We start from the raw sequence: 143,184 nt of genomic DNA on the forward strand, positions 1-143,184 counted from the left end.
AGCAGGATGCTCACGGGTCTGAATCAGGCCCACTGTCTGTCCCCAGTAATGATGGTATTTTGTATACAGTATATAACTCCTGCATTCCGTCCCTTTCACTTTCAGTTACTTCCACACCCAGTTCCTGTGTATGTGATCAGCAGCAGGATGCTCACAGGTCTGAATCAGGCCCACTGTCTGTCCCCAGTAATGATGGTATTCTGTATACAGTATATAACTCCTGCATTCCGTCCCTTTCACTTTCAGTTACTTCCACACCCAGTTCCTGTGTATGTGATCGGTAGCAATTTGCTCAAAGTTCACACTCAGGGACCAGAATCACTTGTAGTTCTCCCGGAGAGGAGAAGAGGACGACGTGGGTCATTTATACTAATGTACAGTAGCTTCTGCTTATTCGCTGTACAGATAATATCAGGTATGTTTTATTCTCATGTTGTGCTTCTTTGGTAATGTGCTGGCTTTGCTGCCATTATATGTGCCGTTTGTGTTGGCTAGTCGTGTGTATACAGCATACACAGGGTTATATATACTGTACAGTATGTCATGCAGGGAATGTTCTCCCTGCTGTCCTAGGCTTTATTACTGTAGAATCCTTCCCTAATGCAGCCGTAAGCTTAGTGGAACGAACAATGCAGCGTTTTGCAGGACGCATACCTCCCAATTATCCCTATTTTTATCGGACAGTCCCATTTTTTGGGACTATCCCAGCAATGTGCCATGGTGAAGTGGGGGGGGGGTTGTTTGGGAGACCCCCTGTCAATAAGCAGAGCAGAGGTGAATAGCTGCTGGGAATGCCCCCACAGTGAAGGGAAACTTATTCCTTTTAAACCCATGTGATGCAATTCTCTAGATACAGAACAGGAGCCATATACTGTACATCGCCTCAGCTTAGGATACAGAAATAACACAAATGCACAGTATACAGTATAACCAACCAGGTGCCACGCAGCCACTGTCACACCTAACTCTTCTCCACCTGCAGACTATGGCGTCACACATAATAATGAAAGCCCCCATCCCTCTGATTACCAACACTGATGACGGAAAGCTGGAAACCAACCCTGCGGCGATAGACCTCCTCTCCCGGATCACCCAGCCGGTGGTGGTGGTGTCCATAGTGGGCTTGTACCGGACCGGGAAGTCCTACTTGATGAACAAGCTGGCGGGAGCCCAGAAAGGTCAGTGGCCAGGTAGCAGGAGTCCACGGAGGTACCGGTGCTATAGATAGTTACACAGCCGTAACCAGAGGTGGGGAGGAGACATCAGTAACTATACTATGGGGTCTGTCACCCTCAAATAGACGAATAATAACTATATGCACTAAACTGTCCAGTATTTGCCATATTTGTAGTGCTGGGAATATGTACACATTATGGGGGAAATTTACTAAGCCAAATAAAATAAAATACGATTTGTTTAGATGTATTCGTATTTTCAGGATTTACTATCCTTAAATTCGTTCATTTGTATTCATGGCATATTCGTATACGTATTTACAAATACAAATGTATACGCCATCGATAGAATACGAATAGGAATCACCATTCAAAAGAATGGTGATTCCTAATTTACTAAGCGGCCGTATTTTCAATACGGTCGGTAATTACCGGCAATTAGTGGGATACGGCTGCTAATTGCCCGTAAAATACACCTGGAAAAATACTCTTAATTTCCAGACGTATTTGGACTGATCCGTGCAGACTGCAGTGTAAATAAATAATTAAATAATTGTAAAAAAACGGCGTGGGGTCCCCCCCACGGGCATAACCAGCTCAGGCACAAAGAGTCGGTCCTGGTTTTAAAAAATCAGGGAAAAACCATGTAGGGTTCCACTTATTTTTTTTAAACTAGCACCAGACCACCTGCAGCTCCTCCTCCTGAATGCTGCTACTGGCGGCCTAGCGGCTCCTGATTGGCCGCTAGATGGCCAATAGTGGCAATTGGAGGAGCCGCACAATGTAAACAAAGTCATCGTGCAGCTTTCCTCAGTCTGGTTTTATTCGATTTTTCACACATTTATCAGCCCGATGCCCACTGCACAGGGGCATCGGGGACAGCCCCAGGCTTCAGCCTGGGTAGGTAAATTCTGGAGGGGGGATCCCTTCATTGAGGGGGTCGTCACGAAACCCAGAACCCCTGCCTAGATGACCTGTTAGAAAGGTTAATGCTTTGGCCGGGGGACTTGTATAAAAAGTCTCCCCTCGGCTGTGGCATTACCCTGCTGGCTGGTTGGGCCTGGTGCTATTACTTAAAATATGGGGGACCCCTATTTATTTTGTCCCCTGTATTTTGGGAACCAAGACTGGCCCTTGGGCCCGGTTCTGGTTTAAAAAAATAAGGGGAACCCTACACGTTTTTTCCCCTGATTTTAAAACCAGGACCAACTCTGTGAGCCTGGGGCCGGTTTTGGCAGCCGATACGAATTCGTATCAGATCAAATACGAATCCATACACCATCGGAAAATCCGAATCAGTCAAATACGACCGATTAGTAAATTTTCCTCCACAATACGAATTTGTAAATTCAATATGACGGTGACGCCAGTGGTATGCATTTGTATTAAGAATATTAATATGAATTTTCATATTCCTATTCTTAGTCAATTTCCCCCTATATGTTTTAGCAATATCAACAGTCTATCTTATCGAAAATTGGGGCACACACACACATTAGTTGCATGGTCCCCCACAAACCTCAGTCTGGTCCTGTGCCTCAGCAGCACAGTACATATACATATAATAATTATATAAGGATTACAGAGCATACATGCACTGACCTACAGATAACCGCAGCAATGTACAAAGCATTACTATAACAGCACCGGTTAGGAGGGTAGGTCCCAGGCCGCTGACTGGTCCAGAGAGCAGAGGTAAGTTATGGTAAAGAGCCGCATGTTTCTGCACTGTCTCCTGGATAGGCTGTGGAAAGGAGGGTTAGGTTGCAGGTAGAGAGAGTGTAAGGCTGCAGAAGGGAAGGTTAGGCTATGGGAAGGAAGGTTATGCTGCGGGGGGATAGTTAGGCTGTGGAAGGGAAGGTTAGCCTAGGAGGCAGGTTAGGCTGCGGTAGGAGGGTTGGGCTGCGGGAGGAGGTTTAGGCTGCGGAAGGGAAGGTTAGCCTGCTGGAGGGAGGTTTAGGCTGTGGGAGGAGGGTTAGCTGTGTGAAGTAGGGTTAGAGTGCAGGTAGGGAGGATTAGACTGTGGATGGAGGGTTAGGTTGTAGTTTGGAAAGGTTAGGGTTAAGCTTCAGAAGGGAGGATTAGGCTGCAAGAGGAGGGTTAGGCTGTGGGAAGTAGGGTTGGGCTGCAGGTAGAATGGTTAGTTTGCAGGTAGAAGGGTTAGGCTGCGTAAGGGAGAATTAGGCTGCAGGCGGAGGTTTAGGCTGCAGGTAGAAGGGTTAGGCTGCAGCAGACGGGTTAGGCTGCGGGAAGTAGGGCTAGGCTGCAGGAGTAGGGTTAGGCTGCAGGAGGAGGGTTAGGCTGCAGGAAGAAGGGTTAGGCTGCAGGTAGAAGTGTTAAGCTGTGGGAGGAGGGCTAGGCTGCAGGTAGAAGGGTTAGGCTGCAGGGAGGAGGGTTAGGCTGTGGAAGGGAGGGTTAGGCTGCAGGAGGAGGGTTAGGCTGTAGGTAGAAGGTTTAGGCTGCAGGGAGGAGGGTTAGGCTGTGGAAGGGAGGTTTAGGCTGAAGGATGAGGGTTAGGCTGCAGGTAGAAGGTTTAGGCTGCAGGTAGCAGGGTTAGGCTGCGGAATGAAGGGTTAGGCAACAGGAGAAGGGTTAGGCAGCAGGAGGAGGGATAGGCTGCAGGTACAAGGGTTAGGCAGCAGGAGGAGGGTTAGGCTGCAGGTAGAAGGGTCAGGCTGCAGGTAGAAGGGTTAGGCTGAGGAGGGTTAGGCTGTGGAAGGGAGGGTTAGGCTGCAGGTAGAAGGGTTAGGCTGCAGTTAGAAGGGTTAGGCTGTATGTAGAAGGGTTAGGCTGCAGGTAGAATGGTTAGTCAGCAGGAGGAGGGTTAGGCTGTGGGAGGAGGGTTAGGCTGCAGAAGGGAGAGTTAGGCTGCAGGTAGAAGGGTTTCGCTGCAGGAGGATGGTTAGCTGTGTGAAGGAGGGTTAGGCTGTGGGACGAGGGTTAGGCTGTGGCAGGAGGGTTAGCTGTGGGATGAGAGTTAGGCTGCAGGTAGGGAGAGTTAGGCTGAGGAAGGGAGGGTTAGGCTGCAGGAGGAGGGTTAGGCTGCAGTAGGAGGGTTAGGCTGTGGAAGGGAGGGTTAGGCTGCAGAGGGGAGGGTTAGGCTGCAGGAGGAAGGTTAGGCTGTCGAAGGGAGGGTTAAGCTGCAGGAGGAGGGTTAGGCTGCAGGTAGAAGAGTTAGACTGCAGGAGGAGGGTTAGGCTGTGGAAGGGAGGGTTAGGCTGAGGGTGGAGGGTTAGGTGTGTGAAGGAGGGTTAGGCTGTGGGAGGAGATTTAGCTGTGTGAAGGAGGGTAAGGCAGAGGGAGGAGGGTTAGCTGTGTGAAGTAGGGCTAGGCTGTGGGAGGAGGGTTAGGCTGTGGGAGGAGGGTTCGGCTGTGGGAGGAGGGTTCAGCTGCAGGAGGAAGGTTAGGCTGCAGGAGGAAGGTTAGGCTGCAATAGGAGGGTTAGGCTGCAGGTAGAAGGGTTAGGCTGTTGGTAGAAGGGTTAGACTGCTGGAGGAGGGTTAGGCTGCAGGTAGAAGAGTTAGGCTGCAGGTAGGAGGGTTAGGCTGCAGGTAGAAGGGTTAGGCTGTTGGTAGAAGGGTTAGACTGCTGGAGGAGGGTTAGGCTGCAGGTAGAAGAGTTAGGCTGCAGGTAGAAGGGTTAGGCTGTGGGAGGATGGTTAGCTGTGTGAAGGAGGATTAGGCTGTGGGACGAGGGTTAGGCTGTGGGAGGAGCGTTAGCTGTGGGATGAGGGTTAGGCTGCAGGTAGGGAGGGATAGGCTGAGGAAGGGAGGGTTAGGCTGAGGGAGGAGGGTTAGGCTGCAGTAGGAGGGTTTGGCTGTGGGAGGAGGGTTAGGCTGCAGTAGGAGGGTTTGGCTGTGGGAGGAGGGTTAGGCTGCAGGAGGAGGGTTAGTCTGTGGAAGGGAGGATTGGGCTGCAGGAGGAGGGTTATGCTGCAGGTAGAAGAGTTAGGCTGCAGGAGGAGGGTTAGGCTGCAGAAAGGAGGGTTAGGCTGAGGGAGGACGGTTAGCTGTGTGAAGGAGGGTTAGGCTGTGGGAGGAGGTTTAGCTGTGTGAAGGAGGGTAAGGCTGAGGGAGGAGGGTTAGCTGTGTGAAGGAGGGTTAGGCTGAGGGAGGAGGGCTGGGCTTCAAGAGGAGGGTTAGGCTGAGGGAGGAGGGTTAGCTATGTGAAGTAGGGCTAGGCTGTGGGAGGAGGGTTAGGCTGCAGGTAGAAGGGTAAGGCTGCAGGAGGAAGGTTAGGCTGCAGGTAGAAGGGCTAGGCTGCAGGTAGAAGGGTTAGGCTGCAGGTAGAAGGGTTAGAACACTTACCTAGCAGGTGTCAGGATTCTGCACATTGGTATGCCATTATCGGTCTTCTGACAACCGGCATACCAAGCACCGGATCCCTTACCCCACCCTGTTGTAGAACTTGGAACACTTCAGGTAACATTTGCTAAGCAAAACATTACCAAATTCATACTGCTGATGTCTGCAGAACTCCCAATACAGGATCCATTACCTGCTTACCCTGATCCAATCAGACCCAGGGCTTACCGGCTGGGCCAGTGACTGAGTGCATCCTCAATCTTGTTGACATATTCTCTTGTTTTTGCCGACAGCGACATATTAACACACCGCCTTACAGAGGCTGCAGAGATTTGTCTGTCACTCACTGGTACTCGTATCAATACTGAGCCAATGATCACCCAATAGGAAATCATTTAGATTTAACGATTATTTGTCACAGTTGCTGTCAATAAGATTAAAATCATACATTACTTGTGTCATCCTGATCCACCACACTAATCTCCCACACTCTAATCCTCTAATCACCCAGATATATAATCCTCCAAATATATTTTCACCCACACTGTAATCACCCACATATATAATCCTCCACACTCTAATCACCCACATATATATAATCCTCCACACTTTAATCACCCACACTCTAATCACCCACAATCTAATCACCCACATATATATTCCTCCACACTCTAATCACCCACATATATAAACCTTCACACTCTAATCACCCACATATATAATCCTCCACACTGGAATCACCCACATATATAAACCTCCACACTATAATCATTCACATATATAATCCTCCACACTCTAATCATCCACATATATAATTCTCCACACTCTAATCATCCACATATATAATTCTCCACAATCTAATCACCCACATATATAATCCTCCACACTCGAATCACCCACCTATATAAACCTCCACACTCTAATCACCCACATATATAATCCTCCACACGCTAATCACCCACATATATAATCCCCCACACTCTAATCACCCACATATATAATCACCCACATATATAATCCGCCACACTCTAATCACCCACATATATAATCCTCCACACTCTAATCCCCCACATGTATAATCCCCCACATATATAATCCCCCACACTCTATTCCCCTAGATATATATATAATCCCCCACATATATAATCCCCCACACTCTAATCCTCCACACTCTAATCCCCCACATATATAATCACCACATATATAATCCCCCACGTTCTAATCCTCCACACTACAATCATCTACATATATAATCGCCAACATATATAATCCTCCACACTCTAATCACCCACATATATAATCCCCCATACTCTAATCCTCCACACTGTAATCACCCACATATATAATCCCCCACATATATAATCCTCCACACTCTAATCACCCACATATATAATCCCCCACACTCTACTCCTCCACACTGTAATCGCCCACATATATAATCTCCCACATATATAATCCTCCACACTCTAATCACCCACATATATAATCCCCCACACTCTAATCACCCACATATATAATCCCCCACACTCTACTCCTCCACACTGTAATCACCCACATATATAATCCCCCACATATATAATCCTCCACACTCTAATCACCCACATATATAGTCACCCACACTCTAATCCTCCACACTCGAATCCCCCACACTTGAATCCCCCACACTCTAATCCCCCACACTCTAATCACCCACATATATAATCCTCCACAGTCTAATCACCCACATATATAATCCTCCACAATCTAATCACCCTCATATATAAACCCCCACACTCTAATCCCCCATGTGGTTGGCTGCATCTCTAGTTCCACTAAGTGCTTTCTGTGTGTAATGTCTGCAGGGTTCAACCTGGGCAGCAGTGTCCAAGCGGAGACCAAGGGCATCTGGATGTGGTGCGTCCCCCATCCCAGAAAGCTGGATCACACCCTGGTTCTGCTGGATACAGAAGGTCTGGGGGACGTGAAGAAGGTGAGACCGATCCATGTGTAATACAGGGACTGTATGAGATCTCACCTGAGCAGGACACCTGGATCTGTATGTGTTCCCTGCAGGGGACTATAATGTCAGTGCCAACAGGGATCCGGTCTGGTCTGTACAGTATGACTGGCATGTCTGGGGGTAGTTAATACCAACATGTGCATGAACGGTCGCCCCAGCCTGCTCTGCCACCCAGATACTTATGTCAGTGTAGTTTGCTGATGTACAGTAGCTAAGGTTATATAGTATACCCTGTCCTCAAGGCAGCCATCGGGGGGTACTGCAGGGACTCCAGTCCTGGGCCCAGACAGAAAGGGGCCTCAGGACTGGAGTTATAAAGTATAATTTGTCATAAACAAAGTTCACATTTCCCTTGTAGCAATGTAGATGTTGAGTAGTGCGGCAAGTGCTGCGGGCATCGGGGGTCTCACCAGGCATTCCAGGTGCTCGAGAAAGGGAAAGGGGCCCTGCCTATCTGTCAGTCCCAGGCCCCAGAAATTCTGATGGCATTGTCCTACATTGTATTAATCTGTAAGTCATTGTGTTCTAGATTTGACTATTAGCTTATGTACTCTGTAATTGGGCTCTGCAGATCCCTTGTGGTGCCATATAAATAAAGGATGACCAGTTAGGCTGCACTAGGGAATTGTGTTCAGCTCAGGCTATGCCATCCTGTCACAGGAGCACCACTATGGAGGTCTGAGTATGCAAGGGGAGCACACATAATGTACAGTACTGTAGGATCCACGGGAAAACCGCTATGGTGGTCAGATTATGCAAGGAGAATAAACACAATGTCCAGTACCAGTAGGATCCAAATACACATAATGTACAGTACTGTAGGATATGCAGAAACACTGATATGGAGGTCTGAGTATGCAAGGAGAATACATATACTGTAATGTACAGTACAGTAGGATCCACGGGAACACTGCTATGGGGGTCTGAGTATGCAAGGAGAATACACATAATGTCCAGTACCGTAGGATCCAAATACACCTGATGTACAGTACAGTAGGATCTGCAGAAACACTGCTATGGAGGTCTGCGTATGAAAGGAGAATACACATAATGTCCAGTACCGTAGAATCCACGGGAATACCGCTATGGTGGTCAGATTATGCAAGGAGAATAAACACAATGTCCAGTACCAGTAGGATCCAAATACACATAATGTACAGTACAGTAAGATCCACAGGAACACTACTATGGAGGTCTGAGTATGCAAGGAGAATACACATAATGTACAGTACAGTAGGATCCACAGGAACACTGCTATGGAGGTCTGAGTATGCAAGGAGAATACATCTGATGTACAGTACAGTAGGATCCACAGGAACACTACTATGGAGGTCTTAGTATGCAAGGAATATACACATAATATACAGTACAGTAGGATCCACAGGAACACTGCTATACAGGTCTGAGTATGCAAGGAGAATACACATAATATACAGTACAGTAGGATCCACAGGAACACTGCTATGGAGGTCTGAGTATGCAAGGAGAATAAATCTGATGTATAGTACAGTAGGATCAACAGGAACACTAATATGGAGGTCTGAGTATGCAAGGAGATTACACATAATATACAGTACAGTAGGATCCACAGGAACACTGCTATAGAGGTCTGAGTATGCAAGGAGAATACATCTGATGTATAGTACAGTAGGATCCACAGGAACACTACTATGGAGGTCTGAGTAAGCAAGGAGAATACATCTGATGTATAGTACAGTAGGATCCACAGGAACACTACTATGGAGGTCTGAGTATGCAAGGAGAATACACATATTATACAGTACAGTAGGATCCACAGGAACACTGCTATAGAGGTCTGAGTATGCAAGGAGAATACATCTGATGTATAGTACAGTAGGATCCACAGGAACACTGCTATGGAGGTCTGAGTATGCAAGGAGAATACATCTGATGTACAGTACAGTAGGATCCACAGGAACACTACTATGGAGGTCTGATTATGCAAGGAATATACACATAATATACAGTACAGTAGGATCCACAGGAACACTGCTATAGAGGTCTGAGTATGCAAGGAGAATACACATAATGTACAGTACAGTAGGATCCACAGGAACCCTGCTATGGAGGTCTGAGTATGCAAGGAGAATACATCTGATGTACAGTACAGTAGGATCCACAGGAACACTGCTATGGAGGTCTGAATATGCAAGGAGAATACATCTGATGTATAGTACAGTAGGATCCACAGGAACACTACTATGGAGGTCTGAGTATGCAAGGAGAATACACATAATATACAGTACAGTAGGATCCACAGGAACACTGCTATAGAGGTCTGAGTATGCAAGGAGAATACACATAATATACAGTACAGTAGGATCCACAGGAACACCGCTATGGTGGTCAGATTATGCAAGGAGAATACACATAATATACAGTACAGTAGGATCCACAGGAACACTGCTATAGAGGTCTGAGTATGCAAGGAGAATACACATAATGTACAGTACAGTAGGATCCACAGGAACACCACTATGGTGGTCAGATTATGCAAGGAGTTTACACCTGATCTACAGTAGTAGGATCCACAGGAACACCGCTATGGAGGTCTGAGTATGCAAGGAGAATACACCTGATGTACAGTACAGTAGGATCCACAGGAACACTGCTATGGAGGTCTGAGTATGCAAGGAGAATACACCTGATGTACAGTACAGTAGGATCCACAGGAACTGTGTGTAGGGAGGATACAGTAATTGGGTATAGTCTGTCATTCCCAAGTGTAATCCACATGTCAAAAAGAATCGAAAGAGCAGTGCTGGAGTTACAGTGAACAGATTGACCAATTTAAGGTGAAAAAGATATACTTTATATAACAGATTAAAATAAACATTTACATACAATTACACATAATATCACGACACTGTAAAAATATATAATAAAAAAGGAGGACTCACTTTCTCAAAGCCACAAGCCAGTGGCGAAACGCGTCAGTTGCAGCCTCTCAATCTTGCCAGATTGGACCTTTATCACCATCCAGTCCTTCTCTGCCTAAAATTGGGAACTTTTGACCTTAAATCCCCCTCCAGGAAGCTCCACAGGACACTGAACTCCAGGTGAGCCACGCCATCTCCAGCCACCTGTATGAGACAGTGTCCCCACACCAGGGCTTCCAGTGGGCATTGACCATCGACAGCATATACCTCCAGGTGAGCAAACTCCATCCCAGCCACCTGTTAGAGGTCTCTGTCCCCCCTTAAACCAAGTCCAGTTTGGAGAACCTACGCCCATTCTCCTCCAGTGCAAAAGTCTCATTAGTGACTTCACACTATAAACAGGAAGTGCCCAAACTGGGTATTGAGCCATGAAAATTCTTCCCTAAAACTGACAGAGGGACTCCTGAGGAATACAATTACGGACATTTCTCCATCGATTCCTCCAGCGGCAATAACAACTATCCGTGATAATATAGAGGAGTGGTAGACTGTCCCCAGCACAACCCCTTGATTCCTGTTTTCCCAATACAGCAGAAATACCAATGGTTAAGTGCACTTTCCATTCGGACTGATACCCAATTGGACATTGGCCCTTATAGATTCTGATCCAATCAAAGAGAGAGACCTCCTTTTTTATTATATATTTTTACTGTGTCGTGATATTATGTGTAATTGTATGTAAATGTTTATTTTAATCTGTTATATAAAGTATATCTTTTTCACCTTAAATTGGTCAATCTGTTCACTGTAACTCCAGCGCTGCTCTTTCGATTCTTTTTGTTTTGTTTTGCAATTCTTTTGTAAAAAACCACAGGGAGTGACTACCCCTGTACCCCAGCAGCCGCTTGGATAGACACCTCATACAACAGGCGCCCTCTACTGCCCTCTAGTAGAGCAGTCCCCTTTTTTCCGTAATCCACATGTCCACCTAGTGACCATGGTGACCTATGACCTATTCATTGTCAAAGTAATGGCTGAAACTTGAACCCTGAGAATGTTAGGGAGTTAACCAATATTACTGGATGTATTATGTATTAATATCTGGATCCAAATCACCTGGGTAAGATTATGCAAAAAATGCTAAATTTATTCTAATTAGTAATGTGTGAATAGTGAACCTGCATTTTTTTTCTCTTTGAGTGTGTGTGGCACTATGAGCCTCAGCAAGGTAGCACCTCTCGTTACGTAGGGTGTGCAATCTACGGATCCTCTCTAAATGTCTTTAATATGGAAAGGGTATATGGTCATTGGGTCTACAACAACTAGGTCAACAGTCATTAGGTCGACACCACTAGGTCGACATGCAACAAGATCGACATGGGTTTAGGTCGACATCGATCAAGGTCGACATATGTCTAGGTAAACAGATCATTAGGTCGACACAAGCATTTGGTCGACATGAGCAATGTCGACGGTCAAAAGGTCAATGTGAGGTTATCAGACTCACTGTAAGACTGTAATTATTATATTTTAGTAGGTGTAGTGATTAATGTACTTTTTAGTCCGTCGGTACCCTCTTGTTCTCCATATATGTCTATATTCCCCAAATCTGTGTGTACAATAGTATTAGACTGTATATTGCCAAATATGGTCTGACAGGAAATAGCCAGGAAAGAACATTGCATGGATTCACCCATATGTTATGTCCACAGGGGGTGATCCAATTCCCCTGCTATCAACAGGAAGGTTGTTCACAGGGGGTAATCAGGACATAATGTAATCAGACTGTGTTTGTGTCTCTATCTTCAGTTCCTTTGTGTCAATACCAGACCTAGTGGAACCGGGCACCACAGGGGGTGATCAAATTCCCCTGCTATCAACAGGAAGGTTGTCCACAGGGGGTGACCACCACACAACGTAATCAGCTGGTTATTGTTCGTTGTATTGATACTCCCTTGCATATCTCTGGTCACTAGCAGACTTACTGGAACCGACCCCAGCAGGGGGGCAGCAGCAGATGGCCAGCTGGATATTACCTGGGGGGTGATACCTGACTATTGAATCCACCAATCAAGATCCACTGCAAGCCCACTTTTGGTTTGTGCACCGTGGGAATTGAGAAGTTTTTAAAATGACTTGCACACAAGCCAGGAGGGAGATTTGATGGACTGTCCTGGACTAAGAGGTTATGCTCTGTCTAGGTATCGTGTGGACTTATCTGCTATCACTGCTGTGGGGAGGAGTGATAGTTTTGTGCTTTGGAACTGCTGCTACAAGGACTTTGCTACCCGGATGTTTTTATGCTACCATTTGAATCTTTTTCCTGTCTTCATCTACTTTCGTGTGCTGTGATAAAAATAAACCATATTTTGGTTTCATCTGCTCGGTGTCTGAGTGATTGAAGAACCCGTATCTTCACATTTGGCGGCAGCGACAGTGGGATCATTCAGACACCAACCATCGAGCACAGAAAGCACAGAGAACAGAGATCAGACCATATGTAAGGAAACGGAAAATGCAATAAGGTGAAGTTCTGCAAGTGAGCAGATGTCATTCCTGTGGAAAGGGAAAATGTTTCCAAGGAAAGAAAATCGATGCCTCAAGACCCCTGGAGCAGAGGAGCTCAGGGATGAAGGTTCTTCAGTGTATCGGCAGGCTGGGAAGCCGGATCTGTTATTTATTGTCAGAAAAATGCAGTATATCTGGGAGTACTGGGAAGAAGCTCAGCAGATGATCAGCGGGTGGAGAGTATCCAGCATACAGGACAAGTTGTGTTACCTGGGGGATGCATTCCTGCACTGTAAAGGTGAGGCCACCTCGTGGAATCTGCTGGGGGAGCCAGAGTTTGTAGAATTTACAGAGGAAGTGATTGCTACAGTTACCCAGATGCTACAAAGAGGACAATATTCTGAGGCTGAAGGACAAGTCCAGAATAAATTGATGCCCCAGATAGAACCAGAGGAAAGGTCTAGAAGGGGGCTACTGCAATCTGGGCAGACAACCGAGGGGTCTGCCACAGAATTAATTGTTAACGCAAGAGAAGGGTCGTTGTCAGGGGGGCCCCTAACTGCCCTTGAAGAAATGAGTATGGAGGAGCTGATAGCAGAATGTCAGCTGCGAGGTATACCCATCCGATCCTGCACTCGCGGGGAAATCCTTCAGCAGATCCTTCACGATCAGGGAGATCCTACAAATGCATTTGCTGATTATTGGGCATGGATCCTCCATTTCGGTGCACAGTTGAGTGTGTGGGAACAATTGCAGTGTCTGGAGGAGTGCTTTGTGGTGGCAGAGGAAGAGGCGATTGATCGCGGGCTCCTGGATACCCCAGCATGGCAAGATCAGTGTCGCAGGGGGCGTGATGAAAGGCACCGTTTGCAACTGCTTCTCCCCCATCCTAGGGAGGAAGCTGCTCAGTGTTCTCTGCAGGGAAAGGTTATCCCCAACGTGAAGGAAGTGAGGCCTCTGAGCCAGGCACCCCGGGAGGAGCTGCACTACTGCTTCCCTTTTGCTGAGGTGGGAGATGCAGAATTATTAACCTGCTGCCAGGGGATCTATGAGGACTGCGTCCAAGAGGAGATCACCATGGTTAGAGGAGTATCCGACAACATCCAGGCCACAAGCATACCAGTCGCAGATGATGTCGTGCTTCAGGCTGCCCAGCATATTCAGCTGGGGAAGGTGGTTATCCTGGAGACTGAGGACTGCGCAGAGGAAGCGGCAGGTGAGACCCAGGCTTTTGAGGGGGTAGGTCTGGCCTTGGACCAGCCTGCCCTGCAGCCACCAGCGGAATTGTTCCTGATGGAGGGTCCCTTCTCAGCCCTGGGCATTGAGACCAAATGCTGTACTGAAATTTGCCATGCCCCTAGTTTGGGTTTGAGGGAGGAAGGACTTGACAGAGTGGCGGAAGTGCCAGGGCCAGGGCTCCGATATTGGGCTGCCGTTTGGCAGATGTTCCTTGGGCAAGAGGGGGAGGTGGAAACTGCTCCCTGCCCCATTGTGCCAGAGGCAAAGGTATTAGTACACCCTATAGGTGTGCCCGGTGTAAAAGTTTACGATGTTGCAGAGGGGGGGTACCCAGCATCTAAAGAGGAGGAATTGCTAAATCCCTTGTTAGTTCAAATGTATAACTTAGATTGTGATATTGCCCTTGCTGATTCTGCACACCAGCCGCCTTTTACAAGATGGGTTTGGTATGATGTCACTCTGTGAGACTCAGGTGGTCCATCCAAACCTCAGATTCTCTGCTCTGCATCCCACTACAGGTTGTTATTGGTTCCTGAACAACTTGGTACCGGGACTAAAATAGTAGGGGAAGGAATGTGAGGTTATCAGACTCACTGTAAGACTGTAATTATTATATTTTAGTAGGTGTAGTGATTAATGTACTTTTTAGTCCGTCGGTACCCTCTTGTTCTCCATATATGAAATATATATGTGCCAGCGCTTGCTGTTTCAGTAATTACACGGTTCTCATAAAAAAATATAAATTTAATTAACGTATACAATACATACATACATTTAATAAGAAAATAAAAATAAATATAGAAATAAAATTGAATGCTGGTGAATCATTTATCGTTTGAGGTTATTCTCAAAGCCTCGATGACGCAGGGCTCACCCGAGTCACGTGTGATCACGTGACGACGGGTTGCCTAGCGACACATTGGACGCGACTGCGAGACCGCAGGAAGAACCCCCGCTCCTTCTACCGATACCGGCAATCGGTGAGGGGTAGGGACTCCCTGGTAGGTAAGAGCAGTCACCGAGTCCGGACACCATCATAAATTGTTTCATAATGGGCAAATTGTTGCCGTCAGATACGTATATGCATTGCATCTTACTTCCGGGTCATGTGACCCACTGACACAGATATCTGTAGCTACTGATTGCCTTTAACTAAAGATTCCTTACGTGATTTCTAAGTATATTGACCTAAAGATTGCCTCCTGATAGAATGTATTATATAAAAAGACTAGTGTATACACGGTTCTCTAAGTTTAAAATGTTTTTATCACTATATAACAAGTCTGGTGCACCTGTGAATCATTAATCAAATCAGCAGCACAGGTATAAAGCCTGAAACCGGCTGCTTACAAACCACATTTGCTCCTGAGGAAGCCGGAGGAGGATATTCCGGGGAAACGCGTTGAGCTGTACATTACCTGCTGACTCCATCCCTAAAGTGACCTGGTTCAACACCCTACAGACACCCCTTTGTCATATTGGATGAAAAATCGTTTGGGTTTGCATTATCCCTAAAGATCCACACAGAGGAGGAGAAGTCTTCTTAAAAAGGGAACCGTGAGCCTTTGAAAATATAAGGCATTTCAGAACCATCGTTGTCACAGATTCTGGACTCAAAACCTTACCAGATGGATTGATGGTAATATAAGTCAGCTTACAATCCCCCCTATTACGGGACTTTATCATATATGAGAATAACCTCAAACGATAAATGATTCACCAGCATTCAATTTTATTTCTATATTTATTTTTATTTTCTTATTAAATGTATGTATGTATTGTATACGTTAATTAAATTTATATTTTTTTATGAGAACCGTGTAATTACTGAAACAGCAAGCGCTGGCACATATATATTTCTTTTTTCTTGTTTACCAATTAGGGCCTGACAAGCCCTGTGCCAGCAGCTAATTGATTGCGCAACACACAATTACCTCTTTGTTCTCCATATATGTCTATATTCCCCAAATCTGTGTGTACAATAGTATTAGACTGTATATTGCCAAATATGGTCTGACAGGAAATAGCCAGGAAAGAACATTGCATGGATTCACCCATATGTTATGTCCACAGGGGGTGATCCAATTCCCCTGCTATCAACAGGAAGGTTGTTCACAGGGGGTAATCAGGACATAATGTAATCAGACTGTGTTTGTGTCTCTATCTTCAGTTCCTTTGTGTCAATACCAGACCTAGTGGAACCGGGCACCACAGGGGGTGATCAAATTCCCCTGCTATCAACAGGAAGGTTGTCCACAGGGGGTGACCACCACACAACGTAATCAGCTGGTTATTGTTTGTTGTATTGATACTCCCTTGCATATCTCTGGTCACTAGCAGACTTACTGGAACCGACCCCAGCAGGGGGGCAGCAGCAGATGGCCAGCTGGATATTACCTGGGGGGTGATACCTGACTATTGAATCCACCAATCAAGATCCACTGCAAGCCCACTTTTGGTTTGTGCACCGTGGGAATTGAGAAGTTTTTAAAATGACTTGCACACAAGCCAGGAGGGAGATTTGATGGACTGTCCTGGACTAAGAGGTTATGCTCTGTCTAGGTATCGTGTGGACTTATCTGCTATCACTGCTGTGGGGAGGAGTGATAGTTTTGTGCTTTGGAACTGCTGCTACAAGGACTTTGCTACCCGGATGTTTTTATGCTACCATTTGAATCTTTTTCCTGTCTTCATCTACTTTCGTGTGCTGTGATAAAAATAAACCATATTTTGGTTTCATCTGCTCGGTGTCTGAGTGATTGAAGAACCCGTATCTTCACAGTCGACATGGGGTTTTTCACAGTTTTTTGGGCCGACATGTGCCAACAGGCAGTATTTCATGCCCTACCATCCACTAGGGTGTGGTGGGAGAATAAAATAGTGTGCCCAGCATAGCGAGGCACCGTGCCCGAAGCATGGCAAGGGAAGCGAGCGATGCGGTTCACCATAAACTGTGTCCACGTTGACAGTGTTGACATTCTGGTAAAAAACCTGTGAAAAACGCAATGTCGACTGTTTGACTGACGACCTTGCCCATGTCGACCTAATGCTTGTGTCGACCTAATGTCCTGTCAACCTAGACCCATGTCGACCTTCACCCATGTCAACCTAAACCCATGTTGACCTTGCTGCATGTCGACCTAGTGGTATCGACCTAATGAGTGTTGACCTAGTTGTTGTAGACCCAATGACCATATACCCTTTCCATATTATAGACATTTAGAGAGGATCCATAGATTGCACACCCTACGTACCAAGAGGTGCTACCTTGCTGAGGCTCATAGTGCGACCTACAGTAGTTGTTGTAGACCAAACGATCCACCTACGCGAGCCACCTATTCTATTCTCCCTCTATGGGGGTCGTGGACTCCCACAAGGGAAAATAGCGGATGGCCGTTGGGAACCTGGCTGTCGGTGTTTTGACAGTCGGGATCCCGACGTCGGGCACCCGTAGCCGGAGCGCTGTGTCATCTGCGCCTGCTGCCTATGTTGGTCCCCAGCCTGCACTGACAACTGGCAACCTGGGGTGAGTACTCTCCAACCCACCTCCTGCCCGCCATTGCCGCCGCCATCCTGCCTCCTGCCCGCGTCCATCCCACACCAGAAAATGCAGGGACTTTTCTGGTGAGAAAGGGGCCAACCCAATGCCCTGGCATGATCCCTGGGCCATATTCGCGGGTGGGTCCCTTCATTTTCTGCCAGTTGTCTGTCCAACAGTGACTCGGGGCAGCATGTCCCTTCCCCAGTGGGTCTGTGTTCTAAAATGCCCACTGACATCTTACTACCTACATCCAAATTCGTGTTTTATGCCCAGTATTTATAAGTTTGGCTAATTGCATTCATATCGGCATTTGCATGAATATAGCTCTCACCTCTGAATCAGGCCCTTTGTCCTTTTTGTTCTTGCAGGGCGACACCAAAAATGACAACTGGATTTTCACCTTGGCTGTTCTCCTGAGCAGCGCCCTGGTGTACAATAGTAAGGGCACCATTGACCAGGATGCATTGGACAAACTGAGGTACAGTATCCCTTATTAGCCTATAACAATGGCAGGAAATATAATACAGTAGACCGTAAAGATGTGCGCTGACCCACGTATTTGGTTTTTGGGTATTTATACTGTAATTAGGTTTTGGTTTTGCCAATATTGCCCTTATGTGTTTTGGTTTTGGATCTGTAATTTTTTTCCCACAAAAATTGCTGTCCCAATTTCCAGACATTTCCAGTAAATTGTGACCGCCTCACGGCTCTCATTGTTGTTTCCACCAATATTGGCCAAAGGTGACAGCGAACTGACTGGTTACTAACAACAGAAAGAACTATAAACCAAGCGCAGGAAAAAAACAAACAGGGCTAGTAGTTGTCCTTGCTGCTGTCCTAGAAGGGATACTCAGCCCTTCTTAAACTAAAAAAGCCAAAAATACACACAAATAGACAGCGCAGAATGGACACTTAGGGGGAAATTTACTAAAGGAAATTTGTAAAAAAATAGGTGTATTTGTATCCAGAAATACACTTATTTTTGACATTTACTATCCCGAAAATACGTCAATTCGTAGTGGTATTGATGTGCTATCAATACGAATACGAATTGCCGTATTTTCGGGATAGTAAATGTCAAAAATAAGTGTATTTCTGGATACAAATACACCTATTTTTTACAAATTTCCTTTAGTAAATTTCCCCCTAAATAACCCATTGGTTTAAAATTTAAATCTGTTTATTTTGTATAAATCTCTTAGAAATATAGGCAAACTTTTAAAAGAGGTCACCGGCCGGTGGAGTTCATACAATACATAGCATTTTACATAAAATAACATAAAAAATAATGGTAAAAATAAATAAACATAGGAGCAGCATTCAATAATGAATCATTCCAGCTTGGTTAAGCATATATAGGGTTAATTGCTTGTTAAAGCAGGGTTAGATTGAAATCAAGCTCTTTGCCAAAAAGGCTGTTAGTTGACAAATTGTTACGCTGTGCTGCCTGCACAGACCTTGCTTTCAGCAGCTTGGTGTTAGATTGGTCAGTCAGCCATACGTTTTAAAGTTAGTGACAGATTTGGCACATATAAGCAGAAAGAAAGCAAACAGATATACTTATGCTCTTGCTCTGCGGCTTGTATGATGCTGTGTAATTGTAATCCACTTTGGGGAGTATTGGCTGGCTTTGCCTTGAGTAGGTTCCCAGCTGGTTTGATGGAATTCTCTTCAGCTTTATCCAGAACACTCCGGCTTCCAAGTCCCCCACAGCGGTACCTTTCGTGCCTCTCATGCAAACAAACAGGGGCTGATGACTCGTTTCCCCGCCTCTCCTTAGTCAGCGGCTTCCTCAGATGACGTGGGGTTGTCCCCTTCCCCGTATTTAACATAGTGTGCGCCGCCCATGTGGGTGTGTATCTCATTATTCACTTGTCGTTTCTGACAGCATTTTCTCATCGCGCACATGCGCATTGTTGTTTTAAACCAAGCCTCGGTCTCATATTTATTTCCTGGTACGGACCGCAATATGCTCCTTTTTTAAAACATTATTATTATAGTACCCAGGCTCCATTTTCTTTGTACTATTTCTTTCTTACACATATTCATTTACACAGTTTTTTATTATTCAAAAAAGAAAAGAAAAAGAAACTCTAAGAGTTTATATACATACATAAACCTACACAGTTTATATTGCCATAAAAATATATGTCGACATGTCGCCACAGATATTTAATCTAATTCTATTTTTACATATCTACTTCAGGCATCCACATATTTAGATGCCCAATATAGAGGTGCATATTTCTCAGAAGAGATATATATATATATACTGAGCAATATATATTTTTACCATTATTTTTTATGTTATTTTATGTAAAATGCTATGTATTGTATGAACTCCACCGGCCGGTGACCTCTTTTAAAAGTTTGCCTATATTTCTAAGAGATTTATACAAAATAAACAGATTTACATTTTAAACCAATGGGTTATTAAGTGTCCAGTCTGCGCTGTCTATTTGTGAGTATTTTTGACTGGTTACTAGGCAACAGAGCAGCAGCACAAATGTTGAGTACAGGTTAATTTTTCCATGTTAATGCTCTAGTGCTCTTCCTATGGGTTGGTTTTAGACCTGATAACATTCTGATGATGGGCTACACGGTACAGTATAAACCATCTGAAGAACCTTTTAATTATATGATTGGCTACTGGTTGATGTTTCACACACACACTCCATAGTTGCCTAATGACAAAAATAGTGCAAATGTTCACAATACAGTGACATACAGTAGTACTTGGAAAAATAAATATATACAAACATGCATTATGTTTCCTGTCTTTGGCTAGATTTGTGGGGGAACTTTCTGAGCTTATCAAGGTGAAATCTACGGACAACGATGATGAGGAAGCTGAATTCTCAGAGCATTTCCCCATCTTCATCTGGGCTGTGAGAGACTTTACTCTGGAACTAGTGATTGATGGAGAGAAGGTCACAGAAGATGACTATCTAGAGAACGCCCTAAAGCTGAAGACCCGTAAGTAACGTGAAATGTTCTTCTAGAACTTCTTATGGCATTAGATATACATTAATCTAGAAGTGTAGATGAAAGGTTCCACGAAGCAAGACTCTATCAGATGTAGGGAAGAGGTTTCAACAGAATAAATGAAAACACGTTTTGCAAAGATTGCCAAACTAACAATTAAAAAAAAAAATAGATCCACCATACATTTTTTATATTTTTCTCTCCTTTAACCTTTTATAAAAGCTGAAAGGACACCAAAGAATGAGGATTATAATAAGCCCAGGAAATACCTCCGAATGTACTTCGGTAGCCGGAAATGCTTTGTGTTTGACCAGCCATCGGCAGACAAGGAAGTTCTCCAGAAGATGGAGCAATATCCTGAGACTGAGCTTAATCCTGAGTTCGTGGCTCAGTCGATGAGGTTCTGTGACTATGTCTTCAGGAATGCTGAGGTGAAACGCGTTACCGGACTACCCCTGGTCACAGGAGTCAGTAAGTGGATCTAATGAACAGTATTATTATTTTTATCTGCTTCCTTTATGAATGATCAAATTGTCCAAGTACCTATGACCATACAAGGAAATACTTTTCCTAAAGATCCCTAAGCTGACTGATAATATTGCTGATTGTGGGGGGTCATTCAGGTGTGGTTGGAGGTACTAACGTTCCTTGGAAGCAGCAGTGATAGCCGCTGTAGGGTAATGCAGCAGAAGGCGTCTATTACAAGTGGATGCCTTCAGCCACAGTAGTGATCCGACCTACGTTCTAGGACGTAGTATGAGATGAAAGCACGGTTTGCAGCATTCATGTTGCAGCTCAAGCCGCCCATCACAGATTCCAGGAAATCTCAATCCTACGATGCCGATCACTGTACTCTTCCCACTTCCTAAACGGAGACAACTCGCCCATGGCTGCCCCCTAAATGGTATCAGACTGTCAATCAATAAAAATGTCTGACGCCGATCTGCGTCCTACTGTATGCTGCAGGACCCATTTGCGGACATGGAAGATAATTTAATACCACCCTTATATGTAAAAAATAATGACCTTTTAATAATAAAATACTCAGTGGAGGAAGGAGAATGCGTGTTTGGTCCTGCGTCCAATAAGCCCACCTTGGTTCAGACGTCACAAGAAGTTAGCTCCCGCCCCTTTCTCGACCATAGCCATCCAAATAGAAGTCCGTATAGACTGACTTTTATTTGTGAACGGCGGAAAAAATCATTTGATGGTATTCGACCATCGAAGGATTTTTGCCCCCTACGCTCGCATGCGTATGGATGTGTCAGCATACACATCCATGCGCATGCTTTGAAGGGGATTGGCAGGGCGGCGGAGGTTTGGTCAACCCGCAGGTGGGGGTTTAACAGCTCACTAAGTAGTGAACGACCGCTGCCTATCGAGCGCACTAAAATCAGGCCCACTGTGTATCAGTGATATTTTGATAATAATTGAATTATGCAAATCTTACTTATTATTCACATATTATTGGCTAATTCCAAATGTACGCAGATGACTGCTTTATTGTGACGCGCTATACAGAGATCTCCCCACTTCGTCGTTTTATGTACATTAATATATTATTTTCCTCATTTTAAGGGTTGGCTAAATTGGCAAAAACTTACACTGAGGCTATCAGCTCCTCCAATGTCGCCTGTATGGAGGAGGTGGTGCTTTCCATATCTGAGATAGAAAACAAGGCGGCTGTGATGGAGGCAATACAGTACTATGAGACCAATATGAAGAACATCGTGGTGTTCCCCACCGAGACACTCGACCAGCTCCTAACTCTGAGCAGACAGTCTGAGGATAAAGCTCTGGAGATATTCATGAAAAAATCCTTCAAGGATGAAGATCAGAAGTTCCAGAGCCAATTAATAGTGAGTGTTATATTTATTTTATTTAATTAAGTTTGGTATTAGGTCCAAGTCTAGTAGACAATCATGATTACAGAAGGGGTTGGCTCAAGTGTTCTAGGTTGGTAGTTCCATCTCTAGTGATATTCTTATTTTTTTCTCTGCAAGATATTAAATATGTGAATGGCCAGAGATTTGTGGTCTACAGCTATGAGTGGGAATGGACTTCTTACTCCCGTGATGTATAGAAACCTCATATCTACTGGAGGTACAGGTGGTAGAGCAAACACAGAAAGACTGTTTTGGTGTATCCATCGCAGACGGCAATGAAACATGTATACAAAGTCTTTTGATTGGCGTAGCCAGTAGAGCTATAGGTCTGTATGGACCTCTCTATGTGCCACATTTCATTAGGTGAAATGCAGGGTTCCCAGTAACAGATTATAGTAAACAGACAAGAGGTCACTATATTAGATTGGGGAAATTTGACATTTCCTGAAGGTGGATTTTTTTGAATTCCAACCAATTAATTCACGTGGTCGCCTTCTTTCATTTGCTGGCTTGCATAGGCCCTCCTGCATCTTACACCCATGTATCTTTCAGGTTAATATGTAATATACTGTAATAGTCATGGTGCATGTCTTTTATTTTCTTCCTCAGGATCTTGTACAGCAGAAAAAGGATGAGATCTGCAGAATGAATGAGAACAAGTCTCGGGAATGCTGTGAGACTCTTATTAAGAAGTTTTCTGCAGGATTTGAGGAGGCGCTGGATGCAGGAACATACAGCGCCCCCGGTGGCCATAAACAGTTCCAGCAAGACCTGGAAGCAATACAGGAAAAATACAAAAGGGAGATAGGAAAAGGTCTACAGGTATATGGGCGGGACTTACTGTTGGCCAATTAGATGTCTCTTTGTTGAGTGTTAGGTATTTAGGTGGGGCTTACTTTTTGGCAAATTAGATATCACTTTGTTGCATGATTCTAGACTTGTTCCCTATGCCTCAGGTTGTGTCTCAATCCACTTCAACTCTGTGACAAATATGTGATGTTTTGTGAGGGCAGAAGTGGCAGTTGTCCTCACAGCATTTTGTATTTTCTCCTTCATCCACCAGGTGGCACTGGAGATCACAGCGGGGAATAGAGGGCGACCATTAGGAGCATGGGCGCTTTTAGAAATTTTACCAGTGTGGCCAGCTCCTCCCCTCTACTTCCCTTCCGTAGGAGCTGGGTGCTTAGTTGCTCTCTGGAGCAATAGAAATGTTATTTACAATTTGATTGTATTAGTTGCTTGCATTTACAGTGAGGACAGAGAAGCAGCTTCTGCCACTGCCTGTCTGAGACGTGGGAGCTGCCGGGGGGACTACCCGGCTCCCTGTTAGCAGGAAAGCCAGGTTTTGAAGTGCGGTGAGGGGCAGTGGGGATTTCAACAGCGCGCCTTCACAGGGGGGGGGGGATGCGCACAGCCTGCCATGTGTCCCGCTACCAGCCACCCCAGCAATTTCTCCTGCACAGATGGTGGCCATCTTTTACATCTGCTCTGGAAAGCCTGTGCTGACCCTGGTACCCACTCTGTCACTGCTCCTGGCCACTGAGGGGACCAGCTGTTGCCGCTGACCTCTCAAAATCCCTCTGCTGACTGGCTAAGTTCACAGTGGGGACTGGAGGATTGTTTTGGAGCAATAGGCTGTGTGGGAATTTACAGTCAGTGCGCTCCTGTGTTACATCCCATAGCGCTGTACTGACTGTGGCAACTTCTTCTTTATTTCTCCTCTAATAAAGCCTATACCCCTTTTGCTCATTCTTTGGTGTGAATTGTGGGTGCTGGACAGACATGGCAGGAGGTAGCTCTAAACCTCATAAGGTAACATGCATGAAGTGTCACAATAAGTTTACACCTCAGGCGGAGGGTACCCTTATCTGTGATAGTTACACCCAACCGCCACTTTTATCCCCCCAGCAGGATATCCCTGTGTAGGCGTCCCAACTCTCAGAGGTGATTTCTAATCTGTCCTCTCAATTATCTGCCTCTCAGAGGGACATGGAGGTCGCCAGGTCTCAGCAGGCTGAGTTAACTTCAGCAGTGGAGTCTCTTCCCAGGGCCTTGACCCCGGAAGCTCCCGCACCTGTGGCCCCTCCAACAGTCACTGTTTTCAAAAGGGTTTTTGTAAGCATTGACACTGCAGGCTCAGATGAAGACATGACAAGACTCTTGAGGAGGGCGAGTTTCATCCCGGTGTGGACAATTGGGAAGCCGACTACCTCAGTCGGCACAAGATGCATCAGGGGGAATGGCGGCTTCATCCTCAGGTCTTCCAGAGTTTGATCCACCGTTGGGGTTGCCCTCAAATAGACTTGATGGCCTCTTTGACTCAACCATCATTAGTACATGAAGCAGCCAGTCAGAAAGCAGCAATGTAACATGTCCGCAGGGAAGAAGTGTACGAGGTTATGGGCTCTCATTCACCTGGGATTGTGTGAGGGGGAGGAATGGCTGATGACCAGGAAGACTGGTAGCCCAGAATACACCTGTGTGTGAGATACAAGGGAAAGGTGAGAATCCTGCATGATAGAATGGCAGAGAGCAGAAGTTCTCCCTGGAATGGCTCAAGTCCTGATGGGGATCCGGAGGGGGAAGGGGGGTTGTGGGGAAATGTTTTATTTACTGTTTTATGACATCGTCAATCAATGTTTAAAGATGGGTTTCCCCTCTTCAGCCTCAGTGGAGGTACACTGAAGTACAGTCTTATTGGTCAATCAAATAATTGCAAGGTGGGGGTGGGATGTTGCCATCAGGAAGGCCCCCTAGTGGCTTGATCTTGCCTCATTGGTCGGTAAGCATATACGTTGGGCAGAGAATATAAATCTGTGATTCTGGAGTTCCTGTAAGTGCGGGATATACTGTAGCACCTACTCGCTGCTGTCACTTATTCACAGCTACTGTACATGAACCCAAGTCTTTAGACACAGATAACCGACTATCCTTCTTACACTGTGTTTTGTGAATCTTTGACGTTCCACAGGCTGACGTGGTGCTGGCGGATTACCTGATGTCCAAAAAATCCATTGGAATCAACATTTTAAAAAGTGATGAAGCTCTGACTGAGAACGAGAAGAAGATGGAAGGTGACTGATTATGTAGCTGCTTCTCTGAGTACATGATCGCAGCTGACGTCATGACACGCCTGGGTTATCCCTGCCACTCCCCTTTCCCTCCCCCAACAGTCACTTCCTGTCACTCACTCTGCAATTAGATCATCACCACATCCATTGCTGAGCCTCTATAAATATGTAACGGGAATTTCTGTCCTACAGAAGGGACACGTAATGGGATACATAAGCTATTTTGACAGTCACTTCCCGGGAGATCCTCCTGAACAAACCCTTTGGTCTTCATATTTTATCATATTCAATTCATTTTTGAGGCACAAGATAGTGTCGGAGTCCAGGAGGGCCCACACTGCACCCATTATTTTTAATACTTACCCCTCCAGAGTCCCACCATGAAAATCAGCAGAAACATGGCCTCCACTCCAATATTCCAGAGACTCTGATTCTTTAGAGGAGGGACCTGCATTGAGCAGGCTGCACTTGGCACCTCCCCTCTTAAAGTGCCTCTGGTAGGACCCCTTCTCCTTGTGGACTCATGGGCATTTGCCAGTCTAGTCACCCTGCAGTTACGCCACTGCCTAGGTGTAGTTGTCGGCATGGTGACTGTCAAAAAAGGGACTGTGTCCCAATGGGAAGTGCATAGGCGCTAGGATATAACCACAGACCATAGAACAGTAAGGGGGAAGGGTACTCAGGCCTGCAATAAAGAAATATATTGCTCCGTATATACAGTATGGATAATGCTGAACACACCACTGTCCATTATTAATTATAGCAAAGGTAGATCATTAGCAGGTTTCATATTAGTGCGGGAAGTACGAGGTGTAAATATATATCAGGAACGGGCAGTGATTCTGGGCAGTACATAGTTTCCAAGTTATTCTTTCTCTTATTTATCATTCCCATTTTCTTCAGAGGAGAAAGAGACAAAACAAATTGAAGAGCTGAGAAGTCAGGTTCTCCATCTGGAGGAGTCTCAGAGGAAACAAAAGGAAAAAGATCAGTTAAAAACTATGGAGGAGAACATGACGCGGCTGATGGACAAAATGGCGGAAGAGAGAAGAATGATGAAAAGTCAAATAGAGAGGATCATTGCGGAGAAAAACAGGGTACGCGCTAAAACTCTCTCACAATTCACTGTGTGAGGATTATTAGATAGACAGTCATAGGTCTACCCCAACAGGATGGACTCCCAATTAGTGTACCCTCGTATAGCCAGCTCCGCCCCCATTGGTCGAGCTCAGTGTCTTGATACAATCACATACATCTGTTATATTCTCCATCTAAAAAATACATTTAAAAAACTCATGTCAAGCTTATCATGTGACCCTGTTCACCTATGGCATATAACCTTTTTGGTAGTCCTTTTGACCATCTAGACACATCTATCGATCGGTACCACAATTCACCTCACTTGGTGCAGGGCCAGACTAGGCCGTAGGTGTACAGGGGAAATACCCGCTGGGCCCCATTGTGCGAATGCCCCACCCCTTCTATAGGGGCCAGTATCATGGAGGGGTAGATGTATGAAGCAGTGGTAAGGGAGGAGAAGTGACAAAGTGCCTGGTACTTTATCACCGGCCAATCAGCTCCTGACTGTTAAGTTAAAAAGGAACAGTTAGAAGCTGATTGTCCGGTGATACAGTACCAGGACCTTGGGGCCAGATGTACTAAGCTTCAAAAGTGGTAAAATGGAAAGTGATAAAAAACCAGCCAATCAGCTCCTACCTGCCATGTTGCAGACTGTGTTTGAAAAATGTCAGGCAGGGGCTGATTGGTTGATTATTTATCACTCTCCATGTTATCACTTTTGAAGCTTAGACTATCTGGCCCTCTATCACTTCTCCTCCCTTATTACTGATTCATACTGTACATCTACCCCTGAATGCTTGATTTGTTTCTATGGAAACCTCACCATTGTTAACCCCTTCTTTATAAAGGGGTCCATGTTTTTTGTGACGGTTGGGTAGCTAATCATACTTTTCAAGTAGCTCCCCTCTTAAGCTTGGGCCTCTACCCCTGCCAGTGGCAAATGCAGAATTTCTAGAGGGGGGTTCCCAATGCCATCTACAATCTCCCGCTCTACAAAACATTTCATCTAATACTGAAGTCTAGGGGAGCGATAGAACCTAGTAACGACCCTGGACATTAACCCTTTCAGTGCCACCATCGCTGCTAAAAATGTCAGCGTCGCTCACATTTGTTGTATAACTTCAAATAAAAATGTTGTGTAAAAAAACATTCTATTCCCTCAAAGGGTTAATATACATACTGGTATTTTTATACACTGGGTACTGCATGGAATACATTACTAATATTTAAAACTAAAGTGGTCAGGAAAAGGTTAAATATAATGAATACACAAACACTAAGCTCACATTCTTTCACCTCATGGTAAAGGCGCCTGTCTCTTCTGCCTGGCAGCTGCTCTCTGGTCAATTGCACTGATTGGGGACTCACATAGCAAACTTGGTAGTAGAAGCAGTTCCCTCTGGTCATGTGCAGCAGCTCCGCTCTGTCCCTTACACTGCACGATGTGGCTGCAGTAATCCTATTATACACCATTACTAGTGTTGTCATAATTTCATGCCTGCATTCCCTGATGGGCCCTTCTTGCCCCAGTCCGACTATGACATGGTAGCACAGAACCAAGTGCAGAATTCTACTGTACCAGATATTCCAACCCAGATACTGCAACATAACCCGTGAGTCAGTGAGAGAGTGTGTGTGTGAGTGAGTGTGTGAGTGTGTTGGATCAGATGGATGTTAGCAGACCCGTGAGTGAGTCAGTCAGTCAGTCAGTGAGTGTGTGTGTGTGAGTGTGTTGGATCAGATTGATGTTAGTAGACCCTTGAGTGAGTGAGTACCTGAGTGAGTGAGTACCTGAGTGTGTGTGTGAGAGTGTGTTGGATCAGATGGATGTTAGTTGACCCTGGAGTGAGTGGTGAGGAAGTGAGTGAGTCAGTGAGTGAGTGAGTGTGTGTGTGTGTGTGTGTGTGTGTGTGAATGTGTTGGATCAGATGGATGTTAGTAGACCCTTGAGTGAGTGAGTGAGTGAGTGAGTTGGATCAGATGGATGTTAGTAGACCCTGGAGTGAGTGGTGAGGAAGTGAGTGAGTGAGTGTGTGTGTGTGTGTGAGTGTGTTGGATCAGATGGATGTTAGTAGACCCGTTAGTGAGTGAGTGAGTCAGACAGACAGACAGTAAGTGAGTAAGTGCGTTGGATCATATAGATGTTAGTAGGTTTATTCAATCACAAGAAACACATTTATTACTACACAGTTTGTTGAACATATTTGGCTATTAGCGGTACACAGACGGTACACGTGTTCCCAACAGAGAATACAACACATCCCAGCGTCTGGATCTTGTTATCCTTCTGCTCACACACTAAGCCAATGGGCTTTATTGTTTATTGCACCCTGTACTGTCCGGCCGTGACCAATACCCAACAGGTGTCGGAAGGTCGGCTGGTTGCACTATGAGACAAATAGGAAAGGAAAGAAGAGGCTCGTCCTAAGGTTTCCGGAAGTTTCATTTCTGTGTGCCATTATGGTTTCTCGTTGTCTTCTCAGGAAATGCAAACATACCGGAACCAGGGGTCCCAGCACGCCAACATGTACCAGGCGCAGATCGAAGACCTGAAGGAGAGGAACGATAAACTGAAGGATGACCACGGCGACACTTCCAACTTCTCGCCCGTCGTTGAGGCTTTTAAGAGGGTCGCTTGCGCTATCGGACCCTCTATCATTGAAATGGCCGGCGACATCTTCCAGAAGAAAGTAACGGATAAATGGAAAACGTACCGAGCAAAAAAATAGTGCAAGGTTCCGGATTGTCTGGCTTTTTGTTGAGATTTCCTTTTTTACATTTATACTTAATAGCGGAAAGGATTGTTTTTTCCATCACTGCTTATTGTATTCATTTGCATTTATTTGTCCACTGTCTGAAAATATTATAGTTGTTTCCAACTTTTCTGATTGTAATTTGCATAAATGCATTCATCTTCCGTCAAGTCACTGTGAAGATTCCAGTCTGGTCATTGATGTCTCCAACCTTTACTATAAACCCCTGACATACGGTATAACGTGTCAAAGGTAAATGTATGTGACCCTGAATATGTCACATGAATATATCTCATGGTCGGAGTAGTTACATGTGGTGAAAGGACCCCCGATGATAAATACTGCTTGCTACACTCTGGTTAGGGCTGGTAATGACGATGGCTATGCAGGGGCAGATCCAGGATAAAATGACAGGGGGGGCACCATGATAAAAGAGGGTTTAGGGAGGGGGCGTGGCTTAACAGCCTGACTGGACGGACGTGTCTACGCTGAGCTCCGGGCACAAACAACCCCAATACCTGGAATAGAACCCTCAGGTGGGAGCATCGGCATCCAGTCAAGGGGCACAGAGGCGGAGGACGCAGCGGTGACCTTCTACTACACCGCAGAGCTCCGGATCCGACGGATCGGCATCGGGGCCTAGTGGAGGACGGAGACCGCGGCCTAAATTTAAGGAGACCCGGAAGTCGCGCAGAACGCAGCGCGCGAAGGACGGAGACGCAGCACACAGAAAACACCCCACAGCCAGGGGAGTGCGGAAGGTGCTGGGGGCACTGGGGAAAACAAAAGGTAACAGGCAGGAGACGGCCAGATTGCTGCAAAGGCTAAGGGAGACAGGCACTATTTCTCCATTCATCCATCCCACATCCTTTCAGCATAACTGCCAATAAGACTATCACTAAGTGCAACAAATCCCCTAAATTGCCCCACAACAACAACAACAAGGCTCTGTGCCAATCAATCAAGGCATGTTGCTGGCTGCAGCCCCTCACTCCATTTTATTACACTATTTTATACAGTACAATTCAGAGCTCCCAAAATAGTGGCCAGACTGACCACTGCTTGGACACTGACAAGAACATACAGACAACTGTACATACACAAGGCTCACTGCTGCAGGTCAGAGGAGCTGCGTGATAAAGACTAAGAGGTGATACAACACCTTTTATATATATATATAAATATAATCAGACATATTCTACCATTATGGAAAAATTTATGGCCCGCCCACAGAGGGTCCAAAAAGGCGGACAACAGGGAAAGGGCCGTGGGAAAGCCACTGCACCCCAGTCCTCGCCCAACTCCCCTATGTCAGGGCATGAGGGTGATCTGGATTTACCATCATCCCCAGCTGCTCAAGCTATGTCGACACAAGAGATAACGGCCATACTGGCGACTTTACTGGATCAAAAATTAGCTCCCATAAAGGAATCAATTGATTCAACCCTCACGCAGTTGACGCAACATACACAGAGGCTGTCGGAGGCGGAGCAGAGAATATCAGACTTGGAAGATGAACTGGCGACATCTAAAGCGACAGTGGCGGCACAGGAAAAGATGGTAGCCAATATACACGACAAGCTAGAGGACCTGGAGAACAGGAATCGAAGAAATAACATACGCATCATTGGCCTACCGGAATCCGTTAAGAACTCAGAGCTAATGCCTTCGGTCGCAGACTGGCTACCAAGAGAGCTGGGGTGTGTATCATCGGGGGACTCCCTGGTGGTCGAGTGAGTACACCGAGTGGGGCCTGATAGGCAGAATTCGAGGGACAGACCAAGGCCGGTGATCTTGCGAATTCTTAATTATGCGGACAAGGTTCGCTTGTTAGATGCATATAGAAAACACAAAGATTTGCGGTACCAGGGAAACAAGTTATTGTTGTTTCAGGATTTCTCCTTCCTTGTGGCTTCACAACGGCGAGAATTTGCACCAGCCTGTAAGCAACTATTTGAAATGGGCCACAAATTTGCCTTGCTTTATCCGGCCAAACTTCGGGTATTTCATGAGGGACGGCCATATTTCCTAGACACTCCACAAGCTGCAAGAAACTTCATTGACTCTCTCAGGGATGGCTCGACCTCCAGGATGTCGGATGCAGACTGACACTTTATGTCCTACAATGTTTTTGCTACGATATCCTTTGTTGGTATATTTACTCCAGTTCATTTCATACATAGATTACGGTAATTATAGTTTACTTCATAATTATAGCACTGTTCTAATGATCACAATAACTAATCAAAAAAAGTTATATATAAATATTCCCACTGTGACATCACTGGTAGACCAGATGACCTATAGGCCTTGTCTGCTAGAGTATGTCGCAGTGAGCCTTGAATTGAAAAGGATTTTCACCGTGGGTTTATGGTGTTATGGTGTTGTGTTACTTTTTCTTCTAGATGTCCTCCAATGGAGCTCGTTACATTATAATAGTTCAATACAATACTATTTGCTATATGGTTGGTTCTCAAAATTACTTGAAAATGTTTGGATTACATTTCACGCTGTTGCATATATGTACGGTTCTTTTATTACAGGTACAGTATACAATAAGGATTTATATCTCATGTTCCACGACCCGCTTGCTGGGACGGGGAGGGGAACTTTAGAAATTTGTTATTTCATGTTAAATTGGTATAAAACGGGCATTGGGTAGACATGTCCATGACATTTCACAGTGCCACTAGAGTACAGTCCTCTTTAAAGTTTGTATCGTGGAATGTGGAAGGGCTAAATACTCCCATTAAAAGACTATTTTGTAAGGGAAAAGGGAAGTGGTAGATGGATCAGTGCACAGGTAACAGTAGTGACTGGGTATGATAAAAAAACAGATATAATTCAGATAATCCACAATTCAGGAATGGTCAAGAGGTCTGTGAAACAGATTCTCACAAAATAAATCGCGTGAGGTGCACCCTAGAGAGTAATTATATGCAAACGAGGAGGAGAAAAGACTCTCTCTTTTTGGGGCACTCTTAAATTGTGATTACAAAACCGTAATCAATTGGAACTTTGGTAACAATATATTGTAAAATATATTCTATGGTATGAAACAACACAAGCTAATCGATGGTATGGAGTCTTACGCCAAATTACAGAAAAAATTACAGAAAAGTTCTGATGTGGGAACAGTGTCAGTTGTATGTGGATAAATGTAGGTACTAGTGACACGTGGAGAGTGGGGTAGATGAGTCCCACCCAGGGTATGGTAGACTTAAAACTTAGCTTTTAATAGGTTTAATGTTTAAAATTTATACTAGACAAAAAACGTGAGAATTACGTTGACACACAAACATAGAACATATATAAATAAATTCACACCGATATATCAGTGCCCACCGGGCATGGGTTCTCCTAGTTCAGTAACACACCACACCATAATGTAGTAGAGGGTAAATTGATGGATAGAAAAAGTTTCTCTGTATATGTCGACTCGAATAAACTATCCTGAGTATTATGCTTAGGTCTGTCCTAAAGCATCTGAGTCAACACATTGTATCCAAAGGGAACAGAAGGAAACAACGTCCTGTTGCCAAATGTAACTACCCGTGGGTGTTGCTAATGTCTGTTCTGAAACACAGAGTTGTAGGCTCAAAGATGCCTTACATCAAAATATATGCCAAATAGGTGAAAATACATGAAAGAAACATATAATTCACATGAATATTATCACGGTAAAGAATATGTGAACCTGAAACAGGTTTTGTATCAACTTTAAATAAGTGCTATCGCGATACAGAAAAATCAAATAATCATCACACTTGCAAGGATATACATGTAACTACCAATAGCATTCACTGTGATTCAGAGCCATCAACCATGCTTCTAATATTATTGTCTTGTATTATGCACCAGATTGCAAAAGATATTTTGAAGACATTGGTTGCTCAAGTCATTTAAGCTAGCAGCTATGGTATGGTAAAGCTAAGCATGTTTCCAATGATTAATATACAGTGAGTATCATTGTTAGAGCCTCTTATTAGGTAGACAGCAAAAATAGCCAGAGTACTTAAAATACTTAGGTGTGCTCCCGCGGTGCAGTGGGTAGGAAGAGAGAGGATGGGAAAGTGGAGAAATGAGGGGGGGGGGGGGGGGGGGGGGGGGAAAGAAAAGAGAGAAAAAAAGGGGGGGGAAAAGAAGAAGGAGAGGAAAAGAAGAGGAGAAAAAAAGAAAAAAAGGAAAAAAGGAGAAGAGAAAACAAGGAAGAAAAGAGAGTGAAAGAGAAATATTTAGTGAAAGAGCTGACTATGCCCACAGGTCGTGGATATTCCCACCGACTTTATATACCCTTGACAATGGCAGGATTGTCTGGTTGGAGGTTAGGAAGTCCCCTTCCACCTCTCACAGGCGGCCCTTTTCCAATTGCCAGCTGCCACCGGGTAAGGTGGGCTTTTGTGGGTATTGTGGGGGAGGAATCCTGCCTAATGTGGAGTCAGTGAAAGGATCAGTGTTACCCTTTAGTGTTCAAGCGGCTGCTGCCCTGCTTCTTATACCTATCGCCTGGGGTGGAATATTGTATCAGAAAAGGAGAGGTCACCCGTCTCCTACAATACCTTCTGACGCCCCAAGCACGTTGCCATCACATTAGTTGGTGGACTTTTTCAGGTATAGCGGGTGAGCGGGCTTTAGGGAACACAAGCGGGATTTACTACAAAGACCCCGTAGTGGGATACTACTGTCAGGTTTACCCTGAATAGACTAGTCCAGTGCAGGGTAGGTAGATAGTAGTACTATAATCCTGATAGGTAGTCCCAGAAAAGAGAAGATAGCAATGCTATGCAAGGTGTGCTGCTGTCCTCCATATGTGTGCAAAATGCACTCAGTGGTGGGGGATGAGCGTCACCCGACCCGCTGAATAAGTGTAGGTAGGAAGTTTGAGGTAGAATAGGGGAGAAGAAACAGTAGGATCAGTGGGTAGTATGGGTAAGAGGTATAGGGTTTGCGGGAGAGCAGGTACCTGTGTTTGCCATCACACGCTAGTCTGAGAGATGTCCGATATCCGAATAATCAAATGAGGCTCAGGTTGTCTGTCGTGGTGTGTGTCGACATTGTACTGATCTGCTGCTTGTGCTGATCTGCTGCTGCTGCGGTCGGCGCAAGGTATGCGCTCCGTGCACACGATATCTAAAAAGTCACAGGGGTTGCCGGGGTTAATGGCCAAAGCTGCCGGAGTTGCTGCGACGGCTTCAATATCTTCCGTATGCCGTGCGGTGGCTGTGCGGCTGCTGCTGGCGGCTTAAAGCAGGTCAGGTGAATTAAGACAGGGAGGCGCACGGTATCAGCGTCTCTCCCTGTGAAAGAGCCAGCGTCTTCCGTATGCAGTGCGGTGGCTGGGTCTCCCTGAGCGGCTGCTGCTGGCGGCTTGGGGCGAGTGAGATGAGATGAGACAGGGAGGCGCGCAGTGTCAGCGTCTCTCCCTGTGAATGAACCCCTGTGCGGCTGCTGCTGGCGGCTTGAGGCAAGTGAGATGGAGTGAGACAGGGAGGCGCGCAAAGTCAGCGTCTCTCCCTGTGAATGAGTGAACCAACGATCGTTTCACCTGGTCGGCTTCCTTCAGGGTTCAGGTGCACCTGAACCTGAAGAAGCCGACCAGGTGAAACGATCGTTGGTTCACTCATTCACAGGGAGAGACGCTGACTTTGCGCGCCCTCCCTGTCTCACTCCATCTCACTTGCCTCAAGCCGCCAGCAGCAGCCGCACAGGGGTTCATTCACAGGGAGAGACGCTGACACTGCGCGCCTCCCTGTCTCATCTCATCTCACTCGCCCCAAGCCGCCAGCAGCAGCCGCTCAGGGAGACCCAGCCACCGCACTGCATACGGAAGACGCTGGCTCTTTCACAGGGAGAGACGCTGATACCGTGCGCCTCCTGTCTTAAATTCACCTGACCTGCTTTAAGCCGCCAGCAGCAGCCGCACAGCCACCGCACGGCATACGGAAGATATTGAAGCCGTCGCAGCAACTCCGGCAGCTTTGGCCATTAACCCCGGCAACCCCTGTGACTTTTTAGATATCGTGTGCACGGAGCGCATACCTTGCGCCGACCGCAGCAGCAGATCAGCACAAGCAGCAGATCAGTACAATGTCGACACACACCACGACAGACAACAGAGCCTCATTTGATTATTCGGATATCGGACATCTCTCAGACTAGCGTGTGATGGCAAACACAGGTACCTGCTCTCCCGCAAACCCTATACCTCTTACCCATACTACCTCTTCCCACCCACTGATCCTACTGTTTCTTCTCCCCTATTCTACCTCAAACTTCCTACCTACACTTATTCAGCGGGTCGGGTGACGCTCATCCCCCACCACTGAGTGCATTTTGCACACATATGGAGGACAGCAGCACACCTGCATAGCATTGCTATCTTCTCTTTTCTGGGACTACCTATCAGGATTATAGTACTACTATCTACCTACCCTGCACTGGACTAGTCTATTCAGGGTAAACCTGACAGTAGTATCCCACTACGGGGTCTTTGTAGTAAATCCCGCTTGTGTTCCCTAAAGCCCGCTCACCCGCTATACCTGAAAAAGTCCACCAACTAATGTGATGGCAACGTGCTTGGGGCGTCAGAAGGTATTGTAGGAGACGGGTGACCTCTCCTTTTCTGATACAATATTCCACCCCAGGCGATAGGTATAAGAAGCAGGGCAGCAGCCGCTTGAACACTAAAGGGTAACACTGATCCTTTCACTGACTCCACATTAGGCAGGATTCCTCCCCCACAATACCCACAAAAGCCCACCTTACCCGGTGGCAGCTGGCAATTGGAAAAGGGCCGCCTGTGAGAGGTGGAAGGGGACTTCCTAACCTCCAACCAGACAATCCTGCCATTGTCAAGGGTATATAAAGTCGGTGGGAATATCCACGACCTGTGGGCATAGTCAGCTCTTTCACTAAATATTTCTCTTTCACTCTCTTTTCTTCCTTGTTTTCTCTTCTCCTTTTTTCCTTTTTTTCTTTTTTCCTCTTCTTTTCCTCTCCTTCTCTTTCCCCCCTTTTTTTCTCTCTTTTCTTCCCCCCCCCCCCCCCCCCCCCCCCCCCCCTCCCCTCATTTCTCCACTTTCCCATCCCTCTCTCTTCCTACCCACTGCACCGCGGGAGCACACCTAAGTATTTTAAGTACTCTGGCTATTTTGCTGTCTACCTAATAAGAGGCTCTAACAATGATACTCACTGTATATTAATCATTGGAAACATACTTAGCTTTACCATACCATAGCTGCTAGCTTAAATGACTTGAGCAACCAATGTCTTCAAAATATCTTTTGCAATCTGGTGCATAATACAAGACAATAATATTAGAAGCATGGTTGATGGCTCTGAATCACAGTGAATGCTATTGGTAGTCACATGTATATCCTTGCAAGTGTGATGATTATTTGATTTTCTGTATCGCGATAGCACTTATTTAAAGTTGATACAAACCTGTTTCAGGTTCACATATTCTTTACCGTGATAATATTCATGTGAATTATATGTTTCTTTCATGTATTTTCACCTATTTGGCATATATTTTGATGTAAGGCATCTTTGAGCCTACAACTCTGTGTTTCAGAACAGACATTAGCAACACCCACGGGTAGTTACATTTGGCAACAGGACGTTGTTCCTTCTGTTCCCTTTGGATACAATGTGTTGACTCAGATGCTTTAGGACAGACCTAAGCATAATACTCAGGATAGTTTATTTGAGTCGACATATACAGAGAAACTTTTTCTATCCATCAATTTACCCTCTACTACATTATGGTGTGGTGTGTTACTGAACTAGGAGAACCCATGCCCGGTGGGCACTGATATATCGGTGTGAATTTATTTATATATGTTCTATGTTTGTGTGTCAACGTAATTCTCACGTTTTTTGTCTAGTATAAATTTTAAACATTAAACCTATTAAAAGCTAAGTTTTAAGTCTACCATACCCTGGGTGGGACTCATCTACCCCACTCTCCCACGTGTCACTAGTACCTACATTTATCCACATACAACTGACACTGTTCCCACATCAGAACTTTTCTGTAATTTTTTCTGTAATTTGGCGTAAGACTCCATACCATCGATTAGCTTGTGTTGTTTCATACCATAGAATATATTTTACAATATATTGTTACCAAAGTTCCAATTGATTACGGTTTTGTAATCACAATTTAAGAGTGCCCCAAAAAAGAGAGAGTCTTTTCTCCTCCTCGTTCCCATTAAAAGACGTAAGATACTGACTCATTTGAAACGACTGAAGCCAGACGTAGCATTTCTTCAGGAAACGCACTGGGACATAGCCGATAATAATGTCCTAAGAGATAACTGGGTGGGTGAATATAAAGCGGCCTCTTACACTTCAAAACGACGAGGGGTATTGATACTTTTTCGTTAACATCTCCCTTATACCATTCGGGACGTCTGGTCAGACACAATGGGACATTTTATCTTCATCAAACTTTTATTATTTGGATCGGTTTACACTCTAGCTGCAATATATGCACCGACTGATCAACATAAAGTGTTTTTTACCAGCATATATTCTAAATTGTTGACGTGGGCAGAGGGGGAGATAATAATGGGAGGGGATTTTAACTGTGTACAATCCAGAGGATTGGATAGATCTGCGGAAGTGAGGGGAAGTAGCGAGGGTAGAGGAGTAACACCCATAAACTTATTAACTGACGGACTGAGACTATGCGACCCTTGGAGGTGCCGCTATCCGGTATCCAGGGATTATACATTTTATTCACACCCTCATCACTCCTCATCAAGGATAGATTATTGGTTATTATCAAATTCCCTATATCATCAAGTATTAGATTCTGGGATAAACCTCATCACTATATCCGACCATGCACCGATATGGTTTACATTATCCCTAAAGGACCCTATCCTCACATCCTATAACTGGAGATTCCCCTCCTACTTGACTAACTCCACCGACTTTCAGGCCCACTTAAAACAAGCGGTTCTCACTTATATTAAAGACAATGCAGAACATGTACAGGACATAAACCTGTTTTGGGCGGCGGCTAAACCGGTGATTAGGGGCCAGGTTATGGAGTATGTGGCCAGGAAACGCAAGAAACTAACGGGGGCCATTGCAGACTGTAGCGCCCGTTTGGCAGAGACCTATGATGCTCTACTCCTACAAGATTCTGCTGAAACACGAGCTCAATACCAAACAGCCAAACAGACTTACGATGCCTTATGCACGGAGAGGGCCCAATTTACACACAATATCCAACGTAATCGCTATTTCCGTGGCTGCAATAAGACAGGGAAATTACTGGCTAATCTAGTCCGCACTTACTCGGCCCCTTCCCAGATCTTACGAATTGAAACAAACTTGGGTTCTATAGCAGAGAACCCACGAGAAATCCTTCAAACTTTTCAGAAATATTATGAACAACTTTATTCGGCCCAACCTGATGCCCCCGAGGCGAGCACAGACTTTCTTAAACTAGCAGACCTACCGGTGCTAACTCCAGAAGAAAGGGACTCACTCACATCTCCAGTTACTGAACTGGAGTTGTCTCCTATCATTAAGTCCTTGACAAAAGGCAAATCACCAGGTCCTGATGGCTTTAACGCTGAATTTTATCAGATGGCACATGATCAGATTCTACCTCACTTAGCTTCCCTATTTAACTCTCTATTATCAGGTAACCCTGCCCCAGATGGTTTCACTGAAGCCAGGATTGTGGTTTTTCCCAAACCTGGAAAGGACCCAGTGAAAGTACAATCCTATAGACCCATCTCGCTACTAAATCAGGATTTAAAACTCTTTACTAAATTACTGGCCCAAAGACTTCAATCTATTTTGCCCAGGATCCTACATCCGGCCCAAAATGGCTTCGTGAGAGGGCGCACCTCTGTGCATAATGTGCGAATGATGGTGGCAGCCTTATATAAATTTCAGCAGCTTTCGGATAAAGAAGCTATCATAGTCAGCTGCGATGCTGATAAAGCATTCGACAGAGTTTCCTGGTCACATATTCTTAGGGTGCTTCAGATACAACAATTTGGGGAAGGATTCATGAATATTTTCAATATGCTATATTCCTGTCCTACAGCACAGGTTATGGTTAACGGCTTAAACTCCACAGGCTTTTCATTATATAGAGGGACTCGACAAGGGTGCCCACTCTCCCCATTACTTTTTAATCTAGCCCTAGACCCACTGATAAGGACGTTCTCAAAAGAAGTTACTTGGAAGGGCATACTACTTGGTGATTCAGAAAAAAAGGTATCAGCCTTCGCCGATGACCTACTATTATATATTAGCAACCCTAAAGTAGCCATGCCCAGATTACAACAAATTCTTTCAGACTTTCATGGGATCTCCGGCTTTTTGATTAATTTCGACAAAACAGAAGCCCTGGCGATATATCCTGAGGCCGCACAGGGATGGTCATCACCATTCCCGTTTAGATGGGCACAAGACTATCTGATTTACTTAGGCTTACGATTCCCGAGACAGATATCCCATTTATACTCGATAAATTATACTCATTTTCTTTCCCAAATGAAGGCGGATTTTGATAAATGGCAACATCTCCCATTGTCGTACCTTGGGAGGTGCCAATTATTTAGAATGATATCTTTTCCCCGTCTCCTCTACCCGGTCCAGATGCTGCCATACTTAATAAACAAACAAGATGTAGCACTAATTAATAGGGCTCTTTCAAAATTCATTTGGGCTGGAAAACGCCCGCGAATTGCGTTATTTAAACTACAACAGTCGTTGTCTTTGGGAGGAATTAATCTCCCAAATATTCAGGATTATGCCCTGGCGTCGAATATACGATACGCTGTATAGACTGGGTGGGAGGGACCAGCCATTATGCTGATTTAAACATAGACCGAGCTTTCATACCTGATATTTCTTTGGCTACATTCTTACATTTACCATTGGCCACCATAAAACAGGAGGTTAAGAACAACCCACTACTTTTCACTCCCTATATGGCCTGGCGTTCATCGCGCCGGAGAGCATGTTTACCTATTACAAACTCCCTATTCAAGCCACTAACTCATAATAGAGCCTTCCAGGGGGGAAATCCTGACATCGTTTTTGAGAGATGGCACACCAGGGGATTAAGATATGTATATCAATTCCTAGATGCTGAATGCAACACAGTACTCACACTGTCAACTTTGAAAGAAAAGTTTCAAAATATAACCTTCCCAATATTTGCATATTTCCAAGCCCGCAGTTATATCTCTAAATTACTATCTACTCTGCCCAAAACTGAATTCACCAATACATTAAACAACTTAATAATTACTAGTGAAGGCAGATCCATTTCAACTTCAGTACTCTATGACTTGACACGGAAAAAAATTGATTTGGCAAAGAAAAACACGGGATTAACCAAATGGCAAGATACATCTACGGGACTGAATATTCTAGATATAATTAGACTGACGGTTCGACTTAACAAACAACTAGTGTCTGCGTCCTACGCTGAAATGCAATATAAAATCCTACACAGAGCATATTACACCCCGAAGTTGAGACATCTTACAGGCATCTCCGATAATTCTAACTGCTTTAAATGTCTATCACCACAAGCGGAGATTACTCATTGTTTATGGTCTTGCACGATTGTGCAGGCTTTTTGGAATGAAATCCAGAATTATATTACCAATACGCTACATATCTCGTTTGGGATTACCATGTCTTGGGCCCTGTGGAACTATTATCCACCATCCCTCACTCCTAAACTGACTTCTGGAATACGTCTCTTATTAGCAAGGGTGGCCACAGCGGCAAAGAAAACCATATTGTCCCAATGGATAAACCCTGATCGTATTTCAATGACCCTCTTTTTACCTAGACTAATTTATATGTGTATCAAATGGATTGGGTGGAATGTACATTGGATGTGGAATCTCGGGCCTCGAAATTCTTCGATATTTGGCTACCTTATATACTAACACTAGACATTACAGACAGGGACACTATCAGGAAGGTAGTACAATTATCTACTTGGTGCAATATGGCTATTCTAGAGAAGGGAGTACCCCCCTTTTAATGGGTCACGATGAAACTTGAAATGTCGACTCACTGTACTTGGCCATTATTTACACTGTTTAAGTCTGTTACATGTCTATCCTTACATGTATATAAATTGTAATATCTGTACCTGTGATATGTTGATATATATTGAATTGTTATGCAATATCACCTTGCACTTTCTCAATAAAAACTATATTTAAAAAAGAGGGTTTAGGTGGGGGAGGGGCGGTGTTAGTGGTGCCAGTGTACATGCTAAGAGAGCGGCAGAGAGAGGGTGGGAATGCGAATAAAAATAGGCCCTGGCATTTAAAGTACACAGGCCCACCATGGTGACAAAAGTGAAGGATGTGGTTGTGCGCGCGCCGAAGGCACACTCCGGGAAATGGGGTGTGGCCACTCAACAGGGGGCGTGTCCTTGAGTGTAGTGTACAACACCATATACAACTTCTACACATTATGCAACAAAATACTAGACCCCATTATACTTGCCCCTTACACATGATGCCAAATGGAATGAGCCAAAATTCACATAATGCCACACGGATTGAGCCAAAATTCACATAATGCCACACGGATTATGTCAAAATTCACATCAAGCCACACGGATTGAGCCAAAATTCACATAATGCTTCACGGATTGTGACAAAATTCACATAATGCCACACGGATTGAGCCAAAATTCACATCAAGCCACACGGATTGAGCCAAAATTCACATAATGCTTCACGGATTGTGACAAAATTCACATAATGCCACACGGATTGAGCCAAAATTCACATCAAGCCACACGGATTGAGCCAAAATTCACATAATGCTTCACGGATTGTGACAAAATTCACATAATGCCACACAGATTGAGCCAAAATTCACATAATGCCACACAGATTAAGCCAAAATTCACAATACATTTCATAAACAGGAACATTGTCCACCAAAGGCGCGCATTAAACGTAAAATTGTCCATTATACGTTAAGTTGCACGCCATTATGTCCATTATGTATTATGTCAAACACCATAATGCCTATTAAAAATTGTGCTACATAAGTGCTGCTTATCTACATGCTCATTGCCAAGGGTTCCATGCTCATTGCCAGAGGTTCCATGCTCATTGCCATGTGGGATAACATGCTCATTGCCAAGGGGAATACATGCTTGCGGTAAATGGGGGACAGCCGCCAGGCAGAAGTGATAGTCACTGACAGTGGCAGAGCCTGGCTGTATTCAGAGCACTGCAGGTCCCGGCTATTTGAAATAATACCCCTTTCACACCAGAAAATGCATTCCCAGGTTGGCCCCTTTTACACCAGCCTAGTCCCTGCCTATTCTAGTGTGAGGGGGAGAGAAAACCACCCCTCCCCCTCTTTAACCAGTTATCTTATTTAACCGGCTATATCTTCGGAACCAACTGATCCATTTACATGAGACAAGTATCATATTGAAGAACTTTTGAGTGGGCTTTGAATGATTTTGGTCCAGTGAAACTGGAACGTTTGGTTCCAGAGTAATCTGCCCTCAAAGAACATGAACAGCCATGAAATTACATTTAAAAATAAAAAAAATTAGTTTACACATAATATCTCTGGAACCGATTGACCGATATGGACCAGCCTGGTATCACATTGAAGGCCCAGCAATTTGGAATTGAATGAGATCAACCACAAGCTTCCAGGGAGGGAACTGGCAGCCGTCGGAACCGGGTGGGGGTCGGAATTGACAGGTCCCATATTATCCTATGGGGAAAAAACATTACAGCTTTGCCAGACGATATCTCTGGTTCCCGGGGGGCTAGAGACACGGGGCTGGGCTCATTGGAAAGCCCTGGTCCTCGGCTACATAATTAAATGACAGGAGGGGCACGTGCCCGGGTGCCCCCCCCCCCTGAATCCGCCACTGTGGTTATGTAATTGGGGTGTAAATGCCTATAACTAAAAACATGTTTATACATACTGTAGGCACAACTCGGGTAAGCCTGCAGTTCGGCTGACCACAGCTTTACCATTGGTGTTATGTTTCCACCCAGATATTGCCCAGTTAGCGGACAGTTACTGCCCTGTTGGACCCCTTCAGACAAGTAGAGATGCAAGTGTGCCGCATGTATACTTCCATTGTCTGTAGTAACTTACAATCAGCCGAGTTATACAACTCCATGTGAAGGCCGCCCCGGCACTGATCTTACACCCGCAGCTGGCATCGTTAGCCTTCCCGATACTGGATGCAAAAGATCCATCTCAAGCAGGCGCCTCACCTCCACCCTCACGTTGCACTCAGGCACATTAAAACCATCCTACATTTCCATGCAGTGGCGTCTCACACTCACACGCGTCCCAGTTTCATTTCGGCAGGGGATGCGAACCCTACGCGTCTCTGCTTCAGGGAGACGGACAGTGTTAGGGGGGGCAGGGAGGTGGGATCCAGAGGCGGTGACCGGCGGCAACGTGGTGGGGACCGGCAGGGAGCTCCGTTGTAATGGGACGTGCAAGTGGACGGCTGGGGCTGGCGGCTGGCGAATCCACCACCAGCCCCTGCCTGAATGACAGGTGCTCCATCTGTACAGGAACCAGGGGTGTCAGCAGGCCAACATGTTCTAGGTGTATACTGTAATAATTGAAGTGCACAAAAAGCCCCAAAGATGTTAACTATTTGAAGCTCACCTGAGCAGATCTATATAGTGTTTGGCTGCAGGGGATAGGAAGTGTGGCTGCACACTACATAGATCTGCTCAGCTGCAATGCTGATTCTTTTTTTATATATACACAAATTATAAATAGCTTTATATCTTATATCTTAGTTCTTATGCAGGCTCAAATAGCTCATTGAGTAAGGTGTTTAACTGGAATGCAACAAGTTATGGGTTTGGAAGTATTTTGAGGTGTGTTACTGTATATAATAAAAGGTATTGGATTACAAAGAGCATGAATGTGGAATACTGAGGATTAGTGTCCAAATCCCGCAGAGTTCTATAACTGTGTGTATAATTAAAAAAATGGGGCTAATTTTAATAGCGCTCACTAAGTAGCTTAACGTCACTCTCCAGAACAACCCCCCCCCCACCACCAAATCCCTCTGTCACCTACCATCGAATAAAATAAAGGTCAGTCTCAATTTATATTTATTTATGAGCGCTAGGATGAAGATGGGACGGGCGACTGATGACCTGTGACTGATGTTAGCCACCCACCCCAGGCAGGCATCAACCCTCTCACATTCCCAGAGGGACGCCCATAAACCGCTGGGCGTTCCCCTGGTCCAGCCCTGGCCCTCCCCACAGCGAATGGCCCCGAGTAGGTAACTCACCGAAGCCGTCTGCTGTTAGGGTTTGCACATATGCAGAAATGCACATGCAAACACCCCAACCATCAGGGCTGGGGCTCAATTCGGACTACTACGAGCGACCCTGAATCAGCCCCAATATGAAATGTGGGTACAGTAGGTGCATTATGGCATGAGCTTAATCTGGGATTACCGAGACGCTCTGAACAGTAGAGGTACATATAAAACACATTACAGATCACTTACTATGTTTGTCCACTTGTTACAATACATGGGCCCTTGAGGAAAATGCCTGAGCAGCATTAAAACGTCGGGCCAGATACTCCATGTATATGTATTGATTTTGATTTTTACTAATACAACCATTTGAAAAGACCCTTTGTGTGCAGCAGCATTGTTGTTCTCTCTCTCTCTATATATATGTATAGTTAGTTACATATACTCTGAGTGCATTTCCCGGCTATGGACATATCATTTTCATGCTGTATGCTGCTATTGTCACCTTATGAAGAATGTAGTCACTTCCTTCCTGTACCCTCATGTAACAAGTACATGATACGTGTGACACTTGTGTTATGTGCTGTCAGGAAGCCGTGTGACAAAGCTCCTCGGTGACCACAGGTAGAAGGGTGCGTTCTGCAGGCTGATGTCTCAAATCAGCCCAGGGCTCATACCTAAACCATAGTTACCTCCCCTCCTGCATTCTGCAGGAGACTCCCTGACATAGCAGCAATCTCCCTCTCTCCCTCATTAGTCTAGCAATCTCCCTCATGTCCCCTAGCCCACATTACACTGTTACATTATATTTACCTCCCCCCCTGCATTCTGCTGGAGAATCCCTGACATAGCAGCAATCTCCCTCTCTCCCTCATTAGTCTAGCAATCTCCCTGATGTCACCTAGCCCACATTACACTGTTACATCATAGTTACCTCCCCTTCTGCATTCTGCAGGAGACTCCCTGACATAGCAGCAATCTCCCTCATTAGTCTAGCAATCTCCCTGATGTCACCTAGCCCACATTACACTGTTACATCATAGTTACCTCCCCTCCTGCATTCTGCAGGAGACTCCCTGACATAGCAGCAATCTCCCTCTCTCCCTCATTAGTCTAGCAATCTCCCTCATGTCACCTAGCCCACATTACACTGTTACATCATAGTTACCTCCCCTCCTGCATTCTGCAGGAGACTCCCTGACATAGCAGCCAGAGCCAGATTAAGGTCTAAATGGGCCTGGAGCTGAAAATGATCAAGGGCCTATTATGCGCAATAATAGGGGTTGTGGCCAGCACCTAATAATGTGGGGGGCGTGACCAGTGTTCTGTTTGGGTGGTCTGCTCATGGGTGTGTCTCTATTTTTGTAAATACTTTTAACTAATTATATATGCCTGGAAAAAGCAGGGGGCTGACATAGGAAAAATGCAGGGAGATATCCAAAGGTGCACCCGCAGGATGCCGATGTCCTAAGATACTTGCGGGGTGAGGCGGCACTCCAGTCAGAATAAAATAGTGTGCCAAGCGTAGCAAGGCACCGTGCCCTATGCATGGCGAGTGCAGCGAAATCGAAAGGGGGAGCGATCCGCAGCCCCCCCTTGTCCGCATTGCGGCGGTCGGGAGTCCGGCGTCGGTATTTCGACCGCCAGCATATCATACCGGACCCCATATATCCCTTAGAGAAATCATGCAACACAATAGTAACCCCTTTATACTCTTACACATTATGCCACATGGAATGAGAAAAAAATTAACACTGACTGAGCCAAAATTCACACTGTGGTTCACGGATTGAGTCAAAATTCACGTTATGCCACACAGATTAAGGCAAAAATTCACATTCTGCCACATGGATTGAGCCAAAATACACACTATACCAAACAGATTGAGCAATAATGCACAATATGATTCATAAACGGGGCATTGTGCGCCAAAGGTGTGCATTAAAAATTACACCATAATATCCATTACATGTTAAGCCACACACCATAATGTCCATTACGTATTAAGCCAAACACCATAATGCCTATTAAACATTATGCTACATAAGTGCTGCTTACCTATATGTTCATTGCCAGGGGTTCCATGCTCATTTCCAGAGTTTCCATGGTCATTGACATGTGGGATTACAAGCTCATTGCCAAGGGGGAATACATGCTTGTGGTAACTGAGGGACAGCCGCCGCCAGGCAGAAATGACAGCCATTGACAGCCGGACAGAGAGCAGGGGGCTGCCCGGCTGTATTCAGAGCAATGTAGGTCCCAGCTATTTGATATAATACCCCTTTCACACCAGAAAATGCAGGGATTTACCCAGGAATATTGACCCAGGATCATGCAGGGACATTCCCGGATTGGCCCCTTTTACACCAGCCTAGTTCCTGCATTTTCTGGCGTGAGGAGGAGAGAAAACCACCCCAGCCCCCCTTTAAACAACCAGCTATATCTTCGGAACCAACTGACCCATTTACACGAGGGATTCGAATTATTTTCAAATGAATTTGGTCCTGTGAAACTGGGCCATTTGGTTCCAGAGAAATCTGTCCTCAAACAACATGAACAACCATGAAATTACATTTAAAAAATAAAATAAAAATTGGTTTACACGAAATATCTCTAGAACCAATGAACCCATATGGACCAGCCTGGTATCAGATTGAAGGCCCAGCAATTTGGGTTAAACTGAGATCAAGCTTCTGTGATGCCGTTGGAACCAGGTGGGAGTCGGAATTTGTGGGTCTCATGTTATCCTATGGGGAAAACGTTCCAGATTTGCCTGGCAGTATCTCCGGTTCCCGGGGGGCTAGAGACGCGGGGCTGGGCTTGTTGGAAAGCCCTGACCCTCAGCTACAAAATGGGCCTATTTAGAGAGTGGGCCTGGAGCTGTTGCTCCATCAGGCCCATTGTTAATCCGGCTCTGATAGCAGCAATCTCCCTCACTCCCTCATTAGTCTAGCAATCTCCCTCATGTCACCTAGCCCACATTACACTGTTTAATTTTTGAGGAAAAAAATGAATGAGAGACAGATACATTTACAGCGCTGCGGAATATGTATGCGCTATATAGGAAACTATTAATAAATAAAATAAATTGAATCATCAGCACCATTTCTAATCACTTTACCAAGTATAGTAGCTCTTACTAACTGCTTTGGGGCTCATCTACATTTGGATATAAGTACTTTTAAATTGCACACCCAAGCTTCTAGGTGCAACATTCACAATCTCTTTTCAAAATCTCTCCATATATGGAAGTAGACACGCCCTTTGGGTGGAGCATGACATACCCCCTCAATGGGGCACTGTGCAAAATTCTGCTACCAACTATTATCTCCCTGAACTAAAGGACCAACAAACCTAGACTCCTTATAGCTACTAATCCCAATTACATGCAGTATATATGACACAGCGTCCATACATTGGGACTACAGTACATCCTCTGTATACAGGTCTGTATGTGAACTGTATACTGCAGGGAGCACACACATTGCAGAGCTAATCGTTTCATCATTGTTTAAGCAGGTTTGGTACATTATGTCAACATTAACTGTGTCAGCATTCCTCATGTCAACACCATCATGCTGACATGTACAATGTCAACATTCATTCACTGACAAAATGTTGACATGGTGATAATGTCAACGAGATGTTTTTATCTAACCATGTTGACATTTTCACATGTGCCGACATGTTAGACGTTGACACTATTAAATGGTGATATAGTGGTACTGTTTAGCAACCTCACGCAATGGAAGCATGGGATGTGATTCTTAGCACAGTATATTGCGATGTACTGTCCAGATCACACAAGGAATACATGAAAATACAGAAAGGCAGTTTAACATACTTTACTATTACAGTCCAGGTTTTTAGGATATCCAGGCTTGCATGCACACTTACTGATGCCGGCAGCAAAGGAACACAAGGGCATTAGCCAACGTGGCCCTCGCTAGTGACATCTTCTGTTGGCCCTGCATGGACGATGAGCAGGAGCCCGCATCACTAGCGATATAGCAGGTACACACTAGACCACACCCAGCCAACTTGTGGTTCTCCAAACGTTGTGAAACTACACATCCCAGCATGCCCTGACACAGTTTTAGCATTACGTAATAACAAAACCTTGGCAGGGCATCCTGGGATCTGTAGTTTAACAACAGCTGGAGAGCCACACGTTGGCCAGTCCTGCACTAGGTGATGTGCCTGGTGTGAGGTTCCGATCCACCAGATCCCACAACATATGGCGGCCATGCGGGATGTCGGCCAAATTCTGAGGTATTTTTAAAGGGGCAATTGTTTACAAGGCATGGCATGTAAATGATTGCCCCTTTAAAAAAAACCTTAGTTTGGCCAGCATCTCCCATGGTTGCCAAACGTGGATGCTATCACATATTGCAGTCATTTTTTTTTTACGATGTAATACCTCCAATAAACACAATCTGTTCTTGAAACAATTTCTTTTCAAATGAAGGTACTGTATAATAACTATTATTAGTCTTCCGCGGGAACTTTGCTTAATGCCGAGGTTACAGGTATGCTATTCTGTCACCTCGCACCTCGCTAATCAGCCCTCATCTCCTCAATGCCCCTTTTTCCATCATCGGTAGTGCCCCTCATTCATGCAACTTGCAGTTTCTGGAAAGTACAGGATGTTGCTACCTTCTGAGATAACCCACCAGGATAACTGGTTTATGTGCTTCATTCTCCAAATATAAAGGAACCACATTTGGTGGACATGATCCAAAGTTATAAAGCTAAACACAATAGGTGTTTGTTACTTTCTATTTGTCCAAAGAACTTTTAGAACAAGCCATAAGATTCTCCTTCAAACATGGATAGATGGTGATCAAAGAGGAAAGGAGGCCACAGTCAATGAAGTGGGAAGAGTGAGTGGAACTTGGGCATGAACTGTAGAGAGAGCAGAAGACTGTGCATTCTGTAGGGTTTTTTAGGGTTCTGTTGGTGTGTGAAGAGTCTGAACTTGATTCTGTACAGGTCTGGTACCAGGAGGTGGCCGAGGTATTGAGTAGGTAAATAGAAGACAAGTAGGTTCCAATTATCTAGGCATGGATAGGTGCTGATCAGTGAGGAAGTGAGGCCACAGTCATTGACAAGGTGAAGAGGGCAGTGGAGTGAGTGGATATTGGGCATGAGATGTAGAGCGAGCAGAAGGCTGTTGGTTCTGTTGGGTTCTGTAGGGTTTTGTAGGTGTGAGAGGTGTATGAACTGGATTCTGTGCAGGACTGGTACCAGGAGGTGGCCGAGGTATTTAGTGGGTAAATAGAAGGCGAGTAGGTTCCAATTATCTAGGCATGGATAGGTGCTGATCAGTGAGGAAGTGAGGCCACAGTCATTGACATGGTGAAGAGGGCAGTGGAGTGAGTGGATATTGGGCAGGAGATGTAGAGCGAGCAGAAGGCTGTGGGTTCTGTTGGGTTCTGTAGGGTTTTGTAGGTGTGAGAGGTGTATGAACTGGATTCTGTGCAGGACTGGTACCAGGAGGTGGCCGAGGTACTGAGCGGGTAAATAGAAGACGAGTAAGTTCCAATTATCTAGGCATGGATAAGATTGTTGTGGGTGGGTTGTGAGAAAACTGCACCACAGACCTGTTATTTGGTTGTAGCAGCTGGGTGCACCACTTACTACCCGAATACTTGTGAAGATAAACAAGTGGGGGTGGGCACCCTGCGCTTACTGACCAAACTAAAGAAGTTAACATACACAGTGGTTAGGTAAACAAGTGAATATTTTATTTAAACTGATAGCATGCAGAACTTGTACATCATAATTAAGTGATGCTTAAAGGTAATTGGGCATTAATAAGGATTATTTTAAAACATATTGAATATGTGGTATAAAATATATATCTATACTCCTAATTCCGGTATACAGAACACAGTGGGACTGGGGGACACAAAACAAACATAAATATAAGTTCAGTACGGTATGCAGCAAATGCTGAGTGTGATTCCTTTTTGGAAAGTCGAAACAGGATTGGTACCTGGTTATCCAAGGTGCAGGGGTGTCTGCCGGCAGACTTACCCTTCCGTGCCGTGTGTGTGCAGCGGCAGTGGGGGTGGGGGGGTATCCACAATCATCATGGATAAGATAAGATTGTTCTCTGAGTGGATGTATATCACACATAGAAACAGTAATGGCCTTTCATTGCCGACCTGTGCCCCTGCCAGCTGGGTAACACCTACAGAACGCTAGTTGGCTGAAGCTACGTATTCTCTGCAGCTCGGGCCGGTCAGGTAAGGCATGCATTCTGCCCTGACAGTAAACATCACACTCCCGTGCTGTAGATAACAGAGCTCGGGCTTCTCTCCGCTGCCAATGGGTTTCTGACACGACCCAAGCAAGTCGTCATCATATCTGTTATCTTCGTCCCAAACCTCCACCTTCAAGAGGGAGGTAGAGCTCAGTTGCACAACCCCGAGCTCGAACCTTAAATCCCACTTAGGATTATCATTGTTCCATATAGTCGGGGTCTGACTGGCGTGCACCCCAAAACTGAATTTCACGTAGGCATCGGTCTTAGATCCGTAATCACCCCAGAGACCTGTGGCCTTCTGTATAGTTACCACTAATTTGGCCAGTCCTCTTTTAGAGGGGCAGCAGTTAGTGCTCATGCCCTGGCCTCCATTCCCGCCATGACACACGCATACGCACTCCGCCCCAGCACTCGGCGAGGAACCCGCGGGGCAGGAACAATTCCTACTCAATGCCTTCCCCATGATGTAGTCACTGACGGCCTTCCTGAGGTTCTCCTGTTGGGGCCCTCTGAATCTGACAAGGTTGTGGATGGGTTCCAGGGAGTAGGAGATGGTATCAGGGTCTGTCTTGAGGCTGTCTATCCACGTGTCAAACGCTGTGGAACTATCTGTGTTCTTTGAGTCAAAGGATAACTGATCGAACGTAATTTTGCCACCACTTATCTAAAATGAAAGGTCAAGACAAGAGAGAGATGTTGTTATTTAGGGGGAGATGTACAATGTCAGGCCTTCTATAGAGTAGAAAAGTGAAGAAGTTGCCTTAACTAACCAATCAGCTTCTTCCTATCATTTTATTTATTTATTTATTGTATTTATTTACAGTTTCCTATATAGTGCAGCATATTCCAACGCGCTTTACAATTGGAATCAACAGTGATAGGACAAACTGGGTAATCACATACAAACATAGAGGTAGGAGGGCCCTGCTCGCAATTCCATGTGTCTACTTACAGTAAGCCCTGTCGACCTTTAGTGGATGACCAAATGTATGTCAATCTTCTTACTTTCAACGCTGTGCCTGATACCCACTTGTAGTACACTTTATATGTAACATGCATTAGAAACGCGCTGATGTGCCCAGCTTCAGCCAGATAAAGGTTTGCTGGGTGACTGCAAATAACTGTCACAGTTTCCAGACCACCCAGCAGGTCTAAGGAGTAAATTTATTACAGCTTCTAAAAATAAAAAGATGTGATGTTTCCCATAGCAACCAATCAGATTCTGTCTCTCATTTCTCTATTGCATCCTAGAAAATAATGGAGATAAACTGATCGGTTGCCATGGGCAACATCACCTCTTTTCATTTTTAGAAGCTGTAGTAAATTTACCCCTAACTGTCTTAGTTTCAAGGCCACCTAAACGTCACGTGTTCCATTCTTAGAAGAAATGAGATAAATATGGAAGTGGTGTATCAGAGCTAACCAATCAACAACTGTTATTTTACACTTTACTTTATCTCTCCCCATGCTTTGTTAGACCCACGCTATAGTCCTTTAGATGAATTCCCAGGTCACCTGCCTCCAGCCTAGAACCCACCTGCCAGCTCCTGTCATTGAACGTCTGGTGGAAGCTTTGTCCTTCGGTGGCTCTCTGGCTGAGATCTTTGCATGCGCTGGCCTTGACGTTGGCCTCCATCTTGCCGGTGACGGCGGCTGAGGCCTCCAGACTCAGACAGTCCTTCAGTTCATCCACCGTCATACCATCCATGGTCACTCGGCATGTCCTGACTGCGGTGAAGTCTATGGCTCGGCCCCCCACGTCTGCTTGCCGGATGTAATGGGTGCCGTAGATGCTGATTAGTTGATTATATTGTGCTTGGGTCTTGGCGTCATAAGCGGCTGGCAGTGATTTCAGGGCATTGTAGAAGTGTCTGGTCAGCGGAGGTCTGTACGAGAGGTGGAAGCTGGTAATGACAAAACAGAGCAGGTGTCAGGGACCATGTGCCCAAAAGCCTGCATTGTGGCATAGTGGTTAGCATTGCTGCCTCATAGCAGGAGGGCCATTGGTTGCAATCAGACATGGGTCAGGAGTTTTGACAAGGAAGTCCTGTAAGCTCACATGGACAGCAACTGAACTATTGTACATTCAGCACTTGGGGTACTATGGGTGTGCTCTATAAACAGGTTATAAGAATAAGAACTGTTGGGATTGTGGCTGCTTGTCAGAGATGGCCTTCTGACCTCCAGCATTCTCTGTGCCGGGACGCCACAACCAACCCCACATGAACATAGCATTATAATGGGGAAAATATCCGGCCTTGGAGAGAGGTAAAGTGGAGAAGTTTGTATATATGCTTTTCAGTGCTGTATTATTTTACTATTATGCGTCTATTACAGTCGTTAGATGACATTTATAAGCTGGGCGACCTCTTCCTCTCCAAGACTTGATCCATCTCTACTACAGGACACTTTATACCTCTAGAAGCTTCTTTTATTGCAAGTGTCCAAAACGTGAATCACTGCTAACAGAAGTTTATACCAGTATGAAGATCTCCATTAGAGTTATCTCCTGATCTCCTTGGTGCTACTCTTGTGAAGTTGTTGTTGCAACCACATGTGATTTGTATAATTTCCATAATCTGATTCATTTATTCTTTAAATACTGATTGTAAAAAAGCTGTAATTCCTTATTTGAATAATTAGCTGGTGACCACTACACTGACACACAGTTGACACATGATAACTAACAGAAAAGGCAGAATAGTGAGGTTTAAGCCTTAATCGTAACCTGTAGAAAACATTGTAGTAGGGGGTTGAAAACCATGGTCAGTGCAGGTGGCATACAAGGATAGTCAATAAAGAGGCTGAGATGAGGGCAAGTGGCAGACAAGAATAGCTGTGATCACAAACCATGGTCAGGGCAGGTGGCAGACAAGGATAGTCAATAAAGAGGCTGAGATGAGGGCAAGTGTGAGACACAAATAACTGATCACAAACAATGGACAGGGCAGGTGGCAGACAAGGATATTCAATAAACAGGCTGAGATGAGGGCAAGTGGCAGACAAGTATAGCTGTGATCACAAACCATGGTCAGGGCAGGTGGCAGACAAGGATAGTCAATAAAGAGGCTGAGATGAGGGCAAGTGGCAGACAAGTATAGCTGTGATCACAAACCATGGTCAGGGCAGGTGGCAAACAAGGATAATCAATAAAGAGGCTGAGATGAGGTCAAGTAGCAGACAAGTATAGCTGTGATCACAAACCATGGTCAGGGCAGTTGGCAGACAAGGATATTCAATAAACAGGCTGAGATGAGGGCAAGTGGCAGACAAGTATAGCTGTGATCACAAACCATGGTCAGGGCAGGTGGCAGACAAGGATATTCAATAAAGAGGCTGAGATGAGGGCAAGTGGCAGACAAGTATAGCTGTGATTACAAACCATGGTCAGGGCAGTTGGCAGGCATGGATATTCAATAAAGAGGTTGAGGTGAGGGCAGATAGAAGACAACATTGGCTGTGACCACAAACCATGGTCGGGCCGGTGCATGAATAGTTTGAGATCATTCAGACAGCAGACAAGAATAGTACGGGATGAGAGTGAAACACTAGCAGCCTTATCGAGCATTTGAGTTTTCTCACACCAGACATACTACTTATACTTAGTATAGTGCTATAATGTATTCTTTATCATGGTCTCTCTGTTGGTGATCACAGACTCTCGTAAACGGATTTGGTATGAAATACCGACGGTCAAAATCCCAACAAGGTCAAAATCCCGACACAGTCAATATACCGACATTTAAAATCCTGACAAGGTCAAAATCCCGACATTTACAATCCCGACAAGGTCAAAATACCGACATATAGAATGTAGACAGGTGAAAAAGTCAACATGACTTTCGTCCGACAGGTCGCGAGGTTGACATGGGTTTAGTCACTGTTTTTTGACCCGAATGTCGACACAGTCGACATGGAAACAGTTGGAAGTCAACTGCAGCCCGTCGCATCGGTCGCTTCACTTGCAATGCTTCGGGCACGGTGCCTCGCTGCGCTTGGCACACTATTTTATTCTCCCACCACACCGTAGTGGATGGTAGGGCATGAAATACCGCCTGTCGGCACATGTCGGCTCAAAAAACAGTGAAAAAACCCATGTCGACCTCGCGACCTGATATTTTGACCTTGTCTGTACTTTGACCTTGTCGGAATTTTAAATGTCTGTATTTTGACCTTGTCGGGATTTTAAATGTCTGTATTTTGACCTTGTCGGGACTTTAAATGTCTGTATTTTGACCTTGTCTGTATTTTGACCTTGTTGGGATTTTGACCGTCGGTCAATGGTTGTCGGGATTTTGACCGTCGGGATTTTGACTGCATCCCTCTTAAACAAGTCCCAGATATAGAAATGAGCATTCCCAATAATGAAACCTGAACAATACTGATCAGTGATAGTAAGTTCTTGAGTGTCAGGGAAGGTGAGTAATGCCATCGTAACAATGAAAATGAATATGCACTGGAAGCCCAATTTGTATCTCAGCCACTGTTCATTATCCTGAAACTACTAAATTGTAGGTGATAGTGTATATCCAGCCTGAAGCCACATGGCGAGGGTCTGCACACACAAACATTATAATATAACCTGTATAGCCAATGACTGAAATTGGAACTAATGGAACTATTGAGTATATTTGGACTTCTTCATGAGGACAACGAGAAGCTCCCTGAGGACAATATACCTGTAATAGAAGCAGCTCAGCTGCTGTTTGATGAAGGTATAGCGGTCACTGCTGGTCTTACTCTGGGCAAACTGTGCCAGCTGTGACTGGGATCCTGCCAGTACCAGCTTGGCGTTGGCTGATTTATGATTTAGCTCCAGTCCGGCCTCCCAGTTATTCTCCACATGGGATGCAGACTCCTCAGCTAGGGAAGCCACTGTCTGAGAGACCCCACTGCTGATCTTCCTCTCACAGTGCGACTGGGGCTTCCAATCCACCAGACCCAGGGGCAGCTTCTGCCACGTGTTATCCATGTATGGGTTGCTGCAGACAGTGCACGTTTCATCTGAGGTTTCATACTTCTGTAGATCTATGACGTACGCTCTCGTCTTCTTCATCGTCACAATGTCCAGTCCCTCTCCCAGGAGGTTGTGACCGGGAACAAAGTGGAGTTTATGGCATTCTGCTTTCTTAGCAGTCCGACAGGCGTAGGTGAGTGGGGGGTGAGTTTGGGTGGAGGTAGTGGGGATGCACATAAGAAGAATGACCATGAAGAACATTTTCTGATTGCTCTGTGAATATTCTTAATCCTGCATAGAAAAAAAGGAACATAGAGTCTCCATTACTATGGCAACACACCGTGACCAATAAGGCTGCTTGTATATTTTATTCTACATTACACTTCTATATATCTACGATACAGTATACCAGACAGGAAGAAGCCTTTCCTCATTACTCATTATGATTTTTTCAGGAACACACATAAATTGCTAACAGATTATAACATGAACACTGGACTGTCTGCAACTTGTAGGTACTACCAGTATTTATTGGAAGAGCTGTTTTCCATACCATTATAGCATTTGCCTAATCATTATTTACACCAGAAACTATAACTAAACAAATATGTTTATTTAAATAAATGTTTTTGTTAGCAATTTTTTTTTTTACCCTAATTCATTTACTAGCAAAAGCATCAGCATGCTATGGATGAGTTCACACCAGCAGATAAGAAGACCCTGTGTGATCAAGTGCTTCTGTCTTTCTTCTGTCCGGGGTTAAATAAATGGGGGATAATAGGTTGTCAGCAGGGAATCCTGCTCAGCTATAGCGAATCACAGTACTTACAGCAAATCACTGTCATTGCAAAGAAACTCCCTACTGGCACCCCTGGCAGAGCCTGAAGAATCTGGAAGGATTAGTATGATGCAGGCCAGCAAGAAATTTATGTCTGAAATAAGAGCCTCCCGCAGGAGGAAACTATGCTCTCATGGGGGTCTATGGCATTATTCAGATCTTATGGCAGTGCAAATTTGTTCTCAAAATGGGCAAAACCATGTGCACTGCAGGTGGGGCAGATGTAACATGTGCAGAGAGAGTTACATTTGGGTGGGGTCACGGGTGTGTTGAAACTGAAATCTAAATGCAGTGTAAAAATAATGCAGCCAGTATTTACCCTGCACAGAAACAAAATAACTCACACAAATCTAACTCTCTCTGCCCCACCTGCAGTGCACATGGTTTTGCCCATTTTGAGAACAAATTTGTACTGCGATCAAATCTGAATAAGGGCCTATGTACAATCTGCATGATATCCAGATGCGATTTTGACTATATCGTCAAAATCTCATCTGGATCTCATGAAGAAAGTCTTGGCTGCATAGACTATATCGTGCAGATCTGCACTATATGTATGCAGATAGCCTAATTGTATACATAGTCAAAATCGCATCTGGATCTCATGCAGATTGTACAAGTGTGTACACAGCATTAGTCTATATCCCAACCAGCTTCCAACTGTCATTTTCAAACTCATTATGTAACACGACAGTTAGGAGCTGATTGACTGGTACTTTATCTCCATCCTGTGTGCACAGTGCATCTATAGTGGAGATCTGATAGTTAAATAAAACTTTCTTTATAACATCTGTTCCTGTTTGAGGTGCAGGATGCACTATTATTATATGCCCATTTATATCACCGGTACTCTTTACCTAGCACGGCGCCCACGATCTCCATCGCGGGCGTCGCGGGTAAAGAAATCGCGGGGATCGCGGGCATCGCGGTCAGTACATTAACGGCCGCGACGCGATGCCCGCGATCCCCGCGATTTTCCATAGGGTTCAATGTTAAATTTAGTGCTGCCCGCGATTTCACATTCAATGCTTCAATGGCCGCGATTTGGCCATAGGAATCAATGTTAAATGGGCCACAGAGCCCAAATAGGCACAATTAACACTTAAATGTCCCCCAAAATTTGTAACGCCACCCCCGATCCACGCCCAAATAGGCACAATTAACACTTAAATGTCCCCCAAAATTTGTAACGCCACCCCACGATCCACGCCAACCCGAAGCGTGGCGAGCGCAGCGAGCCCGCGAGGGGCGGCGGTACGCGTCCTCTGACCTTTTCATACCCCCACTATCCACGTCGGCGTGGAGTTGAGAATAGAATAGTGTGGCGAGCGCAGCGAGCCACCGAGCCCGAAGCGTGGCGAGCGCAGCGAGCCCCGCGAGGGGACGCGGATACCTTCACAGGTAAACGTGGCCCTACGCGGGCTTCACAGGTATCCGCTGCGCTCGCCACGCTTCGGGCTCGGTGGCTCGCTGCGCTCGCCACACTATTCTATTCTCAACTCCACGCCGACGTGGATAGTGGGGGTATGAAAAGGTCGGAGGACGCGTACCGCCGCCCCTCGCGGGCTCACTGCGCTCGCCACGCTTCGGGTTGGCGTGGATCGTGGGGTGGCGTTACAAATTTGGGGGGACATTTAAGTGTTAATTGTGCCTATTTGGGCACAATTTAACTATTTGGGCATTTAACATTGATTCCTATGGCCAAATCGTGGCCATTGAAGCATTGAATGTAAAATCGCGGGCAGCACTAAATTTAACATTGAACCCTATGGGAAATCGCGGGGATCGCGGGCATCGCGTCGCGGCCGTTAATGTACTGGCCGCGATGCCCGCGATCCCCACGATGGGCGCCCAACTAAGTAAAGAGTACCATATCACCTTGCTTAAACCAGTATAGAATGACTGGGGTAATGGAGGACTATTACCTGGAGCATATGACTATAACACACAGCTCTTGTGTTGTGTTCCAGTGGTCACTGTGCGTGGGCAGGGGAATCATACACAGGGATAACACCGATGCCTATGTGACGATTACTGAAACCATTACTTGGGTTTACTCAGAAACAGAAATGTTGTAATGTCACAGTCTTGGGTGAGGACGTCCATTTCCCCATATACGATGGTGTGACATTCTCATAACACCCACAGAACATGCCCTGTGTCTTATATGTGTTCTTTGTGTGAAATAATATTTCTTGGTATCTAGTCTACTATATAAAAGTGAAAATTTGTCTTTCTATACAAATCCACAGTTTACAAGCCAAGATCGTGAAATTTTACTTGCGAGCGTATTAAAACATGGCGGAGGCGACTAAAATAATTCTAAATCGAAATGAATTACCATTCATTTTTAATTAAATAAAAACCACAATTTTTGCTCTGCGCTCATTCCGATTACCAAGATCATCGGTCACACCCACTGATACAAGTCCATGACATCATATGCTCAGTGCGACTCACACCGATGCACAGACTGCCGATAAACTCTGAACTGAGCAAAATTCAGATTTGGAACTCTCTTTCTCTCTAATATATAAATGCGAAAATTTGTCTGTCCTTCTGTCTTTCTATACAAATCCACAGTTTACAAGGGAAGATTATGATTTTTACACACGGGCGTATTAAAACAAGGCAAGTAATAAAATTCAAAATCAAAATTAATTACTGTTAATTTTTTTATAAATGTTTTGCTGTACGTCATATGTACTGTATGTTCCAGCATAACTCCGGAATGACTGCAGTAAATTACACCAAACTTGGTGCACATATTACTTCCTATCTGGGAACAAACACTGTGGAGGTAAGACACACCTAGCACCCCTAGATGCGGGGCAGCAGCACAGAGTATTTCAGCAGACAGCATAACTCTGGAATGACTGGAGCAATTTACACCAAACACATATCAGTTATAATTTGTGAACAAATACTGTGGGGGTAACAAACCCCCAGCATGTTGGCAGATTATGTAGCGGTGCATGCGGTGTTGTTAAATCTTGCGGTGTAGTTAAATGACACACTTTGGAAGCTTAACCAGGAATGTAGGTTTATTGGGGTGCGCACAGAGATAACAGTCAGTCAAAGGTTAACTTGCAGGTATGCAATATATAGCAGATATATATATATATATATATATATATATATATATATATAACAGGTAGGTATACACAGGTAACACAGTATATACAGTGTACTGTATGTTTACCGCTAGGGTAAAAACAAGGCGCTGTTTAGGGCTTGATTTAAATTCAGCAGCAGTGTTGAATTAGGGATAGTCAGTCCCTTGATACATAATAAGAACAAAAGGTTTTAAAACTGAGCTTGAGGAAGGAGCAACACAGTAAATTCAAAACAATTTATTCACTGATATAACGACATACTAAAAATACATGTTACATACACTCTAATTGTCAATTTAAAAATTGCATCATGCACCATTTTTAAATGTCAATTAGTGTATGTAACATGTATGTTTAGTATGTCATTGTATTAGTGAATACATTTTTTTAATTTACTGTGCTGTTCGTTCCTCAAAGCGCAGTTTTAAAACCCCTTTTTTTCTTGTTAGGTATACACAGGTATGGTACAGGCAATTAGAAAAAAACATTCTTAGTGGTACTGTGCTGCATGCCAACGGTGTGCACTGAAAAATGGGTGCGGTCAGGGGTGTGACCATATGACATGAGGGGGAGTAGCTACATGACAAAAAGGGGCATAACCAATTTTACAGCCCCCTTTCTTTGCACTCTGAAGTATGCAGAGAGGTATTAGTACAATGGGCAAAAAGGGGAGAGTTGGCTGCGGGGAAGAGGAGGAGCCACTGGTTAGACTGAAATCTCCATCATCCATCCTTCTGTGAGGAGGAGGAGGAGGAGGTGGAGAAGCGTGGATGATGGAGTATTCAGGAAGAGGACATGGGGCCTTCAAGTTGCATACCCCACTCAAGCAGCTGCGGCTGGTTACTATCAGTATCAGGAGCTGGGAATCCTGCAGCTTGCTGATGAACCCAGCATGCAAATAACATACTAGCGACAGGCATGTCTGTATTACTCCTTTTACACTGCCACAAAAACCCAGGTTTTTCCCTTGTGTGCAGCATCCATTCACCTCGCGGATGGGGACTGGGAGGGTGCACCTTGGTGCTGGGCTTGCTCCCAGAGTGGCAGTCTGGGGCTCGATGCAGCGATCCCAGTGCTTGGAGATGATGTCAGGAACAGTCTCCGTTGGGAGGGGGCGCGTACAGTTGCCGGGACAGACTGCTGTGTAAAAGGAAACAAACACCAAGTCGCACCTGGGTTGAAGCTGGGTCCATAAACCTGGGTGTGAGCAGGCATTTTGGTGTAGAAGGGGTATTACTAAGAAGCAGTTAGCAAGCAGCACCACCTGCGCACTGGAGGTCCCTTTCTGAGTACTGCAGGCCCCTTTTCATCTGCCCATCTGATGGAGATCCATTGGGCCAAATGTAATAGGGTGAGAGTTTCAGAAAGTGAGAGATTTTGGGAGAGTTTTCCCATGTTTTTTAAAGCAGCAATCAATTACATGGCAAAATCAGGTTGCCAGGTTGATTTTGCCATGTAATTGATTGCTGCTTTAAAAAACATGGGAAAACTCTCCCAAAATCTCTCACTTTCTGAAACTCTCACCCTATTACATTTGGCCCAGCATGTCTGTTGGGTCCCCAATCTGCCCCCCACACACACACCCCACCCCACCCTGCAGGTGAGCATATGGGGGATGATGGGAGGGAGGCAAGTGAAGTTACCAGGCAGGCAGGCTGAGGCTCCAGTCCTGTGCGTATCCCATGTCACAAGTCCCGGCCGAGTCCCGACTCCCGCTGGAGGCTGACGTGGTGATGTCCTCTGTGTTTCCGGCTGCTGCCCAGCTGCGCATGCGTGTCCCGCCGGAGGCTAAGCTAATAACATTGTCTGAAGAGCGGCGCAAATTATGGAGTCATGACATCACTCCTCCTGTGCAGGCGTAGTGATCGCTTTCCGGGTGATATGGTGGTACGGGGTACCAGCACAATATATTTTAGCGGTACGCCGTACCACCCCGTACCGCTATACTTGCACCCCTGGGTACAGGTGTATGGTGCAGGTACTTATCATTATCCTGCCGCTTGCAGATGACAGGAGGTCTCTATGCTGAAGCAGGGAAGTCTGCACAGCGTGTAGACTTGAAGCTTGAGGTATGTGAGGGCAGCTGGGGCTAGTGCTGCGGCACTGTGTGCAGGGAACTCTCCCTATGGCAGTGATTGACAGGTCATCCAGTGGGTATAGCTGCGGGGTTATAGCAGCGTGTTCTCTCCTCCTCAGCGTGATCTTCTCTCAGGGTGCACAGTGCGGGACATACTATGTTGAGTGATGCAACAGTACAGAGTATTTCAGCAGACAGCATAACTCTGGAATGACTGGAGAAATTTAGACTAAACTTAAGTGCCGTAGCCTTATGAATATTCCCTGTGACAAACCGCTAACCGAGCCAGGTCATTGTACTGTGAGCTCTCCCTCCGTGTAGCACATGTGCAGGGCAAGAAATGGCCGCAAATAGGAAATACACATTATATACAGGAAACATTAACAGTTCAGCACAATGGCCCTTATTCTGGTTGGTGCGGCCGGAGCCGCACACGGTGCTCCGGCCGCACAAACCAATCCCCGCCCACGAGACGGATCGCCACGGCCGTCCGTACACGGACGGCTGGCGATCCGCATAAAAATGGTGGGGCGTACGCCTCCACCATGGTGGGAGCTGCCCCCTGCATTCGATGGTCGTCGACCATCGAAGGCAGGGCCGCACGCCACAGCAGCTCCCGCAAGCTGAGACCACACGGACAATCGTCCGTGTGATAGCTTGTATGGGGGCTGAGAGCTGACATCTGGCGACGTCAGCTTTCCGCCCCCATCAGTGGCGTCATGCCCTGATTAGCATGCATACGCCCCGCGTTTGCATGGGAACGCCCATGAAACGCGGGGCGTATACATAGGGAAATGAGGGTATGAAGCCCCTCACGCCCCTATACGCCCCCTTTGCGGCGGACGAAATACGTCTGCGGCGAATGGGGCTGCACATGCGCAGATTGACCTCTGCGCATGTGCAGACTAAAAACATCGGCGGTACGGCCGCACGCGGGCTGTACCGTCCGATTTAGAATAAGGGCCATGAGAGGTCAGGATCAGTCATTACAAGACTACAAGCAATATGTAATAAAAGGTGGCGTGGCGGAGAGAATTCATATAGAGAGGGTGGGGGCGAGAGAGAGAGAGAGAGAGAGAGAGAGAGAGAGAGATGCACAAGAGGAAAAAAAATAGGAGAGAATATGTCACCAAAAATATAGATAATAGGGGGGGGGACGGGGGGGACAGGGGGGCCCCGGCGCGCTTTCTCACCCAGGGCCCTAAAATGAATAATTTCAGCAGCACATTATGGGGCCGAATTCCTCCCCTTCCCCGATGGTCACGGTTTGCGTTCGGCGGTGGTTTTAGGGCCTGATTCACTCATCAGCAAAGTTATAGATGCCAGACAGAGTGAACCCCCCCCTCACCAATCTGCGAGCGAATTACACACGGACCGCTATTCTCTGCAGATCCATACGCATCTTACCAGCTAATGATTCCCCAGTCTGCACAGGTGTGAGTAACTCTGACCCTTCCGCACCTCTGCGACAGAATCAGGCTGATCGGGGGCCGCAGCTGACGTCACGGACCTTCCCTGAAATTTCCTGGGCACGCCTGCGCTTTTCTTGATACCCAGAAAACTGAAGGTTACCACTCCCGAACGTCGGATTCCTGTCCGTCAGATTGCGAGGGGATTGCGGTTAGATGCATATGCTATTGTGGTTTGCTATTTGCCCTGGTGCATGTACGATCTGTACGCATGCAACGACATTGGATAATAGATAGGATTGCGAATTCGCACAACAGCGATCAGGTCTGAATAACCCCTTTAGTTTGTACCATGGGCACATTATGGAGACCGTTACAGAGTACAAGCCTGCGAGCAGGGCCCTCTCACCTCTCCGGTCTTGTATTTGTTTTTCAGTTGTACAGCGCAGCAGAATAGGCTGGTGCTATTTAAGTAACTGTTACCTCCTGTATGCAGCATAGCCCCACTCTGTAAGTAGGTAGATTTATGTATAATGAACAGTGCTGAGACACAGCAAGGTACCCGCACAATGGGCCTAATTCAGGATGTCTCGCAAAACAAATCGCTATTTGATGATTCCGCTATTCTGTGTGCATGCCGCGGTGTGCATGCGTGAGCCCTGAAACTGTGGTCGCATTCTAGAAAATGCAACCACGGTCTAAGGGCCAGTGGGAACGGTGGTGCAGTGTTAGGAAAGCAGTGATGTGGCATTGGGGGGGGGGGACAATGGAGGAATGTCCATACCGACTGCAGTGTGGGCCGTGGCGGTTACGACCTAAATCATGATGGTCCTAGTTATGAGAGCGCTTTGCAATTCAGTGAAGGACTTGAACCTGGCACATGGGGCAGTCTTGCCCTGGGCTGGGCGGCCCCCCAAATGCTACAGAAACCTTTTGTAGTTTTGCATAAAATCACACCCTGCCCTGAATACACATATACCAGAATGCCACCCTCTGCCCCCTAACACACATGTCATGCCCCCCTCCCTTAAAGGGCAATCATTTACAAGGCATGATTTTGTACTATAAGTGATTCCTCTTTAGTACCAAAGAGTCACTGGACACAGGAGACCACTTGCGCATGTACAGGGTGATGTGGCCACCACAAGAAATGCTGGGAGGGATCAGATCAGATCCCTCTCCATAGGAATAAGGAAAAAAGCACCTAGCAAAAGCTGCTGTTATTCTCCATAATGAATCCCCGGGATGTGGGGCTTAGTACATAAGGAAATGCAGGAAAAACCTTATAAAGCAGCATTTTCTAAGTAGTACATCCCACACTGGGAGAGACTGTTCCCATATAATTCTAACAACATAAATACAAGTAACCATCTCCTACAGTAGGAAGATCGATCGTTCCGACAGAGCCCTCCGCCACCATCCGTCGCCTGCTGGAACTCCCCCGCCACCTGCTTCAGCTGCCCCCAGCTCCCCCCTAACCCTGCCCGTCTCCCTGAAGTGGAGATGGGCAGAGATTCCGTCGCTAGATAGATAGATAGATAGATAGATAGATAGATAGATAGATAGATAGATAGATAGGATATAAGATAGAAATAGATAGATAGACAGACAGACAGACAGACAGACAGACAGACAGACAGACAGACAGACAGACAGACAGACAGATAGATAGATAGATAGATAGATAGATAGATAGATAGATAGGTAGGATATAAGATAGAGATAGATAGATAGATAGATAGATAGATAGATAGATAGATAGATAGATAGATAGATAGATAGATAGATAGATAGATAGATAGATAATTAGATAGGTAGATAGATAGATAGGATATAAGATAGATAGAGATAGATAGATAGATAGAAGGATAGATAGAAAGATAGATAATTAGATATATAGATAATTAGATAGATAGGATATAAGATACAGATAGATGGACAGACAGACAGATAGATAGATAGATAGATAGATAGATAGATAGATAGATATTATATAAGATAGATAGATAGATAGATAATTAGATAGATAGATATTATATAAGATAGATAGATAGATAGATAGATATTATATAAGATAGATAGATAGATAGATAGATAGATAGATAGATAGATAATTAGATAGATAGATATTATATAAGATAGATAGATAGATATTAGATAGATAGATAGATAGATAGATAGATAGATAGATAGATAGATAGATAGGTAGATAGATAGGATATAAGATAGATAGATAGAGATAGATAGATAGATAGATAGATAGATAGATAGATAGATAGATAGATAGATAGATAGATAGATAGATAGAAGGATAGAAAGATAGATAATTAGATAGATAGGATATAAGATACAGATAGATAGACAGACAGACAGACAGACAGACAGATAATTAGATAGATAGATATTATATAAGATAGATAATTAGATAGGTAGATAGATAGATAGGATATAAGATAGATAGAGATAGATAGATAGATAGATAGATAGATAGATAGATAGATAGATAGATAGAAGGATAGAAAGATAGATAATTAGATAGATAGGATATAAGATACAGATAGATAGACAGACAGACAGACAGACAGACAGACAGACAGACAGATAGATAGATAGATAGATAGATAGATAGATAGATAGATAGATAGATAGATATTATATTAGATAGATAGATAGATAGATAGATAGATAGATAGATAGATAGATAGATAATTAGATAGATAGATATTATATAAGATAGATAGATAGATAGATAGATAGATAGATAGATAGATAGATAGATAGATAATTAGATAGATAGATATTATATTATATAAGATAGATAGATAGATAGATAGATAGATAGATAGATAGATACCCGTTTGCATACCCAGTACACCCTTGTTGGTGAAGACCCATTATTCTGTTACAGTGTAAGCAGTGCTGGGCATTCTGGCCCTACAGTATATAAATACCTATAAGTAGTCCTGGGCCGGTCCATTGCTCCCTACACCTCTATCATATGACAACCATCCCTACCTTCTGCAGATTGTCTGACCTGGTGCAGTCTCCGGCCAGCAGCTCAGTGATGGTATCTGACGGCTGTGCAGAGTGGGACAGGAAGCGGTGGGGGTCTGAGCTGCACCTTATGTGTTCTTTGGGGGAATAATCACACGTTGGTCTCTGTGTCACTGCTCAGTGATCACAGTCCTGATACATAACATTGCAGTGCTGGGAGCGGGACCACAACTATAATGGCCGCACCCTGAAAACGCTGCCTCGCTGCTCCAAAATGCTGCTGCCCCCCCATCGTGTCATCGCCAAACCTCATCATAAACAAGATGATCTGCGATTCTCAGGAATACTGAGGGGCTAGCTCAATTATTCCCAAAATACAAAAATTTTGAAATTAGTATTCAAAGTTGATTGCTATCTATGTCGAGATACGCCAACATGGACACCATATAAGTGTACTGTTCCCCCACCTCCCCCATCTCCTGAGTCAGTGAACAGCCCAGTACTGAGCCAGTGGGGTGGTTTAATCAGCAGTATTGTGATTTGTACAGCTATGTATTGTGACAAGGATCGCATACACGGGATTCACAGCATACAGATGAATTCCATAGGCAAGCGTAGTTACAGGCAGCAGCATACAGGTAATCATAGCATAGAACAGACTCTCTCAGATGCTCCAGTGGTCCCTACCATAGCTCACACCCCGGCCTATCGCTTGGGCAGCTAATCCACCGTCAGGAGCATTTACCCTCTGCCCTGGAAACACTTATATCAGGAGATCACAGGTGCTGCTGATTACACACCTGGCTTCTGCTACTGCTCCAACGCCTGGTCTGGATCCTCCACATTACTCTCATATAGAGAGATGCTGTCTCTGCCACACTATATACAGAGGGGTGGAGATACGCGTCCTCCGACCTTTTCATACCCCTACTATCCACGTCGACGTGGAGTTGATTTTATATAGTGTGGCGAGGGCAGCGAGCCACCGAGCACGAAGCGTGGCGAGCGCAGCGAGGGGATGCGGAATACGAGCACAGCGATCCCTGCGAGGGGACGCGGAATACATGTTAAGTAATCCGCGGGGCTCGCTGCGCTCGCCACGCTTCAGGCTCGTATTCCGCGGCCGCTCGCTGCGCTCGCCACGCTTCGGGCTCGGTGGCTCGCTGCCCTCGCCACACTATATAAAATCAACTCCACTCCGACGTGGATAGAGGGGGTATGAAAAGATCGGAGGACGCGTACCGCCGCCGCTCGCCACGCTTCGGGTTGGCGTTGATGGTGGGGTGGCGTTAACAATGGGGGGGCATTTTACCTAATAATTAACCATCAGGGTGGGTATACAATAAAAAAAATTGGGTCTGGGGGGCATTTAACATTGGATCCAAGGTAAAATCGGGTCTCAGGTACAATTTAACTTTGGGTCCAATAGCAAAATCGGGTCGGTCGCGTCGCATGGCATCGCATGCCATTATATAGAAGATCTGTTGATGGTCATCCATTAAAGGAAGCACTATGGAGGTTATTCTGATCGTAGCGGCCAAACGTGCGTACGTTCGCTATTAACGTACGCTATCCGTACGCGGCCGTTGGGGTTAAGTCCACCCACAACTCAGCCGCATACGTACGGCCAGAAACAACGTCAAAGGGGAGTGGCGTACAATTGAGCGTACGCCAACGTACACGGACGGGCCAGCCCTTACACTCCGACAACTGGCATACAATTGAGCGTACGCCACCGTTTACGGACGTCTCTCGTCCGTCTTCCCACCGACTTCTTGCGGCTATCTGAGCGTACGCCAGCTTGCACGGACGGGTCCCTATTGTTTTCAATAGAAAACTCAGCTTATGTCACCGCTCGTGAGAGTGAGCGTACGTCCGTGTACGCTGACATACCCTTCACATATATGGACCTGCAAATCTTGCCTTTCAACTATAATTATGAAAATTAATTAATTGATTGAATTAATTAATGTGCAAAATAGTGGGCATGGCCTTAAAACATTGCTGAAACATCCTTTGTAGGTGTTAGATGTGGTTTATGTTATTGTATCATAAATACAAAACCTATGTTTGTATTAGAGTGAACACGTTGACACATGTCGACTTGTGTAGATTGAGTGTGCTACTGTGTAAAGTCTATGAAAGCACGTAGTGAATGTGTATAACTGTTTAACAAATACCTACCTTAGCATATATAAGCAGGTCTTAAAAAGATTCTCACCTTAAATTAAACAAACCTTTAAATGTAGAGAAGTATAGAAACATAAGCTTCCAATGTGTTTGAGTGCTGTGTGTGGCTTGCAGGTAGTGAAATCATGGTTTGGACTTAATAGACTGCAGCATTGGTTATTACATTCAGGTGTATGTGTTTGAGTAGTAATCAGCGTAAATTAGCAAACCCAGGCGCACGCTGGCATGCGGTATCTGTAGGGGTGGTCTGAGGTGGCGGTTGGCGGCCGCCTGTTTTGTGTCCGAAATGAACGGTGCTTTAGTCGATCGTGCGGTAGTAGCACCGCTCATTTTTGGTGCACACCCCCGTGTACGCCCATATTTACGCCCATTTTCCCTCATTATTTCGGCCGCTCCCCTCAACACGCCCCTATGCCGCCCCCAATGCCCGTACTCTCGCGTACAGGTTTTTTCGCACTGAGAGACCCGTCCGTAAGCGTTGTGGAGTGTTCGCGCCTGCGCATTAGCGAATGTACGCATGCGCAGATCATGAAAAACCCCGGAACGTACGCGTACGGCCCGGCCGCACCAACCAGAATAAGGCCCTTAGTGTGCTGTAGGTGGTACAAAACTCATAGGGGTGTATTCAATGCGGCCAGTGAGGGGTTAAACGGTGAGGATCACTGAAAACAAATGATCCTCACGATTTAACCCCGTGCCAGCAGCTCACCCTATTCTACGTTCCGGGGAATCCTCGCTATCAGAGGACAGCGTAAGGCAATGGTTCCCAAACTTTTTTTTGAATCATGGCACCCTATAGTATCAGAATTTTATCCACGGCACCCCTAGGCTAATAGTTTCTTATTAAGAATTTAAGAAAAAATCTGAATTAAAATAATTGTTTTTATTAAGTCATGTTTAGGTTTAATTATGCGGGTGAGGCACAGAATTAGCTTCTGTTTGTCCACACATTTTATTATCAGCCATAAGCACTTGTTTAGCTTGTTATAATTACCATCATTAATTTGAATTGGTCCTGGACCACCAACCAAAGGCACCCCTACAGTAGTCCCAAGGCACTCCTGGGGCAAATGCCAGAAGAACTGATGGCCAGGTGGGCCAATTTGTCCACCCGGGGCCAACTGGAAGTGGCAGCACCGCCTCCCGATCGGTGCAAAGAGAGAGCCGCTGGACTCGGCGCAAGTCCAGCGGCTCTCTCTGTGCGCCGAGCAGGTCCAGGAGAGATGCATGTCAGAATCGCAGTATGTAACTGGAGCGTGCACAAATGTCAGGGCCATTTCAGAGGCCCGTCCATCCAGTGGCGGAACTATGGAGGGTGCAGGGGGTGCAATTGCTATGGGGTCCAAGATGTGGAGAATAAGTGGCAGACACTAAAAATAGCGTCTGTCACTTTAAGAAGCGCTGATCTGCTCAGTAATTAAATGACCAAGTTTTTAGCAAAAAATATAAAGCATTTTATTAAAACAACATAACAAGACAATTTATATTCCCCCCCATATACAATTCATGTGCACAATAAATGACAGACAGACAGGACAAACAACAATAAACATATAGTAAAAGCTTGGTTAGCTGGGATTGCCGTTTGATTCAGTCACTTATATTTGTGGCAATAAATGAGGCTTTATGAAAAATAGCTATGAGGCTTTATAAGGTGTTTTTTATAGTTACCGGTCCTGTACACTTGATTCCATTAGATAGCGCTATTGTAAGAGTAAGTGGGACTCAGGTCAGTCTCTCCAAGAATTACCAGATATAAACTCCGGATTAGCTGCAGTGGGGACCTTCTCCTGCTGGACCAGCCAGCTGGGTGAATGATTTGTAATCCACGTGTGATGCGCTCTTACAGGATATGTGCAGGAACAGCGGTGAATAGGGCCCAAAAACGCGTTTCTCCGCCTGTCACTGGAATCGGCGGCTTCCTCAGTCTGAGCCCATAAATGTAGAGCAAGCATTTTTATAGCGGCGATATTCGTGCCTTTCCTTTTACCCGCACTTCCGGGTTGCGCTCCAAGCCTCACTATCATTCTCATGTATTTATAGGCTCCCGCGGCCATTTTGTCCATTGCGCTTCAAGCCTCACTTGTGCTCCGGGATCATAGCAATTATTAGCCCACAAATACAAGCCTCATTTGCATATCTGAAAAACGGATTATATTCTTTTGTAACTATATTCATAGTCCTTATGCCCATCGAAAATCCACCATGCCTCAATCTCATGCTGATTTTTTGCCTCTTTATTTGATTTGTTGTATATACCACAGCAACTGTCATATCAATATAGCAGCCGGCAATCCTTAAAGAGACATACTCACATAAAACATAGAGACACAAAAATAACAGCAGCAACAAAATCCCTCAAATTATATTAATAAATAATACCTAAATATTTAATAAATAATAATAATCATTATTAAAATACTCAAAATTAATGGACATAAAAAAATGGTCATGAAAATTAATTAATAACAATTGACGTATTCTGGGGAACTCTTCAGTTTTAACAGTGATGTTTTCATATATATTAGGATGGAGTTGTAACCGTCCATGGGAATATAGATATATTGGGCAGCATGCATGGAATCATAAAATAACATAAAAATATACATATCTCTATACATGTTCTAAATAATAATAGTCACTCAATTAGCCAATTTAATCAAATGATTAACCCCTGTGACAAGACTGAGCCCCCCCCCCCCCCCCTCCCCCCCAAAAAATAACCTTTTTACACTTATCCCACAATATCCCTTATTATATAATATTTATAATGTGATAGAGTGTTTATGGTGATTGGTTACCCTGTTAACCTTAAATTAATCCATAAACTAACCAACCTCCCCCCACAGTTATTTAAATTATTAGATTAAAACCCCTAAACCTAGACAAATAATAAATTCCATTGTGCCAACCCCACATATCATGGATATTACCTGCTACATAATACATGAGAAAATATGTCCCACCCTAACCCTACCCATCCCCCTTATCAGGATACATTCTAACTTTTTATTATTAATAACATAACACCAACAATACAAATTTAAATACCGTTCAGCTCTATTGTGTCATTTAATCCCAATGGACTCAGGGTTTTTAAACAAAAAATCCAGTAGGCCTCCCTCCTACACAGTTGGACGTATCTATCCCCACCCCGCGGTGTACTCACAACATGTTCAATCCCTATCATATGAACCCCCTTCATACTTCCCCTTTGGCAACCGGCCATGCGTCTATAAAGGCTATTATTCCTGCTCATTTTTGTAATGTTTCTTTTATGCTCCATATATCTAATGTGGAGATTTCTAATAGTGCGGCCTACATACTGCAGGCCGCACCCACAAGTCAAGAGATAGATTATGTATTTAGTCCTACAATTAATAAAGGTTTTTATTGGGAAGGTTTCGCCGGAGACATAGGATGGGAAGCTGGTATATTTTTTCTCGGAAGTTAAGCAGGAACTACATGAACCCCCCACCCCCCCCTCCCCGCATCTATGGTAGCCCTCTGGTTTGGGTGGGAGCCAGGTAGCTCCTACCTTATCTCGTTTATCTTTTTTCTTGAAAAAACTCGGCGCTAATCTCTCTTTTAAATTGCGTGCTCTCCTAAAGACTATTGTATTATCAAAATCAATTTCTTTAGTCAGAATTTCGTCTGACTTTAACAAATACAGATTCTTTTTGAGTATCTTTTTAATCTCTAGTGCTTTCGTATTATATTGTGTTACAAACACCGCCTTCCTGTCCCTACGGCTCTTCTGTTTCCCTTCTCTAGTCTCCTGTGTTCCCACATCTAAGCCTAGCAATTTATCCCTATCCATCTTCTCCACTACCTCCATGGACTCCTGCAATAATTTGGGGGGTAGCCCTGCTCAAGGAAAGACTGGCGCATATTCTCACTTTGTCTTTTGAATGCTCCATTTGTTGAGCAATTACGCTTTATCCGCATGAATTGACTCTTGGGGATATTAGATTTCCACTTTTTATAGTGGTTACTCTGAAAATTGAGGTACCTATTTTGGTCCACACTTTTGATATAAGTCTCAGTTTGCACTTTGTCTCCTTCTATCGTGAGGGCGATATCCAGGAAATTAACACTGCTTTGATGAAAAGTACTAGTGAATTTTAATCCGTAACTATTATTATTAAGACTATTTGTGAATTGTGTAACAGAATCTAAATCCCCATCCCAAACAAAAAACAAATCATCTATATACCTGCCATAAAGGACCAAGTTCGCCCCAAGCTCCGCCCCCCATATATGATGTTCCTCGAATTGTCCCATGAATAAATTCGCGAAGCTAGGGGCGAACCTGGTCCCCATAGCTGTGCCCATAAGTTGTAAATAATAATGTGAATCAAAAATAAAATAATTGTGCATCAAAATAAATCTAATGGATTGTGTTATAAAATCCACCAGGTCGTCCGAGACCGCAGGATCTCTTGACAGATAGTATTCAACGGCTTTAATGCCCAATTCATGATCTATATTTGAATAGAGCGCCTCAACATCGCTAGTTATGAAATAATAGCTGTCCTTCCATTGTAAATCTTTAATCATTTTTAAAAAATGAGTTGTATCCTTGATGTATGATTGCAACTCTTGGACATACTTTTGTAGATAGCTATCCACAAAAAATGAGAGATTATTTGTCATAGAGCCTATTCCTGCGATAATCGGACGACCTGGTGGATTCACCAGTGTTTTGTGGATTTGGGGTCCGGGCCTTTGGGGGGCCCGAGGGCTCTGCAGGCACCCCCTGCACCCTTTTATTCTATTCGAGCAATGCCGCACGGGCGTCCATCCCTGCTGTTACCCAATATCCTTCAGCAGTTAGCCCTGCAAATACACTGTGTACCCCTGCATGTCTGCATACTGTTACCGGTGCCCAAGTGCAGCAGTAGCAGAGCGATGCACATTGGATGTTATACACTAAAGTCCCATACACACTGGGCGATTTTGAGATGAAAGTCACTTAAACTTGGTGTTTCCGTCCAGTGTGTATGGCCCGGCGATGAGAGGTGATGCTGGGAAAGCCATTCCCAGGTTGATGCGCATTCATGTGAAAAATCATGGGACTTTCAAGAGCTGTAAAAAGGGGTATAATTGGGGTCACATCTGGTTAATAAAATGACATGCATTTTGGTCGGCCATTTAAACAGCATGTCAACCTTTTTTTGTCGAACATATGGGGCTGACCTAGTGACTGCCAACCTAATCATCCAACCACACCCCACGCTGAGAAACAAGAGCACAGGAGACTGGAGAGCTCGGACTGACACAGCACTGAGCACAGAGATGAGCCAGAGAGGAGAGCGCGCAAGGAGACGCTGCTAGAGATGGCTAGTGAATCGCTGCCTCGACTCAGTGACTCGAACCATTAAGCTGAATACATGATTTGAGTTAGTCACTGTGGGAAGAGCCGAGACAGCAGCAGCAGCATTATAGCATAGTAAGCTCAGCCCATCCTCTCTGAATCGTCAGGCTCTGCAGGAAAAAGGAGAACGCAGTAACAGCTGAGTCCAAGTTAAGTCTATGCTGTGAGCCGTGCACTGTCTCCCTGTGCCTGCAATTCCACACTACTCATGAGCCCAGCCACTGACTAACTTCCTGTCTGACGGCACACAGCACACACTGAGGGACAGAGCCTCTGCAAGTCCCTGAGTGTGCTGTGAGCCGTGCACTGTCTCCCTGTGCCTGTAATTACATATGAGAAGTGACTCAAGAGCCGTGTCACTGTTTCAACACACTGAACTGAGCTGAGCCGTGCGGCTCAACTCATTCCAACGAATCGTCTTGCCCAAGACTAGACGCTGCAGCCGGCCAGGTGAGGAAAGCGCGCGCATACAGAGACGGTGCTGTCTGGAGCGCGCATAGCTCGGGATACAGTGACAGCCCTGTGACAGTCAGGCAGCCAATAGAGTGACCGGCAGGAAATTGTCTGGCGTTCGAACTTTATTGTTGGCCTCGTGGTTTCACTTTCTAACACTGCAGAGCTGTGTATTTTGTTTATGGCGGGAGAACGAGTGACGGCTGCTGCAGATTCAGGTGCATGATATACCGTAACCAGGGGGGAGGGAGAGGAATGAAGTACAGGGGAGGACAGGTGGGGGGTGTCTGAGGACAGGTGTACATGCATACCTCCCAACATGAGCATCTCCAGGAGGGACACATTGATCTGCTTCTGGATTTTCCTCACAATTAATGATTGCCAGCACCTGTTTTAAACAGGTTTATTGATAAGAAAGGTGTTAAACACAGGTGATGGTAATCATAAATGAAGAGGGAAGTCCAGAAACAGAGCAATGTGTCCCTCCTGGAGAGGCTCATGTGGGGGAGGGGAATGAGGTACAGGGAAGGACAGGTAGGTGGGGGGGGGGGGTGTACATGTGGGGGAGGGGAATGAGGTACAGGGGAGGGGAATGAGGTACAATGGAGGACAGGTATGTGGGGGGGTCTGAGGTACAGGGGAGGACAGATGTACATGTGGGGGGAGGATAATGAGGTACAGGGGAGGACAGGTATGTGGGGGGTCTGAGGACAGGTGTACATGTGGGGGAGGGGAATGAGGTACAGGGGAGGACAGGTATGTGGGGGGGGTTCTAATGTACAGGGGAGGACAGGTGTACATGTGGGGGGAGGGGAATGAGGTACACTGGAGGACAGGTATGTGGGGGGGTTCTGAGGTACAGGGGAGGACAGGTGTACATGTGGGGGGAGGGGAATGAGGTACAATGGAGGACAGGTATGTGTGGGGGGTCCTGAGGACAGGTGTACATGTGGGGGAGGGGAATGAGGTACACTGGAGGACAGGTATGTGGGGGGGGTTCTAATGTACAGGGGAGGACAGGTGTACATGTGGGGGGAGGGGAATGAGGTACACTGGAGGACAGGTATGTGGGGGGGTTCTGAGGTACAGGGGAGGACAGGTGTACATGTGGGGGGAGGGGAATGAGGTACAATGGAGGACAGGTATGTGTGGGGGGTCCTGAGGACAGGTGTACATGTGGGGGAGGGGAATGAGGTACACTGGAGGGCAGGTATGTGGGGAAGGGGGGTCTGAGGTACAGGGGAGGACAGATGTACATGTGGGGGAGGGGAATGAGGTACAGGGGAGGACAGGTGTTCATGTGGGGGGAGGGAAATGAGTTACAATGGAGGACAGGTATGTGGGGGGGTCTGAGGTACAGGGGAGGACAGGTGTACATGTGGGGGGATGGGAATGAGGTACAGGGGAGGACAGGTATGTGGGAGGGGGTTCTGAGGTACAGGGGAGGACAGGTGTACATGTGGGGGGAGGGGAATGAGGTACAATGGAGGACAGGTATGTGGGGGGTCTGAGGTACACTGGAGGACAGGTACGTGGGGGGGTCTGAGGTACAGGGGAGGACAGGTATACATGTGGTGGGAGGGGAATGAGGTACAGGGGAGGACATTTGTACATGTGGGGGGAGGGGAATGAGGTACACTGGAGGACAGGTATGTGGGGGGGTTCTGAGGTACAGGGGAGGACAGGTGTACATGTGGGGGGAGGGGAATGAGGTACAATGGAGGACAGGTATGTGGGGGGGGTCTGAGGTACAGGGGAGGACAGGTGTACATGTGGGGGGATGGGAATGAGGTACAGGGGAGGACAGGTATGTGGGGGGGTTCTGAGGTACAGGGGAGGACAGGTGTACATGTGGGGGGAGGGGAATGAGGTACAATGGAGGACAGGTATGTGGGGGGTCTGAGGTACACTGGAGGACAGGTATGTGGGGGGGGGTCTGAGGTACAGGGGAGGACAGGTGTACATGTGGTGGGAGGGGAATGAGGTACAGGGGAGGACAGGTGTACATTTGGGGGGAGGGGAATGAGGTACACTGGAGGACAGGTATCTGGGGGGGGTGTCTGAGGACAGGTGTACATGTGGGGGAGGGGAATGAGGTACACGGCAGAACAGATTTGAATGTGGGGGAGGAAATGAGGTACACTGGAGGACAGGTATGTGGGGGGGGGGTCTGAGGTACACGGGAGGAAAGGTGTGCATATAGGGAGGGGGGCTAAGGTACATGAGAGGACAGGTGTGTGTGTGTGTAGGGGAGCTATGGTACATGGGAGGACAGGTGTACATGTGGGGAGGGAGGGTCTAATGTACACGGGGAAAGGTGTGAGTGGAGCACTAGGGTACATTGGAGGACAGGTGGGTGGGGGGGTCTGAGGTACAGGGGAGGACAGGTATACATGTGGTGGGAGGGGAATGAGGTACAGGGGAGGACATTTGTACATGTGGGGGGAGGGGAATGAGGTACACTGGAGGACAGGTATGTGGGGGGGTTCTGAGGTACAGGGGAGGACAGGTGTACATGTGGGGGGAGGGGAATGAGGTACAATGGAGGACAGGTATGTGGGGGGGGTCTGAGGTACAGGGGAGGACAGGTGTACATGTGGGGGGATGGGAATGAGGTACAGGGGAGGACAGGTATGTGGGGGGGTTCTGAGGTACAGGGGAGGACAGGTGTACATGTGGGGGGAGGGGAATGAGGTACAATGGAGGACAGGTATGTGGGGGGTCTGAGGTACACTGGAGGACAGGTATGTGGGTGGGGGGTCTGAGGTACAGGGGAGGACAGGTGTACATGTGGTGGGAGGGGAATGAGGTACAGGGGAGGACAGGTGTACATTTGGGGGGAGGGGAATGAGGTACACTGGAGGACAGGTATCTGGGGGGGGTGTCTGAGGACAGGTGTACATGTGGGGGAGGGGAATGAGGTACACGGCAGAACAGATTTGAATGTGGGGGAGGAAATGAGGTACACTGGAGGACAGGTATGTGGGGGGGGGGTCTGAGGTACACGGGAGGAAAGGTGTGCATATAGGGAGGGGGGCTAAGGTACATGAGAGGACAGGTGTGTGTGTGTGTAGGGGAGCTATGGTACATGGGAGGACAGGTGTACATGTGTGGAGGGAGGGTCTAATGTACACGGGGAAAGGTGTGAGTGGAGCACTAGGGTACATTGGAGGACAGGTGGGTGGGGCCTTGAGGTACACTGGAGGACAGGTATGTGGGGGGATCTGAGGTACAGGAGAGGACAGGTGTGCATGTGGGGGGAGGGGAATGAGGCACACGGGAGGACAGGTGTGAATGGGGGGAGGGGTCTGAGTTATATCGGAGGACAGGTGTGCATGTAGGGAGGGGGCTAATGTACATGGGAAGACAGGTGGGGGAGGGGGGCTATGGTACATGGGGGGGGTCTAATGTAGTGTTCCTGCTAGGAAATGGGCAGGGTGGTGCTGCACGGGGACATCATAAAGTGGGCGGACCAGGCCCGCCGACGTCACCGTTGTGGGTGGGCCCGGGCCCGCCGGCCTCACAAAGGGGGTTGGGACCGGGTTGTGACATCATGAAAGGGGCGGGCCCAGCTGCCGACGTCACAAAAGGGAGCGGGCCCGGCCGCCGCCATCAGGAAAGTAGGCTTGCTGGACCCGTCGACATTGCCAAAAGGGGAGGGCATCTACGGTGGCGCTGGGCTTCCGCCAGGGACAGGCAGCAGGCTGTTTTAGCAGGGTGCTGCTAGAGGGACAGGGAACATTTTTTCCCTTAAAAATTGGGCAGGGTGCAGCACCTCGTTAAAACAGCCTAGCGTGAACACTATCTAATGTACAAGGGAGGAAAGGGTTGGGTGGAGCACTGAGGTACAGTGGAGGACAGGTATGTGGGGGGGGGGGGGGGGGGCTGAGGTACATGGGAGGACATGTGTGCATGTGGTGGGGGGGGGCTATGGTACATGGGAGGATAGGTGTACATGTGGGTGTCTGCTACATGGGAGGATAGGGGGAGGGGAATGAGGCACATGGGAGGACAGGTGTGAATGTGGGGGTCTGAGGTACACTGGAGGACAGGTGGGTGGGGCACTGACGTTCACTGGAGGACAGGTGGGTGGGGTGCTGAGGTACACTGGAGGATAGGTATGTTGGGGGGGGTCTTAGGTACAGGGGAGGACAGGTGTGCATGTGGGGGAGTCTGAGTTACATCGGAGGATAGTTGTGCATGTAGGGAAGACCTGTGGGTGGGCCACTGAGGTACACTGGAGGACAGGTGGGTGGGCCGCTGAGGTACAGTGGAGCACAGGTGGGTGGGGCACCGAGGTACAGTGGAGAACAGGTGGGTGGGGCGCCGAGGTACAGTGGAGCACAGGTGGGTGGGGCGACAAGGTACAGTGGAGCACAGGTGGGTGGGGCACCGAGGTACATTGGAGGACAGGTGGGTATAGCACTGATGTACAGTGGAGGACAGGTGGGTAGAGCACTGATGTACAGTGGAGGACAGGTGGGTGGAGCACTGATGTACAGTGGAGGACAGGTGGGTGGGCCTCCGAGGTACAGTGGAGGACAAATGGTTGGAGCACTGATGTACACTGGAGGACAGGTGGGTGGAGCACTGATGTACAGTGGAGGACAGGTGGGTGGAGCACTGATGTACAGTGGAGGACAGGTGGGTGGAGCACTGATGTACAGTGGAGGACAGGTGGGTGGAGCACTGATGTACAGTGGAGGACAGGTGGGTGGAGCACTGATGTACAGTGGAGGACAGGTGGGTGGAGCACTAATGTACAGTGGAGGACAGGTGGGTGGAGCACTGATGTACAGTGGAGGACAGGTGGGTGGGCCTCCGAGGTACAGTGGAGGACAAATGGTTGGAGCACTGATGTACAGTGGAGGACAGGTGGGTGGAGCACTGATGTACAGTGGAGGACAGGTGGGGGAGCACCAATGTACACTGGAGGACAGGTGGTGGGAGCACCGTTGTACACTGGAGGACAGGTGTGGTGAGCACCGTTGTACACTGGAGGACAGGTGGGGGGAGCACCGTTGTACACTGGAGGACAGGTGGGGGGAGCACCGTTGTACACTGGAGGACAGGTTCATGTGGTGCTGAGGTACAGTAAAAAAACAAACCACAAAAACCAACCTACATATTGCCTCAGTATGCCACGTAGTGGAAGATGCCCAGCTTAAGAACGCTAACCGGTCTATCGGAGCTCCGTTTTCTAGGAAAACACTGGTGTAGCATGTTATATCCAGCTACAGGCACAGTACACAGAATATAGGCAAATATAGAGCAAATCGCTTTACTCCGCAGAAGCTGCTTGTGTGTACTATTTGCATAGGGATGTGAATAAGATGCATTTTTAATGGTAAAAAGACATTTCTACGTGCAGGGAGGCTAGATTAAGTAGACCTATCTGTATAATTGTGTTGTTACTATATAAATAATATAGAAGGTGGGGTGTGACCAACTCAAAAACTACCAGGGGTGATAATAGGGTTAAGAGGTACAGAAGGAAAGTTTTTCATTGTACAGTGTGATACTAGGGTTGTGTAGGCTGTAAGGAGCTTGAGGACCACTTATTGCCCACCCCTGCTGTAAAATGATGTGACATTTCATATACATGAAATATAGGTTTATTTTTTTTGCACACTCAGGTGTTGTCATTTTTCCAGGGGAAGGTGTGGAACTTACTGTGTGCAAGATGGACCATCAAGAACTCCGGCAAACTAAAGGTAAGTAGCACTGTGCTTCTGTGAGGACTGCAGTGCTTTCCTGTCTACAATACAATCCGGCATCTCTCCCAGTGTTACAGTGGCAGGTGTGTCTTCATACTGAGTGTGACATCAGAGCCGGCGTAGTGTGTACACCTTATCAGTGCGATTATATTGCGAAGACTAGACTGGCACATCAGAACAATGTGTCAGCTGCTGATCCAATGGGCAATGGGACCCTGCATCGGCGAGTTCATACACATGCAGGGGCGATGGCAGTATGGCATCGCAGGAGTACACAAATTGTGTATACATACTTTACAATATGGGGGGGGGGGGTCCCGTCTGCGGACGTGAGAGGATGGAGAGTGACAGACTGGTGATGTGGGTGTTTTTGGCTAGGGCCCACATAGCGTGTGTTTTGCAGAATGAAGTAGAACAGGACCAGTTTGGCAGAATGCACCTTATTGGGTTCACACCGGATGTACAGTACCAGTTTTTGGCAGTATTTCCGCGGTAGCAGGGTTTGTGGCACAACCGCACTGTGAAAAAATAGAAAGAAAAGAAATCAGTTTAAATTAGGACGCACTCCTCACCCACCTGGTCCCTTGCGGACTGTCAATAAAAAAATATTTTTACCTATATCTAGGTGTATATTTTATTAGTAATAAGCTTGGTTTGACTTAACCGGTCATTAAATATTTGTATTTATACAATTTTATTAATTATAGACCTTTATAGAATAATTCCCTGTACCAGGGATATCATAGTAGCGAAGAATATTAAAATCAAGTGAAAGTATAAGAAAAGTGAAGAATATTAAAGATTAAAATCGGTATGTGTAATATGTAGCTTGATGACGTTGATTATTGTGTTGCTCTCAAAAGCTAACACTTATTTATGCTTTGAAGCCCGTGTTCCTTAATACCCTGATAAGTATAGGGTGATGCTGTTGTCTGTTGTCTCGTGATGCATATGGGTATCACTGCCTATATGCACGATATTCTTGCGTGATGCCACTGATTAGGTAACCTTGGTGCCCGGAGGCAGAGTTATTTGCCGTACAGCCCAACACCCTGTCCCCAAATGAGATGGTGTTGGTCACAATTAAGGTTCTCTCACCAGGTTAATTGTATACACACGTGACCTCTTAATTTAGTGACACTGTGTGTCTACTAGAAGATTTTATATTTAGCAAAAAAATCTTTGCTGATAAACGTGGCCGTTAGCAGTGATACTTTTATTAGAACAAAGCTGCTGAGCACAGTAAATAGCAGTGTTGTACCTTATAAATGCACTAGGGTTCGTGCCAATTCGATGTTATTCAAGTCTGTTAGTACCAGTCATTAAGCAGTTTAAATATACGCTGGGAATGTACTCACAGCATTGAGGGGGTATTGCGGTTAATTTTCAACACGACTGGATGTTATTTTGCGGCGATATCATATGCCATGTAGTTTGATCCCAAACCTGTGTACGGCATCCCTTAGTATCAGAACTATACTTTATTCCTTATCCCCCTATATAGTGCTGTGGTGAGCTGGCTCCCATTCATATATTGGCGTATATTTACAGAACAGTCTCCGTACTGATCTTTATGTGTACACACCAGGCGATATTCAGACTGTTGGCACTGGATATTTGCACAGTTTATATATGTGTTGGGGATATAATCATAGCACTAGGTGGGTGTTGCAGTTCATAATCAACAGGGAATAACGCTATTTTCCGGGAATATTTATGCCTTATGGTTTGATCCCCAAACCTATGTATGGCGTCCCATATGTTAATAGTGGCGTTTATTCCGTGTCCTTCTATATGATGCTATGATGAATAAACTCCCACCTCAAAACTGGCGGGTGTTTAATAAACAATCTCCGTACTGGTGTTTGTGTATACACACTAGGCAATGTTCAGATTGGATATCTCATATGTTAGCCTCTGATGTTATACTGACGTGTCTTATATTTGTATGAGCATTCAATGTGCTGCTGGCAAACGTGTGCCCTGCAGAACTATAGGCAGGTCCCAGTGGTGATGTTTCAATTTATTCACAATTCACAATCAGAATATACATATACATTCGGAGATACTGGGATTAGCCACACTTTTCCAACTTTATTTTAATGTGATGGCACATTCAGAGTTAAACAGATGCTTCAGTACTTGTATGATGTACCGCAAAGTCATTAGCTGGTCCCATCCATTTAATGCTACATACAGTATACAGACCACGCGATGATTGTACCAATTTTAGAATGCAATAATTTTTCAGACTCCTGATAACTTATGCGGCGTCTACTGCCGTCTAACTGAGTGCATGTATTTGAAGTACATGCGCACGCTTCTTATTCCTGCTATTATTTATACTTGTCTGCGGAGTTTTATAGTTGCACAGCGGGAGTGTGCCTAAATAACGGTTTGCACTCCCTATTTCCCCTTAGTAAGTCAGCCAGAGATCAAGTCTCCTTGGCTAGCGTGCGCTACCGTCCGGTAGCGTTTCAGTTATAGACTGGCTCGCTGCTTAAATTTACACATGCATTGTATTATCACACAGACATAACAGTTATTAACAGGCTACAAATTGCTACATATTACACTGGAGAATGCCAATGCGCATTTCGCTATCTAGCTTTTTCAAGGCGTTACCCTAGGTATCTGGCCCGCCTATCCTTTGCCCTATTTATGGGATTTAGCCCTAAATAGGCGTTCTATGGTTTTGACCAATCATGGTCCAGCCTTCTATTTTCAAACTGAATAGGGCACCTTCATTGGTCACAGTTTCGTGTAAGGGATACGTGCGGAGTTTATTTATTTACTTGTGACAGTACGCTTGTATCATGTAAATCCACTATTCTTTTTATATGCATGATATATGATCGCATCGAGATTAATAAATAAGTACATCCAGCATTAAATACATTTAACGATAGTCCAGTAATATTACGGTAGTTCAAATTGTTGGCCCAAAAAAGAAAGGATTCATTGTATTAATGGGTTAGTTGGTATTAGTGTTTTAAACCACTTGGTATACGTTCTTCTAATTGATTTTTTTATTTCTAGATAACAGCCAAGGACTGTATCTTATTTTACTCATGAGGACACGGCTTGGCAATATCAAAGCCATGCGTATAAAATTTAAAAAAAATTGTTTTCTCACAATACACAAGTTGTAATAAATAAACACCACAAATTCTATTGACACGTGTTATCACCCCCATTTGTTTTTGAATTTTTATATATCTTTTGCACTATTCATTTCATTCAATCTTTCTAAACAATAGTATTAATTTATGCCACATAGGCAACACAATATAGTATTACGTATAAGTACTGCTCAGTGTAAAAATAAAATATTTATACTGTACACATACAGTGGTGATTATTACAGTATAAAAACCTTTAACTTTATTTATCAATTAGAAGAACTTATACCAAGTGGTTTAAAACACTAATACCAACTAACCCATTAATACAATGAATCCTTTCTTTTTTGGGCCAACAATTTGAACTACCGTAATATTACTGGACTATCGTTAAATGTATTTAATGCTGGATGTACTTATTTATTAATCTCGATGCGATCATATATCATGCATATAAAAAGAATAGTGGATTTACATGATACAAGCGTACTGTCACAAGTAAATAAATAAACTCCGCACGTATCCCTTACACGAAACTGTGACCAATGAAGGTGCCCTATTCAGTTTGAAAATAGAAGGCTGGACCATGATTGGTCAAAACCATAGAACGCCTATTTAGGGCTAAATCCCATAAATAGGGCAAAGGATAGGCGGGCCAGATACCTAGGGTAACGCCTTGAAAAAGCTAGATAGCGAAATGCGCATTGGCATTCTCCAGTGTAATATGTAGCAATTTGTAGCCTGTTAATAACTGTTATGTCTGTGTGATAATACAATGCATGTGTAAATTTAAGCAGCGAGCCAGTCTATAACTGAAACGCTACCGGACGGTAGCGCACGCTAGCCAAGGAGACTTGATCTCTGGCTGACTTACTAAGGGGAAATAGGGAGTGCAAACCGTTATTTAGGCACACTCCCGCTGTGCAACTATAAAACTCCGCAGACAAGTATAAATAATAGCAGGAATAAGAAGCGTGCGCATGTACTTCAAATACATGCACTCAGTTAGACGGCAGTAGACGCCGCATAAGTTATCAGGAGTCTGAAAAATTATTGCATTCTAAAATTGGTACAATCATCGCGTGGTCTGTATACTGTATGTAGCATTAAATGGATGGGACCAGCTAATGACTTTGCGGTACATCATACAAGTACTGAAGCATCTGTTTAACTCTGAATGTGCCATCACATTAAAATAAAGTTGGAAAAGTGTGGCTAATCCCAGTATCTCCGAATGTATATGTATATTCTGATTGTGAATTGTGAATAAATTGAAACATCACCACTGGGACCTGCCTATAGTTCTGCAGGGCACACGTTTGCCAGCAGCACATTGAATGCTCATACAAATATAAGACACGTCAGTATAACATCAGAGGCACTGTTAACACGGCAGATGTGGATATGAGATATCCAATCTGAACATTGCCTAGTGTGTATACACAAACACCAGTACGGAGATTGTTTATTAAACACACGCCAGTTTTGAGGTGGGAGTTTATTCATCATAGCATCATATAGAAGGACACGGAATAAACGCCACTATTAACATATGGGACGCCATACATAGGTTTGGGGATCAAACCATAAGGCATAAATATTCCCGGAAAATAGCGTTATTCCCTGTTGATTATGAACTGCAACACCCACCTAGTGCTATGATTATATCCCCAACACATATATAAACTGTGCAAATATCCAGTGCCAACAGTCTGAATATCGCCTGGTGTGTACACATAAAGATCAGTATGGAGACTGTTCTGTAAATATACGCCAATATATGAATGGGAGCCAGCTCACCACAGCACTATATAGGGGGATAAGGAATAAAGTATAGTTCTGATACTAAGGGATGCCGTACACAGGTTTGGGATCAAACTACATGGCATATGATATCGCCGCAAAATAACATCCAGTCGTGTTGACAATTAACCGCAATACCCCCTCAATGCTGTGAGTACATTCCCAGCGTATATTTAAACTGCTTAATGACTGGTACTAACGGACTTGAATAACATCGAATTGGCACGAACCCTAGTGCATTTATAAGGTACAACACTGCTATTTACTGTGCTCAGCAGCTTTGTTCTAATAAAAGTATCACTGCTAACGGCCACGTTTATCAGCAAAGATTTTTTTGCTAAATATAAAATCCTCTAGTAGACACACAGTGTCACTAAATTAAGAGGTCACGTGTGTATACAATTAACCTGGTGAGAGAACCTTAATTGTGACCAACACCATCTCATTTGGGGACAGGGTGTTGGGCTGTACGGCAAATAACTCTGCCTCCGGGCACCAAGGTTACCTAATCAGTGGCATCACGCAAGAACATCGTGCATATAGGCAGTGATACCCATATGCATCACGAGACAACAGACAACAGCATCACCCTATACTTATCAGGGTATTAAGGAACACGGGCTTCAAAGCATAAATAAGTGTTAGCTTTTGAGAGCAACACAATAATCAACGTCATCAAGCTACATATTACACATACCGATTTTAATCTTTAATATTCTTCACTTTTCTTATACTTTCACTTGATTTTAATATTCTTCGCTACTATGATATCCCTGGTACAGGGAATTATTCTATAAAGGTCTATAATTAATACAATTGTATAAATACAAATATTTAATGACCGGTTAAGTCAAACCAAGCTTATTACTAATAAAATATACACCTAGATATTGGTAAAAATATTTTTTATTGACAGTCCGCAAGGGACCAGGTGGGTGAGGAGTGCGTCCTAATTTAAACTGATTTCTTTTCTTTCTATTTTTTCATTGTGTAACTATAAATCAGGGGACAGCAACCTAAACCAGTCAGGAGAGATATTTGTATAAGACTCCTGCCTGGGGTGATTAATATCCATCCACAATTATTACACACATTTCAATTTATGGTGCGGGTCTCCAAACCCTTCTCTCACAACCGCACTGTGTAAGCACATACAGATGTGGCCGTTCTTATCGTTTCCACTGGGGCGCCAACCGCTGGCAGCTGGCACACGGGAGGACGTGGATGCGCTAGCACAGGGGTGGCCAACCCGCGGCTCTCGAGCCGCATGCGGCTCTTCTCCCCTTTTTTTGCGGCTCTGGCGTGCACAGCGCCGCGGCCGCATAAGGAGTGACAGTGACTATATTATTGGCGCTGGAGATGCTGCTGCTGCTACCAGCTTCCTCCTACCGCGAGAGCGCATGCGCCGGGTCACTCCTTATGCAGCCGCGGCCCGGCAGCGCTGATCCGGCGCATGCGCTCTCACGCTAGGAGGACGCTGGAGACAGCATCTCCAGCGCAGTTCAATTATACTCCCTGTGTGTTCGGCTCCTGCTCCCGCTCTGCCTGCCATCCTGATCTCTGGCTGCCCACCACGGTGGTAAGCAGGGCCCTTTCTAAAATGTATTATTTTTAACATTGAGCGGGTACAATACATACTGTATGTATGTATGTATGTATGGGAAGCGGTCATCTATTTGAATGAACTTAGGTCTACAGTCATTAGGTCGACCCCACTATGTTGACTGGCAGGAAGGTCGACCTGACTTAAGGTCGACATGGGCCAAGGTCGACATGACTTAAGGTCGAATTTGCATAAAGGTCGACATGAGGAAGGTCGACTGGTCATAAGGTCGACATGGGTTTTTCACTGTTTTTTGAGCCGACATGTGCCGACAGGTGGTATTTCATCTACCACTAGGGCGCGGTGGGAGAATAAAATAGTGTGCCGATCGCAGCGAGGCACCGTGCCCGAAGCATCGCGAGCGAAGCGAGCGATGCGAGGGTCCGATTCTCATTGCCAACTGTGTCCATGTCGACTGTGTCGACATTCGGATAAAAAAACAGTGAAAAACCCATGTCAACCTTATGACCAGTCGACCTTCCTCATGTCGACCTTTATGCAAATTTGACCTTAAGTCATGTCGACCTTGGCCCATGTCGACCTTAAGTCAGGTCGACCTTCCTGCCAGTCGACCTAGTGGGGTCGACCGAATGACTGTAGACCTAAGTTCATTCTGACAGATGTCCCGATTCTGTATGTATGTGTGTATATATATATATATATATATATATATATATATATATATATATATATATATATATGTATGTATGTATGTGTGTGTGTTTTTATATTGAGGTACAATACATACTTAGTGTTCACTCTAGAAATTTTTTAGGGCAGGGTGCTGACCACGGGGAGGGCACATTTTTCAGTCAGGAAGGCACATTTTAATTTTAAAGGGCAAAACGATGCGATAGATATATATCTATATAGACAGTGGTCGAAGTGGAAATTTTAAAGTGGGGGTATCTAAAAGTGAAGGCTGGGGTGATGTGCGCGCCGAAGGCCACCTAAAATGGGACGTGTCCTTGAGTGTAGTGTGCTCTTATGTACATTATGTTCTCTTATGTACATTATGTACATGTTCTCTTATGTACATTATGCAACACAATAGTAGACCCCCTTATACTTGCCCCTTAAACATTATGCCACAATGAATCAGCCAAAATTCAGTTTAAGGTGCCCATACATGGAGCGATGTGCTCGATGCATTTCGAACTAGATCACATCGCATCTAGTTAAAAAATGTATGCGATGTGCTAAAGCAGCGTCCATTTTGAACTAGATGCAATCTTCTGGGCAGCATGCACCCTCCCCCGTCGCGCTGACACACGGCTCACCTCTTGCAAGGGGGGAGGGTGCATGCTGCCCAGAAGAGCTGGACACAGGACAGGACGGAGCTGAGCCGAGTGTCACTGCCGGGAAGACAATAGTTGCAGCGCCTATTACTATGCAGGGCGCAGGGCGGGCCAAAAAGGGCAGGGCGGAATTTAGCAGGATTTAAAGGGGCAGGGCGCAGCGTCCTGCGAAAGAAGCCTAACGGGAACACTACATACTGTTTGTTTGTATGTGTGTGTGTGTGTGTGTGTGTGTATGTGTATGTATGTATATGTATGTATATATATATATATATATATATATATATATATATATATATGGGGGGGATGACTGGCACTCCGTAATCCAATAAGTCCAATAACCGGGGTGCAGCTGCCAAACAAATGGATACAGGGGGGGTGGGCGGCACTCACGCGGATTTGAGGGAGACACAGGCTGGGGAAGCCGCGGGTAAGTGACATATGGCGCGAATTTACCGGAAGGGGGTGTTGCTTTTTCATTTTGCACTGCACTATATATTTGTATCACAGAGTGTATTTGGTTGTTCCCTGAGGACGGGCAATAGCCCGAAACATGTTGGAGTAATAAACCTCACTTGTTTTTTCATCAAACTCCGAGAGTGCCGCCTGATCGTTATCTTCTATATGTATATATATATATATATATATATATATATATATATATATATATATATGGGGGGGATGACTGGCACTCCGTAATCCAATAAGTCCAATAACCGGGGTGCAGCTGCCAAACAAATGGATACAGGGGGGGTGGGCGGCACTCACGCGGATTTGCACAAATAAAGCACTACCAGACAGATAATGAAGTCGATGTTTCGGACGTCACTCCTTTATCAAGACGAGATAAAGGAGTGACGTCCGAAACGTCGACTTCATTACCTGTCTGGTAGTGCTTTATTTGTGCAAATCCGCGTGAGTGCCGCCCACCCCCCCTGTATATATATATATATATATATATATATATATATATATACACACACACACACACACACTCACACACAGTATGTATTGAACCTCAATATAAAAACATACAATATATATACATATATACTGTGTGTGTGTGTGTGTGTGTGTGTGTGTGTGTGTGTGTGTGTGTGTGTATATATGTATATGTATATATATATATATATTATATATATACACATAAGATAATATACAGATGAGGCCAGTTTTATCTATCCGGCCGGTGCACCACATCTTTCCATCTTGGCGAAATGGTTGACGAGACGGGGACATGCGATTGTCTCACATGCACACGCATCCCATTCTCATCAATCGGCGCACCAAGACAGAAGGATATGGTGCTCTGGTCGGATAGATGAAACTGGCTCGATTTGTATATAGGCCACAACCCATTTATAAATGGGGCGTGGCATTCTGGGAGCTAGGCCACACCCATTTTTTAATGGTTGCGACTCTTTGTCTCAGATGGGTTGGCCACCCCTGCGCTAGCATCTCACACGCTTGTGCGTCTTTTTGCTGAGAATGGGGCACGCGAGCGTGTCGGACGTGCGCGTGTCCCATTCGCCAGCAGAAGATGGCGATCGGCGTGCCGGGAGCCACTCAAATGAGAGCAGCTCCATCTGTGCATTGAAATGTTTGTGTGTGTGTTGTAATCTGGCCAACCTGCTGAACCGCAGCATGCTGCAGAAACACCCGATGGGTGTGGGGCCGCCGCATATGTGTATTCTCCTTCCTAACAAAAAGATCCCGTTGAACGGGACCTGCTAAAATCCTATGTGTGGCCCTAGCCAAGTGGTGGAGAGTGGTATGTTGTGGTGGGAAGAAGGTGGCAGACTGGCAATGTTGGTGTGTAAGGGGGACACTTTTTGGAAATATTTCCAGGGCCACTTTAAATTCCCAGTCCACCCGTGACACCAGGGGTGGGCATTGGAGTGGAATTATCATAAAGTTGCAGACACAATTACAGGAAAAGGCACAAGGGCGGCTGCAACTGTGTCCAACTCAGAATTGGGCTGTATGAGGAGGCATACACTACTCCACGAGGGCTGGTTTTACATCTCAATCCACCCCTGCCCATAGATAATCTAGGGGACTCCTAGGAGCCATGTGGGAAAGATTCATTACCAGATGCTAGTGCAGTGGCGGAAGTCTCGGAGGCAATGGAGTCATTTGCCGCCGGGTGCCACGTTTGAAGGGGACACTCAGCGGCCTGACATCCATTGCCTCTGATAAACGCCACCCCCTGCGCACCGGCAAGAATACTATATCGGAGCAGTGCTGCATTGATAGCAGGCAGCACTGCTCCACGATCTCTGTGAGAAGAGGAGGCGGGACTTCCTGCCTGCCCCTGCCTCCTATTGACAGACCTGTCCTGCAGCCCATCCAGCTCTTCTTCACCTCCGGCTCCCACACAATCTTCTGACTCATGCTACACTACAGTATGGACGGATGCTTCTTTTATAGGTGAGAGGGGGCAGTTGTAGAAGTGTTTGTTAAACTATTTATGTGTAGTGTGTACATCTATATAGGTCTATGTTTATATGCATGTGTTCAGGGGCTGGCTGGCAACTTTTAGCCTGGGGGGCAAATCCAGAGCACTGGCCCATAAGTAGGACCCCACCGGCTGCTCCCCTGTATAATATAAAGACCCCCACAGGCTGCTCCCCCTGTATAATAGGACACAACGGGCTGCTCCCCGTGTTATAATCATAACAGGACACCACAGGCTGCTCCATTGCGTAAAAGACAGAACACCACAGGCTTCTCCCCCTGTATAATATAATAATAGTAATGCCATGACACAAATTATTATACAAGGAGAACAGCCTGTGGTGTCATGGCATTATTATTATATAGAGGGAGCAGCCTGTGGTGTCATGGCATTATTATTATACAGGGGGAGCAGCCTGTGGTGTCATGGCATTATTATTATACAATAATGCCATGGCACCACAGGCTGCTCCCCCTGTATAATAATTTTTGTCATGGCATTACTATTATTATATTATACAGGGGGAGCAGCCTGTGGTGTCATGGCATTACTTTTATATTATACAGGGGGAGCAGCCTGTATTGTCATGACATTATTATTATACAGGGGGAGTAGCCTGTGGTGTCATGGCATTATATTATACAATAATGCCATGACACCACAGGCTGCTCCCCCTGTATAATAATAATAATAATGCCATGACACCACAGGCTGCTCCCCCTGTATAATATAAAAGTAGTGCCATGACACCACAGGCTGCTCCCTCTTTATAATAATTATGCCATGACACCACAGGCTGCTCCCCCTGTATAATATAAAAGTAATGCCATGACACCACAGGCTGCAACCTCTGTATAATAATAATGCCATGACACCACAGGCTGCTCCCCCTGTATCATAATTTGTGTCATGGCATTACTATTATTATATTATACAGGTGGAGCAGCCTGTGGTGCCGTGGCATTACTTTTATATTATACAGGGGTAGCAGCCTGTGGTGTCATGGCATTATTATTATACAGGGGGAGCGACCTGTGGTGTCATTATGCCATGATACCATAGGCTGCTCCCCCTGTATAATAATAATAATGCCATGACACCACAGGCTGCTCCCCCTGTATAATATAAAAGTAATGCCACGACACCACAGGCTGCTCCCCCTGTATAATATAATAAAAGTAATGCCATGACACATAAATTATTATACAGGGGGAGCAGCCTGTGGTGTCATGGCATTATTATTATTATATAGGGGGAATCAGCCTGTGGTGTCATGGCATTACTTTTATATTATACAGGGGGGGCAGCCTGTGGTGTCATGGCATTATTATTATACAGGGGGAGCAGCCTGTGGTGTCATGGCATTATGCCCTGACACCACAGGCTGCTCCCCCTGTATAATAATAATAATGCTATGACACCACAGGCTGCTCTTCCTGTATAATATAAAAGTAATGCCATTACCGCAGGACACCTCAGTGAGTTTGATTGTCACTTACTGAATTTATCCTGCTGCAGCCACAGATCAGTCCCCCGATACGTCCAGACTCAGTCCAGCGTGCCGTGCGTGCCTGCCTGCTTCCTTTCTCTGCACTGTCTGCAGAGACGCGTGGGTGGGAGGCGTCATTGTCATGACGTCCACACCCAGCGTCTGCAAGTGCTGGGTGGTCAGAGGGAATAGGCTGCCGGCCCGGGCCCTCCTCCACGTAGCTGTGGAGGCCGGCAGCCATGTTTCTGTAGCCGCAGCCTGCAGACATGTTTTTAAAGACTACAGAAACATGGCCGCCGGCAGTGCAACGTAGGTAAGGCGGCCGCGGCCGCGGCCCGCAGCACTCGTGCCAGAGCGGCCTGGGGGGCACATGGCACCCTGCCCCCCGGCCCAGCCTGCCCCTGCATGTGTTGCTTTGTGTGCATATATTGGCTGATTGTGCATATGTGGCTGTGTATTTACAGAGGTGTGTGTATGTGCATATGTAGTTGTGTGTATACATGTGTGTGTGGTTGTGTGTATACATATGTGTATGTTGCTGTGTGTATTCATGTGGGTGTGTACACATATGTGTGTATGTTGCTGTGTGTATACATGTGTGTGTTGTTGTGTGTGCATACATATATGTATGTTGCTGTGTGTATTCATGTGGGTGTATGTGCATATGCAGTTGTGTGTATACATGTGTGTGTGGCTGTGTGTATATGTGTGTGTGTGTGGTTGTGTGTATACATATGTGTGTATGTTGCTGTGTGTGGCTGTGTGTATACATGTGTGTGTTGTTGTGTGTATACATATGTGTATGTTGCTGTGTGCATACATGTGGATGTATGTGCATATGTATCTGTGTGTATACATGCGATGTATGTGGCAGTGTATATATGTGTGTGGCTGTGTGTGTGTGTGGGTGTGTATATATGTGTGTATGTGCCTATGGGGGTGTGTCTGCATATTGGGATGGCTAACCAATAGTTTTAAGTATGCAGGGTTTTTTGTGTGTGTGTGTGTGTGTGTGGGGGGGGGGGGGGGGCAACATCACATTTTCGCCTCCGGGCCTCTGTTGTAAACTTACGCCACTGTGCTAGTGTACTGGGCCGTGGGCACTCAAGCTATTATATTAAGGGCACAGGCTGATAATAGCTTGGAAGGTGGCGGCTGTACTTGCGAAGTAGGCTGTGCGTACTGTAAGAGGGAGACATACATTTATACAGGTTACTGTCTGCTATAATGGTAGCGATTGTTATACTGAGGACAGGTAGGAGAGCAATCTTGCAAATACAGTAAAAGTTTTTGTGTCTTGTTCTAACAAATCATGAATATATTGTTCTAGAGTGCAGATGTGGTATGATGGAGGCAATCTGCACTGGAGTCCTGACTAGTGTCCTACATTTTAAGACCTATTTTATCTTAATGGCTTCTTGATGGGTGGTAAAAGTTGAGCATGAATGACGGGGTATCATCATAGGACCCCCGTAACCTAACACTGTGATCTACCAGAACAGGAAGAACCATGTACATTTAATAGTGTTCAACATATGTTTCTAACAAGAAACTATTTATCCCGTCTGTCACAATTTTATTGCTACAAGATAAAGGCATCAAATTAACATGTTAATGCTTTACATGATGTGAATATTAAATCGGATTAGTCAAGAGTGTGGTGAGTAAAATGGAAAAAACAAATGAATATGCAACCCAACAGCCGCCCAAAATCTTGTCGGGTTTTTTTTCTTTCAGCCTGTAACATTGTCCAATTCATTTATGTGTATTTATATGTTCTTATCAGAAGAACCGAAGACTCCTCACAGTTACCAAGCTGCTGCAAAAGGGGAAATAAAGTGGATTTTGCTGAGCAATCTGGAAAAGCTTGAGAAGGATTCCTTTAAGAAATTCGTAGGAAGACTTCGTGACCCTGGTGTGGTACCAGGTTATAATAACGCAATCCCGTTAAGTGAGTTAGAAGGCAAAGATCGACCAGACGTGCTTGATTGTATTATCAAACATTGCACCATTCAAGAGGCACCTGATATAATTGTGCGCGTGTTAGAAGATATTGATCGTCAGACCAGTGTGGAGCTTAAAAGGGAACTTGGTGAGAATAATCTTATATTCATATATATGGATCTATGCAACTCTGTATAGAAAATGAGCAAACAGTATGTCCTTAATTTCAACAAAATATACAAGAAATATTGGTACTTGTTTCCTAGCACGGCCACAAATCACGGCCATCGGGGGTAATTTTAGTGGCCTGCGACGCGACCGACGCGATGCCCCCGATTTTTCCATTGAAATGCATTGAAAACAGTTAAAAATCGGGCCGGTCGCGTCGTGTGCGCCTAAAAATGCTTAAATGGTCCACCCGCGATGGCCGCGATTTCCCCATAGGGAACAATGTTAAATGCCTCAATTTACCCGCGATGACCCCGATTTCCCATAGGAAACAATGTTAAATGGGTCAATTTACCCAAATCAGCATAGGGAAGAATGGTAAATGGGCCAGAAACCCCAAAAAAAAACCCTGAGCAGTGAAATGTCCCCCCAAAAGTAGTTTACGCCACCCCGCGATCAACGTGAACCCGAAGCGTGGCGAGCGCAGCGAGCCCGCGAGGGGCGTCGGTACGCGTCCTCCGACCTTTTCATACCCCCACTATCCACGTCGGCGTGGAGTTGAGAATAGAATAGTGTGGCGAGCGCAGCGAGCCACCGAGCCCGAAGCGTGGCGAGCGCACGCGGATACCTTCACAGGTAAACGCGTCCCTTCGCGGGCTTCACAGGTGTCCGCGTCGCCATGGACACCTGGGAAGCCCGCGAGGGGACGCGTATAACTGTGAAGGTATCCGCGTCCCCTCGCGGGGCTCGCTGCGCTCGCCACGCTTCGGGCGCGGTGGCTCGCTGCGCTCGCCACACTATTCTATTCTCAACTCCACGCCGACGTGGATAGTGGGGGTATGAAAAGGTCGGAGGACGCGTACCACCGCCCCTCGCGGGCTCGCTGCGCTCGCGGGCTCGGTGGCGTATAGTACTTTTGGGGGGACAATTTAATGTTCAGGGGTGTTTTTGGGCCATTTACCATTGTTCCCTAAGATAATTTGGGTAAATTGATCCATTTCACATTGTTTCCTATGGGAAATCGGGGTCATCGCGGGTAAATTGAGGCATTTAACATTGTTCTCTATGGGGAAATCGTGGGCATCGCGTCTGGCCCATCGCACCCGATTTTTTTGCGCATGCGATGCCCGCGATGGCCCCGATTTTACCCCCGATGACCGCGATTATGATCGTTGTGGCCGTGCTAGGAAACAAGTACCGAAATATTTGTCTTTACCCATAAAATCTCCTGTGCTATTAAAGTGTTTGGGGGTGTAGCAACTAACCTTATTGGGCTTTACAAGTTGTGCATGAATGAAGGGGAAGCACAGGACCCCTGCAACCGAACAGTGTGACCCGCCAGCATAGAAAGAACCATGTACAGTATATGCACTGGTGGTCATTAGCGATGACACTTCAGTTACTACCACGCTGTGATCTCTGGACACCAACTGATATGCCAAAACTATTTAGCAACCACTGCTTGCAATAAGGGAAACTGGTCATTGGGATCTACCTACAGTTCACGGTTTCCAGAGCCCCTAGCTGGTGCACAGGTGTAGCCCTTATTAACTAACATTCCCAGACACCCTAGCTGGTGCACAGGTGTAGCCCTTATTAACTAACATTCCCAGACCACCTAGCTGGTGCATAGGTGCAGTCATTACTAACTCACATTTCCCAGACCCCCTAGCTGGTGCACAGGTGTAGCCCTTATTAACTAACATTCCCAGACCACCTAGCTGGTGCACAGGTGCAGTCATTACTAACTCATTTAACCAGACCACCTATCTGGTGCACAGATACAGTCATGACTCATTACTAACCATCACATTTTATATTATGGAGAAAAGGGGGGTTGTGGCAAATTTGCACTAGTGGGGATTTACAATCTTAGTAATATATTTGTTCAGTAGGGGTTGAAATTGATCGTTCGGAGATACCCTCCCTGTTGGTCACTATTAACTTCAGGGTCAGTTTCCCTGTTGTGTGTGCTTATGTGACGACCAGTGGTGCACCCCCCAAGTTATAAATTGTTAATGGACACGAAAACAAGAAAAGGGTGGGGTGCACGCTTGACTCCTAGAACTTATTTGCCTACTTGCAGTTAAAACATTTTATATAAATTAATTTTATATATGTATTCCCACACAATGAAGAAAAGGAGAAAATGTATTACATATTATTACGCCTGCCTTTCGAAATATTTAAGTGTTTTATTTTGGCCGGTCAGATTATATATATATATATATATATATATATATATATATATATATATATATATAAATCCGAGAGATCCACACACACAGTGGTGTAGAAGCAGAGCACTCGCCACAATCACAAATCAGCCTTGTGATAAAAGCAAAATAGTTTTTAATCCAAACGGGTCAACACCGTTATCAGCAAATGAGAAGTATATAAGCCCCGACGTTTCGGTCCCAACATGGACCTTTATCAAGGAGCCTAAAATATACAGACAATACATCAGATATTTACATTGACTGCATATCATGCTGAACAAAAGGACATGCAGAAATTCATGAAAGCAAAACATAGTTACGTTTTTCAAAAAGAAGTCATATAGTCAACGAAGCAGGAACAGCCTGGATACAGACAGGGTCAGCCAGCTGATCTGACTGCCCTCTGGTCCGGCTATTTATACCTTAAGTTAGGGGGGTGTGAGCTGCGCAGCGCCACAGACCGGGGTCTGTGTAGCGCTATGAGACTTCCGGTACAACCGGAAGTGCGTCGGCCGGAAGAGGCCTGTGGAACGCAGATCTGGAACGCACATGCTTCCGGGTTTCTCCGGAGCTGTGCGCAATACATAGGATGTATACTGGTTTAAAGCACGGATAATTACAAATAATACAAACGGCAATAATGACTCTTAAGTAGCGGGGTAAATTAGATAATCAAACCGTGCGTGTGTTGTAATTAACAAGGTATTAGCCGGATCGTTGTAACTATAGAGACCAGGGTGAAGGGATGGGTAGGGAGGCTGTGATTAGGAGTTGGGGACTGCTCAGTGCATCCAATTAAAACCCGGGGGAGTGGAGCTGCGCTCTCCTGGGCTGGGGTGTGATGAACCCGCAGTGACAACTAAAGTTACTAAGTGTCCACTGTTGTGTGATTGGGCTGTGTCAAAAAGGGGAAGGGAGATCCCGTGGTGAGATTAGGGGGTGTGGTAACCCGATGCCAGATGTGCATAGGTTGGGGTATTTAGTGTCTAAGGGGTGGAGTGTTACGGGAGTGTTGTGAATGGTTTAGGGAGGTGGGATAAAAAGAAAAAAGAAGGTGGTTGAGGGGAGAGACAGAGACAGACATAACAGGGGGTAGGGGTTAGTGGGGGGAGGACCAGATGGGGAGGAAAGTAAAAACCAGAAATAACCAGTAGGGTTTTTTTATATTAAAGCTGCGTGTGAGAGTGTCCTTGATTTTGCGAGGGCAAATGATCTAAGAAGTAACATAGTAGGCAATCTACTTGAGGGAAACATGCAAAGATCTAAGCATCGAGAAAACAATGTATAAAGAAAGTAAACAAATAAATATACACACAGAAAAAAACACATATTGAGGAAATACAGACATGTTAGAGGAATACAGTAAAATGACCGTACAGTATATAGGTTATCTCAGGAAAATAGAGAGGGGGTTATTTTCATTAAGTCCTTTCGGGGCAAGGGTGTCCAATCTATAGATCCATCGGCTCTCGAGTTTCTTCAAAGCTAGCCCACGGTCACCACCTCGAGGGGGTGGGGGTATCCAGTCTATGATGCGGCAGCGAAGGCTCGAGTTCTGGTGTCCTGCCGCTAGGAAGTGGCGAGGAACGGGTAGTTCAGCTTTTTTTGTTTCCAGGGCCGCCCTAATTGAGTTGCGGTGATTAGCCATCCTTTCTCGAAACTTTCTTGATGTCATCCCGACATAGGCGAGGCCACATGGGCAGTGAAGGAGGTAGACAACATGGTCCATTTGACAGTGCAGGCGGAACCTGATCTTGATCTGTCTGCCTGTGTGTGGATGTGGAAACGTCGGGCCGGGGATGAGGCTATTACAGGTGGTACAACCTGCACAGCGGAAACAGCCGGGTCGTTTTGAATAGAGCCAAGTAGTATTGGAATCTGCCTGTGGGCTTGTCGTTGGTCGCATGAGGAGTTCCTTTAGGTTAGGGCCTTTTTTGTATGCTACCATAGGGGGACCAAAACTCTGCATTTTCAGGTTTTGGTCAGATGCCAGGATAGGCCAGTGTTTCCTTATGCTCGTCTGGACCTTGGAGGAAGCATGGTCAAATTTATTGACGAAAACCATTCGCTCTGGTTTTGGGGTCTGTGTGTCCACTCGGGGGTTGTTCATTTTATTTCTCGCCTTAGCCAAGCAACGCTTTAGAGTTGTTTCTGAGTATCCCCGCTGTTTGAAACGGTCAGTCATCTCAACCAGTTGAATTTCCATAGTGGTATTGGACGTGTTGTTACGCATCACTCGCATGAACTGGGAGATTGGAAGATGTTCTTTAAGCGTTGGTGGGTGTTGGCTGGATGTGAGAAGGAGGGTGTTTCTGTCCGTAGCCTTACGGTACAGGCTGGTCTGAAGTTCTCCATCGCTGATCTGGACCGTGATGTCCAGAAAGTTTATTGAGTCCTTTTCAATGAGGTGTGTGAACTTGATTGGATGGTCTTTAGCATTTAGGTGGTTGACCATGTCAGAGAATTCATCGGGCGAGCCTGCCCAGATCAGAAAGACATCATCTATATATCTTCTGTAGAATTTGATCTTCTCATGGTATTTAGGTAATATGTATCTGTGCTCATAGTCAAGCATGTAGGTGCACGCGTAGGAAGGCGCCAGGTTCGACCCCATCGCGGTCCCAGACACCTGAATATAGTACTTCTTCTGGTACATGAAGTGGTTATGGTAGAGGATGGTTTCGGCCAGTTCCACCAAGAAGTCAGTTGGAGGTGTTAATATCGGGCGTGTGTCCAGTCTGGACCTTAGAGCACGGAGGCCGTCCGGATGGGGGATCACAGTATACAAGGAGTTAACATCCATTGTGGCGAGGAGTACTTGTTGAGAGGAGATGTTGACCGTTTTTAATTGGTCAATGAAGTCAGATGTGTCTCTGATGTAAGTGTCACTCGAGGTGACAAGTGGCTGGAGGTAATTATCCACAAAGATAGCCAGCGGTTGTAATAGAGACCCTCGGGCCGAGATGATGGGCCTCCCGGGAGGGTGAGAGTGCGATTTGTGGACTTTAGGCAAAGTGTATATAATGGGACACACAGGGTAATCTACCGTCAGGTAGTCAAGTGTGTCCTTGGAGATATAGTTGGATGTCAGCCCTTTTAGTAGGATTTTGTCAATGACCCGTTTAAATTCGGGTATGGGGTTGTGTGATACCGGTTTATAGGTATTACTGTCCTCTAACTGTCGGATCACTTCTGAGTGGTAGTCTGACCAGTTTTGGACTACCACACCTCCCCCTTTGTCTGCCGGTCTTATTACTAGGTTGGGGTCCCCTTTTAATTCTTTAAGTGCCTCTCGTTCCGTCCTGGTGAGGTTGTCATATCTGGGTTTTGACGGTGCCTGTTGGGCATCCCTTTCTACCAGTCTCGTGAAGGTCTTTATGCTGGCGTTGGTGGATAAGGGGTCGAACGTCGAGGGTTTATGGAATTTTGATCTGGGGATTTCGGATTTGCTGTCGGCAAATTGTTCTTGCAAACGTAATTTGCGTCCAAATTTGTAAATGTCTACAGTGGTATCAAAACCGTCATGGGGGTGGTGGGTACAAAGGAAAGTCCTTTGGACAAGAGGGAGGTCATTGCTGGTGTTAATTCGCGATCAGACAGGTTGAAGACTAGTTCTGAACCTGCTTGCGTATCCGTTTGCCTGAGACGACCGCAGCGAGGGTGTGGGCGCCGCCCCTTCCTCTTGGGGGTTTTCCCGGTTTGGTGGAACTGCTGGGGCCCGCGTCTAAAAAATCAGACTGGGATTCTGATTGTTCGTTTTCTGAAGCTGAGGTGGAGGACCCAGTGTTAAATTGATACGGGTTTCTTTGACGTCTCTGGCGAAAGGGGCGTTGAGGGCGGGCAGAGCAGGTTGAGTATACAGGTTGAGTATTGAGTATCCCGTATCCAAAATGCTGGGGACCAGGAGAATTTTGGATAACGGATTATTCCGTATTTCGGAATATTTTAATATGTCAATGATGTATTTTGAAGTATCTTGCATGTATGCTGTATAAACACATAAAATACACATAAATATATTTTACTAGAACATAAAATACACACAAATATATTTTATTTGTTAAAAAAACAAGGTTTCAAAACATGAAACAAAATTTGTGTACTATCTCAGATATTTAATTTGAATGCCAAGCAATCATTTTCTTGCACATATATAGTGCCAGTTACATATCATGTCACCAGTAGTGCTGTTACAAATGTTCCCAGTGAGTTTTTAGCAAAAAAAATATTTTTTTTTTCACTTTCTGGAATGTATGGTTTTCGGAATAATTCGGATAACGGATACTCGGATACGGGATACTCAACCTGTGTGTATATATATATATATATATATATATATATATATATATATATATATTTATTATATTATATTATATTCCTATTTTGGATGCAGAGCGAGGAGGTCATTGCAGAAAAACGTCCTGCACAGATATTCTTCCCAGCAAGGACTTGTCCAAATAATCACAGAAGCTCACCTTCCAAACATATCTAGAATTATTTCTTATAATTGGATTATACCATAAATCACACCGTGATGTTTTTTATTGAATGAAGCAGAAGTTCCTACTAGGACCAGCTGCACATGTTTAATTCAGCTATTGGTTTTTACCCCTGATAAAGTCTTAGAGACGAAACGCTTTGGGTTTTTCATCTATAATAAAAGGACTATACCCTGAAATGGACTGGGCCTAATCTTTGCAAACACTACCGAATTTAAGGAAACAAATTTCTGAAATGCCGTATTGATTTTATTATGTCATATTGGGAGGTACAGATTTTGTATAAGGTAGCGCACCCCAATCCCCCCCACCCTTTTCTCTCAATACTATAACTATTCCTCACTAACAGGAGGAATTTTGGTGGTGCTGCACACACTATTGAGCGCAATTCAGAGTCGAACCCTCTTCTTGTATATATGTATGTGTGTGTGTGTGTATATATATATATATATATATACACACACACATTCCCACATCCAATTATTGTACAAGGTTGTGCAGAATAGTGTGAAAAGTGTGATCATATTTCCTTATACCCGATTAACCATCTGAGCTTTTTATATTCACTCATTAGATGGTGGTAAGGATTTAATCATGGGTCATGCAGGGTGAGAGATATCACGCAGTATTATTACATTCAGTTGGAACTTGTATGATACATCAGACTTCTGCTGCTCACTCGTCTTGCTGTAATGTATTGGCCGAGGAGTGAGAGAGTCTCATGCTATATATGATCCCAGAAAGATAGTGAGGAAGGGTGGTCTTTTAGACAAGCACACGTGGCACCCCCTTGTTTCCACCTGGCATTGCAAGGTAGGTGATCCCTGTAAATTTGTCAAGACCCTCCTTTGACAAGAAAGAGATATATTCTCTATTTTAGGTCATAGAGGATGGGTTTGACAGTACATTAGTTAGGGCTTCTATGGTGCACAGGGCTTCTGCTGCTCACTCGTCTTGCTGTACCGTATAGGACGAGGAGTGAGAGAGTCCCGTGCCCATACACGGCCCTAGAGAGATAGATAGAGAAGGTGGTGCTTAAAGCGGGTCTCCGGGGCACCCCCCTGTTACCACAGCATTGCAGGGTGAGTGGTCTCGGTGGATCCGCAGAAAGATCCCACCTTGAAAAGGTACAGAATGCTTTTTTATTACAGTTTTCTAATTACCAATATAGGGATCAGCCAATTATTTATCGAAGTCTCCTATACAGACAAGTTTTTTTCAAACCACTATTAAATTGCTGAGTCACACAGTTCACAATTTTTTTAACACACTATTACAATATTAAATCGCAATTTGCAATTAAATGGACCAATATTACAGTAAATCACGTTATGTGAGGTAGCATATTGTTGTATATATGCTTGAAGAATAGTATCAAATTCACACACTTTGCTGAGGATATACAATCCAAAATTGTTACTGTATAGTGCAGAGGTTCCCAATCTTTTTTGATTCACGGCACCCTAGAGTATCAGAATTTGGTACTTGTTTCCTAGCACGGCCACAATCGCGGCCATCGGGGGTCAATTTTAGTGGCCTGCGACGCGACCGACGCGATGCCCACGATTTTTCCATTGAAATGCATTGAAAACAGTGAAAAATCGGGTCGGTCGCGTCGTGTGCGGCTAAAAATGCTTAAATGGTCCACCCGCGATGGCCGCGATTTCCCCATAGGGAACAATGTTAAATGCCTCAATTTACCCGCGATGACCCCGATTTCCCATAGGAAACAATGTTAAATGGGTCAATTTACCCAAATCATCATAGGGAAGAATGGTAAATGGGCCAGAAACCCCCCAAAAAAACCCTGACCAGTGAAATGTCCCCCCAAAAGTAGTTTACGCCACCCCGCGATCAACGTGAACCCGAAGCGTGGCGAGCGCAGCGAGCCGCGAGGGGCGGCGGTACGTGTCCTCCGACCTTTTCATACCCCCACTATCCACGTCGGCGTGGAGTTGAGAATAGAATAGTGTGGCGAGCGCAGCGAGCCACCAAGCCGAAGCGTGGCGAGCGCACGCGGATACCTTCACAGGTGTCCGCGTCCCTTCGCGGGCTTCACAGGTGTCCGCGTCGCCATGGACACCTGGGAAGCCCGCGAGGGGACACGTATAACTGTGAAGGTATCCGCGTCCCCTCGCCACGCTTCGGGCTCGGTGGCTCGCTGCGCTCGCCACACTATTCTATTCTCAACTCCACGCCGACGTGGATAGTGGGGGTATGAAATCGTCGGAGGACGCGTACCGCCGCCCCTCGCGGGCTCGCTGCGCTCGCCACGCTTCGGGTTCACGTTGATCGCGGGGTGGCGTATAGTACTTTTGGGGGGACATTTTAATGTTCAGGGGTGTTTTTGGGCCATTTACCATTGTTCCCTATGATAATTTGGGTAAATTGATCCATTTCACATTGTTTCCTATGGGAAATCGGGGTCATCGCGGGTAAATTGAGGCATTTAACATTGTTCTCTATGGGGAAATCGCGGGCATCGCGTCTGGCCCATCGCACCCGATTTTTTACCGCATGCGATGCCCGCGATGGCCCCGATTTTACCCCCGATGACCGCGATTATGATCGTTGTGGCCGTGCTAGGAAACAAGTACCCAGAATTTTTTTCACGGCACCCCTAGGCCCCCAAATAAATTATTAGATTGAGTTTATATGTGATTCTTATGGTCAGGTATGTGGTAAAGGGCAGGATTTGCTTCTGTTTGTACACATTTTATGATTGACAGCCACCAGCACCGGTTTTGCTCATAAATAATTAACCATTAATAATATGAATTGGTCCTGGACCACCAACCCAGGGCACCCCTGCATGTGTCCCGAGGCACCCCAGGGAGCCACGGCACACAGTTTGGGAACCACTGGTATAGTGCTTTAGGATTTGACACAAAACTGTAACAATGTTCTGCTAAGTTGCAGATATAGAACTATGTACCTATTCTTGTAGTAATATTATACCAAGAATTTTTCCTGCATATACCAGAGTCTTGACACAATAAGCCGCACTTTGCGCTCCTAGTATTGCAAAATTGTCACGTGTTTGCACACACGTGACCGGCAGATTGGCCGATTACTCGCTACTGAGCAGGGATTCTGACGCTCCAACAATACGCTGCGAGAACAGCATGCCAGGGAGACATCAAGCTCCAGCCTGGTCTAGGACAGTAAAGTTACCACGGATGGACATAGTGGTCTATCCGCAGGCATATAGTTATAATTTGCTTGTAAAAGTCTGATTAATGTAACAAATTGTGAAAAAAAGTTACTTATTTGCAGATTTTTTTGGGGGCGCAATACTACCGCTTGCTATACACCAATCCTGATATATGCTAAGTGATCCTGTCATTTACTGCAGGAACGGAGACACAATCTTATCTTTGCAATATAGCAGAGAAGTGGTGTTTATTTGTCTGTTCAGCTTTTTCTTGTTAAAACTGTTAAGTACTATATGGCATTTTAATGTCTGCACGTCAGGAGCATAGTGCGTGATTTTGAACAGTAATACTAGGAGCGCAAAGTGCGGCTTATTGTGTCAAGACTCTGGTATATGCAGGAATAATTCTTGGTATTACTATACTACAAGAATAGATACATAGTTCTATATATGCAGCTTAGCAGAACATTGTTACAGTTTTGTGTCAAATCCTAAAGCACTATACAGTAACAATTTTGGATTGTATTTCCTCAGCAAAGTGTGTGAATTTGATACTATTCTTCTGCAATCAGACAAACAAGTATATATACAACAATATGCTACCTCACATAACGTGGTTAATTATTAGGTAAAATGCCCCCCCCCCCCCCCCCCCCCATTGTTAACGCAACACCACTTAATATTGGTCCATTGAATTGCAAATTGCGATTTAATATCGTAATATTGTTTTAAAAAAATTGTGAATTGTGTGACTCAGCAATTTAATAGTGGTTTGAAAAACTGAGACTCATCAACCATTAGTTGTCTACACAGGAAATTTGGATAGTGATTCCAGGGCTGTGGAGTCGGAGTCGAAGAGTCGGAGGAAATTTCGCGTACCTGGAGTCGGGGTCGGAGTCAGCAAACAATGCACCGACTCCGAAAATTATAATTAATGACTTCTCTACTGTAAGAATAAAGACCAATGCATTCAGTTCCTCACGTAACCGCAAAACGAACACGTTAAGTGACCGTGAAAAAGCATGCTTTTCATGTGCTTCACTATATGGCACGCAACGCACAACTCTGAGCACCAATACTTATAAATGTATTCCCCCTTGTAGTTTACAACTTATTTCCAAAGTTCAATAAGGTTTTCAATACCTCGTTGGTAGAAATCACCTGGTGTAGACTCGAAAAATTCATTCAACCCAGCTCTCCCACCATGCGCACAACATCTTTTTACGAGGATGAAGATCGCAGGGTCATTTGTTTACCTTGGCTAAGCCATTCCTTACGCTGGTTCAGATTGATGTACAGGCACCATTTTTCGTAGCCAGTAACGATTCGTTAAAGAAATCGTTCCTTGTGTCCATGAATTGAACGGTGACGAGCAAGCAAACCAGCGGAGATTGTGGCTCGTTGATTTTTGTTGTCGTCACAAAGCTTGCGGAACTCATGCTCCACACTTCTGAACCTTTCCTATTGAGTGAAGATTCTTCTCTATAGCTAGAAGAGCTTAGAAGGACTTGATGGAACAGCTTCTTGGAATCAACTGTTAGTGTTTATATTTATTTTAAAACCTGTGTGCCTGCTTGTCTGTATGAGGGTAGACATGTGTACATGTTTCTGGAAGAAACTGTCTATCTAGGTTTTTAAGTGTGGTGCAATGAATGTATCAAATACATTCGCATATTAATACAGAGGAGTCGGAGTCGAGGAGTCGGGGTCAGAGGTACGAGAAGTTGGAGTCGGGACATTTATCTACCGACTCCACAGCCCTGGATTCAACAGTGGTCTGTATAGGAGATTTAGATAAATAATTGGCTGATCCCTATATTGGTAAATAGAAAACTGTAATAAAACAGCATTCTGTAACTTTTCAAGGTGGGATCTTTCTGCGGCTGCACCGGGACCACTCACCCTGCAATGCTGTGGTAACGGGGGTGCCCCGGTTACCCGCTTTAAGCACCACCTTCTCTATCTATCTCTCTAGGGCCGTGTATGGGCACGGGACTCTCTCACTCCTCGTCCTATACGGTACAGCAGAAGCCCTGTGCACCATATAAGCCCTAACTAATGTACTGTCAACCCTAACCTCTATGACCTAAAATAGAGAATATATCTCTTTCTTGTCAAAGGAGGGTCTTGGCAAATATACAGGGATCATCTACCTTGCAATGCCAGGTGGTAACAAGGGGGTGTCACGTGTGCTTGTCTAAAAGACCACCCTTCCTCACTATCTTTCTGGGATCATATATGGCACGAGACTCTCTCACTCCTTGTCCAATACATTACAGCAAGACGAGTGAGCAGCAGAAGTCTGATGTATCATACAAGTTCCAACTGAATGTAATAATACTGCGTGATATCTGAAATATGATCACACTTTTCACATTATTCTGCACAACATGTGTAATATATATATATATATATATATATATATATATATATATATATATATAAAAGACAAAAATCCCCAAAACTTACGCTGTTAAAATACAATATTAGGTGGTCGCTGTTGACACTCTATCCCCTACTAGTAGGGATAGAACAAACTAACTACACCAACAATAGTGTCTTCAGCGCCCCAACTCTGTAATGTCCAACATAAAAATATTTCAATAAAAATATTGACAAGAAACAATCGCAGTGGTTCTTTTATAAGAAGCTTTTCTTTTTATTTTCAGTACATCTGACCAACACCCAACGCGTTTCGTCTCGTTAGAGACTTCATCAGGGGTACATGATCTAAAATATAACAAACATTTTATAAGACACAACTTTTTTAGGACATTACATTTATATAAAACATGATACTCATTATAAAAATTGATAAGAGTACATATGTAGTACATGAAAGGTATATACATAGTACATAAAAGTATATATAATGATAGGAGAAGGAGAGACTAGGATAAAGGAGGATGAAGAGATAAAGGAGGATGAAGAGGACCAATTATTTTACACATACAATTTATGGAGGAATATTAAAGGTACATACCTTAGAATAAACAAAGTTTATTTGACCCTTCTGGGTCAGGAGATAAAGATAGCGCAAAAGAACCGTAGTTAGGGTCCAAATGTGACACCTCAGAAGACAGTAGGTGTTATAGAAACCTAATAATATGGTAAAAATTAGGTATTTATTTTTATTTTTAAACCATATAATAATTTTTTTAGAGATTTATTATCCTTTCAATTCCCTTTATGGTACATACCTTCTTATAGTTTTAAGATGTTTAATTAATCAGATGTCTTTGACAATATATTTAAAGCTTGAATGAAGAACCTAATAAGGAAGATATATATGTATATATGTGTACCATCATTTAATGTTCTTAAGACATAAAAGGATTTTCTTAATGATAGTAGTGGATACATAAGTACACAATAGCATACCTAATTAGGGCAAATTCAAATCTTGTCCCAATGTGTCCAAGAAAGCAAGATCTTTTCTTTCTATTAGACCTACAATTATACAGAATTTTAGTATAATAACCAAAGCCATCATTTTCAAATTAGAGGAAAAATTCCATCCTAAATGGAGGTTCAATTACTATTACCAATAAAAATGGTCTTACCCTGTGTCAGAGGAATGGTGTGCACTCATTGGGATCCAGACTGCAAGTGATTTTTGAGATGGATCTGGCCTCTCTATATATAGGGCCTGTCTGTGATGTCACTTCCTTTTTAAGAAAATATTTTATTTTTTATTTTTCTATATATATATATAATCGTGATAATATAATCCACCTTATACCACTATGAATTAATGACTTACTAGGTCTTTTTTAACCCTATTATAGTTTAAACATATTTCAGATAAATTTTTTATTTTTTAATTTTTTAAAAAACATTAAATCTTACTTAATTACCTTTAGTTTCAAACAGTGATTGTATATTTAACTAGTGCGTAGGATAAGGATTATCCTTCTAAGATATTGCAATGTTCAGAGCTACAAAAGTCAGTTTTTAATCTTAATTAGGTCGTTTGCGTTCCACCTATAACGGGGTGGAACGCACCGCCATATTGTTTTCTTATCTCCGCGTCAAAATGCGGAAGCAGACCACACCATAAGCTGCGCTCCACCTAAAACGAGGTGGAACGCACCGCCATACTGTTCTCCGATCTCCGCATTAAACGCGGAAGTGGTCCAAACTCTAAGCTTCGCTCCCACTATTCTACAGCTGGAGCGTACCATTGCAATATCTTTAAGTGTGTGTATCTTAATATCTTCATAAGTGCTATAATTTCCCAAGGGGCGCTCTATTAAAACTTACATATATGTGTGTTTTAATTATAATGTATAGTGCTTATTACGAGACTTTGCGTTCCAATTAACGGAGACTGGAACGCCATATTGGTTTTAAATTTGTATATGTGCGGTTCAAATTTTATGACACGCACAGCCATATTGGTTTTCTTCCAATGTGTAAATGTCACCCTTTGTGAAGTGTCTATTTTATTCTTTATCAGAAAGATTTTATTTTATTCTTTACCAGAAAGAAGAGGTTTGTTTCCATGCAACAAGTGTATATGTTGTAAACATGTAGAAAAACATGGCCCTGTAATTCCTGATAATTTAAGAAAGAACTGTAGGTTTGAAGGAGTTTTAACCTGCAATACTACATATGTAGTGTATCTAATAAAATGTGGCTGTGACAAGTGGTATGTCGGTAAGACAAAAAGAAGCTTAAAAATCCGCATCCAAGAACATCTAAGAAATATAAAAAGAAAGGTCCAAATCCATAGCCTGCCCAGACATTTTGAATCTTGTCACAATTCTGAGATATGCTCCTTAATATTTACAGTACTTGAACATGTAAAAGAAGATCCCCGAGGGGGAGACAGGGATCGTAATTTGATCATGCGTGAATCATACTGGATTTACACCCTAGATACCCTGGCCCCTAGGGGATTAAACGAGAGTATTGAGATCACAGCCTTCTTATAAGATAATTCTCTTAGGTTCACCTGTTAAGTGGAAGTATAATATAATTAAATATTGACATTGGTCATTTACCAATCTTATATATTACACCTTACATGATATAGGAATAAAATGTATTTTTGTATTTTTATTGTATTTTTGGTACTTGTTTCCTAGCACGGCCACAAATCTTGGCCATCGGGGGTAATTTGAGTGGCCTGCGACGCAACCGACGCAATGCCCCCGATTTTTCCATTGAAAACAGTGAAAAATCGGGTCGGCCGCGTCGTGTGCGCCTAAAAATGCTTAAATGGACCACCCGCGATGGCCGCGATTTCCCCATAGGGAACAATGTTAAATGCCTCAATTTACCCGCGATGACCCCGATTTCCCATAGGAAACAATGTTAAATGGGTCAATTTACCCAAATCAGCATAGGGAAGAATGGTAAATGGGCCAGAAAGCCCAAAAAAACCCACAGAGCAGTGAAATGTCCCCCCAAAAGTAGTTGACGCCACCCCGCGATCAACGTGAACCCGAAGCGTGGCGAGCGCAGCGGTACGCATCCTCCGACCTTTTCATACCCTACTATCCACGTCGGCATGGAGTTGAGAATAGAATAGTGTGGCGAGCGCAGCGAGCCACCGAGCCCGAAGCGTGGCGAGGGGACGCGGATACCTTCACAGGTAAACGCGTCCCTTCGCGGGCTTCACAGGTGTCCGCATCGCCATGGACACCTGGGAAGCCCGCGAGGGGACGCGTATAACTGTGAAGGTATCCGCGTCCCCTCGCGGGGCTCGCTGCGCTCGCCACGCTTCAGGCTCGGTGGCTCGCTGCGCTCGCCACACTATTCTATTCTCAACTCCACGCCGACGTGGATAGTAGGGTATGAAAAGGTCGGAGGACGCGTACCGCCGCCCCTCGCGGGCTGGCTGCGCTCGCCACGCTTCGGGTTCACGTTGATCGCGGGGTGGCGTATAGTACTTTTGGGGGGACATTTTTATGTTCAGGGGTGTTTTTGGACCATTTACCATTGTTCCCTATGATAATTTGGGTAAATTGATCCATTTCACATTGTTTCCTATGGGAAATCGGGGTCATCGCGGGTAAATTGAGGCATTTAACATTGTTCTCTATGGGGAAATCGCGGGCATCGCGTCTGGCCCATCGCACCCGATTTTTTAGTGGCCGCGATGGCCCCGATTTTACCCCCGATGACCGCGATTATGATCGTTGTGGCCGTGCTAGGAAACAAGTACCGTATTTTTTATTATTTTTGTATTTCTATGTATATATGTATTTTTATTTCTATATGTCTGCTTTGCCATTGTGTAAAATGAATGTAACTTTAGAATTCAAATGGTTACGTGTGGTCATATGTAAAATCAAAGCCCCCTTTTTCAAATGGAAGCACTTATGATAAAGAATAAAATAGACACTTCACAAAGGGTGACATTTACACATTGGGAGAAAACCAATATGGCTGTGCGTTTCATAAAATTTGAACCGCACATATACAAATTTAAAACCAATATGGCAGTGCGTTCCAGTCTCCGTTAATTGGAACGCAAAGTCTCGTAATAAGCACTATACATTATAATTAAAACACACATATATGTAAGTTTTAATAGAGCGCCCCTTGGGAAATTATAGCACTTATGAAGATATTAAGATACACGCACTTAAAGATATTGCAATGGTACGCTCCAGCTGTAGAATAGTGGGAGCGAAGCTTAGAGTTTGGACCACTACCGCGTTTAATGCGGACATCGGAGAACAGTATGGCGGTGCGTTCCACCTCGTTTTAGGTGGAGCGCAGCTTATGGTGTGGTCTGCTTCCGCATTTTGACGCGGAGATAAGAAAACAATATGGCGGTGCGTTCCACCCCGTTATAGGTGGAACGCAAACGACTAATTAAGATTAAAAACTGACTTTTGTAGCTCTGAACATTGCAATATCTTAGAAGGATAATCCTTATCCTACGCACTAGTTAAATATACAATCACTGTTTGAAACTAAAGGTAATTAAGTAAGATTTAATGTTTTTTAAAAAATAAAAAATTTATCTGAAATATGTTTAAACTATAATAGGGTTAAAAAAGACCTAATAAGTCATTAATTCATAGTGGTATAAGGTGGATTATATTATCACGAATATATATATATATATATATATATATATATATATATATATATATATATATATATATATATATAAAAATAAAAAATAAAATATTTTCTTAAAAAGGAAGTGACATCACAGACAGGCCCTATATATAGAGAGGCCAGATCCATCTCAAAAATCACTTGCAGTCTGGATCCCAATGAGTGCACACCATTCCTCTGACACAGGGTAAGACCATTTTTATTGGTAAAAGTAATTGAACCTCCATTTAGGATGGAATTTTTCCTCTAATTTGAAAATGATGGCTTTGGTTATTATACTAAAATTCTGTATAATTGTAGGTCTAATAGAAAGAAAAGATCTTGCTTTCTTGGACACATTGGGACAAGATTTGAATTTGCCCTAATTAGGTATGCTATTGTGTACTTATGTATCCACTACTATCATTAAGAAAATCATTTTATGTCTTAAGAACATTAAATGATGGTACATATATATACATATATATCTTCCTTATTAGGTTCTTCATTCAAGCTTTAAATATATTGTCAAAGACATCTGATTAATTAAACATCTTAAAACTATAAGAAGGTATGTACCATAAAGGGAATTGAAAGGATAATAAATCTCTAAAAAAATTATTATATGGTTTAAAAATAAAAATAAAACTAAATACCTAATTTTTACCATATTATTAGGTTTCTATAACACCTACTGTCTTCTGAGGTGTCACATTTGGACCCTAACTACGGTTCTTTTGCGCTATCTTTATCTCCTGACCCAGAAGGGTCAAATAAACTTTGTTTATTCTAAGGTATGTACCTTTAATATTCCTCCATAAATTGTATGTGTAAAATAATTGGTCCTCTTCATCCTCCTTTATCCTAGTCTCTCCTTCTCCTATCATTATATATACTTTTATGTGCTATGTATATACCTTTCATGTACTACATATGTACTCTTATCAATTTTTATAATGAGTATCATGTTTTATATAAATGTAATGTCCTAAAAAAGTTATGTGTCTTATAAAATGTATGTTATATTTTAGATCATGTACCCCTGATGAAGTCTAACGAGACGAAACGCGTTGGATGTTGGTCAGATGTACTGAAAATAAAAAGAAAAGCTTCTTATAAAAGAACCACTGCAATTGTTTCTTGTCAATATTTTTATTGAAATATTTTTATGTTGGACATTACAGAGTTGGGGCGCTGAAGACACTATTGTTGGTATATATATATATATATATATATATATATATATGTGTGTAATATATATATATATATAATATATATATATATGTGTATGTATGTATGTATGTATGTTCTCTCCACATGCTGAGTAAGACTGAGGCTTACAGATTCAGAATTGACTGTGCAGTTGGATAATAGGTTTTCTGTCGGAGAGGTGTTTTATTGTGCTTCTTGATTCGATTCCATTATACCTACCACTAAGTGGAGTATCACAAGGTCACCGGAGTATCCACAGTGACCACATCTCCCTTAATAACTCCCAAAAGAGCTACCCTATTTAATTTCGTGTGTATCGAACCAAGGTACATAATATCCATAGATCCTGGTGTATTACCCCTGAAGAAGTCCCTAGTGGACGAAACGCGTAGGGTTCTGCGTGATCTCTCAACACCTATGATCAAAACTATATTGGATGACAATGACACACCATGAAATTGTATAATGAATTCCAAATGAGAAGCTTTTTATGAAAGTCTTTTTAATTGTATTACTGTTTGTAATAAATGTTTTATATTTTCCCAAATGTGGATTGGTGAGACTACCTTTGAGCGCACCTCTACACCTTTTCCTTTTTTATATATGTATGTATGTATGTATGTATGTATGTATGTATGTATGTATGTTCATTCTGACCGGCCAAAATAAAACACTTAAATATTTTGCGAACGAAAGGCAGGCAAATTAATATTTAATACATTCTCTTCTTTTCTTCATTGTGTGGGAATACATATATAAAATGAATTTAAAAAAAAAGTTTTAACTGCAAGTAGGCAAATAAAGTTCATGGGGTCAAGCGTGCACCCCACCCGAGTTTCTTTTTTCTTGTTTTTGTGTCCATTAACCATCACATTTCCCAGACCACCTAGCTGTGGCACAGGTGCAGTCATTACTAACTGTCACATTTCCCAGAACGCCTAGACACAGGTGCAGTCACATTTTTAAACGTACTGCATTTATTCTTAACTGACACATTTTACAGATGCACAGGGGGATTGGAATCTTATGATGCTTTCACATTGCCTAAACGTTTGAGACCCGGTAGTTTGAAACGGTATTTAAAACAGTATATTAACCCCTTTCGCACTGCACATAAATTTCGGGTCTAAAGCAGGTTTGCAGTGTGAAAGCAGGACAGACAGTAGCTATAACACAGCGTAGTGCATATGTAATGAGACACTCAGTACATATGCACATATGTAATGAGAGCAGTGCATATGAATGAGTGGCTCATTACATATGCACTGAGCTCATTACATATGCGCATATGTAGTGAGCGGCTCATTACATATGGAGTGCGCTCTCATAACTACTGCCTGAGTCATATATACCGGTTCAGAGCCGTTCACACTGTATAAAAAATGGCTCTGAATCGTGTAGGACTCTGCTTTTTACCCGTTTGCAAATACCGGTTATTTCTAACCGTAAACGCAGACTGGAGCTTTCACACTGCAGCTCTAACCGTTTTAAAAGACTAAAAAATCGGCAATATACCGGTTAAGAGCTGCAGTGTGAAAGGGGTAATAGACTGTCTTTTAGATTTCAAACACTCGTGGGTCATAATGGGTCATAATACCGACAAGGACAAAATCCCAACAAGGACAAAATCCCGACATTTAAAATCCCGACAAGGTCAAAATACAGACATATAGAATGTACAGGTGAAACAGTCAACATGACTTTCTGTCGACAGGTTGCAAGGTCGACATGGGTTTTTTCACTGTTTTTTGAGCTGACAGGTGCCGACAGGCGGTATTTCATGCCCTACTATCCACTAGGGTGTGGTGGGAGAATAAAATAGTGTGCCGAGCGCAGCGAGACACCATGCCCGAAGCATCGCGAGCAATGCAAGGGGCTGTGGTTCACCTCCAACTGTGTCCATGTCGACTGTGTCGAGATTCGGGTAAAAAAAACAGTGAAAAAACCCCATGTCGGCCTCGCGACCTGTCAATGGAAAGTACATTCTATATGTCGGGATTTTGTCCTTGTCGGGATTATGACCCATGCGGGATTTTGACCGTCAGGATTTCATAGCGAATCCCCGTAGACATGTAAGGCCTAAGTGCGAATCAGTGGTGCAGCAGGAGGGAAGGATGGCATTTCAGGGTCTTCTCAATGCAAGGAAGTTCAAAAATATATACAGTATAAATATTTATCCCTGCACATATTAATTTGTTGTCAGTATTCCTCCATTTTCTTATGTTGCAGCATTATTTGGGATTGTTAACAAAGATTAGCACTCTACATTGTAACATCAGAATAGGGATGAGTATTTTGCCACCACTATTGCTGTCCGCCAGCCCTGCTGCCACCTGCTCAGCAACACCGCCGCTGCAGATCACATAGCGAGCGATGGCATGTGGTTAAAAACCGCATGCGATTGCACATACAATTTGATAGATATTATGTGCAGCACATAATCTCTATCGAAGTGTCGGGTAACACATGCGATTTGTCGCACTGATTTATCACAGTTGTATGCCATTTCTCACATGTTTTTCTCTACAGCTCGTGTAATTACTCCTCAAGCTTCAGCCATGCGAGATCCTTCCACTCCATCAACAAGTGATCAGAAACCCAGTACAAGAGGGGCTGTAAGCATTATTAAAGCTGAGAATAATGATCAGCTGCCTGTCACAGAGGTTAAACCTTGTCAGCGGAAACCAGTACTACCAATGGGGAAACCACGAAGGGACATAGTACTTCCCCCACTGACAGAAAAGGAAATTAAGGTTCTGGTAGATAATCACAAGGGCCAGGCACACACCTATGCAATACTTCTGTTTCAGCACTTTGTACCACATAAAGTATATAAACCATGGGTCAAAAAGACCAGCTTTGATGGGTCCAAGTCCAAAATGGCCCTGCCAGAAAATCTACGAAAAGCCATACTAAACGAAGTCCGTGACAAATTCTCTTTAACGAAGAAAGACAAAAAACAAATTAAAAGCGCACTTAATAATCTCCTTGCAACGTTACGCACCAATCCCTGGATAAGGCCTATATAAGTTTCTGCTTTGTTCCTTTGTGGCAGCCAGAGCTTGGGATCTCCTGTAGGGTAAACCGCAATATAGAGTAGCGCTAGTACATGATATGTTAAACCAATACTTGTAACTAAAGGGCCAATTCAGACCTGTTCATTCGGGTCTAAATTCCGCCCTGTGTCCGATTGTGGGCGTTTGTGCACGTGCCATCTGATCATTGAATACATTCACGGCGAATCACATTGAAAAACCCATTAAAAAACCACAGAGAATTGCAAAGACTATCAGACGGTGAATTATCCGTCATTCACTGTTCGCCTTCGGCGAATATTGCACGTTGAATAGGGTGATTCAGCTTTTCAGTAAAAAGATTCACCTTAGAGCATGAAAATAGCGCACATTCGCCGTAGAACATGACGAATCAGCCTCATTGAATACTGCCCATTGGGTAATTACCATGGGAACGCCCAGTAAACACTGGGAGTTCCCATAGGCAAATCCCCCAGTCCGCCCCTCGCACACAGCAGCTGCACATAAAAACCTATGCGCAGTTGCAAAAAATGGCTCCCCCATGCGAACACGTGGAGGACTGATTAAATTAGAAAAAAAAAAACATTGTTTCAGAGACTGTAGCTGGTAATCACAACATCAAGGTAGCAGTAGAACAATTGCCAACAGCTGCAGCATCAGTAGGAAGATTTCTCACATTTGCTTTGGTGCAGTCAAAACTTATTTGGTTACTTGATAATTTTTTATAAAAATGTGATTTAATCACCAAAAAAAAATAAAATCATCTATTGTCTTTATTTATAAATCCTGTTGTTTTTTTTTGGGGGGGGGGGGGGTTACACCCTGATCTTAAGAGTGAGGCCACCTCTATCAAAGCCATCTCTGGCATGCAATCAGCATTATGGCAGTCACGGTGCTGGCATTCGTAATATACAGTAGATACTGGTATCCCCACTGTCGCCAGGAGACTGGCGCCACAATGCTTAAAACATGACTTCCAGGATGCCAAATGTAAACATGCTAGGGTGTGTTAGGTTTAGAAGCGGGGGGGGGGGGGTTATGGTTAGGATAATGTATATATATATATATATATATATATATATATATATATATATATATGTGCACGAGAAAAAGATATAGAGAGCCCTATTAAAGAAACCTCCACCTTAGTGTGGCCCTTATTCTGATTGACGCGGACTTTACCGCATACTTTCGGATCGCGTGTTTACGGCGTCTGCGCATGCGTGGAGAACGCAACGCGCATGTGCCACGCCTTGACTCGGTACCAGTTCGGCCAGATCCCGTCCAGAACTGTTCACCGCTATCATTCGGGAAATAGGGGCGTATTATGGGCGTCATGCGGAATGACACATGGGCGTAGTTTCAAAGTGGGCAAAACGGGGCGGAAACATGGGCGGACACGGGGGAGTACACTTATGTTGGGGGGCGTACATTCGGAAACCACTCCGAATGCACGCGATCAAAAAGGGCAGAAATGTGCGGTGTCCACAAGTGTACTATTGCTTTGCGGACACCACTCGTTCATGCGCTAGGCGAACGTACGCCTAATGACTACAACCATTAACACCTGAACCCAATAGAATCTACTCCTTTACTCATTACTCACTAATAGGACGCTTGTCAGTGCTTTAATACAAACCATTGCACTTACATTGCTGTAAGGGTTAATGTGTGCAATGCATGTGTTAGGCATGCTTGTAAGGATATATTGGAATCTAATTGATTCCAATTCCAAATAAGCAGTTTTTTATGAGGATAGGTAATTGAATAAGTGGGTCATGTGATGTATAGCAGAAGATACTTCATAGTGGGTTGTTTGGCGTAAATACTCCGCTTACGTGCGGTAGCACCGCTTGGCTCCCGTTCGGATGCGGTATTCCCGAGCATACTCTGTTATACTCTGTAATACCGTGCCGAATCGGAGTGTTTCTCCCGCACACGCATGCTTTGTATGTCGTCCGTAAACACGCCCTGTTCTTAAAGAGTCAGTCCGTCCGAATGCGGAGGACACGTGGGCGTTTCTACGGACGATGGCCGCACGCGGCAAAACACCGTGGCGTGCGGACCGCACCGTAAGAATGCGGGAATATCCGCACCGATCAGAATAAGGGCCTGTATTGGTGCAACAGTGAGGTACAGATTTTTAGTTTGTAAAATGGTTTTATTAAAACATAAATGGTGTGGTCAATGTCAGACACAATTTACAGCATAGTTTGTACATTTTTGGTACATAAATATCAGGTGAGTCGAGACCCAACGCGTTTCGTCGCTGCACGACTTCTTCAGGGGTGATGAACTCGAGTTTCCTGAGCTTTAGAAGATATGAGTAGTTTTTAAAAAAAAAAATATTTTGACGTTGTGATGACGTCCATAGGTGACGGGAAGTGAGATCCTGCAGAAAGGCTGGATTCGCTGTCCCAGATTATAATCAATACCGGTGGAATACCGCTGTGTAGTTCCTAGTGTCTGACTGCATATATATATATATATATATATATATATATATATATGTATATATATGTTACATACTGAAAATGCCTCCTTTTCAAACCCCCACTATCCACGTCAGCCCGAAGCGTGGCGAGGGGCCGCGTTACGCATCCTCCCGACTTGTTCATACCCCCACTCGCTACGCTTGCCGCGCATCGAGCTCAGTGGCTTGCTGCGCATGCCACACTTTATAAAATCAACTCCACGTGGATAGTGGGGGTATGAACAAGTTGGAAGGACGCGTAACACGTCCCTTCACGGGGCTCGCTGCGCTTGCCACGCTTCGGGCTGGCATGGATAGTGGGGATGTTTCAGGAACACATTCACACCTGCCATATTATACATCTGAGACAGTAATGGCGACATGTGTTAACTGGATTTTAGTTAATAATAATAATAAGAAGAAGAAAGCAACTTAAAGTACAATAACATCGAAATTATCAAGAAGAAAGAAAAAATAAAACAGTTATTCTTCTGATTCTGCATTGACAGAAACTGCAGCAGAAGTGGATGCAGTTGTGTCTGCATCTGTGTCGTCTGCTTTGTCAGTCTCTGGTAGCAGAGTAAAGGCATAAAGTATACGCTGGAAAGCGTTTTCTGCGCCAACAGTCTTTCGCCAAATGAACTCCTGTAGGTAGGAGTCCAGATTCTGGCGCACAGTGCCCCTTTGCCTTTTGTTGCGCCACTTACACAATCCCCAAAGGCGTTCAATATTTTGAGTGTAAACCCCAGTGTCCGGATCAACAAAATTGTACCGGTGGTTCACCTGTGCATGGTGGTACCCTGCCTGCTCCAGCTGCTCCGAGTTATATGCACGCCAGCAATCCGAGTATATAGTCATCCCCGGTTTGATGTGTTTGTTGATGGCGGCCATCAGGGTGCTGGCATCACGTCTTTCGACAGGTGTCACGAAGCACTCACCGGTGTCTCTCGAAATGCCTCTGAAAAGCCACTGTTTAAGCAGCATGCGTCCACCATTACTTTTACTCTGTACAAAGAGACTCTCATCCACCTCAACAATTTCTCCTGCACCGCCAATCCGGCGTTGGGGCTGCAAGATTAAGTCCACGGTGCAAACCTCCCGCATCAGGTTATTGTATAGCACCGTGGTTTTATTTGACAACTTCAGTTGTCGCTCACAGTAGGACATGACTGTGAGCTCCTCTGCCCATGAATAAATGAAACGTATGAGGGTCAAAAATGGGATACGGCACCTCGGGAACCAATGTGCCGCACGGAGGCTCACCTTCTTACGACAGGTTTTAATATGGCAGCGCCACATGCACTCCTTCATACTCAGGCGCATTGGGTGTCCAATAACACAGGTTTGTGTTATTGGCAACAAATGGTGCTGCTGAAAAAACTGACTCCTCTGTCTGCGGCAGGTTAAACATTGTGAGAGGTTCTGCAGCCATTATGCAGTCACTTCACCTCTGACACTACGGTAACTGTGTAACGCTGACTGACTACGCTGGGCGCGCGAACATTACGCCGAATCTGACAGGGATGCTGACTATACACTGGCCGCGGGAACACTACGCAGAATCTGACAGATACACTGACTGTGCTGGCTGCGGGAACAGTATGCTGAATCTGACAGGAACGCTGACTATTCTGGCCACGCGTACACTACACCGAATCTGACAGATACGCTGACTACGCTGGGCGCTATGCTACCTACGTAACGGGCACCGTGATAATACACAAGTACCCTCACCTTTCCTAGTTTTGGGGTGCCCTATGGCTTATGTTAACCATTTACCTACAAGATTAGTAACAGGTGTGTTGGTAACTGCTCCCCTTTAAAAGCACAGTCTGCTGTGAGCATTAGACCACATAACACGCCTGAAGTCAAACGTTTATATTTATTGTAATAATTTTGAGCACTAGTGTTAGGACCTGCAGAAAAGTGAGGTCCCGTGAAAGGGTCGGCGGGCTTAAATACCTTGATACCTAGTACTAGTTCCCATGCTGACTGTCCATTCGCCGCAGGAACTTCGTGGCTGCGGGGGGAGGTGCAGCGGACATCATCCCCTCCGGCTCCCCCCTCAGGCTGACAGGTTCCAGACCTGGGTAGAGGACCCGTGTAAATGGACACGGATATACCCCATTTACACCGCCGATGATCTGGGTCTGACCCGCCGCTGACCAGGATTTTTCGGCGGTGTAAAAGGGGTATTATACAGAAAATGAATAACTGTACATACAAGTTCTAAAGCACATCTAAAGAAAATAAATGTCTTTATATTAAGAATGAAACTGGTGCAGAGCGTAGTTAGCAGAGTATACAAAAAAAAATGATTGATGATGATCAGACTGAGACTCCATTCATTTCTTTATAGGCAGGTTCAACTGCCATATATGAATTTGTTTTTGAATATAAGGAAGGGGGGTATGGGGGGAGGGTAAAATAGCAGAGGGAAGGCCATGTGGATCCATTTCTTATATTATCATAATGCCAGAGAATCAGTACTAAGGGATGTTATTCTGGTTCACTCCTGGCAAATTCCTTCTTAGATGGACAAAACCATGTGCACTGCAGGTGGGGCAGATGTAACTTGTGCAAAGAGAGTTAGATTTGGGTGGGGTTTTACTTCAAAGTGAGATCTAGTGGTATATTGCAGTGTAAAAATAAAGCAGTCAGTATTTTCCCTGCACAGAAACAAAATAACTCACCCACGGGAGAAGGAAGCCTTTCAGCCGAAAAAATGCCTGAATGTTTCAGCTTGGAGGAGGCGTTAATGAACACTGAGAAAAGAGTGAAGCGGTGAGGTAGCAGGTAAGGCCTAGTCCATGGCAAAAGGTCAGATTTGGAGAGATTTTATATCCAGAAAAAATCAAATTGACAAATATCTTATAAAATATCAGGAATAGAGACTCTGGGTTGAGAGAGAACCAGGAGCATATTATCGGCAATAAAGAGTGATCTCCGACTTGCCTATTTGAATGCCATGAAACAAAAAATTGGACCAAAAGGGGACTAGCTGGGGGGGAATTTCCAACCTCGGTCCTCAAGGTACACTAGGGGGTACATTTACTAAAGATAATAAAAGGAAAAGTGTGGATGTTACCCATAACAACCAATCAGATTATGTCTATCAATTTTTAGGATGCAATAGAGAAATGATAACTAAAATCTGATTGGTTACTGTGGGCAACACTACCACTTTTCACGTTTTGATGCTTTAGTAATTTACCTTAACAGTCCATGTTTTAGTGATATGTATGCTTGAGCACAGGTGTCCTAATTAGTATACAGATGGAGCGCCTCTTAGCCAGTACTGGGAATCGCCAGATCCCCTGAGCTGGTGCAGGGTGGTGGAGAGGTGCTCCATCTGCCAGCGATGCGCGAGCATCTCACACGGTGGCAAGGAGCACTTTCCCTGCCCATCTCGCTTCAGGGAGATTGGCAGAATTAGGGGGTAGCTGGGGAAGGCATCGGTGGAACTCTCCATCGGAACGGGCTCCGATGGATGACGATCGCCAGGAGAAGCTAAAATGGGAGCTGCTCCATCTGTATCACTGATTTTGGTTTAATCAACTGTGCTGAAGCCTAGATATTACTAACACCTGCACTATTAGTTTGTCTTGAAGACTGAGGTTGTGAATGCCTGAGCTACTGCAGGGGCTCCAAGACAAGATCAAAAAGTAGTGGGAAGAGGGGACAACCTTGTCTGGTACCACGCTGGATTGAAAAATAGTGAGACAAAAGTGTCATTATTAAAGATGAAGTAGCTAACTGCAACTACTGGATAAGGGAAATAATTTGAGGCAGGAACTCATATCTTCCGAGAGACTCATACAGGTGCCCCATGCCACCAAGTCAAATGCTTTTTCTACATACAGAAACCATTCTCATGGATCTCCTCCATATGTTGTAGCACTTAAAGAACTTTACAAATGTTGGAAACTGCACTACGGCCCCATATGAAACCTGTTTGGTCTTGATGGACCACCCAATAGTTTTGGTAATGCTTTAATCATTGCATCATTAAAATAAGGCAAAGGGTCTCCAGAAAGAAGAGAATTGTAGAGTTGTCAAAGGTGTTACAAGGGATGAGTGCAGAACCTTATGCAACTAACCAGTGTAACCGAAATATTCAAATGAAAGTCTCTACAGCATAGTTGCTCGAGTCTCCATACGATGTGATCCTCAGGTGGTTTCATACAATACATGTATAATGATGTGACATAGAAAAAACACATAATAAAAGGTGGTCAATATTTGATATTAAAATGTGATCTGAAGGTTCGTATAGTGGGAGAAACCCACTTGGAACCCAATAGAAAGAGGGTGACTGTGAAGGTTATGTCCAGTGGAAACTGTTCCCAAAAAGAAAGATCCACCACATAGTTACACTCTATGTGTATATTGGAAATGCATACGTTTGCTTACATAAACAACGTATCATTATACAGACCAGCAATATGTACCAGCAATATAGGATGCTCACACTGTGTCTTATGTATGTAAGATGTTTTCAATCGCACTGGTTAGCATCAAAAAATGTTGGAGATTGTGCTGGAGTAACTATGTTATAGAAACTTTAATTTGAATATTCCGGTTATATGAAACATATTGGTGGCACATTTTTTCTTGCAACATTTTTTCTTGTTTACATTTGTTCAAGCTCAGTAGTAACTTGTTTGTTAGTGGGATTCTTGCAGCTTCTTTGGAGCGCCTGGCAGCCTATATACATATGATGGCCTGGAGAATTTGACTGGTTTAAGAACTTTTTTAATGGCTACAATAACTAAAACTTCATTGACAGGCTTTGCCAGCATAGCTACTTGGTCCAAAAAGGCTCATTTGCTAGCCATGTCAATAGGCTTCTCTGAATATGGCAACACAATGGCAAGAGTCACAAGCTCATAAGAAATAACCAGGACATCATCTCTCCTCTCCCAGGTCAGACACAGATTATACAGCATAATATTGGCCCTTATTCTAATCGGCACGGTACGGCCCGCGTGCGGCCGTACCGCCGATGTTTTGCCACTGCACATGCGCAGAGGTCATTCTGCGCATGTGCAGCCCCCTTCGCCGCAGACGGATTTCGTCCGCCGCAAAGGGGGCGTATAGGGGCGTGAGGGGCTTCATCCCCTCATTTCCCTATGTGTACGCCCCGCGTTTCATGGGCGTTCCCATGCAAACGCGGGGCGTATGCATGGTAATGAGGGCATGACGCCCTCATTACCATGACATGGGGGCGGAAAGCTGACGTCGCCGGATGTCAGCTTTCAGCCCCCATACAAGCTACCACACGGACGATTGTCCGTGTGGTCTCAGCTTGCGGGGCTGCCGCGGCGTGCGGCCCTGCCTTCGATGGTCGACGACCATCGAAGGCAGGGGGCAGCTCCCACCATGGTGGAGGCGTACGCCTCCACCATTTTGATGCGGATCGCCAGCCGTCCGTGTACGGACGGCAGTGGCGATCCGTCGGGTGGGCGGCCCTTGGTTTGTGCGGTCGGAGCCCCGTGTGCGGCTCTGACCGCACCAACCAGAATAAGGGCCATTGTGACTCCTCTGGTAAAACTGCGACTTTACTGATCTCCCAAAGCTACAGATGTGTCCACATCCATCTAGCCTCCTTGCATGTTAAACAGCCCTTCTAGTTGATCCTTCTTTTTCACATCACTATTCATAGGAGACACACAAGGAGACCTTGCTGATTCAAATGATATGCAGCATGCCTATATTCTGTGTACAATTATTATTTATTTATTAGCAGTTTCTAATGTAGTGCATACATAAGAAACTGCTAAGTACATACTGGGTAAGTACTGATTCATTGGCGATCTCTCCAATGAGCTCTCATTATTGCATGTTGCTGCCTCCTTTGAATCAGTACTTATCCAGGTCATGGACGTCAGGACGGGTTGCCCTGATGAAGCGATAGCGGAACGTACGTCGGTGCACAGTCTGTGTGTGCGGCGTCATCCACAGCATTCCCTCCGTGTGAGGGCTGATATCATAATTGTTATTTCCAGCGTCCAGATACAATTGCTCTTGTAAGAGCAGCCTGCTTATATCTCTAAGCCTAATGTGATATTTATCTGTATATATCGTCATAAGCCTGATACCTTAAAATAGTTTAATAGAAAGCGTGCCACATTGTGTCAGTACAAACAAGCAGTGCATACTGCAGACTGACATAGATTAACAGAAAAAGGGTGGTTGTGGGGCCAACCTATTAGGCGCCTATGGTGGGATGTTATGTGGAGCTGCTACTAGGGAAGGGGTTGAGAGCCCCTAGAAGAAAACAAAAATACAAAGAGAAGATAGTAGCGCTAGACAAAATAAGATAAAAATTATACAAGGTTTATTACACAATAAAAAAGCACAAGAAATGATTAATAATGCATATGCAATTAACTCGGCACCTATTTAACTAATGTTGGTCCATTCCTAGTACACCGCCAAAAAATTGGATCCAATAAAGTGTCCAGAATGCAAAGTGGGTATAGTTACCGCAGGGAAGTGTCCGACAAGAAGATAATTAATCCTTGGTGAGGAAGAGCAAATGCTGGGGTCTTCAGGTGGTCGGATGAAGTCCCGAATATTGATGCGGAGATTGAAATACCAAATGATCTGTTCTGGAGGCGGCTGGTCTGGGCCAAATGGTAGCGATATTAGCTTGGAAAGGTGCCAAGGGGTCTGCTCCTGACGCGTTTCGCTGTATCAGGGTACAGCTTTATCTTTATCATTTATCATAGATTAACAGCCTGCAACCATCAGTAAATTGAAAGTATGATGGCAATGCGCATTGCAGAGCTAGTTCAAACTGACAGTCTGTAATTAATGGTGACTCCATCATATGATATCAGTGCGTACTGCAGACCTATGTAGGAGTGACAGCCTACAATCAACTATAAGTAACACTGACTGAGTCCTGATATCTGTCAGAAGACTCTAGCACTGTATGATTAAATCTGACCAACCATTAATCAGCTCTGCATATAATAGCACTCCATAGGCACACGGTTGCACTAAACACACTGACCTGGCCACCCATACTTACCTGGTAACAGTAAGGTTATATCAGCAAGGCGATAACAGCACTGTGTCTCTATTTCCATACCAAATGGCACACAGGAAATCTATCCAATTATTGTATGAATTTATGTATAAAGTATCGAATACAAAGTGTCAGTTTGCACATAGAGCAACAAATCAATAGAGATACTGTACATGGACAGAGATTAACTTACATTTGTATCCAACAATTTAGCTGAGAAGCATTTAATGTAAAGAGATTTGGATACTAAGAGAGGACGCTGATCACTCAGAGATTGAGATTGGCAGATTAAGTGCAGGAAGCGCACACACACAGCTTTTTAACAATTGATGGTGTTTGTTTCCACTTATATGTTTGTATGTGTGTTCTTATACTCCGCATTTTTAGTTGAATCCAAATAAAGGTTACATTTTAGGATTGGTAGAATTCTTTGTGGTGCACTACAAAACGACAAACTTTACTTTTCTTGATAATAGTCCTCCTGATTTTGTCTAGTAGTAGCACCCCCCTATAATCTTTAATACAAGAAATAAAGATTAATAATAGAAATAAACAGAGGGCCTGTATACAAACATAAAAATTGAATAACGCATTGTTCTTGTGCGACTAACCAACCACCCCAAAAATATATGTTTTAAAATGTGACAGTTAGTAATGACTACAGCTGTGCACCAGCTAGGTAACCTGGAAAACCTGGACCGTAGGTAGATCTCGAGGACCGGTTTGACCACCCCTGCTCTAGGCCATTCAGACTTTCTATTATATAATTTCCAGCTCTGTTTTAGCAGGAGGCCTCCTCTCTGGCTCCTTCTGCATCAGTTCAATTAATGTCCCCTATCTCCTTCATTTTTACTGTAATCATTGAACCCCTTGTCTGTAGAATGAGAGAAAACCCAGATATCTCTAGCATTTCTATTGTCTCTTTTCACTGACAATGTCCTCCTTCTTCTCACCAACCCAAATTGAGTAATGTACATATTCCAGACAATGGCAGTTCCTTCCCATGTTTTTGTGTTCTCTTCAATCTTTTTTACTGCAAGTTCATCTAGAACAGTGGTCTCCAACCTTTTTCGGGGTGGGAGCTACTCGCGACAAAATAAACCGCCCGAAGAGCTACTAAATTTAAAAAAAATTTAAAACCTGCATAATATCCCAAAAAATGCCCTTTACACATTATGCCACACACCGTAATGCCCCTGACACCTTATGCCACACACTGCAATGTCCAATATGTCACAAACATACCTCCCAACACGAGGCAGAGGAGACATCTGCGCGTGCCGAAGGCACGCGCCCAAAATTAGAGGGTTCACCTACTACCGTGGAACTCCTGCGAGGCTACATCCCCCATTTTTTGAGGGCATGGTCAGCTCTCTAAGAGCTGTAGCCACATGTGGTGCGGCCATGGAAAATGGAGATGTGATACACATATGACCCCAATAGTGCAGTCTTTGATGCCCATTATACCTATGCCGCATACTGTGATGCCCATTATACATATGCCCCGCACTGTGATGCTCCATTATACATATGCCACACACATGATGCCCATTATACATATGCCCATTATACAGTACATATGCCCCACAACGTGACGCTCCATTATGCAAACATCCCACAGCGTGACGCTGAATTTAACATATGCCACACACATGATGTCCATTATACATATGCCCCACATCGTGATGCCCATTATACATATGCCGCACACCGTGATGCCCATTATACATATGCCCCACATCGTGATGCTCCATTATACATATGCCCCACTGTGATGCTCCATAATACATATGCCCCATTGTAATGCTCCACTGTGATGCTCCATTATACATATTCCCCACTGTGATGCTCCATTATACATATTTCCCACTGTGATGCTCCGTTATACATATGCCCCACTGTGATGCTCCATAATACATATGCCCCACTGTGATGCTCCATTATACATGTGCCCCACTGTGATGCTCCATAATACATATGCCCCACTGTGATGCTCCATTATACATGTGCCCCACTGTGATGCTCCATAATACATATGCCCCACTGTGATGCTCCATAATACATATGCCCCACTGTGATGCTCCATAATACATATGCCCCACTGTGATGCTCCATAATACATATGCCCCACTGTGATGCTCCATAATACATATGCCCCACTGTGATGCTCCATAATACATATGCCCCACTGTGATGCTCCATTATACATGTGCCCCACTGTGATGCTCCATAATACATATGCCCCACTGTGATGCTCCATAATACATATGCCCCACTGTGATGCTCCATAATACATATGCCCCACTGTGATGCTCCATAATACATATGCCCCACTGTGATGCTCCATTATACATGTGCCCCACTGTGATGCTCCATTATACATATGCCCCACTGTGATGCTCCATTATACATGTGCCCCACTGTGATGCTCCATTATACATGTGCCCCACTGTGATGCTCCATTATACATATTCCCCACTGTGATGCTCCATTATACATATTCCCCACTGTGATGCTCCATTATACATGTGCCCCACTGTGATGCTCCATTATACATGTGCCCCACTGTGATGCTCCAGTATACATATGCCCCACTGTGATGCTCCATTATACATGTGCCCCACTGTGATGCTCCATTATACATATGCCCCACACACTGTGCGCACACAGTTTTCATTTTTTTTTTACCTCATGTAAGTCTGAGCAGAGGCTGTGGCGCAGGACCGGAGCAGACATCAATCACGCTGAGCAGAGGCTGTGGCCGTGGCGTCGATGAGAACGTGCGCTGGGGACGTCAGGAGGACGCGGCATGAAGTCACATTCAGAGACCTCTTGCCGCCAAGTGAGGATGAAGAAAGTGCGCTGGGGACGTCAGGAGGACGCAGCATTAAAACACTTTCTGACCTCCTGCCGTCAAGCAAGGTACCGCTACGCGGCAGGAGGTCACTTAAACAGCCCCGAGCTACTGGAAAGGTCCCGGCGAGCTACCCGTCGCTCGCGAGCGACGGGTTGGCGAACCCTGATCTAGAACAATAGGAGGCCCATCACAATCTCTGTAGATTTGCACCGATGAGAGACATCTTCTCCCACTATCATGTTTTTATCAATACCTCCAAATTCTAAACTTTTTACCCTATCTTTTCCATATCCAGACTCTCTCCGCAACCCATTTGGAATGACTTTGTATTACCGGCCAATGGACGGGTGCATTATTTCCCAATTATGACGTTCTTCTCTAACCTTGGACCATCGATGGCCACACACAATCATTTTATGGAATCGGACCTAGGTATTTCTAAAGGCAATTCATCTAAATGTATCAAATGCTTTAGTGCCTCCATCAAGGAAAATTCTTATAAAAGGACAACACATGAGAAGGTCGACATATTTTTTCATGTTACTGCGGTGTCAATGTGGACAACTGAGCATGTAGACCCGTAATTATTGTAGCTTGTGCACTTGCATGGCTCGTCATGCTACAGGCCAGGTACCTCGCTCAGTTATCCCTGCACTCCGCATACTATGACCGTTTCATGTGTCAACCATGGACACGTTGACCCTTAGCTTGTGTCAACCTTTTGTCAATGTAAACTTTGTGCATGTCAACCTAGTGGCTGTCAACCTATTATTCGGTGTTAAAATCGTATGTAGGTGCAACAAACCCCAAGACGGCCACCAGAGTGATTGTGTCCATGACTACCCTTTCTGTGTGTAGTTTCTACATGTGTCGCCACTTCTCTGTTATCTGAAGGTCATGTCAGATGGTGCCTGAGGGGCTGAGGTGCTGTATCAGCTGTGATTGCCATCTCCAGTGCTATTTTTCAGCAGGAACCAGCAGGAACTCAGTTCCTGAACCTCTAATTAAATATGACATCATCAGGAACTGAAAATCTACTTTTCATAAGATAAGTTTTATTTTAAAGTCACCTGTGAGTGCCTTTGTTTCTAAATACAATATATACATCTATGTCTCCCTCCCTCTCTCTATTATATATATATATATATATATATATATATATATATATATATATATATAAAAAAACACAATATGGACCTCGTATTGCGCTAACAAGTATCAATATCTGCTGCTACTCCGATAAGACTCCCCTGTTAGTGGGAGTCTGGCAAGAGGTACACAAAAAAAGGGTTTATCGGAGAGCGCTGAATTATGTACCACCTAGTCACTTTAGTACAGTATAAGACACTGGTAAAACTTATAACAACAATTAATTATTGTCCCTTTCCCGAATTATTGTCCCGAATTAAAGTTCTTTATTTTCAATAAAGAACTTTTTACCTTGAACGGATTCCACGTCTCATTCGGGAAAGGGACAATAATTAATTGTTGTTATAAGTTTTACCAGTGTCTTATACTGTACTAAAGTGACTAGGTGGTACATAATTCAGCGCTCTCCGATAAACCCTTTATATATATATATATATATATATATATATATATATATATATATATATATATATATATATATATATATATATATATATTTTTTTTTTTATTTAATTTATCCGCCCCCAGACCTGGAGTTCCTGAACCTATTTATCCAGAAAAATAGTACTGGCCATCTCTGTGTGTATGTGTGTGAGTTATACCGTGTTCTCACTGCGAGTGAGAAATACATGGCTTTTACCCGGCATTAAAATGCCGGGGACTGCAGGGACGGACCCCCATTCTCACTGCAAGGCAAATTCCCGGGTGAAGAAGTTCTACCCGGTAATTTGCCTTTTAACATGGGATTTTATGCTGTGAGAACGGGTCAACCTGTGTCTGCATACCCGGATCTCAAACACGGGTGAAAAGAAGGGTTTTACCCGTGTATGAGATCTGGGTATGCGACCCGTTCACACTGCAAAAAAACCTGTGTTAAAAGGCAAATTTCCGGGTCGACATGCTAGACCCGGGAATTCGCCTGCAGTGAGAACGGGGTATAACGGTTTTGGGTTTCAGGCTGCCTGTGTGTCTTGTATTCAAACAAAGAGAATCCAGAAAGGGGGGAGACCTGCAACACAAGTTTAGTGAGAAGACAAAGGAAGCCTAAAGCTGAATATATCCAAGAGAGTTTATGGAGATAGATCTATATATTTATATATGTGTTTTCTTCCACAGGACTTGTTTAATATGCTTACAGGTTAAACTCATCACATCAGTATATATCTGTATTACTGGAAGTATTTCTCAGACCGCCCTGACCATAGACTAATAGATAGACTGTCTCTGCATAGTCATTTTTAGTATCACTGTATTTCTAATTCCATTGTATGAATGATGTAGTTATTTATGGTATGATAACTAGTTTTGTATTGAAGTTATAGATAGATAGAACTGTTATAAGTAAGAGGAAAGTGTATTGTGTAAGATTTGTGCATTTAATTGGGTGGGGGGGGGGGGTCTGTATTCAGCATTATCAATGTGGACAAATAACTAGACTGCCATCCAATCAGCAGCCAGCTACCCACTATGCCTTTCCTGGACTGACCAATGGAAGAATCCAAAAATGTGACCTCATCATCTTTTGTTTACTGTTTATATCTGTTGCTACCCAGCCTCTGAAGGGCTGGGCTGTTTGTGTATTTCTCTGTGGAGTGTGGATCTTGCTGCTACAGTACTGTATGTTTTTGGACTAAATCTTTCCCTGTTATGCTGGAGTACAAACCTTCATTTTGCTCTGAACACTTTGTACCTGGATTTACTTTATCTATTGTACAGTAGCAACCACCCACTATTTTAAACTAAACAGCGCATCCCGTTAATTTGCCTTGCTGCAGCCCAAATATTCAATTTATCAGGGTCTAAAAGTGTTTATTTACATTAATCAATTGCCCTCAGTCAGCCTCTACTTCCATATCCTTGTATATTAATTGCATGTCATATACTGTATTACCGCTACATATTTAATTTATATTCATAACTCTTTATTCTACTCTTCATTAAAATAAATCCTATTATCATTTATTAACTATTATTAAATTATTCAACTGAAGCACCCTATTTGGACAATGAAAATGGACCCCCCCCCCCCAAAAAAAAAAAATGTGTTACAGCAAGGTGTCAGTCTGTCGTCTTTTTTACACAGTAAATATAAAAAAAATGATAAAGATCTGTAATAAACTCAGGGTGACCTTTAATAGAATGCGAGTTTTAGTAACATTTCCAAAACCGATTATTCAATGGGATGCGCTAATGTGCCCAAAAAGTGAAGTGCGAAGAGATGCGATGTGGTGCGATTTTATGACACAGTAATGTGCGATTTCCGGCGCTGGTCATCTGCGATTTTCTGACCAACTGGAATGCGAATTACAACACTGCCTCCACATGCCAAATAACCCCCTAACCTATTGGCCCACCTAAGTCCCCTACAATATGCATAACACCCCCTATATAAAGGGGCACATGCACCATTTTGACCTTTGAAAGCTGGTAAGGAGCATGGAGAGGAGAGGAGGAATGTCAGGGAGTGGAGGTCTGTCTGGAAGTGCAGGTGGCAGAGGCAGCAGGGGGCCAGTGACAGTCAGCACTAGCAGAGGAGCCAGGGGGAGAGCCAGCAGAGGCACACCAACACCCTGCAGTGTGAGAGGGAGAGGCAGCAGTGTGCCAGCCAGCATGGCCACAACAAGGCCTGGGCCAGGGCGGATCCCGGAGGAGCAGGCACAGCAGGAGGAGGTGGGAGGACCCTCTTACCTCCCTATCTCATCGACTGGCCTGAGGTGGAGGAAGATGGAGGTGAGGAGGAGGAGGGTGATGCTGCCTTGGAGGAGGAGGGGGACATGGCCGCAGAGGAGGAGCCAGAAAGTGCCTGCACCCATAGTGACCATAAGGTGCGTTTCTCCTACGAGGAAAATGCAGCCCTTGTCCGCGCCATAGTGCCTATATTTGACAGGCTGCTGGGGAAGCATCACAACAGGACCACTGCGCAGCGGAAGAGGGCCATGTGGGAGTCTATCACTGGCACAGTCAATGCCGTTAGCAGCCACAAAAGAAGCATAAGAAATGTCAAGAAGCGCTTTAATGACATCAAAAGGCTACCCAAAGCCAAGATGGCCACCGAAATTAAAGAGGCCAGCTGCACTGGGGGAGGCACCACCCAACCGGTGACATATACGTCATATGAGAAGAAACTCAAAACAATAATCCCACCAGAGGTCCTTCCTGGGCTCCATGTTGCGGACACGGATAGGCCACCATCGCCACCCCAAGCTGGTAAGTGCTCACACATTTTCATGTACATAATACATTGCTATATAACTGTAATACTCTCTTATAATGTTTGCAGAACAATAGTGCTGGTGTGGAACTACATATCTCAGCAAGGGGAACTTATGTAAATGTCATGGTCATAGATTGCAATTGTTGGTGATGCTGGGTCATGTAGTTCCACACCTGCTGGTATTGGTCAAATGGCTACCAAATTATGTTATAGGGTTAAATTGCTCAGGCCCCAAACATAGTTACCATTTCGTAATAGTAAAATACAGCATTATTTCAGGCATTTTTTAAAAAATTTTAATTTTTAAAAATTGTTTTTATCTTTTCTAAAACCACAAGATATTTTCCACAAATAATTGTCAACATGACCCATGTGTGGCCCGGGGAAAAAAAAAAAAAAAACATGTTATAATGCATGCTGGAAAGAAATGCTGTCCATCCAATATTTGTAACGGCTGTCCACCATTTTGTTTGCAGATCATCATTCCCGAAGTGCTCACGCACCACACACAGGCCGACGCATATATCTGGATGCAGAGGCTGCAGGTAAGCAAAAGAAATACAAAACCATTACACATACAGTACACACACCCATGTACCATGCACCATAGGCTACACTACAATCTACTCCAGCACCCTACTGTAAACCAAATATAGGTTCAATGTCAACTACAGTACCTTGTTTAATTTACTTTATGCAGCATGTTTAAATATTAATACATGCTAATTGGACCAATGTCATATTGCATAATGCCAAACTAAATAGCACATTGAAGTGCTGCCAGATATGCTGGCCATGCCATGGACTCATTGAGACCCACTACACACCAACTGATATTAATTTAATGTGAAACACCCATCAGTCAAATAAAAAATTAGGTACTTGTGTATTTTGGCGGCGCCCCCGATGTCCGTCGTACGATGAACGTATCGCATCGCATGCCATGTACCCGATGGCATGCGATGCGATGCGATTTTGACCCCCTATACGATCAAAAATCGTATAAGCACCCTAAAGGGTGCTTTTGAGCACCCTAATGGGTGCTTACAATGTTAAATGCACCCCCACGCCACCCCCCAAATATAAACGTGAACCCGAAGCGTGGCGAGCGCAGCGAGCCCGCGAGGGGTGGCGGTACGCGTCCTGTGAAGGTATCCGCGTCCCCTCGCGGGGCTCGCTGCGCTCGCCACGCTTCGGGCTCAGTGGCTCGCTGCGCTCGCCACACTTTCTATTCTCAACTCCACGGCGACGTGGATAGTGGGGGTATGAAAAGGTCGTAGGACGCGTACCGCCACCCCTCGCGGGGCTCGCTGCGCTCGCCACGCTTCGGGTTCACGTTTATAGTGGGGGGGTGGCGTGGGGGTGCATTTAACATTGTAAGCACCCATGAGGGTGCTTAACATTGTATAAGCACCAATTAGGATGCTTATACAATGTTTAATCGCATCGCATCGTATGCCATTGTATGCCATGTACAATGGCATACAATTTCAAAATTGTATGCCATCGTACACTAACCACCGAAATCGCGTCGCATCGCATACCATCGCATGCGTTATGGTATGCGATGCGATGGACGCCGCCAAAATACACAAGTACCAAAAATTATAACCTTAAATTATTTTGCCGGGGTACATGTGCTACTGAACAGTACCCATTGTTATGTGGCATAACCCAAAACACACCTTAAATGCAATATGACACATACTGCACACTTATGGTGGAATACTTAACCATTTCTAATTTTTAACAGGATCATCACAACTAGAGGTGCAACCAATAGAAACAACAGAGATGATGGAAGAAGATACCGAAATTATTCTTCACCCAGTAGAAGCTTTCTCACCTGAGGAAGAAAACACAGCGACAACTGTGACTCAAAGGCCGTCAACTGTGGTGACACCCCAGCAAACCACACCCACCCAAGCACCCCACACACCATCTACAGCAGATGAGGTAGCACGCACATAACATACATTTAAACAAACAAATCGAATTCATGGAAATGCAAAGCCATCAAATGGGCAATATGCAAGGCTACCTGAGAAATATATTTCAGCAACTTAAAAAAATGGGCACCAGTGTCCTTACTTTTGGGCACACAAGTAAGAATGGCTACCAAAACAGAGGGGGGTTGCAGGTGCACTATGCAATCATTACTGCTAACATGTATTCCTTTTATAATTCATTTCTGAGGATGTTAGCATACATTTGGCCAAATATATCTACCTGCTCACCACGTTAAGGTCTCCTCATTAGAGCAGGTCCCTAGCACTATGGGGTTCATGCCTGGGGTACAGGGCACCCCCAAGCCAGTCCAGCAAAACCACCCCAGGGCATCACATAAATAAAATATAGCTGTGAAGTGTAATGGAGTTTATAGTGTCATAGAATGTAGGGTATGTGTAAGCAACTAATAGTGATAAAGGGTGTGTCAAAAAGAAAAAATATGTGAAAAAATATATAAAAAAGACATACATAGCAAAATGATATGTTTACGTGAGTCTATGTGTAAAGTAGTGATGCCCTGGAGTGGTCCAGCCAGAGAAGCTCAAGGGGGCCCCGCACCCACACAATTACCCCAAGAAAACTGACATTTTTCAGAATGACTACCAACCTGGAAACACGTCTGTGTGAAATCAGCCAGGCCCTACGGGTCCAAAACAATAAAGTAGCCATCCTAAATGAGAGAAATGGTCAAACACAAGCTAATGCCTTGGTTGCCATGCAGACACAATTAAATAATCAAGAATTAAATGTATTAGGTGCAACTACATCCACAATTAGCAGTGTGTCAAGTACACCACTGAGTGGGCTCACCAACTTCACCCCCACCTAGGAGTGTGCGAACCAGGGGTGGCCTGGGGTCATGGGCAAAGGGTGGATGTGCGCATACACAGGTTCCAAAAAAATGATTGGAAAAGTTGCAAATGTGTATTTTTGTTATAGTACAGTTATTTTTCATAACTGTACTATAACAAAAATACACATTTGCAACTTTTCCATAAATGTTTTTGCATACTGTTTTTTTTTTTAAATGTGTGGAGCAGTAATTGCACAAAACAAGCAATTTTTACATTAGTGAAGACGTTCCTTTACAGTAAAATGTGTCTGTGTTTTTTTTCCATCGTAATGATTTGGGTAATTACACTAAAATGCTGTAATCCACTATGGTACTGTGCAGTGAGGGTGTTGAAATATTTTGGTGTTTTAAGTCATTTTTTTAAATTGCCATACAGTATTGTAAAAATGTACTTACCAGCATGTCATCACCGAGGGATACCTCAGATTAAGTAGGTTCTTTCATTGGGCTCTGACTACTCCCATAACTATTGGTGATACTGTATGCCAAATGTTTTATGTTATGTAAACACACTTACACCAAAGGTGCATGGTAGGATAGTTTAGATATGCAATTACCTGAGAAATATCGCTGTAACGTCCACCATATCTGCCACTCATGCCTCCCATGCCATGGCTGCCCCTGGGGTTCCTAACAGGGTAATTCAGACCCTGGCACTCACCTCCGCTGTCAGTTCCCTTGTTCCTGGGTTGCGTGATGTCGCGCTGTCATCTCATGGTGATAGTGGTAGCATGCGCGCCGGTGACATGCGGGGCCTGGATGGCGTGGGGCCCGAGTTGCCATAGTGTTCTGTGTCCTGTCTGGGTCTGGCTGGACACGCTGGCTGGTGCATGTTGCATACACTTCCTGCTTCTGAAACCTGTCGCCCCCCCTGGCGGTGGCCATCTTGTTGGTTTCTCCTATCAGGCTGCACTGCCAATTTCCATTCAACCAATCACAGTGCAGCTCTCCCTTCAAATACTGACTTGCTGGGCCAAACCAGCAGTCAGTACAATGATGTCCTTATGCTAGGCATCTGACTCTCCTTGCTGCTGGTAGCGCTGCTAATTCTTGTTCCAGAGACTCTATCTGGTATCCTGCTACACCCGCTGTCTTCAACCTTCACATCGCAGACCCCACTTGCTGGGCCAAACCAGCAGTCAGTACAATGATGTCCTTATGCTAGGCATCTGACTCTCCTTGCTGCTGGTAGCGCTGCTAATTCTTGTTCCAGAGACTCTATCTGGTATCCTGCTACACCCGCTGTCTTCAACCTTCACATCGCAGACCCCTGCTGCCGCCTTAACGGACCGGACAAGGTTAGCCCCCCAAAGAGGTCATCCTTTCTCCAGCCTGATGGTTATTACTCTGCGATCCCTCCTGGTTACAGCTATTAGGGTTATCAGCACACCCTTCCCGGATTCATCCAACCATCCATTCATCCAATCATCCAATCATCCAACCATCCAATCGTCCAATCATCCAATCTTTAATTCAATCATTCAATCATCCAATTCGGCAATCCAATCATCCAATTCTTCAAGTTTTCATTTATTTCTTCAAACCTTCAAGTCTAGTCATCTCTTCATCCCAATCACCTGCAAGCTCTACAATAAGTATTGCATATCATTGACTTTGTTTACTCATTATCTACAGTATTATCCTTGTGCCATTCCTCATCTTTTGTACCATCGTATCTTTATTAAAACTGTTTTTTTCTTTTATCCAATTGCCATCCTCCCTTCTGTCATCTATGCAAAAACCATATATCAAAGCACCTAGCCTCCCTTTCACTCCATCCGGTGCTACCGGAAACGTGACAAGCGCCTTATGATATCCCTATGCATCAGATCCCCCCTCCGCGTACCCCTAACTACCGTAGGTTGGGTAGTTTCAGCTTCCTACACGACTGCTGCATTGCCATCCTCCAAATAACGTGGTTGGGAAAGGGCAATGTTGTGTAACAAGCCTGGACGATCATCACTACTTTTGCTGGGTGGTAAAGCAGTATTCCTGATGACCTGTCTAAACACCTGAAAGGACTTTTCAGCACCCCCAATGTGCGTTCCATGACATTGCGGGTAGCAATGTGTGCTTCGTAATAGCGGTGCTGTGCAGGGCCTTGAGGGGAATGCAGAGATGTCATGAGCCACGGGAGACACCCATATCCTGAATCACCTTAAAAGAAAAGATTGTCAGTACAGTATATGGTAACATATGTGCATTTGGTTTACATGATCAAGGGGAAAACCACCAATATTCAAAGAAGTATGGTAAAAGAGAGGGACTGATTACACCTATATATTGGACATACAGTATCAGAAGAGACTACACACTAAAGTGCCACTTCTGAGTAAAAAAAAACATGCACTATAGTACAGGTTACACTTACTGTTGGTAATTTGTGGATTTACAAACAAGCATACCCATATTTTAGCCAGACTGACATCACCTTTAAAAGTGATTGAGGGTTAGATACATTTCTGGCTAAACTTTACACACTATTCACACACTACACAGGACTGCAATAGATGTTTAATATGTAAATGAACACATAATAGCACTATACATAGTGGCCAATTATTTACATAAATTAAAATGTACTTACCATGTAGCCAGCCCTCCAGCTTGTGGTGGTCCTGGAATCGGTCCCAGAGGGCTGAGTGACGCAGAATATAGGCGTCATGGCAGTTTCCTGGGTAGCCTGCAACCACACTGAGGATTTTGAGGTTAGCATCACATACTACCTGCACGTTCAGAGAGTGACGCCCACGCCGATTGACGTAGACGTGTCCCCTCACGTGCGGTGCCCAAAGTCCAATGTGGCTGCAATCTATGGCTACCGGCACATTTGGGAATGCTGAGAGCCAATAGAAAGCCACCTTATGGTCCCGACTCTCGGACTGACAGCATGGGAATCTGATACATTAGCTCTAGCCTTTAGACAATTTTTGGGTGGCCAAGTTGTAAAAAGCACCTGGTCAATTCAAATAGTGCCTTGCGTGTGATTTGTGGCAGATCTCTGTGGTGGAAAAGTCACATTAACACACATTAACGACGGATTCTGCGATTGATCGGACTCTAAAGGGGAAGATCTTAAAGTGATCTTCCAGTTCGTACCAAAGTCCAAAAAATAATATTAATAAATACTTGCCACTGAATTCATCATTGTAATAAAGGCAGATAGGATAAATTATAGCCACAGAAAAGAGCCAGCAATAATACAAGAACATTAAATCATTCCAGGGCTTCGGACAGAAAAGAGGAGAAACTCTTCATTTAAAATACTACAAGCCAAGGGGAGAACGGGTTAACCCTTTATGACCCTTTGTATATTTTAGAGCAAAATATGTTTATTGAAAATTATGTGAGCATAATAAACAAAAATTGCAGTACAGCAGAGTAATATCGTCAACATCATCATATAATTTGACATAGGTTGTACTGACAAAGGAGACATAGAAAGACAGAGGAAAAGAAAGAGATATAGAGAGTAAGGTTAAGGGTTGGGGAGGTAGGGGAGGAACAGATCCGATATAGTGGCCAATACAATTAAATTACATAAAAGGAAAATAGTGTATATGTATTTTTCCTTGGGTGTACAAATGTCGGAGCCTGGAGATACATTAACTTGGGCAAATTATAACTAAGGTAGTGGGAATGGGATAGACACTAGTGCCGTCCCATACATGGGGGAGTCTTTGAAGGTTATCCATGTAGCCCAAGTATCTCTGAAGGAGTCGTAGTCATCTGCAGCGGAAGACACTATATCCTCCATGTCCATATACATATCTATTCTATGGAACCATTTTTTGATTGTTGGAGGAGAGGAAGATCGCCAGCGTACAGGAATAACTGCCTTTGCTGCATTGTTTAAACGGCATAAGAGGGATTTTTTATATCTTGGGACAGACCCAGACGAATAATGAAACAGCCAAAACAGGGGACCCGAAAGAACCTTTTCACCCAGTATCTTTGTACACATAGAGATGACACTATTCCAGTAAGGTTGTATTGAGGGGCAGTCCCACCAGATGTGGAGGGGGTCTCCGGGGCCTAAGGAACAACGCCAACAGATATTGGGTATGCCAAGCCCCATTTTAGATATAGTATCAGGACATCTATACCACCGCGACAATATTTTATATTGTGTCTCCACCACCAGTATGCTGAGGGAGCAAGCCTGGGCATGCTGGAGAATTTTTCCCCAATTGGCATCTGTTAAGTCACTCCTCAGGTCTTTGTCCCACTTAAAGCAGGGGAGATCACGACTAGCATCGTCTAACAAGATGTTATAGATCTTGGATATAGGGTGAGATGGGGAGTCTTCAGATGAGCACAGGAGTTCAAAAGGAGTTAGGGTGGAGGACCGGAAAGTGTTGGGATCTAGGGATGACAGAAAATGGCGGGTTTGTAGATAGCGCCAAAAATCACTTGCCGGTAGGTTCCATTTCCTGCTCAAATCCTCAAAAGAAACCACCACACCCCCACTCACCAGCTGTCCCATGCGGAAAATACCCATTTTATACCACGGCTTAAATGTATTGGCCTCTAAACCCGTGGGAAGTGCTTGTCGAATAGGAAAGCCATGTAAGGGGATGAAAGTGAGGATACAGATGAAGAATTACGAACTACCTTCCAGCATGTCAAGGTTGGGCCTATTGTGGGGTGGGGTGAGCTAGGTAGGTGGACGAGCTATGGGATAACATTAATGGGAATGGGTAAGGAGTGGCTTTCTATTTGAACCCACTGTTTAACGGTGTGTAACCTAGACCAATCTAATATTCTACTCAGATGACAAGCCCGATAATACCCCTGAACATTTGGGAGGCGGACACCACCTGCGTTTTTCTGTCTCTGTAATAGGGATAGTTTCAATCGGGGTCTTTTACCACCCCATACAAAGTCTCTAATCAAGGCCTGGACATCTCTGAACCACCTTGGGGGGGATTTTAATTGGCAAAGTCTGGAGAAGATAGAGAATTTTGGGGAAGGAGTTCATTTTAACTATCCCCACTCTGCCAAACCAGGAAAACGGCTTCAATTTCCAAGTTTGAAGATCTGATTTTAATTTAAGAAGGAGGGGGGTAAAGTTGAGGTCAAATAGTTTAGAGAGGTCATTGGAGAGAGTGACCCCTAAATATTTAAGATGGGAAGTATACCAGGCGAAGGGGAATGTGGATTTGAATCCTGACACAACAACAGGTGGGGCATAGATGTTCAAGGCCACCGACTTAGTAAAGTTTATTTTGAAATTAGAGAGGTGCCAAAAGACCTAAATTCATCCATCAGGTTAGGGAGGGAAATTACGGGATTCGTAATTGTGGCGAGAAGATCATCCGCAAACATTGCAAGTTTGTATTTGTGCCCAGATAGAGAGATCCCACTAATATGTGTTCAATCTAATTGCCCTGGCTAGAGCTTCTATACAAAGAATAAAAATTAAGGGGGACAGCGGGCATCCTTGCCGAGTACCATTGCTGATAATAAAAGGGCCTGATAACGAGCCGTTAATCCTTACTCTGGCAGAAGGGGAGGAGTATAGGGCTAAGATGCGTTGTAGGCATATTGGGCCCAGGCCCAAATGGCCAAGTACACCCTTCATAAAGCCCCTGTCAATTCTGTCAAACGCCTTCTCGGCATCTGTAGATAGGAGAATTCCTGAGGTATCAGTAGAGGAGAGATGATGTATCAGACTTATTATCTTAGAAGTGTTATCTTTGGCCTCCTGACCTGGGACGAATCCCACCTGGTCACTATGGATAATGGATGGTAGGAATTGCTTTAGTCTATATGCTAGAAGTTTTGCATAAAGCTTCACGTCAATATTAAGAAGGGAAATGGGTTGATAACTAGGGCATAAGGAGGGATCTTTATCGCCCTTCGGCAGGACCGTAATGTGCGCCTCTAGGGATTGGGATGAGAAGGGGTCATTGGAAACTGTATTACAGGCCCGTAGGAGTAGGGGGATTAATTTGTCCTTGAAAGCTTTATAATAAGAAATGGTAAAATCATCTGGGCCTGGGCTCTCCCCAGAGGGGGTTGTTTTAATCGCATCCTCCAATTCTGTTGCAGAAAAGGGTCTCTCAGGATTATCCCTGATCTCAGCTGTTAATACAGGGAACCCAATTTTTGCAAGATAGGATTCTATATGACTTTGTTTCTCTTCAGCGTTCATGAAGGCTGTTGGCGAGGGCAAATTATATAAAGAGGAGTAGTATGAGCTAAAAGTCGATGCGATTGACTCTGTGTCATGTACCGTTTGCCCTTGAGTATCCTTAATAGATGAAATGAAGGAAAGGGCCCTCTGGGTGCGAAGTGCTCTAGCGAGCATTTTACCTGGCTTGTTCCCCCATCAATAAAAACGATTACGGCATTTTCTATATGCCAGTTTCACCTTATCTAATAGTAATTTATTAAGAGCTGATCTGGCGGCAGGGAATTCCACAAATGTGGCAGAGGAAAGGGAAGCCTTGTGTGTGGTTTCCAACAAATTAATTTTTTGGAGAAGGTCATCAATTTGACCGTGCCTTTGTTTTTTCAAGTATGATCCCAGTTGGAAACATTTCCCACATACAACACATTTATGGGCCTCCCAGACCGTCAAATCAGAGACATCAGGGGTGACGTTGTGGTCTATATACAGATCCAGCGTGTCTTCCAATTGAGATTTACAGTAAGGGTCAAAGAGGAAGGACTCGTTAAATCTCCAAGTGCTGTGTTTTGGTGTCATAGCCTAAAGAGATATTTAGGCTAACGGGAGCATGGTCGGACCAGGTCATGAGGCCAATGGAAGTGTCTTGAACCAAATGTAAGCAGCTATGACCTAGGAGAAAATAATCTAATCTGGGGTAAGATTTATGTGGAACCGAGTAATATGTAAAGTCTCGGTCAGTGGGATGACCAATTCGCCAAACATCAGACAGCTGGTGAGTGTGGAGCAAGCGTCTCATCCCCCTCGCTCGGGAACCCATGGAGGTAGCGGGAGGTGGGGCAGTATCTTGAAGGGGGTCTAAGGCCCAATTGAAATCACCGCCCAGTACTAAGATCCCCTGCTTATGTGAGTCAACCGTGTCTAGGACCTTCCCAAGAAAAGTCACTTGTCCCTGGTTTGGGGCATAGACATTGACAATTGTAAACATAGTATTAAAAACAGAGCAAATAAGCAACAGGCATCTTCCCTACTCCAATATATGTACTTGCACATCAGTAACTGGTACATGTTTGGCAAATAAAATTGCAACACCCTTGTATTTCGAGTGTGGGTAGTTGCAATAGTATGCAGTGGGAAAATAGTGATTACTGAGGCGAGGGGTCGTTTCGGCCTGACGAAGACTATATCCGCTCTCTCTTTATGAAAGGAATGGAGAGCCTGTGTTCTCTTTTCAGGGATATTGAGGCCCCTAGTATTAATGGATAATAACATAACAAAATAAATAAAAAAAAATTGAAATATTTTAAAAACAAACATACAGATGGGTCAGGTCCCATCTTTGCAGGGGATGGCGCTGGCGTCGCCAGCCGCCATCCCCCGCCAGCGCCATGGCGATGGTGAGAAGGGGACGCGCGCGCACGAGAGGGCGCGCGCGTCCCCTTCCGACGGCGCGCGCGTCCCCTTCCGACGGCGCTTCCATCAGTTCCCCGGGTCCCCGCCGGCTTGCCGGCGGTAACCCGGGGTCCCCGGCGCCTGCCCGCACCCCCCACTAACCCCCCCTAACCCTGTCCGTCTCCCTGAGGCGGAGACGGACAGGGTTTCCATCGCGCTAGCGACGGAGACTGAGACGCGCGTGCGCGTGAGACGCACGCGCGTCTCAGTCTCCTCGCTGGCGAGGCTGCTGGCGGGTCGCCAGCGCGTACGTTCTGGCGACCCGCCAGCAAGGATGTAGACCATAACATACTGTATTATGGGGGGTAAATTAAGATATTTACAGTATCTACTTTACCAGTGTCATCACTGGGATATACTGGAAACATGCAATGGGTCATTAAGGTTTAAGCAGGGCTTAAAGTGGTCATGCAGAGGTGGGGGAACTAATTTCTCTATGCCACCTAATTAAACCCCTCCCCCAATTAGGCAGAGACAGGGCCAGTGGTAGGAGCTTTGGCATCCGCCTGCAAACTAGAATGCTTTTCTGTGACAATTACTGTGCAGGGCCAATGTGGAGGTTAAAATCTCATTAGAGGTGGTGGAACTCAGTTCCACCCCATTTTCCCTCACTTTAACCCCTGGGTTTAATTGGGAAGTATTTTACCCAAGACAATAAAAACATTGATAAATGACTGACTCAATTAGAATTTTGAGTGGTGGTGGAAAAGGTGCACTAATCCGGAATGAACTGCAATAGGATGTAAGCTCTCATGAGCAGGTCTCTCTCCCCTCATTTGCATTTCCCTCTCTTACAAAGAATATCTTCTACTCCA

General features: G+C 44.8%; 3 protein-coding genes across 5 annotated transcripts; 2 read left to right on the forward strand and 1 right to left on the reverse strand.

Annotated features, from left to right (window-relative positions):
- Positions 1-270: 270 nt before the first annotated feature.
- LOC146019779 (guanylate-binding protein 2-like) lies at positions 271-29,611 on the forward strand. Its single transcript, XM_083152332.1, has 11 exons — positions 271-415; positions 983-1,178; positions 7,321-7,448; positions 18,035-18,144; positions 20,455-20,642; positions 20,874-21,122; positions 22,230-22,510; positions 23,147-23,359; positions 25,509-25,611; positions 26,512-26,705; positions 29,172-29,611. Exons 2-11 carry the CDS (start codon positions 986-988, stop codon positions 29,415-29,417), a joined length of 1,905 nt encoding a protein of 634 aa, XP_083008458.1. The 5' UTR covers positions 271-415; positions 983-985; the 3' UTR covers positions 29,418-29,611.
- Positions 29,612-50,478: 20,867 nt separating this feature from the next.
- Positions 50,479-66,501, reverse strand: PRF1 (perforin 1). 2 transcript variants are annotated; one of them, XM_083155151.1, is made up of 4 exons: positions 66,433-66,501; positions 55,681-56,249; positions 52,539-52,905; positions 50,479-51,665 (listed from the first exon to the last, which is right to left on the reverse strand). In XM_083155151.1, exons 2-4 carry the CDS (start codon positions 56,217-56,219, stop codon positions 50,937-50,939), a joined length of 1,635 nt encoding a protein of 544 aa, XP_083011277.1. In that variant the 5' UTR covers positions 56,220-56,249; positions 66,433-66,501; the 3' UTR covers positions 50,479-50,936. The 2 variants fall into 2 exon arrangements, with proteins under 2 accessions (XP_083011277.1, XP_083011276.1); XM_083155150.1 differs by having other exon boundaries at positions 66,414-66,484.
- A 7,994-nt stretch (positions 66,502-74,495) lies between these two features.
- On the forward strand, positions 74,496-115,940 carry LOC146021367 (uncharacterized). 2 transcript variants are annotated; one of them, XM_083155153.1, is made up of 4 exons: positions 74,496-74,630; positions 80,049-80,126; positions 93,689-93,994; positions 114,687-115,940. In XM_083155153.1, exons 1-4 carry the CDS (start codon positions 74,594-74,596, stop codon positions 115,184-115,186), a joined length of 921 nt encoding a protein of 306 aa, XP_083011279.1. In that variant the 5' UTR covers positions 74,496-74,593; the 3' UTR covers positions 115,187-115,940. The 2 variants fall into 2 exon arrangements, with proteins under 2 accessions (XP_083011279.1, XP_083011280.1); XM_083155154.1 differs by having other exon boundaries at positions 80,067-80,126.
- The last annotated feature ends 27,244 nt before the right edge of the window (positions 115,941-143,184 follow it).

This window comes from Crinia signifera, chromosome 7, assembly GCF_055691185.1.
Source record: "Crinia signifera chromosome 7, ASM5569118v1, whole genome shotgun sequence".
NCBI lineage: Eukaryota > Metazoa > Chordata > Amphibia > Anura > Myobatrachidae > Crinia > Crinia signifera.

What these genes read in the sequence shown, in the direction of transcription:
- LOC146019779 (XM_083152332.1), top strand. Translation starts at nt 986, where the DNA reads ATGGCGTCACACATAATAATGAAAGCCCCCATCCCTCTGATTACCAAC. An exon ending in GTCTGGGGGACGTGAAGAAG is followed by an intron (nt 7,449 to 18,034) that starts GTGAGACCGATC and finishes TTGTTCTTGCAG; the next exon opens with GGCGACACCAAAAATGACAA. An exon ending in AGTTCCAGAGCCAATTAATA is followed by an intron (nt 22,511 to 23,146) that starts GTGAGTGTTATA and finishes TTTCTTCCTCAG; the next exon opens with GATCTTGTACAGCAGAAAAA.
- PRF1 (XM_083155151.1), bottom strand. Translation starts at nt 56,219, where the DNA reads ATGTTCTTCATGGTCATTCTTCTTATGTGCATCCCCACTACCTCCACC. An exon ending in CTGAGCTGCTTCTATTACAG is followed by an intron (nt 52,906 to 55,680) that starts GTATATTGTCCT and finishes TGTCATTACCAG; the next exon opens with CTTCCACCTCTCGTACAGAC. An exon ending in TCAATGACAGGAGCTGGCAG is followed by an intron (nt 51,666 to 52,538) that starts GTGGGTTCTAGG and finishes CTTTCATTTTAG; the next exon opens with ATAAGTGGTGGCAAAATTAC.
- LOC146021367 (XM_083155153.1), top strand. Translation starts at nt 74,594, where the DNA reads ATGGCGGGAGAACGAGTGACGGCTGCTGCAGATTCAG. An exon ending in GACGGCTGCTGCAGATTCAG is followed by an intron (nt 74,631 to 80,048) that starts GTGCATGATATA and finishes TTGCACACTCAG; the next exon opens with GTGTTGTCATTTTTCCAGGG. An exon ending in AGAACTCCGGCAAACTAAAG is followed by an intron (nt 80,127 to 93,688) that starts GTAAGTAGCACT and finishes TGTTCTTATCAG; the next exon opens with AAGAACCGAAGACTCCTCAC.